This window comes from Saccopteryx bilineata, chromosome 6 (assembly GCF_036850765.1).
Source record: "Saccopteryx bilineata isolate mSacBil1 chromosome 6, mSacBil1_pri_phased_curated, whole genome shotgun sequence".
Classification (NCBI taxonomy): Eukaryota; Metazoa; Chordata; class Mammalia; order Chiroptera; family Emballonuridae; genus Saccopteryx; species Saccopteryx bilineata.
The window spans coordinates 35,998,816-36,120,711 of NC_089495.1; the positions used below are offsets into that span (position 1 = coordinate 35,998,816).

Genomic DNA, 121,896 nt, shown 5'->3' on the forward strand with positions numbered 1-121,896 from the left:
ACTTTTTTGTCAAAAACGGGCTTGGCCAGTGGGCTCTGGGGGTGGCTCCCTGTAGACCCAGGCTTGACCCAGTTTTCTCCTCGGTCCCTGCTGGCCCCTCGCCTATCCAGACACAAGTAAATGAGGGAGCATAGCAGAGCCATCCTGGGGCACGGACAGACCCCCCGCTGTCCCCCAACATCTCTGAGGGAGCCACACCAGCTCCACCTGGGTGTGTATCCTTCCTAGGGCCCCAAACACCCCATGGCAATGCCTCCGTCTTATTCTTTCTAATATTACTATTACCCCCAAATCCAATGTACTTTATTATTATAGATAGTGTGGGTAATAACAAAAAGTATTTAACTTGTCGTCTCACTACCTTCAGTTTATCAGAATATTCATAGATTTCTCTGAAGTGTTTTCTCTCTCTCTAGATCAGCGGTTCTCAACCTGTGGGTCGCAACCCCGGCAGGGATCGGAAAATACATATTTATTATACAATACATTTTTAAATAAAATATGTGTTTCCGATGGCTTTAGGTGACCCCTGTGTTTTGGTCGTTCGACCCCCGCCGGGGTCGCGACCCAAAGGTTGAGAACCGCTGCTCTAGATACACGTGGGGAGAGCTAGATATGGAGATAGATAAATACAGCTTTTGTACAAAACTGGCATCATATCGTACCACGGTCTTATTATGTCCCAAGCATATTCCCCAGTGTCATCCATGAATGTTTACTAAACTCCTCCCACATGGCAGGCACTGTTCTAAATGCTGGGAACACAGCAGTGATTGAAACAAATGCCTGGCCTTGTGTAGCTTCCATTCCAGTGGAGGAGACAGATAACGGACATCTAGTGCATCCTAATTTTCCTACACGTTATTCCCTCTAAATTAACTACGTCACTTTGAAAAGCGAAGTTCAGTAGCTGCACCACCCTTAGGGCATATAGCACCTCACCTCCCAAAAGCACACAGGTCAGCGTGATGTGACAATGTTGCACAGTGGGCCCAGGCGACATAGGGGTCTCTCAGAAAGAACCAGCAGCATGACCGGTACCTGTGTAACAATGGCAAAGGCCTAGAGCACTTTGTGTGGGTTTAAGTCATTAATTATACAACAACCTATACGATGGGTTCTATTATGATACCTATTTTGTAGTGGATAGAGTGGGAGGTGCCTAGCAGGAGGGGAGGGTTTCCAAGTGTTGAGGGGAGGGTGAGCTGGGCTCTAAGGGACCCCCACTGGCTGCTGACTTCAGAGGTCATTGTTCTCGAACACTGATCCACACATGATGATGTTGTTGCTGCAGCTTATTTCTAGTCTTTTCCTGCAGCATCCAAGGAAAGTGATAGAAAAAGGATGTGTCTCTTGCAGGAAGCCCGCCTCTTTCCAGAACCCCCCACCTCCACCCTCCTCGCTTCCGCAGGGGCAGCCGTGCTTGCTCGCTGCGCCCCCTGGTGGTAGGTTCAGCACAGCATCCTCACAAACCTCTGCTTTATAGTCTGAAATCTTTAACCATGAGGAGGCAGCAGCGTGATGCTTCATCACTCTGAGAATTTTAACTCTCACCTAATTATTCACTGAAAGAGAGGCTAGAATGTAAATTCGTCGTCGGCCGTCATTTGGTGGGCAGGGCTGGGGAACTTGACCCAGGCCCTGTGTGCCCTGGGCGCCCCAGCCTTACCAGTTCAGGGTTCAGAACTTACACTCCGGCCCAGAGGTCAAGTACCCTTGAAGTTGGCCTTCCCTGCACCATGACCTCGTGACCTGCGATGCCATGAACTCTGTAGAACAGACCGCTCTTCCTGGTGTCTCTATCTAGAGTCCTGGGAGCCTCCCGAGGCTGGACAAAGTTTGTCTTGCGTGGAAACTCACCATCCCAAAACAGATCCTTCCCACCAGGGCCTGAGGTATTTCTCTCCACAGGACAAGAATCAAAATTCCCTCAAACTGCTGACATCCCAAGGCCCCTGTGTGCTCTGGGGTGGCTGACGGTCCCGGCCCCCAGTGATGTGGGGGCACGGAGGGCCTGCTTTGGAGGAGGACTGCGGCCAGTGCATAGAGATGGATCCCATTCGGGGGCTGCTGAGGCCGGAGTTGCTGGGCTCCAGTAGCATCTCGAACCGAGGGTGTCTGAGGTCAGCTCAGACCTGGGCAAGGAGGGCAGGCACACCCGTATTCCGCCCCGTCTCCTCCTGCCCTGGGAGACCCATTGTGCCTCCCAGAGGCAGCCTGTCTGAGAATTCCACCCATGTGCCCTGGAAGAGGGGACAAAGGAGGAGGGGCAGGCTGGGGGAGGACCAGAGGGAGACCCCTGTGCTCGATCAGGGAGGTCTTCCAGGTACTGACTTGTCCAGCATTTAAGTCAACAAGACAGGTTATGTGAGCTGGGCTATAGGAACCTTAATTAGAACCGGCTACACTTACCCAGGGTCTCTCCTCTAACTACATTGACTTGTGACAGGTTCTCAGGAAAATGTGGTATACACAAAGCATGATGTCTGCTGCCTGGTGACTCCTTTTGGGTCACGCAGGACTCAGCCAGGTCTAGGGCTCGGTCAGGGTGTGTGGTATAAGGATAAAGGTGACTGTGCAGTCCTGACAAACGTGACTGTGAAGATGGTGTCAGGGACATGGCACCTTGTGGGGAGCAGGATGGGTTCCATTCTGACAGAGCCCGGAGACTTAGGCAGGGAACGGACAATCCCATTCTACAGATGAGAGAGCCAGGATGCAAAGACAGTGCAAGCATCAAGGGTGCAGGTCACAGTCCTTATTTTGTCCCCAGGGGTTGGGAGCCCTAGCCCACGTCACAGGACCTCTCGTTTAGCTGGACCAGACACTCTGGCTGGCCTCCAGTCCCCCATCTTTGTCAGTGGGGACCAGACCTAGGCAAGGTCCTTCATGACTCTGTCCCCAAGTCCAGTTCATCAAAAACACTGGACACCCCCTTTTTCCACCATCACTGCTCCCTCCGTCCCAGAAGCCACACACAACATGCGGACCTAGGGGAAAGCAGCTGTTTATCCACAGGCCACGTGCACCATTTGTGAGTAAAACTCAGGATCCCAAGAGCGCTGAGGGCCTTGCCTGCCTTCCTGGTTCATCCAGCACATGCCAGGTCCGCCTCGGCCCCCCCCCTTCCCCTTACAGGAGCCGCTCTTTGCTGCAGGATGCTGGCTGCCTTGGGCCTTCACATTCGCTCTACAGGAAACCCCGTCTAAGGCAGCCCCCGGGTGCTGGCAGGCCACCATCTTACTTCTGCGGAGCAACTTCACTGCTGCCCGTCTGTCAGAAGACAGGCTTTTGTTTCCAGCAGACAGCCCTGTGGTCCTCCTGCTGCAGGCAGCCTGCTGCTGCATGCGGGGGACCCTTCCACGATGACCGGTGCGAGGGCGGGAGAGAGAGGAAGGGGTGCGTGTTCTTGCCTTGATGCTGTAGAACCCCAAACCAGTGGAGCTGTGTGTTAACTTTGCCTGTGCAGCCTTGGGAAGGGGCTTCCTCACTTGGCACCTCGACAGTCTGGGCAGGCTGAGAGCAGAATTCTTGCTGGGAAGACCCCCCACCCTGAAAATATCTGTGCTGGAGAATTGCCCAGGAAGGAACACGCTTGCTCAGGCCAACCGCACACAATGCCCAGCGGAGGAGACGTTTGGAACATCCTCAAGCCAGGCCACAAACCCCAGCGGCAAGTCGGAACGCACCACGTGTGCCCGTCAGGCCGCCAAGAATGCCTGGCTCCGCTGCTGGGTCTGGAGCTGCCTCCCCTGTCTGGGCTCTGTGGACGGACCCCAGGGAGATCTACATGCTCTTCTGGTGCTGTTGACTCCTGGCGGCGGCACTGGAATGGAGACCCCTGAGGTCCCGGGGAGGATGGGGAGGGAGGGCGAGGGCACAAGGAGGCTTCTCTGCCTACACGCAAGGTCATGACATTTCACAACATTCTGTTTTCCTCACCCTATGATCCAATTCTGGACTTCAGGACACAGCCTTCCAGAAACAAGTCCTGCCCCTTGGCGCCCAAATTATTCTGTTACAATCCGGGCTCCAGCCTCCGTTTGGCATGGTTTTTCTAAACAAATAATTGGGAAATAAATGTGATTTCCCTGGTTTCTTGGATGCCCACATGTCTCTTTCAGCAGCTGGTTTTGTTTGTAAAATGCAAACCCACATTCAACTCAGAGACACGTGATTGTGTTGAGGTCACTTAAGGTTTCTGCTGCCAAGTGTCCCTCTTGCACCCCAGGAAATGCCCCCGTCAGAGATAATGCCCCAGTCAAAGGTGCCTCAGCTCCACTCCTGCCCAGGCAAGGGTCAGTAAGTGGGCAGTTAGGGACGGGCGTGGGGCGGAAGTGAAACCACAGACAAGGTAGGTGGGTGAGGGTGGGGGGAAGAGATGGGGTGGATGCAGGATGAGCAAGGCCAACATGTGGCTTGAGGATTAGGATAGTGTAGGGCCAGTGGCAGCCACTGTCATGGCCGGGCAGGTTCTCATCGAATTCAGGCAGACGGTAAAGAAACAGTGGAGCCAAAAAATGGTGGGCCATTCCGTTTATTAAAGTCTCGCACCGGCCAACAAGCAGACGCACAGGGAAAACACTTCCCTTTCATTCAGGGCTCCCAAAGCCCTGATACATTCACCGGTTCCACAACCAGGAGAATATTCTCCGGTTCCTCCTAGAATCAAAGGCCCCGCCAGTCTCAGTGGAGCTCGCAAAGCCCCTCAGCTCTGGTTCCTCATCTGCACTCCTTCTCTCTGCAAAATCTGCTTCTTCAGCACTCTGCATTCTCTCTGCTCTCTCTGCAAACATGGCTGGGCCCTCAAAGACCCCTCCTCTAGCAAACATTAGCAAAACAATGGTCCCTCCCAAGCAGAAATGCCATCCTCAGTTTGCAATCAACTGCCCTGCTCTGAGGGCAGGCACACATGTGGCTGCCCAGGGCCAATTTTTAACAATAAAAGTGAGCAAACTCAAAAAATAAAAATTTTATAAACTCATTTGCCCAACAGATGGATAACACCCTTCCCAGGTCCAAAGCCTGCTGGCACCAGTCACTTCCGTTCTAGAGAAGGAGGTGCCCTCAGGGAGAAGGCTGTTGCCCAACTCACATCTGTCCTCCGTGCGAAGGACTAAGGCTCTGGGGTCTCCAGAGGTCAGAATGCAACGTCCTTTTTCTTTGCTCTGACCTCCTTTTCCCATGCAGCCCTCTGTCATTCGAGTGAGAACCAAGTGAAGGCGGTTCCAACACCACTTCCCAAGTCTCCAGCACCAGCTGGTGTCCAGCTCTGTTCGCTCTGACACTAACTGCCTGGGCGGCTCAGCACAGGCTCTGCAGGCGAGGGGCTCAGCCCCAGAAAGCTGCCCCCACAGCCGAAGCCCCCTGCGACGGGGGCCCCAGCGCAGCCGGGCTCTGCTGCCGGCTGCCACGCACAGCTCTCGTGGCCTCTCTGGCGTGCCGCCCTCCCCCACCACAACCTCAGGAGTCCCGTGCCCCTCACTGTCCAAAAGCATCTATCAAGGCTTCACTGCGAGGGAGTCAGTCCTTGGCAGTTGCTGACTGACTCAAGACCCTTCCAGAAGACCAGAGGTCGGGGGTCGCACGGTGGGTTTCCCCGGCTACAGGCCTCCAGGAGTCACTGCTTTAGCACAGACTCAGGTTTGGTAGAGAGGGGCTCCTTATGAATAGCACAGGACGTGCCTCTCAGGAAATTCTAAGGGTTTTAGGAGCTCAGGGCCAGGAACTGGGACAAAGACCAGATAGATATATTTATGAGCCCACAATAGTGTCCCTTGGTTTACTTAGGTCTTTAATTTCTGTCAGCAATGCTATGTAGTTTTCAGTGTACGTCTCACATTCCTTTTGCCAAATTTATCCCTAAGTAGTTAATATTTCTGATGCCAAAAACATTAACTAGAAGGTTCTTTCTTGCTGCTTTCCATCACTGGACCCCTCCCCTGCAGCAGGCTCTGCCAACCACCCCCCCCTCCCCCCTCCCGCCCACCCCATGCAGGGTTTCCGCATTCTTGAAGACAAGCACCAAGCTTTTGAAGGCTGGGTCCTTTCAGCAGCACGGAGTCTGCGTGATCCACCCAATAGTTGATTCTTTAAAACTGCTGTATGGTATTCAAGATACACACGTGTGTTTGGGTAAGATTTTGAGAACTTCACAGCAGCCCTCGGGAGCGATAAGAGAAGCCCCCTAGTTCCCGCAGCTGGAAATGGAGGACAGGCTAAGCCCTGCCCCGTGGCTGGTTTGGCCCTCAGGCTTCCAGCATCCCGAGCAAGGCATCGCGTAGGTTCTTAGAAAGGACAGGCTGAGTGGTCCGCACTGACAGGCAAGAATTACGTGGATGGAGGGAGCCAGGAAAGCACAAACCATCCCCAAGCCCCGGGCACGCCGTTACTCCCCCCCAAGCAGATGGCATGGTGGAGAGCTGACATCTGGGGGACAGTCTGCTGGGGAAGCAAAAGGAACGGGGCCCCCTAAGGTGACAGAGTGACTGACGGGTTGTAACCACAGTGGCCGTGCCTCTGCATTCCCGTGCTCTCATTGCCTGCTCCTCTGCCTGGCCGTGCCTGGGACCAGGTCCTGTCAGCCAAAACACATCCCTCCCTCCGGGCTCATGCACGGGGAAGCCTGGGGCTCAGACACGGTACCCAGGGCCGCGGCCAGTGCTGGAGCACGGGACGTCCTCTGGCCCAACGTGTGTGTTGGTACACGGGCCAGGAAAATGCCTGGCTTTTTCAACACGTCCCTTTGGAGTCCTGGCCCCTGCCCAGGCTCTCCCCACCCCGGTTCAGCTACCTCTTGAATCTGTCTAAGCCCTTGCTCATCCTGGATTTCATCCTGTCAGGTGACTAGGTGGGCCTATCAGACACGGAGCTCCTTGCTCCCTGAGGAGCCATCTGCTGCGCACTTGTTGACTACAGGAAGCAGGAATAAAATCGCCACCACTGGTCCTCCTTCCTCAGATGAGAGAGAGTGGCAGCTACCTGTGGCAGCAGGAGCCCCAGGCCTAGCTAGCTGGGGTTCTGGGACTTTCAGGGCACCTTGGGGCTGCACCACCAACTGGCCCAGGGAGGAGCCCACATTTAAGCCCTGGTGGGTGCTCCAGGCTCACCGGTCCCAGCCCTATCAGCAATCCTGCCTCCACTTGCCAAGAGCTGTGACGTGAAAGATGCCCCTAGTGTGAAATGACATGGTCTCACTCTACTTTCCTCCGAGCACAGAAGTCTGGCCCTCATTTCCAGCGGCTTCTCCTATCAGTTGTCTGCATCGGCATGAAGTCATGCGCACATATTTTATTCTTGGGTTCGAGTCCAGAGCCATCATCACGTATTTGGCTGACCACATGGTCTCATCTGTGGTCACTGGCAGCCCCCTCAGGCCGGGTCCTCTGACAAGCTCTTCCCTTTTCTAATTCATTCCATTTAAAAGCATTTCCTGGCCTTCTGGCCCCACAGAGCGTCCCAGGCTCATCTTGCATCATCTTTGCCCTGGCGGAGTGGTGAATCCACCCCTTCTCCAAGGACCTGGACCCCATTCAGAAGTGAAAGATCAAAGAGGAGATCAAAATTGGAAGAGAAAAATGCCAAAAGAACATTCCAAATGGAAAATCAATAAGGCGACTAGGGCAAGGGCGAAGCTCTTTCCCCGGGAGCGGCCAGGGGTTCGCGGCCAGGGGGTCGCTGGCCAGGGGGTCGCCGGCCAGGGGGCCCCATGCTGTTGTCCATCAAGCGCCCCAGGCGCCTGGGACAGGGCCCATGCTGAGGCCCGAAGGAGAAGCCCTAGGTGCTGCAGCTGGAAGACAGGAAGACGGAAGAGGTAGGCAGACTTCTTAATCACAGAGGCCAGCAAGCCTGTAGCTGTGGACAGTTCTCATGGCTACTCTGTGAGGTGCAAGCTGGAGGGGAGGGATGGACCCAGGCTGCTCGCTCTGCTTTTTGTCTCTATGGTAATAGCTCTGCTGGTTTCTCGCCCCTTTCTCCCCCTCCCTCCTTCTTCCCTCTTGCTCCTTCAGTGGCTCCTTGGGTTAGCATCACCCCCACGTACTTCACGAGGTTTTGTAGTCATAACTGGAACCGGGAGGCGCTGACTTGTGGAAAGTCGCCGTGCCTCTGAAGCTGTGGCTCCCACTCAGCCCCCGAGGTGCTGGTGGGGAGTCTGGGCACGGCCGCCATAGCGGGCACATCCTGGGGTGTCTGTGCCTGCTCCACCTCCCCCACTGGCCGCCATCTTCACTGCTTGCTTCAGATGCCTGACCAGAGACTGGTAATTACTCACAGCGGCGTCTGCACCTCCTTCCCATTCTCTCCCGTCGGACACCTGAGGCTTTCATTATGACTGGGGCTAATTCCTTTCACAGTGAATCATGTTTAGCACTTACAAGCTCTTCAGACTATGATCCATTTGGTCATTGTATAAAACTTCTGGACTGAGGACTGTCATTAGGTCTATTTTGCAGGTAGTAACCTGGATGACAGAGAGGTTACTACAGTGGCCCAAGACACACAGCGCATAAAAGATATCCTAGGACTCAAGGCCATGAAGTCAGTGAAGTCCTGGTCACTGTCTCCCTGTTGAGGGTAGGACGTGTGTTTGTGCCTATTTCACAGCCAGGGAAATGGAGGCCGCCTCAAGGCTTCGCACCCAAGGCCTATGGAGTCACTAGCTCAGTATCCCTCAGGCCTGTTCCCTGAACCCTGTTTTGAGAGATCAAGCCCTCCCCCCTTTCTGGGAGGCCACCCTCATAAGCATCACAGGCAGAGGGTTGGGGCTCAGCCCTCCTGGGTTCAGGGAGGCTTCCCAGCTATAACAGGAGTGGAATTTCCAAAGGGACCAGGCATAAGCCAGGTGAAGGCTATCTGGAAAGGGCCCTGGGCAGTGGGGACATCTGAGCTAAGACTCGGAAGCAGGAGGGAACTTTGTGTTGCCTGGAATATAAAGTTCAAGCTGGGCAGTGTGGAAACCCGACTCACGGTGGGAGCCAGGAGCATCATGACAGCCCTCACCCCGAGACACTCATATCTGAATCCCCCGGACCTATGACATGTCACTTCACTGGGAGAAAAGACTTTGCAGGTGGGATTAAGGTAGGGATATTTCGATGGGACATTGTCCTGGATTATCCTGGTGGGCTTGCGGTAAACACGGGGGTCCTTATAAAACACGGAGGCAGGGGGAGTAAATATCGAGAGAGAGTGGGAGATGCTGTGCTGCTGGATTTGAAGATGACGGATGGGGCCGTGAACCAAGGAGTGCAGGAGCCTCTCCATGCTGGGAAAGGCGAGACACAGGCTCTCTCCCGGAGCCTCCAGAAGGAACCAGCCCTGCAGCACCCTGGCTGGAGCCCAGGGAGACCCATGTCTGACTTCTGATGTCCACAACAGTAAGGTGATAAAGTAGTGACGGCTTAATTTGCTGCGTCTGGTCATTTGTCACAGCAGCCAGGGGACACTCACATTCTCGCTGTTGAGGTGAAGCCATCTCAGTCACCTAGTTGTTTGTGAGAAGAGGTTCTGCCATTCTAGGACTCGGAGCAGGGAAGCCCCAGCGCTGACTGTATCGTGCCCATTAGGAAGCCACAGCCTGTCCTGAGGGGCTGCCCTGTCAGCACGCCTGAGCCTGTGTGACAGGTAAGCATCTCGGCCATGATGTGGACTGGGTCCCAGCTGTGACCTTGAGCGCTACACAGCATGCCCCATGCACACTGTGCCACCGCTCAGGAGTTAGCAGGGAGTCCTGGAACCCGGGACCAGTGGCCCTATGCGTGCACCCTGGGTGGCTCTTTCTGCTTAGAAACCGGGCACATCCACCCGAAGTGATCTCCGACTGGCTTGTGCTTATTTGGTTCTTAAGTTATAGCTGTCTCTTCTAATTCTGAGCTTTTGAAAAGACCTTTAAACCTGATGAAAAACTAATACGTGTGAATGGCTTTTCTGCCCCGTGCTAAGGAACAGAATTTACACTTGTTGCCTCCCGCACATCTCTCATCAGCTCAGCACTACACAGCTCTCCTGGATTTTAAGACAATAGCCAATCTGTGTGTATTTTATAAGGCACAAGCCTTTTCTGACTGTGATCACAATTTATGACGTTGTAAATGGGTTTTAGCCGAACTTTGGCACAGAGCCTCGCATGGGGGAGGCACCTGGCTGTTTATGACCCTTCTGAAACTCTGGCACTGCCCTTATCTGTGCCAGGCGTTTTGCCAGGGGCCAGTGAGCTCGGGCTGAGAGGAGAAAGAAGATGTAAAAATGAGCACACAGTCACCCAGCCTCCAGCGGCTCACTGCCTCTCCGGGAACTCTGGAGGGCATGGATACCGTTTACCCTAACACAGTGGTTGCCACGGGAACGGCAATGCCAGAGGCCCAACTGCCAAAAACCACCAGTTTGACCACTGAGCGACAGCTGTCAGGGGACTCATTCTACCAATTCTGTTCCTCATTAAAGAAGAGAATGCTTGATTTTCTGAGAGATATTTAAGAGGACAATTTGAAATCCAACAAAAGCAAGTGCTGGTGGAATGAGGAAGGCTGTTGGGTCCCAAAGGCCAGCCACCCCAAGGCGCTGTTTATCCTAACCTCAGCCAGGGCAGTATTTCACAGCAGGGGACAGCGGCCAAAGTTTTATTGGTTCAATAGCACATGGAGGCCAAGTTTGCTAAGAGAAAAAACAATGGCCCAAGGCCGAAGAAGTCTTTTCAGAGCTGTTTTCCCCTTTCCCTTCAAGCAGCTGAGGGTCTTCGGGGCTGAGGCTTTGCGGGAAGCCTGAGGATGGCGGGGCCAGGGCCCACCCGGAGGAGAGCCTCGGGGAGGCGGGAGGACGGGCCTCGGGGAGGCGGGAGGACGGGCAGGCTCCGTGACACCAGGACTGTGCCATCAGCACCATCAGCATCAAAGCATGGTTTGACTGCAGCAGAGAACAATGTGCAGACTCCCTCAGAGTTGGTGGGAAGGAGAATCTGAAAGCCAGGCTTGCCTCAAAGATGCGTCCCTACAGCCTGGTCAGTGCCCCAAAAGCCATACCATGTCCTCACTCTGGTAGCAGAAACGGTCCTGCCCAGGATCGTGGTAGTCTGGGTTCCATTTCAGGATGTGGGTTTCCTTCCTATTACATTTCCTAGCTGGTTACTGGAAACCTTCAGGCAGAGCACCTAGCAAGTGGCACCATGTCACCAATTAGTTAGTTCAGAGTCAGCTCACGTATGAATCTGTCAGGACCCTGAGCAGTCCCCCAAGGCTGGGGCGCTATGCAGAACAGGGCCTCCTAGAGGCTGGGCCCAGGTGATATGAAGGAAAGTTGGGTCCAGACACAGAAACCGCAGCCAGAGGCCTGCAGGGAAGACAGGATGGATGTGCAGGGGCCACCCAGGGAGCAGACAGAGAGTAGGTTGAAGTGTCAGGGTAGCGAGAGGCTACTGAGGGCCTTGAATGATAGATAAGAAGGAGGAACTCTGCCCAAACCGGGAAGAATTTTGGAGGAAGGCGATGCCATGAGGAAATCTGAAGGCAGAGCCTGCTGAACCTCGAGGACTCTGCATTGGACAGCTCCGAGGGGACGCTGGCCTTCCTGCACTGACCACGGGAACTGGAGAACGGCCAGGAGGATCTGACCCTGGGCCACCCAGTCACCGTGATGTCATCATTACAGTAGTCATGAAAGCTCAATGGGACAGAATAGAGATCCTAGAAATAGACCTACTCAGATATGGCCAATTGATTTTGGACAAAGGTGCCAAGGCCATTCAATGGGAAAGAATAACCTTTCAACAAGGATCATTTGGAGATCCGTGTGCAACAAAACAAAACAAAGTCCTCAAAACCGTTCCTCACACTGCATACAAAAATAAACTTAAAAAATCATAAATCTAAACTAAACTTCTAGAAGAAATATAAGATAAAATCGTAGTGACCTTTAGTTTGGGAAAGATTTCTTAAATGTGACATAAAAGTTCAAACTCTGAAGAAAGATCAACAAATTAAATTCCATCGATCTTAAACGTTAGCTCTTCCAAAGACACAGACGCAAAGGAGAAGACAAGCAACAGAGTGGGAGAAAATACTTGCAAAGCATACTATATTCAACAAAGGACTTCTATCTAGAATATAGAAAGAAGTCTCACAACTCAATATTAAGAAGACAGACAATTCAATTTAAAAATTGGCAGGGCCCGGGCTGGGTAGCTCGGTTGGGTAGAGCGTCATCCAGATATGCCAAAGTTGTGGGTTTGATCCCCGATTAGGACACATACAGAAACTGACAAAAGAATGCATAAATAAATGAAACAACAAACTGATATTTCTCTCTCTCTCTCTCTCTTCCTTCTCTCCTAAAATCAATCAAAAAATAATAATAAATTAAAATAAGCAAAAGATTTGAAAAGATATGTCACCAAAGAAGATATATAAATGGCAAAGAATCACACAAACAAATGCTGAATGCCATTAGTTATCAGAGAAATACAAATTAAAACCATAAGGAGGTACCACTATAAACCCACTAGAATGGCTAAAATGAAGAACTAACCTGCCGAGGGTTGGCAGGGATATGGAGCAATGGAACTCTCATAGACTGCTGGCAGGATTATAAAATAATAAAACCACCTTGGAAAATAGTTTGGCAGTTTCTTAAAATATTAAACATATGACCATATGACCCAGACATTCCATTTCTAGGTATGTCCACACCAAGGCTGGTACATAAATGTTCATAACAGCTTTACATTTTTCTTTCTTTTTTTTTATTGAATTAATTGGGGTGACATTAGTTAATAAAATTATATAGGTTTCAGGTGTACAATTCTATAATACATCATCTCTGTACTGTATTGTATTGGGTTGTGTTGTGTTGTGTTGTATTGTATTGTGTTGTGTTGTGTTGTATTGTATTGTATTGTATTGTATTGTGTTGTGTTGTATTGTATTGTATTGTATTGTGTGTTCACCACCCCATCATGTCTCCTTCCATCACCATTTATCCCCCTTTTACCCTCTTCTGTATTCTCTCATCCCATTCAATGGGAAAGAATAACCTTTCAACAAGGATCATTTGGAGATCCGTGTGCAACAAAACAAAACAAAGTCCTCAAAACCTTTCCCTCTGCTAATCACCATACTGTTGTCTGTGTCTCTGTGTATTTTTTATTTTTTTTCTTAATCCCTTCACTTTTTTTTTACCCAGCCCTCCAATCCCCCTTCCCTCTGACAGCTGTCAGTCTATTCTCTGTAATATGAGTCTGTTTCTACATTGTCAGTTTATTTTGTTCATTAAATTCTACATATATGTGAAATCATATGGTACAGTACATGTATTTCTCTTACTGGCATATTTCTCTTAGAATAATACTCTCTGGGTCCAGCCATGCTGTTGCAGAAGATAAGATTTCCTTCTTTTTTATGGCTGAGTCGTATTCCACTGTGTAAATGTACCACAGCTTTTTTTTTCTCTACTCATTTACTGATGGGCACTGGGGCTGTTTCCAAATCCTGGTTATTATAAATAATGCTGCAATGAACATAGAGGTGCATATATTCTTTCAAATTAGTGTTTTGAGTTTCTTCAGATAAACTCCCAGAAGTGCAATTGCTGGGTCATAAAGCAGTTCCATTTTTAATTTTTTGAGGAATCTCCATACTGTTTTCCACAGTGGCTGTGCCTATCTGCATTCCCACCAACAGTGCACGAAGGTTCCCTTTTCTCCACATCCTCCCCAACACTTGTTTGTTGATTTACTGATGAGTGCCATTCTGACAGGTGTGAGGTGATATGTCACTGTTGTTTTAATTTTCATTTCTCTGATGATTAGTGATGTTGAGCATCTTTTCATCTGGCTATTGGCCATCTGTATGTCCTCTTTGGAGAAGTGTCTATTCAGATCTTTTGCCCATTTCTTAATTGGATTGTTGAGGTTTTTTTGTGTGTTGAGTTTTATAAGTTCTTTATAAATTTTGGATATTAACCCCTTGTCAGATTTATCACTGGTGAATATGTTTTCTCATTTAGTAGGTTGTCTTTTCATTTTGTTGATGATTTCCTTACCTATACTAAAACCTTTTAGTTTGATGTAGTCCCACTTGTTTATTTTTGCTTTTTCCCCCCTTGCTCAAGGAGATATATCAGAAAAAATATTGCTACAAGAAGTGCCTGAGCCTGACCAGGCGGTGGCATAGTGGATAGAGCATCGGACTGAGATGCCGAGGACCCAGGTTTGAGACCTCGAGGTCGTCAGCTTGAGCGCGGGCTCATCTGGTTTGAGCAAAAAAAGCTCACCAGCTTGGACCCAAGGTCGCTGGCTCCAGCAAGGGGTTACTCGATCTGCTGAAGGCCCGCGGTCAAGGCACATATGAGAAAGCAATCAATGAACAACTAAGGTGGCGCAATGCACAATGAGAAACTGATGATTGATGCTTCTCATCTCTCTGTTCCTGTCTGTCTGTCCCTGTCTATCCCTCTCTCTGAACTCTCTGTCTCTGTAAAATAAATAAATAAATAAATAAATAAATAAATAAATAAATAAAAGTATCTGAGATTTTACTGCCTATATTTTTCGTCTAAGAATTTTATGGTTCCAATTGTAACATTTAAGTCTTTGATTTATTTTGAGTTTATTCTTGTGCATGGTGTTAGAAGGTGGTCTAGTTTCATTTTTTTTTGCATGTATCTGTCCAATTTTCCCAGCACCATTTATTGAACAGACTCTCTTTACCCCCATTGTATATCTTGCCTCCTTTGTCCAATATTAATTGACCATATAGGTGTGGGTTTATTTCTGGGTTTTCTATTCTGTTTTATTGATCTATATATCTGTTTCTATGCCAGTACCATGTTGTTTTGATAATTATGGCCTTGTAGTATAACTTGATATCAGGTAGCATGATTCCTCCAACTTTGTTCTTCTTAATAGCTTTACTTTTAATAGCCAAAATCTGAAAGCAACCCAAGTGTCCACCAGTAACTGAGTGGGTAAACCAATGATAATATAATATATATCCATACAATGGAATGCTACTCAGTATTAAAAAAGAATGAATTCTTGAATGAATCTGAAAATAATTACAGTGTGAAGAAAGTCAGGCAATAAAAGCATCCATATTGTACTATTCTATTTACAAAGAATTCTAGAACATACAAATAAATCTATAGTGATAGGTTAGCGTTGTCTAAGCAAGAAGAGAAGGGAAGGGACAGGCAGAGGCTTTGGGGATAACAGACATATTCATAATCACCTTGATTGTGATGATGATTTCATTGTGTATCTGTTTTTCAAAACTTACCAAACTGTTCATCCTAAATATATGCATTTTATTGTATATCGGATATATCTCAGTCAAGCTGAAAAATGAACCAAAAACACCTCACGTCAAATGACATTCAATCGTAATGAGAAGGATTTAGGTCAGCAGGATAAAAATTCTTTAACAAAGATTATGAGTCTCTGGGAGAAAAATCTCAAAAGTTTAGCACTACATGCATGTGATTAAATTTAAGGACAAGGAATGGATATTAATTATGTTAGGGACCCATAGTCATTTCAACATTACTTCTGGTAACTGACATAGAACTTCACAACTTCTGATTTTGGAACGCCCTGCAGTTTAAAAGCACATTCATTCATATCCACCAGTGGAGGAACTCCTGGCAACAGGGAGGGCATCGTCCCCCCCCCCCCCCAGAGTGATGTTTCTCTTCATCCTCAGTGTCCCACCCTTAACTAATCCTCATCCTCTCTTGCCTGGACAATCCCAGAGTCTACGAACTGGAGAAAGGAGGCACAAAGAGTGTCACACCTGCACAATGAAATTCTATCCAGAAAAGATAGAGTAACTACAAAATTAGATGTTATGTTAAAGGGACTAAGTTCAGCTCCACAAATGCAGTTTGGTTTCACCTGTATGTGGCTCAGGACAGGTGAAAGGAGCCTTGCCTGACAAACTTGACATCCTGGTCTCCCCCAGCTGGAGCAAGGTGCTGGGATGTTCTGAAACTCGATCAGCCCTTCAGCTGAGCCTGCAGTGGATTTCAACAGAAGCATCTGATCAAGAAATACACAACAAACATGTACAAGCGGCCTCACTCTTCTCCTTCTGCAATCTATCCCCTCTCACCCAGATGACCTCTCAACATCCCACAGTTCTAAATCATCTTTCTTGTGTCTTTCAGTGTGGTCACAGTCCCCAGACTGGTCTTGGAGGCTGGCCATGACCACTCCACTCCCCTCCTATCTACCATCCTCTGAGCCTGGTCAGCCCAGCTGGGCACCAGATCCTTAGGCCACTGGCCAGCCCACAAGCCCACCCAAGGCATTGCCTCTCAGGGTCATCTTCATTGCCTCAGCCTTGGGGTGCATCTCAGAGCGCTCCTTCCAGTCTGTGGCCTGTGTTCAGGCTTCTCTGGTGGCAAGGTGCAGAGGAGAACTTGCTGTACATAAAGACATACAGTTGTAGTACAGGGTTCTATAGATGCCAAGAATGCTGACTGCAGAGAGGTTTGGGGTCAGTGGCTTTGGACCTCAGCCCCAAGAAAGCACAGAATCCCCTAGACCCCATCAGAGAAGACACCAGAAAGAGAGGTGTGTGTGGTTTAGTGGTCTCATCCAACACGGGCCTTGAACTTCCCTGACAACAAGGGAGACAATGGAGGGGAAGAGGGGGCTTTGCTCGGTGGACCAGTGATGATATTGGGGGGTGGCAGGCAGGTAGGGCAGGAGCAGAGGTCGGAATTGCTATAGCAGGAATAATGGACCCTGGGCCAAAGCTTACCTGTGTTCAATCCCCAGGTCCCTTTGATTTGGGTGCTATTATTCTCACTTTACTGATGAGGAAACTGGGGTTCAGAGAGGTTAACTAGTCGAGCTTAAGGTCTAAGTAAATAAATGCAATGTCATCCAGATAAGTGGTTCTCAAAGTGGGGTTTCAGAATGTTGGGCAAACAAGTGTGTTGGGCTGGCTCACTTGTACTTTGCCTGATTGGTGCATGAGCACGGGGCAGCACTACGTGTATAGTCTATGTAAGGTTATAGGTGCTTGCTTTCAGGGCAGCAGATTGTAGATTGTGGATTGCCTGCTGCCACTGGGAGGGGACATTGTTTGCCAAAGAAGGGGTCACTCCCCCCCGCCTGTTTACTCGTCAGCCCTGAGGAAAAGAAGCGGTTTTCCCTGCCTGCTTGTCCGCCCTTGCGCGACTCTAAGAAACGGAATGGCCCATCAATTTTGGCTCTATACTCTCTCTGCCATCTGCTCTAACCCAATGTGAATCCGCACGGCCACAGCCACTGGCCGTACGCGGAACCGGTAGTGTCACCTCCAACCGTACTGGGGGTGCAAGTTTTCAAGCTCTCTGAAGACCTTCTGAATTGGACTCTCCGGGGATTTTGATGCTCCGTGAAGTGTGGGAGCCCTGACTTAGAGGAGGAGGTCCCACCCGATGCAGAGCATCTGGGGATCGGCCTGGCTCTGGGCCTCCTGGTTGAGGATTCGGAGAAAACACTCAGCTCTGGGCCTCCATTTATTCCCTGGGCATTTATGAACCTGTAGTGCTTGTGTGAGAAAGCCCTTGTGCCTGAGGGGCAACCTGACAAATGATGGATCCAGAGAACAGAAGTGTTGTGGGCCCGAGGTAACTCCCACCTTCCTGGACAGTTTTCCTGCCCAGTGCCATGGTGGGAGGGAGGCCCGGAGCCCACCTGGGGCTGCTGGATGGGAAAGCCTCAGAAATGAACAAGCAGGATGTGAGAATACCCAAAAACCACCTCTGGGACCCAGGACTCCTTTCTGGCTGTCATTCTGCCAGGTATCATATTACCCCATGTATACGATGCACCTTAATTTTGTGGCCCGAAATTTGAAAAAAAAAAAAGAAGTATTACATAAAGTTATTGAACTCAAGTTTTATTTATCATAAAATTCATACAACTCCTGATCACTGTCAAAACTCCCATCCATTAGCTTGTCCTCCTCTGTGTCTGATGATGAATCGCTGTCTTCAAAAATGAATGCAAAAACAAGTGCAAAAAGGTGAGAAATGCAAGTAAAAAAAACTACAACCACTGTATAAGATGCACTCAGTTTTTAGACCGCAAATTTTTCCCAAAAAAGTGCGCCTTATACATGGGGAAGTACAGTCATTCCACTTAGCTGATGCTGCCATTCAGGGCAGGGACAGCCCCTTCCGCCTGCCTTAGGTGGGACAGTCAGGCAGAACCGAAGCTGGCCTCCTCCTGGAGGGGCACGAACTGCAGACAGAAGAGGGATAGATGGTGCTATTAGCTAAGGCCTGCCCCGTGTGGGGTGCAGGGCCGGCCCTGGGCCATGGCAGGAAGCTGGCAGGAAGAACAGGCAGTGTTTCTCTTGAACCGGCCGCAGGGTGAGGACATGGATACTCCTGGAACACCACTTTCTGCCTTCTGCCTTCTGTCTTCTTAACTGTGGTGCTGGAACCTTGGGATCTGTGTGGGATGCGTTCTGGGGGTAGAGGGGAGGGACTGAGGGCAGAGAGCGGGTGGCAGAGAGCCAGAAGTAAGAAGGGGGAAGAGGAGCGTTCAGGCCTGGAGGCCTCATCGCTGAGCTTCTTTCCGGGATCTGTGGTGTGCCTTTATCTTGCAGCCTGCTCTTGGAGCGCATCGATTCTGGCTGGGACGACCAGAGTTTTGCTGCCTCTGACCTTGGCCTAAATCCCAGCCTCCCTACCCAGACACAGGGATTTCTCTTTGGTGCCCCGCCCTTTCCCAACCTGGATTGAAGAGTGGTGTATAGTGACCCAGGGAACACAACATTTGATGTCAGCACCAGAGGTCACTGAGAGAAACATGCACCCAGAGCAAGATGAGAAACAGAGCTTCCAGGGAAGCTGGGGGGCATTAGGGCTCTTGTAGAGCAGCCTTCTCATTTCAGGCAACAGAACACAGATAATGAGATTCATAGACACTTTCTGTGTGCCAGGTATGTGCTAAGCACATGTGATCGCCACCTGTGGGGCAAATAAGTTGTAAAATTTGTGTTATTGGGCTTTGTTCACTTTGATTGTTAGAAATGGCTGGGCCGGCTGATTACCTTCATGCTTGGGAAGGAGCTTGGTTATGCTAATGTGTGCTGGAGGAGGGGTTGTCCCTGGGAAATCTTTTAAAAGGAGGAGCTAGGAGGCCATTTTGGGGAGAGGAGGAAGCCATGTTGTTCCAGGGGATAGAGGCCACGTGGTTGGAGGGGAGGAGGCAGCCAAAATGGAGGCATGCAGAGGGGACTGAGTGAGGCTGGTGAGACCTTTGGTTCTAGGAAAAAACCGGCGAAAGTCAGTGGCTTTGGGAACTCAGAATGGAAAGGCAAGTGTTTTCCCACTGTATGTATTTTCTCTCCCGCTCGTTGCAAGCAGGAATAAAGTATGGCCCACCAGATACTGACTTTGTTATTTTAATACGATCTGCCTGAATTAAATGGGAACTGGCACGGGCCAGGCAGCTGTGATGGTGGCTGCAGCTACTGGCCTTATACCACCACTCGTGAGATGCATAAGATTCTTGTTTCCATTTTATAGATGAGGAAACTGGGGCTGAGAGAGGTTCCGCAGCCTGCCATGGATGGGCTCACTGCTGCTGTAGGTAGAGGACTCACCCAGAGAGCTCAGCCTCCTTGGAGCTGGCCCTTGGGGGCTCCTGTCACCTGCTGTTTGTTTTCTTCGTCATCCCTCAGGAAGCTGCTCCAGGCTGGCACTTCCTCACCTCTGTCCGTCCGGCCTCCCCGCTGCAGGTTCCCGGGAAGCTCTGGCTCCCATCTGCCTGGAGAAGAATGTGCAGAGAGGAATGTGGGGGTGCAGAGCCCCTCCACCACGCCCAGGCCCACACCCCACTTTCAGGCCCTGCTCATCCCCACCCTCCTCCACAGCTAGAGAAACGTCCCCACAGTTCCTTCTATCCGCACACACTCTCTTCTCTGCTTCAGTCCCTTTAACCAGCTCCTAAAAACAAACATCTCCAGCCTCACAGGTCAGGAATGCGGTCACCTTCTCCAATGGCACATTCTCAGTCTCCGCTGTGGTCCAGGCCAGGACCACCCCCCTCCCCGGGTCCCCTGCCCTGCTTCACGTGTCCCGAAATAGTGCTGAGTGTGCTCCTGGCTGGAAGACATGAGACAGAGTCACCGCTTGCAAGGATAAACAAAAGTTCCATTTCCTCTTAAACTACTCTGGGCCACGCTTAGAGTTAATGTTTCAGCACATCTGGAGGAACATGGTGGTTTTTCTTCCAAGAACCTCCGCAGAGTTTTTGTGGTTACCGCACAGTGTCGGTGCACATACTTTTATCAGGAAAACGAGCCTGAGATGAACATGCTTCTCATGGACCACCCTTCTCAAGGAGTCCGGGATCACGTGTGCACATTTCCAGACTTGCTGGAGAATTGTCCTGGGATGTGGACAAAGTTGGACATGGAAAGTGGTTTGGCCATCCAAGGCCAGGCAAGCAACTGCCCACCATGAAATAACCACCTAGACCAGGGTGTCCACAGGGGCTGTTTGGCTGGTGTCTGTGTGTGTGATGCTGCACTTGGCCCCAGGAACTGGAAACTCTGGCAGATTCAGACATGACCAAATCTTCTAAGTTAGTCATCATTGCTTATTACTTTTGTTTGGTCTTACTGAAGCAAGGATGACTGCTGGGCATGTGTTCCCAGCCCTGGAGCTCTGTCCCCCCACACACAGGGTGGATGCCCATCCACGGAGGGTCACGTGAGGGACAGGGTGGAGGTCTTCCTCACAAAAAGCATCTCAAAGCCTTTAAAGGGCCGGAGAAGAAGGGGAGGGGAAAGGGAGAGAAGGCCTAGTTTTGTCCTTTGCAGTTTAAGTCCAGACTTAAGAAATCCAGACCTGGGAAAGAGAGGGGGGAAGAAGACAGGCTGGGGTGGAGAGATGGAAGGTCTGGAGATAGCACACGCTGGAGCAAGCATAACTTTAGAGCAGGGGTCCCCAAACTTTTTACATAGGAGCCCAGTTCACTGTTCCTCAGACCGTTGGAGGGCCACCACATACAGTGCTCCTCTCACTGACCACCAATGAAAGAGATGCCCCTTCCGGAAGTGTGGCGGGGGGCCGGATAAATGGCCTCAGGGGGCCACATGAGGCCCGCTGGCCATAGTTTGGGGATGCCTGCATTAGAAACTTTCTTTCCCACCCTGGAGGCATCACAGTCTGCTCCCGAGACAGGAGACAGGGAAGAGCAGCCCCAGCAGCAGCCTACACCACACATGATGATGCCCATCCCATGAGCCCTTACAGAGGGGTTCTGTTGGCTAGAGCCCCTCCGTAGCTCCAGCCTCCACAGCAGATAGCCCGAAGCTGCATCCGTGGGCTCCAGTCAGGGGATTAATTGATGTCCTCCTCACTGAACAAGAACCATGGGGGCAATGTTTTCCTCCATAGGTAAAGGAGGGGGGGGGTATTTTGTCAGAAAGGACTTTGTAAACTTCAAAAACCTAATGGTGGCTGTGACTAAAAGATCCAAGCTCAGACCTTGTCCTGGAGGGTGAAGGCACAGAGAAGACATGGCAGGGATGGTCAGATGCTCTTCACAGTCCCTGTGACAGATTGAAAAGTGGTGTCTTCAACAACCCTCAGCCCTAGGGCTGATCTGGTCCCTGAAGGCTGTGATGTGGAAGCTAAACAGGAACAAGTGTATAAAGCTTTGCTCTATGAACAGAAGATGATCTCAATAACTTGCCATTGCAAATATAAAGGTTCACTGATAAATATAACTTTTTTCTTTTTTCATGTATGTTATTGAGGTAAAATTCATCTAATAAACAACTATTTTAAAGTATTCAGTGGCATTTAGTGCATTCACAATGTTGTGCAACCACCACTTCTCTCTAGTTTTAAAACATTTTCAAAATCCAGAAAGACACCCAATAACCATTAAGCAATCATTTCTCATTTTCCTCTGTCAGTCCCTGGAAACCACCAATCTGTAGTCTGTCTCTACGGATTTGCGTATTCCTGATATTTCATAAGAAAGGAAACATACAGTATGTGAACTTCTGTATCTAACTTCTTTCACTGAGCATATGTTTTTAGGTTCATGCAAGTTGTAGCATGTATCAATACTTCATTCCTTTTTGTGGATAAATAATATTTCATTGTATGGTTATGCCACTATTGGTGCATCTATTTATCTGTTCATGGACATCTGAGTTGTTTCTGTCTTTTGGCTGCTGTGCATAATACCGCTGTGAACATTCATGTACAAGTTTTTCTGTGGGTATATGTTTTTGTTTCTCTTGGATAGATACCTAGGAGTTGAATCTTTGGCTCATATGATAATTCTTTTTTGAGGAAACACCAGACTCTTTTCCACTGGAGCAGCACCATTTTACATTTGTACCAGCAATGTAGGAGGGTTCCTATTTCTCCACATTTTTACCTTTTCCAAAAAAAAAAAAAAAAAAAAAAATTATAGCCATTCTCATGTGTGAAGTGGTATCTCAACTATAGTTTTGATTTACATTTTCTTAATGACTAATGATATTAAACAGTTTTTCATGTGCTTGTTGGCTATTTATAAATGGTCCATTTCCATTTTTTCTTTGGAGCAATGTTTATTCCAATCCTTTGTTCATTTAAAAAATTTAGTGGTTTATATTTATGTGGTTGAATTATAAGAGTTCTTCAGGCATTCTCCATTCATTTAAAACAGAATTTAAAATTTTTTATGAAGTCAAATTTGTCTATTTTTCTTTGTTGTCTGCTTTTGGTGTCAAATCTAAGAATCCATTGACAAATCTGGGGTCATGAAGATTTACTCCTATTTCCTTCTAATAGTTTTATAAGTTTTAGCCTTTATATCATTGATCTATTTTGAGTTAATTTTTGGACATGGAGTGAGGTGGGGGTTCAAATTAATTCTTCCACATGCAGTTACCCAGTTTTCCCAGCGCCATTTGTTGAAGAGATTATTTTCTCCCGTTGAATGGTTTTAGCACCCTCATTTTAAATCAGTTGTTTCTAATTGTTTGGGTTTATTTCTGGACTCTCAATGATATTTTATTGATCTATATATCTATCTTTATGCTAGTTAACATTGCTTTGATTACTATTTTTTTTTAATTTTGGGAAGTGCAAATTCTCCAACTTTGTTTTTTTTCCCCCCAATACTGTTCAGGATATTCAGGATCACTTACAATTCCTCATGAATTTGCAGGTTGGCTTTTTCAATTCTGTAAGAAAGTCCATTGGGACTTTTGTTTTAGTTATTTATGTCTTCTCTCTCTTTTTCTTAGTATAGCTAATGTCTGGCCTCTTTGTTGAGGCTTGTCAATTTTGTTGATCTTTTTAAAGAACCAACTTTGGCTTTGGCGGTTCTTTCTGTTGTTGGTTTTATTTTATTTATCTTTGCTCTAATTTTTATTATTATTTTCTTTTTGGTGCTTTGGGTTTAGCTTGCTTTCTTTTTTTATTTCCTTAAGGTATATAGTTATGCTGTTGATTTGAGATTTTATTTTTTTAATGTATGTGTTCATAACTATTAGTTTCCCTCTGAGCACTGATGTTGCTGCATCCTATAAGTTTAACTTATGTTTCCATTTTTTAGTCTTTTGTAAATATTTTTCAATGTGTTGTTCCATCGGTTGTTTAAGAGTATGTTATTTAACTACTACATATTTGCAAATACTTCTGTTTTCCTTCTGTTACTGATTTTTAATTTTACTCCAGTGTGATCAGAGAAAACAGCATGTAAATATCAATTTCTAAAAATTTACTGAGAATTGTTTTTGGCCTAACATGTGGTCTATGCTGAAGAATATTTTATGTGCACTTGAAAGGAATATGTATTCTGCTATTGTTGGTTAAAGCGTTCTTTATGTGTCTGTTTGATCTAATTGGTTTATAGTGTTGTTCAAGTTCTCTATTTCCTTATTGATCTTTTTTAGGTGTTCTATTATTGAAAATGAGGGAATAATACTCTTTTCATCTATCTAACAAACATTGCTTATCCAACATTTATCAATTCAATGGATTTATTTACAAGTTGCACATATTGTCAATGTTAAAATGCTCAGAGACCAATTATTGGATCATTTATGTAACATTATCTGTTGCTTCCCAATATATTATACAGGAAATATAAAAATGAAGGTCCTATGCACAAGCTAGTAGAGAAGAGAATACCTGCCTACCAGAAACACACAAGCTATAAAATAGGGGCAGATAACTGGGGTTGCAAATTCAAAGAACTTCTGGTTGAAGTTTTCTGGATTTTATACAAGAAGTTGACCTTAATTTCCAGACAAAAGAAATAAAAACAAAAGCCAGAAGCCCAATAAATAACACTGAACTGGAGCTCACCAAGTGTTGGACAGTGTTGGGTCAAAGAGCATGGAAAAAGGGAAAGTGAGAGACTCAATGGAGAGCTTTGATGGCTGGGCTGTGTCATTTATTCTTAGAATGAAGGTCCTGGGAAGTGTGTTGCAGAGAAGGGCTATGGTGAGAGGATGACTTATTGAGAGAACATTTGCTTAATTTGAATTATTCAAGAAAGCCAAGAAGAATGAAACTAATGATAAGGTACATAGTTGCCATTTACCAAACTTGTAAATTTGTCAGCATGGATGGGATTGTCATGGAAGAGTGTTGGAGAAGAATAAACCAAAAAACAAAGATGGGGGAATTCCTCGCCAGGGTGTAGGAAGAAGAGGAGGGAGAGGAAGGAGACTTCAGGTGGCAGGAGGAAGTCAGGGCAGAGCAGGCAGAGCAGGTGAGCAAGAAGATGAAACGTTTCAAGTGGAACAAGGGGAGCATTTATTCATAGGAAACAGTATCAGGCTGGGAAATGCCCTCGAGTTGAGAAGAGGCCTGTACTGACATCTGAGGACAGTTTAAATACCACTGTCGAGAAGATCAGCATGTGAGCTGGAAAGTGGCAACCTCTCTGGCTCGCTGCACAGTTGGAGGAATGCAGGTATGATGGCAGAGAGCTTGGCCAAAGCCCTTCACTGCTCCCATCAACTAATTAGTCAGTGCACCATGCTAAGGGTTTTAAGATGACAGTGCTGCAGGCTCCCTGGTGACAGCAGCTTCTGTAGCATAGCCATCTACTCTGGACCCAGGGCAACAGGGGAACATTAACTGGAGGTAGGACTGCTATACTCAGAGAGTGTCCTCTGTCTGTACAACTAAAACTGCCACTGGTTTGTCTGATAAGTTCTCAGCTAACTCTCAGTCCCCTTCTGCTATCCCTTGGATGCACCACCTATCCTCTACTTCCTTTGCTCCCAGATCTCCCTGTTTTAGAACCGCTCAACAGGTCAGCACCAAGAGCTTTGTTTTTTTTTTTGTTTGTTTGTTTTTTAAATTTATTTATTTATTTATTTTTTTATTTATTCATTTTAGAGAGGAGAGGGAGAGACAGAAAGAGAGGAGAGACAGAGAGAGAGAGAAGGGGGGGAGGAGCTGGAAGCATCAACTCCCATATGTGCCTTGACCAGGCAAGCCCAGGGTTTCGAACCGGCAACCTCAGCATTTCCAGGTCAACACTTTATCCACTGTGCCACCACAGGTCAGGCCAGCACCAAGAGCTTTGGTGAGCTCTTTAACTGCCCCATCCCAGCAGGGAAAGGGCAGCGAGTCATGTGTCTCCAAGCCCTGCCCCCAGGCATGGCTCACGATTAGAGAGTGCTTATGCAGTACGAATGGCAATGAACTCTGACAAACAGGTTTTAATGGCAGAGGTACTTAGAGTCAGAGGTGGGTAAATAATGACAGCAAGATAAAACCCCCTTAACAAAGGTTTCAGTGTTCATGAAGGAATTAAGTGAGTGAATCCTGCCAGTACCTACTTAGGAAATGAGCCCTTTCACTGCATGGAGGAGAGGACACCATGAAAGAATTTATTTGTTTTCAAAAGATTAATAACTTGACTTTGGAAACCTAGTTACTGATCATCAGAGCAAGTTCGATAACATGTTCTGAACTTAACTGGAGAACGTAGGCAGAAATTATGTACTTATTTTGTAAAAAACCTTCAGAAAAATCTCTAAACCCAGTTGAAGAATTTTGCTGCTAGGAGGCAATTTACTGGACCTGGCCTATATACAAAGACCAGCAGCTACACATGACTCACTCAAACAAGCACGGGATACTTTCTTCTAGGGTCACAGAGATTAGGGACAAACTTCATGAGTGTGGAAATGTGTGTTCATTCTTCTCATTGATTTGTCCCCAGGCCTGGAACTGTGTTGGCCCACAGTACATGTGCAATGAATGTTTGTATAAATGACAAACGGTGAGCTTGGGGTGAGACTCCTACTCAGATCCATTGTGAGTTAAGCACCTTATACTTTAACAAGGAATGAATAAGAGAAAACACAACTATTTTTGAAAGTTTGCTTCTATAGACTGAATTGTGTCCCCTTCCTCAAAAAAAAAAAATCATATATTGAAGCTCTAACCCACAATATGATGGTATTAGAACTCAAGGCCTTTGGGACATTATTAGGTGAAGGCACGAGGGTGGAGCCACCATGGTGGGATTAGTGTCCTTATAAGAAAAGAGCACCAGAACTTCCTCTTTCTCATGTGAGGGCACAGGAAGGTGGCCATCTGTGAGCCAGAAAGAAGGTCCTGACCAGGGAACCAGATCTGCCAACACCTTGATCTTGAACTTCCCAGCCTCCAGAACTATGAGAAATAAACTCCTGTTGTTTAAACTGCCCAGTATATAGTACTGTTTTATGATATCCGGAGGAGGGGGAGACATTTGCTGACTCCAGAGACAATCTTTGAGATGTTGTTGCTCTCAAGGGATTATGACCATTTCCTTTCCCAGAACAAATGGAATCATATTAAGCCAAATACATTGAGAGAACCCAGAGACAGGACCTGTGCTTCAAGACCTCTATAATGGGTACTTGGCAAAATGGTCCATCACTCACACAGTTTGCAGCCAAAATTCACTTGTAGCTTTCCAAAAATGCTAAAGAGAAAACAATTGAGAGAAAATTTCCATTCTGCAAATGGAAATGTTAACAGCATCATAAGAGTAAGCAACTTATTAAGAAGAAGGAGAAGAAGAAAAATTCTATTCTGGTTGTGAATCTAAGACTCCTTTTCACAGAATTGCCTTCAAGTTACTTGCTGATGGCAATAATAATGGTAGACTTGCTTTCTTAGCCAAAGACTACGTATCAAGTGAAAAGAATGTTGGTTTTCAAATCACAGAGATTGGGTTCAATTTCTAGCTTCTGAAAAATTACTTTCAATTTTGAAATTGGTTCCAGAAAAATTATGAAGACAGACTAAAGATGTTTCCTGACCTTCCATTTATCAGAATATTTACCCTTCCACACACACTTTCCTTAAAGGAAAGTTATTTGAGTATGTTTTTCAGCAAAATGAAGGAAATAAAAAAAGGGGAAGATCTGAGATCCATAAAATAGTGTGGATCCCCTCAGCTCCTCAGGAAGCCCAGCCAGCCCTTCCTGGATCCCACTCAGGAGAACTGCGATGGGAAGTCCTACCGTGACAACTGTGCATCGGGTCTGGAGAGCAACGAGTTCTCACTGGAGTAGAATGATCGCTGGCGCTGCTTCATCAGATTCCTACTTCTCCAGGAAACTCCCTGCATCGCCGCCTGCCCCTGAGCTCTGACAGGGCAAAGTTATCGTGCCAGGCAGCTTAGGAAAAGGAGATGTCTACTTAAACTTTAAAACAGGGGTCTCAAACTCGCGGCCCGCGGGCTGCATGCGGCCCGCGGAACAATTTTGTGCGACCCGCAGACTAATCCACGAAATTCAAAATATTTTGGATAAAATTAAGTAAGCCTAGGGGCCTACTTGTATTTTTCATTTCTCTAGCATCCTAGCTAGATATTAGCTTAGTTAACAGCAGTTGTGATGCAAACTACAATTTCTGGTCGTTTTGTGACACTGAGTAAACTGCATGTACGATTGTGCTTGTTGTACTGATTTTTTTTTGTTTTCAACTGCAGTGAGAAAAGTGTTGCGTAACAGTTGCCTTTTGTAGACCTAGTGTGGCCCGCCAAACGGCTGTGATCTTGCTCTGCGGCCCACATGCTGAGTTGAGTTTGAGACCCCTGCTTTAAAACACGGATGTGGCCTGACCTGTGGTGGCGCAGTGGATAAAGCGTCAACCTGAGGTCGCTGGCTCAAAACCCTGGGCTTGCCTGGTCAAGGCACATATGAGAGTTGATGCTTCCTACTCCTCCCTCCCCCTTCTCTCTCTCTCTCTCTTTCTCTCTCTCTCTCTCTCTCTCACTCTCTCTCTCCTCTCTAAAAATTAATTTAAAAAATTTAAAAAGAAAAACATGGACGTGGAAGGTTTTCTGCTTTTGTTTTTCTTCTTTTTTAAAAAAACACGCATCATTTTCCAGATGGAATGTGTGCCCTTCTCCTCTCACCTCCTCCAAGAAGCTGGCCAGTCCTTCCTACAGCAGCTTTCGCGGCCAGCTTATGGGAGACCTGAACACAATGGGTCTTCGAAAAATCACAAAGCAAAACCAGAAATCAGCAGGAAAGGGAAAGTATTTTCAATAAATGTGACACAAAAGATTGACAGCTATGTTACAGATTTTGCAACTACTGAAGTCCTTATGTGCAAAATCACTGTGCAAGGGATTTCGAGCCCAAAGAAACACACACCTGAATCGGTGTAACCGAGTGGGGGAAGAATGAGACCCTACAGATGCTTCACATAGGGACAAATAAATCCAAACAAAAGATTTTCACTAATAACTGAGGTAATGCAAATTAAAGCAGCTGCTGCTCAGTTCCCATTCAATATCTTAAAATGTGAACGCAGGGCCAGGGGGCTGAGACAAAGGTGTCCGCAGCAGATGAGGGAAGCGCGCGTAACCTCTGGGAGAGCCACCGACAAAAGGTATGGAGGAATATAAAGAAGTCACACCTCTTGACCCACTAAACCATGGAGAGCTAATTTAATAGATGAATAATAGAGCTACTTATACCAGGCAAATATAAAATCGGAACCAACTCAAAGTGTCTGGCCATTCAGTAAATCAAGGCATGTCTATTTTAAGGCTTATTATCATTGACAGATGAATATGTAAATCTGTAAGTTAAAATAAAAAGTCTGAAAAAAGCCAGACCAGGCGGTGGCGCCGTGGATAGAGCATTGGACTGGGATGCAGAAGGACCCAGGTTCGAGACCCCAAGCTCGCCAGCTTGAGTGCGGGCTCATCTGGTTTGAGTAAGGCTCACCAGCTTGCAGCCAAGGTCACTGGCTCCAGCAAGGGGTTGCTCGGTCTGCTGAAGGCCCGCGGTCAAGGCACATGTGAGAAAGCAATCAATGAACAACTAAGGTGTTGCAACCTGTAATGAAAAACTAATGATTGATGCTTCTCATCTTTCTCTGTTCCTGTCTGTCTGTCCCTGTCCATCCTTCTCTCTGACTCACTCTCTGTCTCTGTAAAAAAATAAATAAATAAAAAATAAATAAATAAAAAGTCTGAAAAAAGACAAGACACTAAATAGTGTATGACTGGTGTGAAGTTGTGTAATATATGTCTATGTATATGATTAAACGTGAAAGGAAAAGGGAGAATTCGATATGTAAGGCGGGTAAAGAAAAAAGTGAGCAACTTCTGTGTCTTCGGTATTTTAATCATAAATGAAATTATCCTGTTTATTGAATTTTACAATGTGACAGTTGACATTTCATATGATTTACTCAATAACTCTGTTTTTTATAAGAGGAAACTTGTGGTTCAGACCACAAAAGCCAGAGTAAAAATTCAAAGTTGTAGCTGAACGCCTGCCCAACTCACAGAGTGCAGAAAAACACAACCATCTCCAGGCTCCTCAGAGGACACCAGGTCTCTGCCTCTGGAGTTTTATGTGTCGCTCATTAGAGCCTCACCCACCCGTAATGATTGTCATGCAATGTCACCTCTGCAGCAAAGGTTGAACTTCTAACTGCACCATCCTCCAGGGACAGAGAGGAGGAGAGAGCAACAAACAGATCAGTATGGCATTCTGCACGTGGAAGCTCTTTCTTAGCTACTGGTGCGCTCTCTCAGCAGTGGGGCCACACCCTGAGAACCAGGAGGTGGACAGGGATGGGCAGGGGATGGGCAGGGGAAGCCACCTCTAACCGTCTGTCCTTGCTCCTTCCTCTGTCTCACTAGGGCCCCACAACTGCAGCACCCACGGCTCCCTAGCAGTAGGAATGAATCCAGCACCTTCATATGATCTAGTAGTCAGTTAGTAAATATCTGCTGGGCTAAGTTCCATATCCATCCCACAATAAAGGCAACAACCAAATTTCAAGTGGATTTTCCATCCAAGCCATCTTCTCCTAGTGAACTTCATGTACAGGTCAGTCAACCGCTGGGCCCAACTAGTGACCATCACACAGAGGGAGCTGAATCAGGGACTTAAAGCTGACCCCTGAGGGGCACACTGTCCCCAGTGGGGCTGCAGAGGATATGGGGCTGAGGCCATTGAGGGCTGGCAGGGCTTCCTGGAGGAGGTGAGGGGAGAGGGGTGCGCCTTTCATTTGGAAAATGATGTGTTGTTTTTTGTTTTTTTAAGAAACAAACTAAAGAAGGCAACTCTTGTGTCCTCATTTCAAAGTTGAAGCAGACATTGCCTCTTCCGGCTGCCTGGCCGGATAACTTTGCCCATTTGGAGCTCAGGGAAGGCAGCGATGCAGGGGATTCCCTGGAGATGTGGGAATCTGATGAAGCAGAGGGAATACAGGGGTTAGAGCACTGCCGGGAGGGTCAACTTTCACAATGAACAAAAGCACGAGTTTTCAGCCAGCCTCCAACCCGGAGCCGGAGCTATCTACTTGAAGTCAATGTGGGCGGGAGGGGGGGGGGTGCAAAAAAGAAATAAGGCATATTGCGACATACTGTATTTAAAATGATTTTCCTGGCATGAGGACACAGTCATGCTTGCTTTTTGGCACAAGAATTACCTTAATCAAGAGTCTTGGATGCTGGTGCTCGCTAGTGGCTTTAGTCTAGGCAGTAACCACCGACTCTGAGCTGCCGGCTTCCAGGGGCCCTCTGAGCTAGCTTGGGGCTGGTGGGGGCTCCTGGAGAGGCCCCAGAAGCTCCTGCCAGGAGATCCTGAGGCCTCCACCTATTACTGGAGCGGAGAGTCAATTCACACTTTGTCCTACAGGAGAACCCTCTGTGGGCCGGCTCTTAGGACTGTGTTTAAAACCAAGGGGGGATTTGTTGGGGATGCTCTAAGATGAACCCGATGCATTTTTAAATGTTTGGTCTCAATAGTGATGGAAATATCTGAGGTAATATTGAGCACTTGTTATGTGCCAGGGACTAAATCAGCACTTTCCATATGTTCACTCCGTCAGGCCCCTCAGTGGCCTTGCTGAGCCACCATTGCAATGCTCCGGAAGTTAATTCACATTTCCCAACCCCCCCACATCATGAACAGGTGAGCTAACAGCTTCTCCCCAGAGCCCACCTCCTAAACCACTGCCTGTGGCAGGGCTGGAGCAGGGAGAAGTGTTGGTCACATGGACCATGGCACCTGGGGTAAATGGGGATGTTGGCTACGGTGGCCCTCCAAGCATCATCTTTTAACATTCCTAGGTTACCCGCCAGGAGAGAGATCAGCCCAGATACAGGGAGGGACAGGGATACCCAAGGTACTCGCTACTTAAAGGAGCTCTCGATATTTAAGTGAAGACACAGCAGCACCGCATGAAACTGGCGTGGCCAGGTACACAAACATGAAGGAAAGGGCCTGTCCAATTGACCTATGTCACAAGATGCTACACCTTCAGCCTGCCACGTGCTGAGGTCTCAGCAGGCAGCCGTACCTCGAAGCTGATTAGAATCCACACTTGTTCCACCCCCTCTGCCAAGACCCAGACATCTGTACGCTTTTGCCAGGGTGGATTTCCACAGAGCTCCTATCAAGCAGGGCAGTTCTGTTAATCCCACTGTTCTCATGAGCTAGTTTTTACTACCATGAGTTCTTATTACTCTAACTACTGAACCCTCTTGTCCTGCCCTGAAGCCAGGCCGTAGGAATGGCTCAGTTTCCCTCTGCAGTGAAGCTTGGACTGAAATAGCTGCATCTGGCAGACACTGTTGCGGTCCTTTGTGGGCATTTCCAGGGCACCATCCGCTCTGCTCCTGCCATACAACAGCTTCATCATGGAGCTGTGCACATGTGTGTGTGTGCGTGTCTGTGGGCGCATGCGTGAACTGTGCTGCAATAGCTTTACTATGCAGGACCATGCTCAATACCAGTAGATACACTGTACCTTCCAAGTCTACATAGAAATACTATCTCTCAATTGTTTCCCTGAGATGGAACCAAGCATGCTGTCTGTTAGGTTCCATGTGTCATGAAGATGAATGAGTGATGGGAGTCCATCACGACTACAAGTACATCAAATGTTTCAGCAGTGCCATTTCATATGGTATTCGTCAGGACTATTTTGGGTGCAAATGATGGAGACCCTGACCAAGCTCCCTTGAACAACAACCAGAAAGGAATTTATTTGTCATATAATGTATAACAGTAGTTATTACTCCTTTGGGCACGGTTGGATCGAAGAAGTCATTTTGACTATCACTTGTTCATTCCACATGACTCTGGTCACTGCCTTTTTCTGAATGGTTTTCATGCTCTGGAAAACTTCTCATGTTGTGAGAACATGGTTTACATCACCCTTAAAGCAAGCTATGTTGCTCTGTAAACAGAAAACTTCTTTTTCAGCCCTGCAGCGAAAGTCCCAGGGTAGGCTCTGACCTGCCCAGCTCACTTACGTGCACACCTCTTAACCAAAGCGCTGCAGACAGATAAGTGGGGCTCTCTGATTGGCCAACCCTGGGTCATGTGCCCACTCCTGTGGCAAAAGATGGAGAAGAGGGATCTCTTTCACTTGAACCATAAAGAATGGTTTCTTACCTCAAAAGAGACTTCTGAAACCGAAAAAAAAGGGGGGGGGGAGGGTAGAAATAAAAGTAGAGTGCCTGACAAAAATGTCCAGTACATGGACGCTTCCAAAGCCCATGTTCCTAGAACCTGGGGCCCCTGCAACTGCGAGGGAATGCTGTCCCGGGGCCGTTCAGCACAGGAGCCCGAGTGTCTCCCTGGGAATAGTCTTGTTACTTGGGATTGGAGAACCGGTACAAGCCCGTTTCTGTTACTGAGAACTGAGCAGCCTGGTCTCCCGAAGCCACAGCTTCCTTTCTGTCAGATGGAAGAAGAAAGGGCAGCGCTGGAGCTGGGCAAACCTAGACTAGAACTTCTGGCTTCAGAATCAGTCAGCTTAATCTAGATGAGGCTGAATAACAAACAGTCCCAATAGTCTACAGGTCTCCAATAACAAACAAGTGGTTCTTGCTCATGCTACATGCATGTGGAGTGTTAACTGGGGCTTTATTCCCCATCTACTCCGTTCTAGAACCTGGACTGAAAGAATACCTCTGGTAAATGGAAATCCCCTGGCCTAGAATAAGAGGACATGATGGGGCCCTGCCATGGTCCACAAAGCATCTTCTCAGACACAGCTCACATTTCATTGACTAAAACAAGTCATGCAGTCAAACCTGACACCAGTAGGGCCATGAAAAGTCAGTGAGTCCTTTGAACAATGAACCAACCAACCCACTGTTTAGGGTGACTTGGTTCAGTAACATTCCCAAGTTGGCTTTCTCAGCTGAAATGGGCTCACTTCGTGGGACTGTTGAGGTGGCATGAGACAGCGCTTGCTACAGGGCCTGCCTGGACTCCGACTGCCCCTGCACTTCCTCTCGCTCTGACGGCACGTGCAGGCGGCCCTCTGCAGATGTAAGGCTGGTTGTCACTGTGATCTCAGAGCCCTTCCGTGCTTGAATCCCACACGGTGAGCTCTGTCACAAAGGGCCTTCTCTCCAACCCCATCCTGGCCTCGGGATCCGCCAGGTCATTAATTTCCAAGGTTCTGCAAAGAACCTTGACAGCTGCAGTAGTGGGTTGAGGTGTTTCCTCCGTGAGAACGTCCCTCCCCCTAGCCGAGTTTTGGCCCCGTGACCTCCCAGGTGTGACCCGCACACCCTGCTGTCCAGGGGGCAGGATGACACCCACCCAGGCCAGGAGTCCCGGCCCCACACTGCATCCCTCCTATTGCTAGTCTCCACGGAGTCTGCTTTCCTTTCCTTTTCTTTTTTATCCCGTCTTCCGGTTTCCTAAACTGGCAGAAAAATTAAGGAGCTCACTGCCCTTCCCTCAAGTTCGAGGAGCATAGCCTTTCGGTATCCCTGTCAGAAATGACAGGTTCTTCGGGCCACCGGGAAGTACTAGTGGACCTAATTTTCAACTACCGGATCCAGAAGGAAGAGAAAAGTGAACACCGAATATGGAAATGGCATTTGTGTAATTCATCAAGCCCAGTGGTCCCCCGCTGGTGTAACTGTCCTTAAGTCCTCCATTCTTAATTGGATCCTGCTGTAAGCCTGGCTTTTGCTCACTAGAAACTTTTCTGAGTCTTACCAAAACTTTTGTAAGCTCTGCTGTGAAGTTTCCAGGTTTTATAAGCCCTCTCTCTGTACGGTAAATAAGATGTTGAAAGAATTGGCATTCTTCGGAGGCTTGTTGTTATGGTAGCGGCTCCAGTAAGTACACATCAGTGAGTCTGGCTTCACAACATTGGTGTGGACATCGAGATGTGTGGCGCATCACCTGGATGGTTTCTGTCCATCCCATATCAACCCACTGGCAGGGTTGCCACGTTCTCCCACCTCCTTGGTATTTATTTCCTAAGAAACCTCTCTCTGCTGTTTGGAACCACAATTGCAAAGAGGCAAGTTCACAGAAATACAGGAGGATTATCTGACTCGCTTGCCAAGGACATGTTGCTCTTCTAAAATCCTCTTGTAGTTTTCTATAGCCAAAGGGTGAGCCAAAGAATCTTCAGCCCTCCAGACAGTCTGAGAAAGATAAAACCGGTAAGGGCTTCACTAATCGTCACTTGGAGCCACCAGCAGCTTGGGTGTTCTGACGTTAAGAAGAGGCATCTTGACTGGAAGCGTCATTAGGCCCGGCTTGATCCACTTTGAGCTGGAGATAGTCTGCGCTGTGCTTTCAAGGGAGCAGGGACTCTGCCCAAGAAGGACAGCTTAGGCAGCTCTTTAAATGCAACCACAATAAGTAACTGCTTTATAATCAGCCAAGAAGTAAATGGCCTTAATGCTTCTGAATAATGCAGCCCAGATGCCGCTAGCGCGGTGGAGCCACAGAACCACGGGCCGTCCCCGGTCCCCACTGGTGGTGTGATGTTCATCACCCACTGCTTTCGCCCGGCCCTCCAAGAGCTCACTCTGCATTCTTGTCCCACCACAAGAGAGAAAGTTCTTTCCAACTTAAGGATTTGTTTGAATCAAGGCTGAGTTCTTCTTCCATTAAGCACAATTAACACTTAAAACCCTTGTACAGACATGGTGGAGGGATTAAGAAAATATGCTGTGTTTACTTTGTGGACCCAAAAGCGGACACCATTAAATCTTTGATACGCCAGGACTCCAAATGGTTGTCAGGAAAAAAAAAAAGATAAACCGGCTGTATCACTAGCAAGGGATGGGTGAACCGCAGCCAGAAGGCCTCTGCACAGTGTGGCTTAGCCGCCCTGCCGAGGTGGGTTCCTGCACCCCAGGGCCCTCGAGGCATTTGCTGACCAGTCAGTGCAGAGCACGGTGCCGCCAGTCTGCGCCGGAGTTAGACTGGATGGTGCAGATCCTGCACCAGCCCCTTACGGAGGCGTCGCTTCAGGTGAAGCACCCAATACCGCTGAGCCCAAGGATGAGTTTCCTTACCCACAGAAGAGGGGAAAAACCTCGCCGGCTGCTCTAGTGGAATAACGAGATGGTTCACGTACGGCACGAGGACCTGTGGCAACATAATGCAAAATTGTCACTACTGCCACTGTGTGTGTTCTGACCATTACAGGAAGATCCGTTGTCCAAAAAAATTACAGAATGTGCAGAGAAACTGTTACTGTGACCCCATGAAACAGGTGTCACCAGTCAGAGAGCCTGATAGCAGTGTGTATTGCTGACTTTGGTAGCCTGTATCCATTTTGGGAAATGTCCCAAATGGAGCAGGTGGTGAGGATCTGGGGGGTCTCCTAGAGCATCACAACATGTCTGAGGTCTGTGTGGGAAGAGAAAGCCACCACCGGTAACCAAGGGCCAAAACAAAGAATGGGCATCCAGAACCTTCCTCACGTTTGCATTTCTCCAGTTCTATCTGAATGTCTGCTTGGTCCTGGTGGTGAAGGTGGCCTGGCCAGACTTCATCCTGCACTGAGGTGGGCTGGACTCCAGTCCCACCCTCTTGATACCTATGTTTCCCTGGCTCCTGTGACCTGTCCTGGTGGTCCAAGTCCATCTCCAGGCAATCCAGGTTGTGCTCAGATAGGTGACACCCAGCAAGCCACACTGACCAGCCAGGCGAGAGGCACTAAAATATGAAACCTTAGAGGATTGGCTTAACAGAAAAATAGAGGACACAGAGTAAAGACTCAGTAAACTAAAAGCTAAAACAATAAAAATCACCCAAAGTAAACAACAAAGAGAAAATTATAGACCATGAGCAACTGGAGTTTATTCCAGGGAGGAAAATCTGGTTCAGTATTTGAAATTCATTCAGTTGCAATGCACCGTATTAATGGACCAACGGAAAAAGACACGCAATCATCAATTGAATGGAACAAAAAAATTGACAAAACTCAAAACCTGTTCATGCATTAGACAACTACGAGAATTAATACATGAATTTGGCAGTGTTGCAGGATTTAAGTGTAATGTAAAAAACTCAATTCTATCTTTACACATCAATAAAAGTACACTTCCATGCATAAGGTCAGGTCATATTCCACGGAGGTGCTGAGATAACTCCATGAGAAAAGAATGTCTTTCCCATAAATGGTGCTAAAGCAACTAGAAATACATCTAGAAAAAAAAAATCAGCATTGACCCTTAACTCACACCATACACACACAAAATAACTTCAAAATGGACCAGAGCACTAAATATAAACTTAAAAATTATAGAACTTCTAAAAGAAAACTCTTTGCAATCTTAGGATAGGCAAAGATTTCTTAGGTAGAACACAAAGGGCATGAACCATAAAAGAAAAACTTGACAAAGTAAAATTTATAAAAATTCAAAACTTTTGATTTTGGAAAGACACCATTAAAGAAACGAAAAGGAAATACTGTAGATCAAAAAAGAAAAAAAAATTTTTTTCCACTCATGCTGACAAGACATGGGTATAATGTTGGAACCTTATCTGATAAAAAATGGTGGTAACTAGGAATAAAAGGGAGCATCCTAAACATGTGTTTGCTTTTTCACTTGGTGGGAAACTCTCTGGACTATGTTCTACATGCTGGCTTTTGTTCTCCCCTTCTGGCTGCACATCTAAAGTCATAAATCCTCTCATGAAGACAAGCCTGCCTCTCCTGGAAGCTACTCAGATGTTTTTGTCCAACACATTTCAACATCTCTTTAGATTTAGAGATAAGCAAGAAAAAAAGGTGAGAGAGGAGGAGGTAACTCTTATCGCATTATTGGGCCAATTGTACAGATCGAATCCCCCTGCGGGAGGACTCATCCTCAGGCAGAGAGCACCAGCAGGGGCCCCTTGCACCCATGGTACCCAACAGGGGTCCTGGACCCTGAGCCCAGCTGGTGCTAGAGACCACCCTGGACCTCTGCCAAGCACGATCACCGTAAGGCATTTAAATTGCACATCTGACTCATGCTACATTAGAAGACTCCCTGAACTTTCTCCCAGTAGTTTTCTTGGACTATGTCATTCATGGAAGCAGCTCAGGTTCTCCAGATCTGGGAGAGAAAGCAGTTGTGGGGTTTCTACTTAGAGGAACTGGGGGAGGGCTACAGCACCTTTGGTGGTGAAGCAGTAGTGAGTTTTCCCAGTGTCACTGGGGCCATGGCAAGAAAACCCTCTATCTACATATACTGTTACTCAATATTCCAGAAGTTGCAGTAAGACCTAAAAAGAAATAAATACCCTAAGAGATACAACATAAAGGAAAAGAAGCTATCACTATTCACACATGACATGTCTAAAAATACCTATAATATCATTTTTAAACACATTGCCTCACTGCACTGTCAGACCATCCCATGAGGTGAGTCTCTCTGTGAACAGTTTACAGAAGAGGAACTTGAGACCTTTAGAATATAATGACTGGTGTTTGGAAAACTGAATACCCACATGCTAAGGAATGAAATTGGAGCCCCCAATCTTATGCCACTCACAAAAATGAACTCAAAATGAATTAAAGACTTAAATCTAAAACCTGAAACCATAAAATTTCTAGAAGAAAACATAGGGAAAAAGTTTTATGACATTGGTTTTGAGAATGATTTTTGGCTCTTGATACTTTTACTAAAGCATAAGAAGAGCCAAATAGACACACATGACTACAGCAAACTAAGGAACTTCTGTACAGCAAAAGAAACGATTCACAAAATGAGAAGGCAACTAGCAGAATGGGAGAAAATATTTGCAAATCATCTACCTGATAAGAGATTAGTTCTAAAATATATAAGGAACTCATATAACTCAATAACAAAACAAAAAATCCAACTAAAAACTGACAAAAGTTCTAAAAGGACATTTTCTCAAAGAACACATATAAATGGCCAACAGGTACATTAAAAAGTGCTCAACAGTACTAATTATCAGTAAAATGCAAATCAAAATCACAAGATGTCACCTCTCACCTGTTAGAATAGCTATTGTCAAAAAAGATGAGATAAGTGTTGGTGAGGATGTGGAAAAAGGGTACTAGTGCACTGTTGGTGGGAATGTAAATTAGTACAACCATTACAGAAAACAGTATTGTAGGTCATCAAAAATATTAAAAATAGAACTACCATGTAATCCAGCAATCCCACTTCTGGGTATTTAGCTGAGGGAACTGAAATCAGTATCTTACACAGATATCTGCCCTCTCACATTCATTGCAGCATTATTCACAATAGTCAAGACATGGAAACCACTTACATGGCCATCAATGGATGATTTACCAATATATATATCACATTTTCTTTATTTATTTATCCATAATTATATATATAATGAGTAATTGTTCAGCCATAAGAACAAAATAAATTCTACGCTTAGCAACAACAGGGATGAACCTGGAGGATATTCTAAATGAAATAAGTCAGACAGAAAAAGGTAAATTCTGCATGATCTCACTTATATGTGGAATCTTAAAAAGTCCAACTTATAGATACAGAGAGTAGATTGGTGGTTACCAAGGGCTGGGAGGTGGGGGAAATGAAGACATGTTGGTCAAAGGGTATACACTTCTGTTTGTAAGATGAATTGATTCTGGTGATCTAATGTACAGCATGGAGAATACGGCTAACTGTATCAAATACTTGAAATTTATTAAGAGAGTAGATTTTCAATGTTCTCACCACACACACATACACACAAATATGGTAAATGTGAAGTAATAGATGTGTAACTAACCTTAATGTGATAATCATTTTACAATATATACTTGTATCAAATCATGAAGTTGTACACCTTAAACTTACACAGTGTCATTTGTTAATTATACCTCAATAAAACTAAGGGGAAAGAGAAAATAATGAGTTACCTAAGACCTAGATCTAGTAAATGGTATATCCAGAATACAAACACAGATCTGGTTGATTCCAGAATCAGAGCTTTGAGCCACAAAACTTCCTCAAACACTTAAAAGAATGGGTTTAAAATTAATAAAACTAAGAGAGTAAATGACAGTGAAGGATAATAAAATTAAAATACAAATACAATAGCATTTCCAAGTGATAGCAATAACCAACTGGTTAACAATGGTGAGATTGGAGGACCCATTTAAAATAATAACCCAATCTGTTAAAGACCTAGTATTAATTAGGTCAAGAAATGTGTAGAAATTATATAAGGGACTATAAGAGAAATTTGACTAAACTGAGAGATGTAAGCATGATATCAAGAGCAGAAACCAGGAATAGAAGTACTGGTACATCTGACTGCATAAAAAACATAAAATGTATGGGAAATATAAACCCCCAGCCTGACTGGTAGTGGTACAGTGGATAGAGCATCAACCTGGGAAGCTGAGGTTGCAGGTTTGAAACCGTGAGGTCACCAGCGTGAGCGTAGGCACATTAGATTGAGCACAGGGTCTCTGGCTTGAGTGTGGGATTATTGACATGATCTCATGGTGGCTGGCTTGAGTCCAGAGGTCTCTGGCTTGAAGCCCAAGGTCACTGGCTTGAGCAAGGGTCACTGGCTTGAGCAAGGGGTCACTGGTTCAGCTGGAGCCCCTTGGTCAAGGCACATATGAGAAGCAATCAATGAACAACTAAGGTGCTGCAACTACGAGTAGATGCTTCTCATTTCTCTTTCCCTTCCGGGCTGTCTCTCTCTCTCTCTCTCTCTCTCTCTCTCTCTTTCTCTTTCTCTCTCTCTCTCTCTCTCTCTCATTAATAAAGAAAGAAAAAAGAAAGAAAAGAAGGAAGGAAGGAAGGAAGGAAGGAAGGAAGGAAGGAAGGAAGGAAGGAAAGAAAGAAAGAAAGAAAGAAAGAAAGAAAGAAAGAAAGAAAGAAAGAAAGAAAGAAAGAAAGAAAGGAAGAAAGGAAGAAAGGAAGAAAGGAAGAAAGAGGAAGGGAAGGGAAAGAATGGGGGGAAGAAAAACATAAAACCCCACTGTGTACACATTTGAAAGGCAGATGAAGACATAAACCTCCACTAAGGGCTGTAAAAAAAGGTATGACTGAGTGGAGAAGCACACTGCACTCTCAGGAGTCCTTTGATTTGTTGAAATATTTGGTCAGATGAAGGAATCATAGCTAATATATCTCAAATGTTTCATTTTAACTAAATATCCACTAGAGTGTACGTGGAAGGGTATCTGTGCCTAGTCGTTATGAAAAAGTATAAGCAGGTCCAAAAGCCCCATCGTAAGCTACTAGACAGGTAAATTGTGATAATTTTTAATTATGAAATACCATGGACACTCCAAATGATACTTTAGAAGAGTTTTTAGTAAACTTGAAAAGTGCTTAGTAATATTGTTGAGAAGAAAAAGTATGTTACAGAACCATATCTAGAGCAGGAACACATTCTTGTGAAAATATAGTAGTATACATTGATATAACATATTTATACATTTACCCATGTATCAAGAGAATGTGTAAGAATCTTAACACTGGTTATCTCTAAATAAATTTAATTTTTATTTGTGTCTTCTTGTATTTTTTGACTGGTCTATAATATACATACATTCCTTTTATACTTTAAAAAACTAATTATAAAAAATATTGAGTTGTAGAGTGCCATTTTGATAACTATTCAAATATTTATATTATTCTTATATTTTTTAGTGCCAATTTTCCATAAATAAATGAAATCTATCTAAGGAGAAGTCCTATTATAGTAAGAATTTACTTGGGATAAGAAATTACCCTAGAATTTAAGTGGGACTTGCATATATATATATATATATATATACACACACACACACACACACACACACACATATATATATATATATTTAAGATTTTCCTAATAAAATGAGTAGCATATCATACCAACTCAGTGATGTTTCAAAATGCTTTTTGTAACACATGTCAAGTGCCCTTTTGGTGGTGGGAGAGGGTTGAAACCTGTGCTCTTTTCTCTATTTTGACTGCCATTATCCATCTATTTATGTCTGTTATTTATTATGCTGTGTTTTTAAGGGAAAAGATGGAAGTAACTATCCATTTTCTTAAGTTCCAAAGTCTGGAAGGGTTATACAAAATGTTTTAGATGGTACATGAATGGATACTTTTTTATTTTAAAAGTTGATAATTTATTTCAGTGTGTTACAGAAAAATGCACAGCCATACAACAAATCTGTGATTTTACAGATACTGTTTTAGGTGGGACTAAATGTATTTAAATTTTAAGAATTAATCTACTGAAAATACATTAAGTAAATAGTAACAGTTTAGATCAGGGGTCGGGAACCTGTGGCTCATGAGCCAGATGTGGCTCTTTTGATGGCTGCATCTGGCTCGCAGACAAATCTTTAATAAAAAATAATAATGTTAAAAATATAAAACATTCTCATGTATTACAATCCATTCATTTCCTACCACTCATGTTCATGGTTGCGGGTGGCTGGAGCCAATCACAGCTGTCCTCCGGGACAACACCAAATTTTTATTGGATAATGCGTAACATACACGGGTCATTTTGAGGTCAGGAAGTAAACTTCCCTCCTTTTAATCAGTACTCAGCTAGCTAATTGCAGAAATGCTTTTGACAAAGAAGATGGCTAAAAGAAAAAGAGATGAAGAGTATCGTACTTTTCAGCAGGAATGAACAGAGGAATTCGCCTTTGTGGAGAGAGTAGGTTCTGCAGTGTGTCTAATATACAATGATAAAATTGCATCGATGAAACGGTCAAATATAAAGCGGCACTTCGACACACGCCATACTACATTTGCATCAAAATATCCAGAGGGAGACAGCAAGAAGAAAGCATGTCAAGAGCTACTGTGCAGAGTGCAAGCTAGTCAGCAGCAACTCCGTCTTTGGACCCAACAAGGTGACTGGAATTCAGCTAGCTTTGCCGGTACTTTAGCAATTGTGAGAAACAGAAAGCCATTCACAGATGGGGAGTATGCCAAAACATTCATGCTTGATGTTGCCAGTTAACTTTTTGATGACTTTTCAGATAAAGACAAGATAATCAAACAAATAAAAGACATACCTCTGTTGGCAAGAACTGTTCACGATCGTACCATCATGATGGCAAATCAAATTGAGGCAACACAAGTGAAGGACATAAATGCAGCACCATTCTTTTCTCTCGCTTTGGATGAGTCAACAGATGTAAGCCATTTATCCCAGTTCAGGGTGACTGCAAAGTATGCTGTCAATGACACACTACATGAGGAAAGTCTTGCTGTTTTGCCTATGAAAGAGACAACAAGAGGGGAGGATTTATTCAAATCTTTCACTGAGTTCACTAAAGTAAAAAATCTACTGATGAGTAAACTTAATTCAGTGTGTACTGATGGTGCTCCATGCATGGTGGGGAAAAACAGAGGATTTGTAGCACTTCTTCGTGAACATGAAAAGAGACCCATCCTAAGTTTTCACTGCATCCTACATCAGGGGCACTTTGTGCTCAGATGTGTGGCGAGCAGCTTGGTGAGGTGATGTTGCTGGTCATTCAGGTGGTCAACTTTATTGTTGCTCGAGCTTTAAATGATCACCAGTTTAAAGCACTGCTGGATGAAATTGGGAATAATTATCCTGGTCTGCTTCTGCACAGCAATGTGCGTTGGTTGTCAAGAGGGAAGGTGCTCAGCCGTTTCGCGGCTTGTCTGAGCGAAATCCTGACTTTTCTTGAAATGAAAACGTTGAGCATCCTGAGTTAACTAACACTGAGTGGCACCTGAAGTTCTACTATCTTGTGGACATGACTGAACATCTGAACCAGCTGAAAGTGAAAATGCAAGGCGTTGGAAATACAGTCTTATCCCTTCAACAAGCAGTGTTTGCATTTGAAAACAAGCTGGAACTCTTCATCCTTGACATTGAAACAAGTGGTTTACTACACTTGAAAAACTGGGAGAATTTAAAGATGCATGCAGTTTAAAGGACCCTGCTCAACATCTTGATCTCCAGCAGCTAGTGGGCTTCACATCTAATCTCCTGCAGTCATTCAAAGCGCGCTTTGGAGAATTTTGTGAATGCACTCATCTTTTTAAGTTCATCACAAATCCCCACGAGTGTGCAGTGGACAGCACCGACCTGGGTTACATCCCGCTGTCTCCGTCAGAGATTTTGAGCTACAAGCTGCTGACCTGAGGGCCTCAGACATGTGGGTGAATAAGTTCAAGTCACTGAATGAAGATTGGAAAGACTTGCACGACAGCAAGCAGAGTTGGCGAGCAAACACAAGTGGGGAGAAATGAAAAAACTTCAACCCGTGGACCAGCTGATTGTCAAAACTTGGAACGCGCTTCCCATCACATACCACACACTGTAGCGTGTGAGTATTGCTGTACTGACAATGTTTGGCTCTACATGCATGTGAGTAGTCTGTCTCACATCCAAAAAACGTTAAGACCAACCTATGATCATGTTTAACGGATAAAAGTCTCAACATCTGCATGAAGCTTAACCTCACCACGTATCAACCAGACTACAAAGCCATCAGCAAAACCATGCAGCACCAGAAGTCGCATTAATGGTAAGAAGTACTTTATTCATCATTGGTTAGCAACAGCATAACAACGTTATTAAAAAGAATTCAGAGACTTATTGTACTTTAAAAGTGGTGGTCTTACATAAAATGCACACATTTACTTGTATTTAATGCTAAACATATTGTATGGCTCTCACGAAATTACATTTTAAAATATGTGGCGTTCATGGCTCTCTCAGCCAAAAAGGTTTCCGACCCCTGGTTTAGATTATGCAGATATAACAAAACTTTAAAATTAGCATGGAGAGGCCTGAAATTTGGGAACATGCGTGGAGAGGGATGAAATTTGGGAACATTGTCATAGGAAGTAACACTTGGACTTCATGTTATAAATATAGTATGTTGTATCTGTGTTTTCATTGCTTTTAGATACCTTTAACAGTACTTTCTATCTATGTACCTTTCTGTTTTATTCAAGATAGTCTTTATTTCCCTCTGCTTAAGTATCTTTTTATCTTTCTTTTTCTTAGTCAATTTTTATATTATTGCTATATGATATGCTGAAGTTTTATAAAAGTTATCAAATGTATCTTTACTTCCTAGATTCAGTTACAATCACCTTCTTCTAAGTACAGTTTGCAATAGAATAAAACCCCACCTCAACAACATAAATGAGGTCTAAAATAATCCAGATGGGTAGGTTTTGGGATAACATTACCAATCCTCAGGCCATACCTGACCAGACACTCCAGAAATGTGATGCCACCTGCTAGAGATGTTTCCTGTTGGCTTTATAGAGACCGGGGTGACTCTTGTGGTTGACTTGTACCCCAAGATATTGGCAATGATTGCAGTAATTTCTGATGAGTTGGTATATGTTTCATTACATGATTCAGAAAGGCAGGGCAGGGAGAAATGGGGCAGTCGGATCTCCTCCCTTGTGGAAGAATTGGAGAAGTTGTGGTAGAAACCTGGACACTGGAACTCTGTTTAGCAGAAATAAGAAGCCAGAACAGGTCTCCAGGGAAAATTCAAGAGGGATGTCTTAGATATGCTGCATTTGAAGCACCTGTTGGGGATATGAAGCAGAGAGGTGATATACTGAAACTCTATTTGTTTAACATTTCTCCAAAGTTTTCTCATTTCAAAATGAGATGTATTCCAAAATATTCATCTACCACCTCTCATTTCTTCATGGGTGTTTATATGATCCTTTCTCCTTTTCCTCCTTTTTCTCCTTTTTCTAAATCTAAAAACTTGACAAGTAGGTGCCTGGGTTGGAGACAGGGGTGGAACTTGACTCTTAAAATTGCTTTTGGGCAAGGTTTGCTGCGTGTAGTATCAATGCCAAGATCCATTCTCAGTAAGGAAAGTTTCTGGAATTAATTTTTGGATTATTCATTTCCACACTGTGGGTAAAGGCCTGAAAGTTCTATCTGGGTTGCAACGTGGCCCTGCTTGCTTGTCAGTTATGTGATTTTCTCAGTTTCTTTATTTGTACACTTGATACGAGAGTGCCTGCTCTGTTGCTTTGCTATCTAATTAAACAAGCAATGTATGCACTGCGCACCCAATAAATGGGGTTATTATCATCATGATCATTTTCATTGTTACTATGACCACCTCCACAATCATCCATAGTATTCGCAAGTGAGCCCTTTGTGATTCACTTGCTCCGTTCCACCAGTTCCTTTGTGTCGCCATCTTTCTATACCTTGGCAGTTCCTTTGGAATATTATCAACATCGCATCTTTGTTTGACCTTTAAAAAAATCTATTATCATTTCAAGGTTAATATTTGAATACCACTTCTCTGTTTCACCTTTACAGATATTTATACTTTTCACTTTCTTTTTAAAGTACTTAGTGTAAACTCAGGGATGCTTGGGTATCAGTTTTGATTTTTTGTGTTTTTTTTGTTTTTTTTTTTTTTTTGTATTTTTCTGAAGCTGGAAACGGGGAGAGACACAGACTCCCGCATGTGCCCGACCGGGATACACCCGGCACGCCCACCACGGGCGATGCTCTGCCCACCAGGGGGCGATGCTCCTCCACGACCAGAGCCACTCTAGCGCCTGGGGCAGAGGCCAAGGAGCCATCCCCAGCGCCCAGGCCATCTCTGCTCCAATGGAACCTCGGCTGCGGGAGGGGAAGAGAGAGACAGAGAGGAAGGAGGGGGGGTGGAGAAGCAAATGGGCGCTTCTCCTGTGTGCCCTGGCCAGGAATCAAACCCGGGTCCCCTGCACGCCAGGCCGACGCTCCACCGCTGAGCCAACCGGCCAGGGCCGGTATCAGCTTTTAAAGTGTGTCCCAACCTCAGCATGGTGGGTTTCTCCACCACTCCCAAGAAGTTCCCACTCCCCCCAGCCCCCGGCCCCATGGAACAGTGATGGGTAATTGGACCAGGGATGGTCTTGTCTCTAAATTTCCTCATTCTCTTTGGAGAGTTCCTTGCCGAACTTTTGTTAGTTGTCCTTTATTTTGGGTATTGCTCTCACTTTGAGTATTCAGCCTGAGAAAAGCGATCCATCTTCCTGAAAGTCTGTTTCTTTCTTAACCGCGACAACAGTGGCATGTTCTAATGAGACCTGATTATTCAAGTCACCAGAAAGTCCTCTGGCCTCGACAGTGTGCATATTTGGAAGAAAGTGAGTCTAAAACTGCAATGTCTGTCCTCCTGCCAGAAAAGTAGACAATCGGGGACTATTGTTTGGAAATTTATGAGGACTTTGCTATAGCATGCAAATTCTTTGGCCACCAAAAGCAACCTCATAAGGAAAGTATGCACTGAAACAATGGAGGTGTTTGGAAATGATTCACACTGTTTCCAGGAATGACATTAATAGACCAAAAATATTAATGCCCCCCCCCTGAAGTTTACCGGTGGTATATAGAGATGGTCCAGCTCTGCCAGCACTGTGCACTTGGCAGGTTGAGATCCTTCTCCGCTTCTTCATCTGTACAATGGGGGAAATACCAGGTCAGTCATTCATCCTGCTCTGAAGACACGAATGGGACTCCACTGCATGCAGGACCTTGCACGGCACTGGGGACCCCAGGGTGCCATTTACGGTGTGGTAGGGAAGACACTGCACACAGGATGGCACCAGAACAACAGACATCAACACACACGAGTAGAAATTACATATGAAGTGAAGCCAGTCTTTTATTGGGAGTTTCCATTATAAAATGCTCGTTATAGGAAATTTAGAAAATAAAAAGTAAAGAAGAAATTGCCTAAAGTTCCATTATCCAGAGAAAACCATGGTAAACATTTTTGCCATATTTTCTTTGAGAACTTTTATATTGTAGTTCAAGAAAAGTTATTCTCATATATTATATGGATAATCTTATTTCCTCTGGAACAGAATTATTACACAGAACACTTCACTGTTACTCATGGACATATGAATAAATGTTCTTAACTTACTAACGCTTGTTAAGTGTTAAATTTCTTTTTTTGCTTTATCATCGTTCATTAAGAGAATTCGTAGTTCACTTAATAATCTCCCTGTTGAACGTTTGGTTGTTGTATTTTTCACTATTACTGATAATGCTATCCTACAATAAATATTTTGGGGCATAAAGATTTTTCTCCATATTTTGAACTCCTTCCTTTGGATAAACTCCCAGAAGCAGAATGTTGGAACACAGGATATAAGTGTCTTTAAGACTTGAAACATATATTTTGGCTGACCTTACGCCAAGTCAGTGCTGCTAGTTAAATAAAATATATTCAAATACTGAAACTTTTGTACTTTTGCATTTTGTCGGAGAGCTTTGGGAAGGAGTTTGTTCCTCTACTTCAAGGAGCTGTGCAAAAAAAAAAGAAAAGAAAAGAAAGAAAGCTAAATAGTGCATAGCTTGGTGTTTAAGAAGAGTCTACAGAGAGGTTTATAATATTTTCCTATATTTATGTAGCACCTACTCTTTGCACCCAGTGTACTGGATGCTGGAAAAGATGTAAAGAAGAGGTTTGAATCCCCAGGGAGTGATAAGTCCCCTGTCGGAAGTCTGGCCCTGTGAGTGAGGGTGAAGCGGGGGTCCGTTCTGGAGGAGCCCCTTGGAGTTACTGAGGCACCTGCCGACTCAGACATAACTCGGTGCAGTGGGAAGAGGGAGGGCGTGCAAACTCAGGTCCCAATGCAGGAACAGCTCAAAGCCTGCTTACCCCCACTGCAATGGAACAATGGAGAAAACTCTAAATACCTACTAGAGTGTGTACTCCACCCAGACAACAAAGAACATGCAGGAAGGATGACATGGTCTATATCTTTTCCCTGGAAGCTTGACTCTAATTTTTGATTATTTATTGGTTCCAGGTTGAGCAGATGAATATACATTGTTCCTTGAAACAACCTCAGTTTCCACAGAGTAGGAGAAAGGAGAGGGGAGTTGTTGGAGCTGCAGATGAGGATGGGAGCGTGTGATGGGGGGGGTGGTGGAGGCAACCCTGCACGAGGAGCTGATGAGATGACCATTCTGCTCCCATCAAATCCGACATCCTGTGATCCTCAGGGCAGGCTTCCAGCTGGCGGAGGCCCTGGTCTGAAGCGAGGTGCGGCTCTGCCTGTGGTCCCTAATCTCAGAGGCCCGGCTTTCATCTCCCTCCAGCCTGTGGGTGGTTATGATAAAACTTATTTTTGCCTTGTTGGAGCCCTGAGGTCTAATTAGTGATGATGTATTCTTATTCTGGGGCCTTTCAAGTTTGAAAGAAGAACTCAGGCCCCCCATGAGCCTACAACCTTTGGTTTGTTGACATACATTTCAAAGCATCTAAATTCCTGCTTTGTTTTAAGGATAAACAAAATCTGAGCAACGAGAATGGAGTTCTAGACTGTGCAAGAGAATTCTGAACAATCTGCTGTTTGACTTTAGAACTTCCCCACGTGGATTTCACTGCCAGCCCTGCCTCTGAGGGGTCAGCCTTCCTGTTAAGATGAACGTCATAGAATCTGGCCACTTGATCACCACTGGCTGCTGTCAGGGCTCATGAACACGGATGGCCCCGAGAAACTTCAGACGTCAGGTTCCCACATTTCATTCATTCTGCACTTGTCTATTCTAAACCACCCAGGGGGCAGGCACCGACAGCAGTCTAGAAAGTGGTCACAGATCGGGGCCCCTCGCCCCCGACATGAGCCTCCTGTCCCCCGGGGATTCAGGGCTTCATCTACACGTGGCCCAACAACTGCAGGGCAGCATCTCTCTCCGGATGCTCTGCAACGGGAGGAAAATGATTTGGGATCCTAATGACACAACACCTTCTTCCAAGATCCAAAAGGTTCCACAGGACAACGTGGATAAATACCACAGATAGTACACCGAGGGCAAGAAGCAGACGCAAAGAATGCAAACTGCATGCATCCATCTTTAAGAAGTCCAAAAACAGTTCAAATGTAACTATGATGGAACCCGCGGCAGACTGGCTGCCTCTGGCAGGCCGCAGAGAGAAGGGAAGTAAGGGAGATACTCTGAATCTTCAGGGGTGCGGGTTACACAGGACCACCAATTTATCAAATCATACAACTTGTCATTTGTAACTTTTACCTCCAAAGAGCCTCCATGTCAGTCAGGACAGGCGGTCCAGCAGTGGGAATAATGAATGGATTAGATTGAAATGCCCAGCCCCAAAGCCCTGGCCGGTTGGTTCAATAGATAGTCAGCCTGGTGTGCGGAGGTCCCTTGTTTGATCCCCGGTCAGGGCACACATGAGAAGTGACCATCTGCTTCTCTTCTCCTCCCTCTCCCCTCTCTCTCCCTCTTCCCCTCTTGCTGCCAGTGGTTTGATTGATTCGAGCATCGGCCCCAGAAAGGGGGTTGCCGAGTGGATCCCAGTCGGGCACATGCAGGAGTCTGTCTCTCTATCTCTTTTCCTCTCACTTAAAAAGAAAATAAGAAAAAGAAATGCCCAGACCCTGCTATGAATCTCTAGAATTCTTTTCTCTTAGTTGTCTTTTCTCACTCAAAACTAAATAATACGAAAAGATCTAAATTATCAGAATTATTCTTTGGAAACAATTTCCTTTCACACAGTTTTCTCCCTCATCTTTTTCACTTCACTTGGGCCCCAGCTTTTAACAATAGAAATGTGTGATAACCTCCCAAATAACTGTCCAAGAGAGTAAATCTATAAACCCCCAATCATTTCTGTCAATAGTTTGAAACAACCAAGACTCCGGCGGTGAGCTGGTTGAAGCGTTTGTGTCTGCTGTAGTTCGGGTTGTTCCTTAGCCGAGGCCGTGGCCACCCTAACAGACACTCAGGCGCTGAGGCTGCAGCTGCAGACGCCTCTGTCCTCAGAGCCCAACTCCACTGAACGAGAAGCTCACTGTCCAAAACTTCACAAAACTCACTTGTGTTATCTTTGCTGGTTCTGTACTACTTGGGTGGAGATTCGTTTTGCATAACTACTCTGCCCTTCGGAGTTTACCATGTTTCGGGTGCTATTCTAAACCCCGCCCCCTTCGCTGGCTGGCAGTGCGTGAGACATGAGTGGCCGACACTCACTGTGTCCACCTCTACCAACATCCCTCCTTCCAGCGAGGAGGTTCTCTTTTGGAAACCCACCTACCCACCTGGGCTGAGCGGTCTGAACAGGGATCCAGAGGTCCCCTGGCATCTGTCTGGGAGCCTCCAAGACTGAGGATGTCCCTTCTGGGTCTTGGAGCTCCTGTCTGGCTGCCCAACTAGTGCCCATTTTAAAGTGGGGCTGGTCCTGGCGATCCACAGAAAAGCGGAGGGGTCAGGGCCAGGCCTCAGCCCACTCTGCCCCTGGGCTTTGAGCTACACAAGCCAACAAAAGAACTCGCTTTTCTTATAAGCTTTGGCGTTCTGTACCTGCTACCTGTTGAATCATAAAGAATTCACTACAGCACCTGAAAGGTCACTGCCCCACCCTTCTGCTGGCCACCCCTGACCTTTCTCCACCCCTACAATGGTGTCGCTGTAAGAATGTTATACCAATGGGATCTTGGCTTCATGCATCTTGAGACCACTCTCCTTCTTTAGCCAAATGATGTTGAGATCTATCTAAGAGGACTGGGGGAGGGGCATGTTGATGGTTCTTCCCATTTCATCGTTGCAAATGTTCGTGATGTACCTGCCCATTTGGGGGCTATAAGACATCTGAGTTGTTTCTAGGCTTTGACTATTACAAATAAAGCTGCTACAAACTCTAATGTGAACATAAATCCTCATTTTTCTAAAGTAGATCACAAGGAGTGTAACTGCTAAGTGGCATGGTGAGTCTACGTTCAACTTTATAAGAAAGTGCCCAATTATCTCTGGGTGGCCATGCCATTGCCCAGTCCCACTGAGAGTCAGTGAAAGGTCATTTCTCAGCATCCTCAGCAGCACTTGGTGTTGTCACTGTTTTTGGCCATTCTGACAGGGTGTGGAGTGATATCTCTTTGTGGGTTTAATTTGCATTTCTCTCATTGCTAACGATGTGGTGAACTGTCTGTTCAATCTCTTGATCATTTTCTAATTGGATTTGTTTTCTTGCAGGCTGAATTTAAAGCACTTGTTATATGTTCTGGATGCAAGTCCTTTGTTAGGCATGTGATTTGCAGATATCTCAGTCTGTAGCACACCTGTTCATTCTCACAATGGGATCTTTGCAGAGCAGAACTTTGATGTCTTTTTTGCCTATTTTGATCACTTTTCCCGGTTGCTTAGGCTTAAACCTTAGTCTGGGTTAACTCCGCCCCTCCCCCATTTTTGACATTCCATCCTTCCGGACATTCACACTCCTTTGCTGCACACCCACAATGCCAGGGATATGCTTGTAGGAGTGTGGCCTGATGGAGTCTACACACAAAAAGTAGTCACAACCCAAGGGCCAGGCACACAGAAGGGGCCCGTGAGTCAGTCCTGGGTGTGGGTTCAGGAGAGGGTCCCAGTGGGTGGAGCCCTGTGCTGTCAGAATGAGGGGATGGAGTTGGGGGACAGTCAGGGCTAAGGGGGAAGGAGAACGAATATGCAGACCGAGACAATCGCCTGTCTGAAGAACCTGGGCCCAGAGTGTGCGACACAGCAGAGCACGGTGAGTCGTCCAGCAGCTCAGTCATCGAGCACACACGGGAAGAGATGGAGGGAGGCGAGACTAGGGGGAAGAGCAGGGAACATAAGTGAAAGCCCGTTGAGGAGCCAAGCCTTATCATCCCATGGACAATGAGGAGCCACTGAAGAGTTTACCAAGACTTATCATTCTGTGCCAGCAAGTCTCATTCATCTTCTCTCCTTTCTCAATTTTCCTTATACTTCCTATGTCACCATCACAAATCAGACGAAGGTTAATTCTGGGATAGCCTCTTTCAATGACATCTCATCTCAGATGCCCTTCCACTCCCGCCTGTCCTGACCTATCCCACACTGGGATAGCCTTCACTCCCCAGCTCAGACACCTTCCATGGCTCCCTCTGCTACTTGAAATGAGGTTGGGCCAAATGCTGGCCTGTAAGGCCTTTAAAAGTCCCATACACTCCAGTGAATGCTTTGCTGCTTCCTCGTCATTTTTGGTCTCCACCATTAATCCCACACTGTGTTCTACTTAACCCGCATGTGCTCCTACCATCAACCCTACTACTCACTGTAGACTCCCGAGTTCAAGGGTCCACCAGAGCGTCTGGCACACAGTAGGTGCTCACATATGTGTTTGTGCGGAATTGTCTAAGGAGAAGCAGTGTGAAGTGGAGCCTGGATGTCCAGGGCGCCTGCATGATCACAACCTGCACTTGCCCATTAGCTGTACGTGCTTTTTATGTGGGTCAGGAACCACAGAGCCGTCCGGCTGCTCACAGAAACGGGCATGATGTCATGTCTTGCTGCTGATCTGCCGCTGTGGAATGCGATGGGTAATGAGAGGAGCCTGCGCTTTCCCCGTGGGCCTCAGTTGGGAAGACTCACTCTTTTTCCTCCTTCTCACCTCTCAGCAAAGCATAAATTTTCCTACCACAAATGTGTGGGATAAGGGAAAAAAATGTACCAGCCATCAAACAATTCCATCTCTCCTTTCTCAGAAGTAGAAATCTCCCTATTTCTTCCAACTTTTCCAATCTGAATCTAACTGCATCTCATATAACAATACATGATTCTGAAATTAACAACAGAACCCTGTTAAAGCCATGGGAAGCCAAGTTTGGTGTAGGTTGAGATGTCTCGGATCTTCCAAGGGAGTTCAGCTGCCTCAGCGCTCCCCATTTCTACAAATGTATCTGCTGTAGGCAACTCTAGACCTAACAGAGGGGTCTCATGAGCTGTCATCCAGAGGTGAATGTGATGGCTATGTGCGTAGCTGACAGCCCTAATTTTCTGAAAACTGCTCAGGGTGAGATTATGACAGCCACATTTGTGACCCCGAGCCCTCAAATCCCCCCTCCCACCTCACTCTAGAAGCATGGGAAGATTCTCAGGCTCAGAACTTTGGAACTGAAGCAAATAGCAGCTTTTGGCTGGTGCAGGACACGTAGGACAGACTACAGAGTGTAGAGCAACCTCAGCATTGAATGTTTGTTTTCTAAAAAGCCACTTCCTCTATAAACATGTAGGTGTTATTATTTTACACCTCTGACAATGGATGGCATTTAATGGTTTTATCTGAACTTTATTTTGAAATGTATATGACAACACACAGCAGAATTCCAATAAGCCATCTGAAGAAAGAGTGTAGCTTGAAGTATCTAAACTTGCATCTGCCTTGGGAATGTGTCTCTGATATGCATAGTACAAAATTTTATGTAGCTTGTGTGGTCACAGCCCAATGCCTCCCTAAGACATCCATATCCAAATACCCCGAACTGGTGAATACGTTACACTGCACGTGAAGGGGACTGTCCAGGCGGCATGAAGTTGAGGATTTTGAGATGGGAAATGATCCGGGTCATCACAGCGGACAAATGTAATTTCAAGGGTCCTCAGAAGAGAAAGGGGGAGGCAAGAGGGCCAGAGGGAGAGAGAGACAGGAAAGTGTTACGCCAATGGTTTGAAGATGGAAAAGGGACCATAAGCCTAGACACGAGCACCTCTAGAAACCAGAAAAGGCGAGGAGTGGATTCCCCCAGAAGGAAGCCGCCTTGTGACACCTTCAGTTCACCTTTACTTCATAAATTTGTGTTGTTTTAAGCCTGCCACTCCAAAGTTAATTTTTTCATTGAATTCATACTGGATGTCAACCATGTTCCAGGCCAAGGCTAGGGACTCGCCTGTGAACCAAAGAGGTGAGGTCCCTGCATGCAGGTCATAGTTGCACATAGATATTCAGAACTTTCCATGTGTCTTCCTTCTGTCCCAACAAGACACTGCATCATGGGATTCAGTTCCTGGGCTAAGCCAAGATCAACAGAGGGCAAGTACAGTCGTGGGGCCTGGGTGGGTAGAGACAGAAGACTGGGCAGAGGTGCCACACTGATTGTGGGTTGTATGTGTGTATGTCGGGGTGGGGGGGGGAGGTTGAGGCTCACAAAGCCAGAAACCTGCCGATCCTCAGAAAGAACTGCTTCCATGTAGCAAGTTTTCTACTAAAACACTTCAGCTTGCCCCTGGTCTCCGATAAAGTCCAAATTCTAACAGCTTTCAGGGCCCCAGTGAGGGGTCTTAGCCCATCCTGCCAGTCTGCGCATCCTCCACGCAGCCTGATGAGCCCTTTCAGTTTCCGGCACGCTCCGTCGTCGCAGCTTGTTTTGTGCACAGATCCCTCCAGCTGGAATGCGTGTTTCTTTGTCAAACGCCACCTTACTTGGAGGAGTGACCACGTTCCCACAGCGCAACCCCGCACACAGATGTCCTCTTGCCGCGGATGGACCCCCCCGGGAAGGGCCTGTCGCTCTTCCCTCATGCCCCCGTGCGGGGTCCAGCCAGAACCTGGCCCAGAGGTGAAAAGATTAAAGAGGACTTACAAGATATTAATTGGAAGAAAAAAAAACACACACACACAAAAACTTAAAAATATTGTGAAACAACCAGGGGACCCTGAACACTGATATCTGATGATTTTAAGGAAGCATTGCCAATTATGTTAGTTGTAAATGGAATTGTAGCTGTGTGTTTTTTAAGTTCTTATCTGTTAGAAATAAATACTTTCTTTAGTATGTTTATAGGTAAAACAATAGGACATCTGCAACTAGCTTAAAATAACCCAGGGAAGAAATGGGAGAGGTACAGTCTACACAAAGCCTGCCACGGGCGGCACCACTGCCCTGAGTGCCAGCTCATAAGGCCCAGGACACTGGTCTCCCTGCTCTGTGTATGTCTGAAACTTTGAATAACAAACATCACAGACGTGTGAATTCCAAGTCACTTTGTGAATTCATTTCCCCTGACCAGCTAACTGCCGATGCCAAGAAGCGGGACATCTCTGACCCCAGCTCCTAAGTTACAGGAGTGACATTGAACGATGCGTTCAGTGCAAACGCTTCATCGTGAAGAAGGGAGAGGAGAACATAGAAGAAGAGACTTAACTTTCAACGATTTGCTGCTGTTGGTCTAAACCTTACGCTTTAGTAGGACATGTAATTTTTATAAAGATCTCCTGCATTTCAACCTGAATAATGTTTGCCTTTACTTTCCTCTCCTATAAAGTAAAAGCCATGAATGCTCTCCCGGCATACCCTCTGCTTTTTACAGGGGTTTATGAGCCAACACACAAAGTACACAGTGCTTCAAATGACCTTGAGTGCAGACAGGGCGGGCAGAAGTGAAAGTCGCAGTGAGCATGAAAGAGCTCAGTGCTCGCCTGCTCACCTGTGTCACCTCCATCTTCACAGTCCAAACCCTTACCCTGCATCCCATCCCCCACCACCAAGGCCGAGAGGGTCACCTCCCACCATAGATCTGCTGAAGGCGAGGGAAGCGACGCTGCGTATTTTGCTAAATCTGGCACCGCTCTGTTTATCAACACGGCTGCCTAGTTTAACAGAGCGGAAACCACTTGTTTTGATAAGAAAGAGCTACATGCTGGTGAAATCAGATAAATGGGGTTGGACAAAAACGTTTCCTTGGCTGGCATTTCCATGTTTTTTGCTGGGCCCAAGAGTCTGGTCTCCTTGTGGAAAGGTTAAGAGACCTAGGGTGGTCTTCTCGGTGTTTTCGCTCTATGACTCAATGGACTGCATTCTTCGCAGTCACCATCAGAAGCAGCACAGCTGTGCCTGAAGGCTGGCCCCTCTCGGGTTGTAAAGGCCAAGCCCACAATGTCAAACAAGCTGTAAAGTCTTTACAGCCCTTGTTCTCACTTTATGCACCCCACCGTGGCGGCTCTTCCTCTCCCAGCTCCCTCCCAAAGGGCTGGCAAAGGTCAAGTGCCCCTTTATCGACCCTCACTCGATTGCATTTTATCCATCTCTCAGAACCAGAAACGAGAAACGTCAAACAGAGACCAGGTTCAGGGTGTGACCTTGATTTCTGCAGCCCCAGGGGACAGGCACGACCTGAAGTAAACTCTCCCAGATAGAATCTCTGAATTGTGATGTCAGCACAGGGTTGAGGCTGGCAGGAGGCCCAGGGCCCAGGGGAACGGAGGAACCCGGGGACCGGAGGAGGGGCCCCAGAAGGAGCAGTGGTCGACTGAAATGTGGCAGACATAGAGTGCAACTGTGGATACCAAGAGGCCACATGCTCATGGGAGGCCTGGGAACGGTTTGGTGGTTCCCACGGCCCAGATCACCTGCTAGGGAAGTCCCTCCTGCAGCATCTTGAAAGCAGTTGCCATGTCAAAGACACCTGGACTCACAAGCCATCTTTGCCTCTGTGTAAATTGGCGTCAAGGCTAAGCTGCTTCAGCAAAGAGGCCCACATTCACAAAAACTGTCCAAGGAACTAGGAAGTCCATTTGCTGTTCACATGGTAGACCGGTGTTGTTGGGAGTAACAGATCCGTGAGGCAGCTCATAGACCCAGGTCCCTCCACTCTGCTGCTCTGTCATTTCCTGGCCATGTGACTTTGTTCTCAAGAGCAGCTGAGGTTGGTGTGTGCTCTCTGCACACTTGGCCTGGGCCTGGTTCTGCTGCCTGGTGAAGGCTGGTCCCTCTAAAGATGGCACAAGACTGTGCGGAGGGCACAGCCCAACCTCAGCCGCTCTGAGGACATAGTCACATGGCCTGAAAGGTGGGTGCAGGAGCATCTCTGACTAAGGAGGAAGAAGAGAAGGCATTAAAAACAGCCGTCAGCACTCAACCCACAGCTTGTGTGATCAGCATGAAGTCACATAGGACCAGTGGACAGTTTATTTTGATATTATGTTACAAATAACTACAAAAAACTAAGTTTTCTAAAGACTTTTATTGATTCTTTACATAGGATTGAGAAAAATATCTATTGTCCTTAGATACTATTATTTATTTATTTATTTTTTATTATGACTGCTTATTGCATAGGGTTGGGGGAACAGTCTAAGCTTCCTCTAACATCCTTCTGGAATGAGAGAGTGGCCAGTGTTGGCCGAGCCATATCGAGGCCTGAGACAAAAGGAAAAATATGCACACTTATATCCCTGTGTCTATATATGTGTGTTTTTAATAGTTTTTTCTGGAGCATTCAAGTTTGAGAAAGATATCAAAACACTGAAAACAAGGTATATTAAAACAACATTTTAAGAGTAAACATTTTATTTATACCAAAAAGAATACTATAATTTAATTTTATTAGATTTAATGGAATGGGAAAAAAGCCACCAATAAGCGATAAAATAGCCCCTGCTTTTTGTAAGCAGTATATTTTCAGAATTCATTTATGGAAAAAATTAATGCTGGATGGGAAAAAGACACAAAAACGTGTATGGGGACGCACATGGAAACACAAGAAAATAAAATGAGCACATATCAATGTGCAAAGCATCGTTATTTACAACAGCCAAAAAGTGGAAACAATTCAAGTGTCCATCAATTAATGATGAATCAACAAAATGTGGTCTGCGTGTACAGTGGAGTATTACTCAGCCATAAAGCAATGAAGCTCTGATGTGTACTACAGCAGGGAGGGACCGGGGACACGGTGCTGAGTGTAAGAAGCAGTCACAAAAGACACAGAATGTATGATTTTGTTGTAAGAAATGTCTGGAAGAGGCAAATCCATAGACACAGGATGCAGTTTGCTGGCTGCTAGGGATTTGGGGGGGGGGGGAGGAAGGGCGAATGGCTGTTTTAATGGGTAGAAGGTTTTATTGCAGTGATGGAATGTTCCGGAGTAGATAGAGGCAGTGACGGCACAACATTGTAAATTCACTAAATGCCCCTGAATTGTTCACATTAAAATAGTGTCTTTTCTGTGAATTTCACCTCAATCAGTTATTTTTAAGGACATCACACACATACAAAGAAGGAACCAAGTTAGTATTGACTGGAAGGAAGGCACCAATAATGATGTGGACCAGTCAGCAATAGGACCTGTTTGCTAGCAGTGACATGGAGATTTCTCTTAATGTAAAAGATGGCAGCACCTCCCCACCTCCCCACGGATGGCAGGAAGGACTGGGGTCATTGCAAGAGGATGGAAGACACACTGGATCCCATGGAACTGGATTCAACCACTTCTGCCTCAGACACTAGGCAAGATATTCACCTGCTCTGAGTGCTCTGAGCCTCACACTCCTCATCTGTATAATGTAACAAAGCAAAATAATGTAACTGGAGTGCTCAGCCACGCAAAACACCCTCCAGGGGGAGTTGTGTACCAGCACCACTCTCAGCCAACACCTCATGATTCTCAGACGCCCATAGATCCCATGTTCCCAGCACTTAGCACAATGCTGGGTGCTTAGTAAGCCTTCAAATTTTTTCTTCTGTAAGTTAACTATTTCTTCCTAAACTGACTCACACAATTGTATCAAGACTGGTGTAAATGACGAGGGCATTAACACATTAGATAACGTCTTCAACCCAAGTATCATGAAAAATTAAAGTCAGCCGTTGAAGCAGGAGTTCTCTTTTACAAAGACACATAAGGAAGATAGCGTCATAGCTTTCTTTCCACATGTCAAACATAATTTGATTCACATACAGAATCCAGAAGCCCTGTAGGTGCGCGGAATCAAGTTTACTTAAAAAACCCCTTTGCATTTCTGTGGTCCTCAACAAATGCGCAGTAAATCGGGGTTTCACCCCTTGTAGCGAACCCTTTGGGCTGTGGGAGGAGATGAGAGGCTAGACCCCACCACAGCCTAGAAAGGAAAAAGCAGGCATTTCTGTCTCCTTAGCCCCAGCCTCCGCATCCTCCCACCAAACTGTAGCAGCTTCCAGGGCTGCCTGCATCACACTTGGCAAACCACGACATAGCGGGTATAACTCCAACAAGTCGTTTATTTTGTTAAATCCCCGGATATCATTAGCTCATTCTCGGCACCAGAATATACTGATCTCCTTGCCTTTGGGTCCAATGAAATGTACTTTCCTCAGCCCTGCTTAGCTCTCTCTCTTCTGTGATCCTATAGGATTTGGCAACACTCATCAACCATAGCTAATTGGTTGTGTTCCCCTTGCCTCTTGCAATAAAAAGCCAGTAAAAGGAAATCCATTTTTGTGTGATGTACAAATCATGCCGGCTCCAAACCCTAAAATCCTGGCAGGGGAGGAAGGCGTCAGCATTCCGGAGCAGGCCCTCTCTCGACACGTGCGTCTTCAGTACGTGCCCACTGTTTCCACACTGCGCACGCGCACAGGTCATCACGAAGTCCCCATGGCTGCTTCTCACTCATCCTGGAGCCCGTAACTGCATGCTGGTTGCTTAAAGGCTAATAACCCAATACCGCTCGAAGCAAATTCAATGGACTGGCCAGGTTTGCTTCTCTGCCCAATTCCTGAGAAATCTGTGCCGTGCAAACAGGCAATTCTAATCTTGAATTTTATGACTTGGAGGGGAATAAGGAGTGACTAAATTCCAGAGCATCCTCAACAACGAAAGTACACAGAGATGAGAGGACAGAGGCATTCTTTCCCAGAATATTCACTAGACTGTGCTTTGAAGCCAGTTCCACTTTGAAGCCTCAAGACTCTGGTAACAGATTTCAAACAGGAAAATTGATTCTGAGGGAGCATGTGTTTTACCTTCTGCCTTTAGACAGGTCATGTAGTGGGACAGCCAGTCTTGAGGGGTTTGTCCCATGGGAGCCAGGGGGAGGAGAACCCCACATCCACAACCTGTATATGCTTACCTGACTCAGGGAAGGCCCCATCTCAAGGTCTGGAGTGCCCTGTGTATGGAACATAAGCACACCCCATCAGCACATTATAAACGACAGTGTAACAGAGGTGAGTTGATTCTCACTATAAATTCTAAGAAGTATTGCTTGTACTTGAAATTTGTTTTATAGATGCCATGTGCCTACTATTGGCTTCTAAATTTTTGTTTTTCAACAAAAACACCCTTCTTCTCCATTAAAGCATCATGTAAGAATTGCCCAACAAACCGACCTTTGGTGAAAATGAGTGGTCCTCAAGGAGGCCTGTCCAGGCTCACATTGCCTGAATTCACTAAGTGGTCTGCCAGCTAAGTGCTGACATTTGTAAACCTAGAATTTCTTTGTAAAGGAATTTGGCCTGTTGTACAGTCTTTTCTTGTTATCTGGGAGCATTGATTCAACTGCTAGTACAGAACAGATTAAATGTTAATTTATAACACCCCACAGGGTGAAAGAGTTCTCCAAAATATTTTCTGATACATACAATGGCCCCTTAGCAGATAGAGGCATACTATTATCTATGTTAAGGCCTTATCTCCAGACTTGGAGGTAAGGCCAGAGAGCATGTGGTGGGTTTCTCTCAAATCCCAAGGGTCTCTCTCTCAGGCTATTTCCTCATCTCAGCAAAGTGCCTGGTTTCCCATTACCATTTACTATGCATTACACTGATTCAGAATCTGTAAGTTACATGTTAACTCATAGATCTTTTCTGGTAAAGAGGCAAATAATTTCTGCCCACAAGAAATGATAAATTCAAAGGATTTATATTTACATACTTTATGTAGGTATAAAGTATAAAACTATTTACATATTAGTGGCCTTGAAGAAACATTCACCGGTTTTGTGTCTGACCCAGCCTGCTTGCTCTCACATTCCTCCTTTAATGCCTGGGAACACCCTGTTTCTTAAAATACTCTTTATCAACTTCCTGGCTTTCTCATTAATGAGTTAATAAATCTTTGACACTTGTTAATTCTATGTATATTTGGGTGAGATTCAGGTTTTGAAATTTAAGACAACTATGTCATATCCATGAGACAGAAGAACAAACCATCGCCTAAAAGCAGCTTGGGGCTGGGAGCACCCAGAAGATGGGTCCCCTCAGCTCCGCCATCCTGGGGAAACAAGATAGCCGTGGACCTCCCCTTGAAGCCTGCAGGGGGCAGACAAGTAAGTTCCTGTGAGGTCTCTTCCAGTGTCGCCACCCGACCACCCAATGTTATGGGTTGAAGGTGTCACCCCAAATTCATGTGTTAAAGTCCTGACCCGACAGTATTTCAGAGTGTGTCTTTATTTGGAAATAGGGTCATGGCAGATATAACTAGTGAAGATGAGATAATCCAATATGACTGGTGTCTTTATTAGAAGAGAAGAGACACAGAGAGAACACTGTGTAAAGACAGAGACAGACACTGAAGTTGCATGTCTATAAGCCAACGTCTGCTGGCAAACGCCAGGAGCTGGGAGAGGCAGGAACAATCCTCCCCTGAGGGCTCCGAGGCAGTGAGACCCTCCAACGCCTGGATCTTGTCTTTGTTGTGGTGGCCCCAGGAGACTGACACACCCCATGTGTACAGCCTTCTTGAGGATCAGGGTCTGGCTGGCTGCACTGACATGGCCATGGCAGACCTTCTGTGATGCCTTGAGCGTCATCACTCAACTGGCCCATCCTTGAAAGTTAAAAACTGACTCTTGCTGTGTTAAAATAGCTGAGTCCATTCCAAAGGCTCGGGAGGCTGCTAGAACTATTTTGGATGCTCTCCAAACTAACATTTCTAGACCTTTTCAAACTCCATGTCAAACCAGTTCTTCTTTTCTAATTAATTAAAGCAGAGCTCATCAGTTTGTTTGGAACTTGCAGGGCTCAGCAAACGTCAGCACTTACAAGGAGATGTGTGCCACCGTTTACTCAATTTCCGTTTAATAACTCTGTTTGTGTGTCACCCGCAGTCATGATTCAAGATTCAATTTCTGTCAGCACTGGTGGGTGTGTTCCCCACTGAGCTCACGGCATGGCTCCACTCGCCCCAAGACCGCCTTCCATCACGCTTTCATCCTTTTAGGCCGGCCGCGAAGGCGAATCAGACCAAAATATTCTACTGCTATCTTCACTGTTGCCCATACCGAGCTGCTTTTTGATTCTTCCCCATAGAAGGACCGTGTGGAACACCTATTAAAGGAAAAGGAGGAGCAGTGACATTCATGAAGAAAGCCCAGATCTGATTGTATCAGATCATGTGACCACACTTGAAAACCAGAGATGAGTTCTGTCTTCCATCCAGGTACTTGGTTTCCCTAAAAACTTTTCTTCATTCCTTTTGAAACTCTTAAAGACTTCCTAAATCTCTGGTTCTTACCAGTATCCCTGATTTCTTCCAGGTAACAGTTAAATGACAAAGCAGACTTCCCTGTCCGCTCCAGGTGTGCTAACTCTTCCATGACTCTCCCAGTTTCACTCCATCAGGTGCCCCATCTCCTGGTCTCAGAGGCCCAGGGTGCAGCCTGGCCCCTCAATGGCCAGGAGCAGAGCATCAGAACCGCTCTTTCTGAGACACCCAGGAAGATGAGCGCACCCCCGACTACCACCTGCTCCCCTATGCTGCTGAGTTCGGGCTTAGGAGTATCATTCAGTGCTTTCTCCAGGAATATCCCAACCGCTTTCTAATTCCTTTTGTAACAATGAAGTGAGCTACCTCAATCTTCAGAGACGTTTGCCAGGAAAGATGGTTATTGGCATAACTTTCCAAATGAATAAACTAATAAGTTATATGACTTTTCGAATATCCCGATGACTGTGACAGATAAGAGAAGGGCACAGTCAGATGAGTAAGAAGATAACTCATCCCAACAAAGAAAGCAAAATCCTAAAGACCTTGGTAAGTAAGTCTTTTAGCCTCAGCCACCTAAGCATGCTACACATAGGCACGTACACACAGCTGTCTTCGGGACCTCGGAGGGACAGCCAGGGAGGACGCTTTCATCTGAGTGTATGTAACACTTGTCTGGGGGAGTCCCGGCCCTCCCGCAGTGTTGTGCCCTCCACCGCTTACAGAAACCCTCTAAGTTTCTATAAAAGTCCCTCTATCCAACAGCGAATGCTCACCCTCAGAAGGGCTAGTTGATATTTGTAAATTATACTTGTTATAGTAATACATGTTCATTGTGAAAAATTCAATAGGTGCAGAAATAAAAAAATAAAGCAAAAAAGGGAATGTCCCCTCCCCTTCCACAGGTAGCTGCTGTCAGCAGCCTGTCCCCAGGCCGTCTACAGAGCACTAACAGACATAAGATGGTGTTTTATACACGCATCCATTGCTTGGAATATTCTGCTCATTCCTACCTCCATCTTACAGCTTTGACCCAGAATATTCTGAGGCCACAATTACAGCTCCTCTTAGAAACACTTGCTCATAGCTTACCATCAGAAAGGCACTTTCCACCTGACCAGGCGGTGGCTCAGTGGATAGAGCGTTGGACTGGGATGCCGAGGACCCAGGTTCGAGACCCTGAGGTCGCCAGCTTGAGCACGGGCTCATCTGGTTTGAGCAAAGCTCACCAGCTTGGACCCAAGGTCGCTGGCTCGAGCAAGGGGTTACTCGGTCTGCTGAAGGCCCACGGTCAAGGCACATATGAGAAAGCAATCAATGGACAACTAAGGTGTCGCCATGCGCAACGAAAAACTAATGATTGATGCTTCTCATCTCTCCGTCCCTGTCTATCCCTCTCTCTGACTCTCTCTCTGTTTCTGTTAAAAAAAAAGAAAGGCACTTTCCTAGAATATGGCATCTCTCTCTCAGGTTCTGTGAAGGTTGCTGATTACTCTAGAAACCAGAATTCTTAGGCGGTTCCCTTGAGTCCAAGCAGCACTCTGTTCTGGGCCACTGTCTACGTGAACCTTCTCATGCATTGTCCTGCACGGGCCTTTGTGTCCAGAACTTCCCAGAGCCTGGGCCCCCAGCAGGTGGTCTGCCTCCTTCCTTCAGGTACCTCAAAGAAACCTGAACCATAAATTTCTGGTGGAGCCTGAGTGATGCAGGAGGCCCGTCATCTAACACCTGTCTTTCGCACATAGGCAGTGAGGAAGAAACGAACGGCCCCCTGGCTGGGCTTGGGGCATTCAGTCCTGGTCAAACTTGGTGCTGAAAGGATCATCCTGTCCAGACCAAAACAGTCCACATGGCATTTCAGTTCCCCAAATTCTCACTGGCTCCCACATACCATCCAAAGGTCCAAACGCCTGAGCTGGGGACACAAACCCCTCCACTCTACCTCTATGCTTTTTTCCCGTTCCAGAATTTATCAACAGAGGCACACCTGACACTTCATCTGGAACAATTTGTGGGTGACATTGTCTGCACAAGACAGGGTATTCCGCATCCCGGCTCTGTCCTCTAATTGCCAGTACAGCTCCCCAATAATTGTGACAATGGAGATGACTTCCACACACTCCCCAGCTGCAAGGGTCCCCACAGTCCATGAGCATATCCATGAGTCAACATGAGGGACCCCAGTCAGCATGGCCAATGCAGGGCCTCCCACACACCCGTTCCTTCAGCTCCTCTCCCCCATTCCCCTCCCCATCCCCTTGAGCACCATGAGAAGAGCATAAATGAAATGCTAAAGGGCTTCTGAGGAGGAAGAGACCAGATTCAGACTGAGGGCGGGGAGTCAGGAAAGCAGTGGGCGGAGGAATTATCACAGGCTGTGCGCTGCAGATGTAGCAAAAACACCTGCTCAAAGTAAGCCCAGCTCTTCTGGGTTTCGTGGTGTGTGTGTGTGTGTGTGTGTGTCCCTGAGCTGGCCCAGTGTGTGTGTGTGTGTGTGTCCCTGAGCTGGCCCAGTGTGTGTGTGTGTGTGTGTGTGTGTGTGTCCCTGAGCTGGCCCAGTGTGTGTGTGTGTGTGTGTGTGTGTGTGTCCCTGAGCTGGCCCAGTGTGTGTGTGTGTGTGTGTCCCTGAGCTGGCCCAGTGTGTGTGTGTGTGTGTGTGTCCCTGAGCTGGCCCAGTGTGTGTGTGTGTGTGTGTGTGTGTCCCTGAGCTGGCCCAGTGTGTGTGTGTGTGTGTGTGTCCCTGAGCTGGCCCAGTGTGTGTGTGTGTGTGTGTGTGTGTGTGTGTGTGTGTGTGTCCCTGAGCTGGCCCAGTCTGGAAGGGTCTGTGTCATAGCCATGAGTCATAACTCTGACAGTCGAGGGACTTACTGGGAGGACGTGCTCCCCCGGGGAGCAGGACGCCAGCTGAGCACGGCAAACTGCCGCACAGTGACCTGACCTTCCTCTGGGACATCCCAAACTCTCCTTTTCCAGAAGCTGGTGTTTGGTCCTCAGAATATTATCAAGAAACCCTCACGTGTTGTTCTACATCTAAAATGGCCAGCTTTGTGTCTCATGGGGGGGGATGTTTGGTCCTCTTCCCTCATATTCTCAAATGAGAAGGATTTCAGCAAAGATATCCGGCGGGTGGAGGGGGAGGGTGCTCTGAGTAACTCGTAGCTTTCCTGCTGCCCATCTGCAAACACAGGCTTCATGAAAGGAAGTGACAGTGGCGCCAAGCATAGCGGGGGCAGTTGGGGGCTTCTTGTCCTTGAAAGCAGTGCCTGATACCCTGAGGCCACAAGACCCAGATGTCTGGGCGCTGTGGCCCAACCTGCAGAGTACCCAGGCCAAGCTCCTGCAATCTACCGGCCCTCTGTGCGGACCTGGCTGATTTCTCCCCCGGAAGAGAGAGGGAGAGGCAGCACAACCAAGCCCGCAGCCTGGGGCTCGTGCTCTCAGCCTGGGGGCCTCTGCCGAGATTTTCCCTTCCTCTCGCTGAGCCTGGGCCCTGAAAGCAGGGACGCTGGCTGCGCGGGCTTCCTCCCGTTCCTCCCATCTCTGGCGTGGAGGAGAGGCCTCACGTGGCCACACAGACTTCTGTAGGTCTCAAAGACCCTCCAGCTGCTTTCGACCAAACAGCAAACTAGCAGGTTCCATGTTCGTCCTCCTGAGTCTTCCTAGAGCCGGGCTGATAAGGAAGCCACAACCCAGGGAAGACTTCCAGCAGTTCTCTCATGGCCACTTTGCTTCAATTTGAAATTCACTTGAAGTGTGTTCAGAGTTACTTAGCTAATAAAATTTATTTGGGATGCTAAGTGGATACAAAAAGAACATTTTCTACTTGGCTTTGCAAAAATAGTGTCACGATAATAAAATAAAAAAGTCCACCTGTAGTTATATGGTGCAATGAATTGGGGATTCTGACATTGCCCCCCTCCATGGAGACATCAGCTAGTAGCAGCTGCCACAGCCCAGCACCCGGTGAAGAAGCTTCCTGAGAACGGTGATTCCATTACGTGGTTGCAGCAGCGTGGGGGGGGGGGGGGGTGTCAAACCCTACAAAATAATGTCAGGGTGTCAGATCTTTAAAATACACTTCTAGGCTGATTTACAAGTTTGTCTAACAAATGTTTTTATCAGCCAGAAAGGAAGAAAATGTTCTGAAAAAAGTTATTGTTTTGGAAGCTTTAAAAATGTAAACTTTTATATCATGGTACATCTGTCTACACCTCCAATACAAAAGGTTAGTCTTCTAGATAAGGGGCATCTGTTGCATTTTGTCTCCAGCAACTTCTCATTTTTGGATCTCTGCCCTTCCAGGCAGGGCTGTTGATCACATGGCAGAGTCTCGGTTAGAGCTGTATGTGCACGTCCCACAGATCACGTGTGGGAGTGTGGCCCATGCAAGGCCGACACACTCGTCCCTGGAATTCTGGCGAAAGCCCTGTGGAACCATGGCGGTTTCCTCCGGATGTGAGAATACTGCAAGCTGTGAGCAGCTGTGCCAACCCGGCCACTCCCGAAGGAAACATAACTGCAGGAGAAATCCCAGGGTGTGAAAGGCAGAGTCCTGGCACTGCCGGAACCCTGAGGTCAGCGCAGCCCTGGACTTCTCAGTTACCCAGACCAATGTATTGCCATCTGCAGTGTAAGCACTTTTGCATTGAGTTTCTGGACATGCAGCCAAACTGGCCCTAAATAACACACTGCTGAAATCTATAAGTCTTAGTGCAGTTACCCCGGACAATGGCAATATAGGGCACAGGCCTTGTTCAAACACAGGTGCATCAGGATGACTGTGGCAAGATATTTATGCTCTACAACGCTACCTTGGTCATCCTTGTTCCAGGGGTTCCCCCAGACCTGTGAGTCTTGGAGCTGGCTGGATGCCCAGGAGACCCCCACTTGACATCAGCATCTGTCCAGCTGCACCTTATCCATGATTCTCAGCTCCCACGGTTCCTCTGTTAGGGTGATTCATTATAGCATTTCTCTTGTGCTATGAGTAAAGGGATGTTTTGGATTGAGTTAATACCTGGTTAGTAATAGCCCCTCTACAATAGACATGCTCAGCAGTGAGACTGTCACCCTTTTCTTCTCTTCTAAGACCCGCAGGGAGTCAGCAGTGGGAACTGTGTGGCTGCCACAGGATTGGCAACTCGCAGGCACGGCTTCCGTTTGGATCGGCCAAGGATTCCCATTCACGCTCTCATTTAGTTGCCACAGTATGTACCAACAGTTGGGAAGTGTCATGCTATTTTGCAGATAAGGAAATTTAGGGTGGAGAATAAAAATTACTTTTGAAAGGTCACATTAAGTGGAAGAGGTGAACAGTATCTATCCAGTTTAAAGTCTCTCTCCTCCCTCCTTGCACCTCCTCCCTGCCCACCCCTCCCCTCCCTCCATCTGCTCTGCAAACTCACCAGGACGACAACCAAGACTCAGGTGAGGATGAAGCTCACGTTTCAGACTGAGGAGGAGTTAACCAGGCTATGATAGGCAGCCTGGCCTGGAAACAGGTGTTGCTTCTATGAGACAACCCTTACTGCTTTCCATAAAACCACTTACATTTGGCACTAAACCCCACTGTAAGGAGCAGGCTGCAAAGGGGCCCTCAGGGCACAGAGTAGGGAGAGCGGCAATCTTTGTCTGCCGCAGGCTGAGGCGGTCTTGGGAACCAAGACGTTCGACGTTGAAACCAAACCACCCCTGGAAAACCAGAACAAGATGATCATCCTCAGAAGGCCCTGGAAGAGTTTTCCATGAGGGATTTCACCTTAACAAGGTCTCACCACCTTCTTTCACTATGGTAAGCAGTGTTTTTCAAACTTTTTGACCACAACCCACAGTAATAATGACATTTTACATCACAACCCTGTACACATTCAGAAAATATAGTGGAAATGAAAAATTCACACCTAATAAACTCTGATATTCTCTATTCTGTATCATTAAAAAAATTGCTGGTTAACAAAATACTAAATTGATTTCAAGACCTACCAGTGGGTTGCAAAACATGAAAGAAACCATTACCAACTAATTCTATGAGGCCAGCATTTCTCAGATACCAAACCAGATAAAGGTAATACAAGAAAAGGAAATACCTCATAACATGGATGCAAAGATTCTTAACAAAATTTTTGCAAATTGAATCCAACAATTTATAAAAAAATAATACATCATGACTAATTTATTCCATAGATTCAAGGTTTATTTAACATCTGAAAAGCAATCAAGGCAATTCACATATTAATTAATAAATGGGAAAATAGATGATTATCTCAATAGATGCAGAAAAAGCATTTGAAAAAATCCAATATCCATTTCTAATTTTAAAACACTCACACAAAATTAGAAATAGAAGGGAACTTCTTCATATTGATAAAAAGCATCTATGAAAATCCTACAGTTAACATGATACTTAAAGGTGAATTATTTTACTAAGATTAGGACCAAACCAGGGATATCTACTATCACCATTTCTAGTCAACATTGTATTGGAGGTCGCTAGACAGTTAATAAGGCAAGAAAAGGATAAAAAAGCACCCAGATTTGAAAGGAGGCAATAAAGTGTTTATATTTACAAACAACATAATCATCTATGTAAAAAATTTTATTGCATCTACTAAAAAAGTAATGAAACTGAAATTTTAGTTAAGTAAAGTTATAGGCTAGAACAGTGGTTCTCAACCTTTCTAATGCTGTGACCCTGCAATATAGTTCCTCATGTTGCAGTGACCCCAAACCAAAAAATAATTTTGGTGGCTACTTCATAACTGTAATTTTGCTACAGTTATGATTCGGAATGTAAATACCTGATATGCATTATGTATTTTCCGATGGCTTTAGGCAACCCCACCGGGGTCGCGACCCACAGGTTGAGAACCACTGGGCTAGAAGATAAGTATACAAAAATCAACTGTTTAAATAATCAGAAATTGAAATTTAAAACCTTTACAATAGGATAAAAAAATGTAAAATATTTAGAAACAAATTCAAAGTGGATCATCATCCTAAATGTAAAACTTAAACCTATAAAACTTCTGGGAGAAAATCTTTGTAGCCTTGGGTTAGGCAAATATGATTCCAAAAGTAGAATTCGTTTAAAAATAATAAATTATACTTCAGCATTAAGAACTCTGCTTTTTGAAAAAGCAGAGTTTCATTCTTTAATAGAATGAAAAGACAGGTCACAGATTGGAAGTAACTATTTGCAAATCACCTATCTGACAAGGACTTGTATCCAGAATAAAGAATTCTTAAAACTCAATAACTTACTAATTTGAAAAGCAAACATCCCAAGTAAAAGAAAAAAAAAAGATAAAATTTAAACAGACACTTCATCAAAAAACATATTTGGATGGTAATAAGTACATTTAAAAACATCATTAGTTATTAGAAAAGTGTAAATTTAAGCCAAAATAAGATATCACTATGTACCTACTAGAACAGCTAAAATAAAAAAGACGAACCATCTCAAGTGTTGGCAGGGATGTGGAGCAACTGGGACTCTTATACATTGCTAGTGGGAATGTAAAATGGTAAATCACTTTGAAAAAGTTTGTCAGCTTCTTAAAAAATTAAACAAATACCTACTATATAAACTCCAATCATTTTGCTCAGAGATATATTCCCGAGAAATGAAAGTTTATGTGCATAAAAGCCAAATGTCCATCAACAGGTGAATGACAGACAAATTGTAACATATCCATACAAGAGACTAACTACTACAGAGCAGTAAAAAGGAATGAACTATCGATACATGCAACAACGTAGATGAATCTGAAAATAAAATGTTGAATGGAAGAAGACAGGCAAAAAATTTTACATACTATATGATTCCTTTTATGTAAAATTTCAGAAAATGCAAACTATCCTATGGTGACAGAAAGCTGGCCAGCGGTTTTACCTAGTGATGGGGATGAGGGTTTATGTTCAGGAGGGAGGATTTACCAAAGGGCACAAGGTGTTTCTGAGTGATGAGTATTCTCTAACTTGATTGTGGCAGTTGTTTCACAGCTGTATACACATATCATAGATATATAAAATTTTTTTGTGTACAATGTATTATATTACCACTATATCTCAATGAAGGTGTTCAAAAAAATCAAACAAATAAAAACCAAATGTGATTGGTCTGGTCAACACCAAGCACAGTGTCTTTTAAAACATTTGGTCCTAGACTAACATGGGTTTGAATTGCGTAGATGGGTCGATTTATAGACAGATTTAAAAAATAAATGTACTGTCGGCCTTCCATATCCCTGGGTTTCACATCCACAGATTCAACCAACCACAGATAAAAACCTGTTTTAGATCTGTGTTTGGAAATGTGTGGATGTGGAGAGCCATTGTTCTATGCCATTTTATATAAGGCACTTGAGCAATCATGAATTTTGGCATCTGAAGGGGGTCATGGAACCAATCTCCCTCAAATACATAGAGACAACTAATTAGGTTTTGGGGGAGTCAAAAGTTATATATGGATTTTTGACTGTGTGGGGGGAGGGTCAGTACACCTAATGCCACCTCACCCTCAGGTTGTTCAAGGGTCAGCTGCACTCAACTCACATTTATTGAGTGAAAACTTAAAGAAATGGTCTTATTGCCTTGAAGTCATCACCCACAGATGTGATAACAGGAGAATTCAAAACTTTCATTTCCCTATAAATACCTCATTTCTTACCCTACCTCCACACTTTCATCCCAGTTTATCCTTAGAAGGAGCCACCGGCTTTTCATCCCCCCTACAGGTTGATTGTCTACATCAGGGGTCTCCAAACTACGGCCTGCGGGCTACATGCGGCCCCCCTGAGGCCATTTATCCGGCCCCCGCTGCACTTCCAGAAGGGCCACCTCTTTCATTGGTGGTCAGTGAGAGGAGCACAGGGTGCGCTGTGCTCCTGGAGTACTGTATGTGGTGGCACTGCAAAGTGCGGCGTCGCTCACGTACAGTACTACTTCTGGTGATGCTGGAAGCAAGCGTCACGGCTCCTGAAGCACGTCATATCACTTGTTACGGCTAGCAGTGACAAGTATGGAACCGGACATTGACCATCTCATTAGCCAAAAGCAGGCCCATAGTTCCCATTGAAATACTAGTCAGTTTGTTGATTTAAATTTACTTGTTCTTTATTTTAAATACTGTATTTGTATTTGTTCCGTTTTTTTTTTTTTTTGTTTTTTTTTTTAACTTTAAAATAAGATATGTGCGGTGTGCATAGGGATTTGTTCATAGTTTTTTTTTTTATAGTCCGGTCCTCCAGCAGTCTGAGGGACAGTGAACTGGCCCCCTGTGTAAAAGGTTTGGGGACCCCTGGTCTACATAAAGCCTCCGTTGCCCTGGGTCTAATCTGTCCTTTGTGGAGGTGAATGATCTACTTCTTCACTGCTATTTCAGGGTATATAATATGGTTCCTGACAACTCTTTCCAATTTTGGAACAGAGTATCTAATTTGTTTCTTATCTATTTTTCATTCCTGACTTAGAGCAAATTTCCTGCATTGGTAACTACTTTGGAAATTTTGGACTTATTGATAGCTTATGTCATACATCCTCCACTGCTCCCAAATTTGTTTTCTGCATTCTGTAGTTATCAAAATCAAAATGAGCAAGTGTCTGTAAATGCATTTTTATTAAACGAAGATTCTACATAATGGGTATCCTTATTATTGGAATACCAACTCAGTAGAAGGGGTGAATGAGGAGCAGGGGGAAGTGGAGTGAGGTCCAGGCTAACAAGTCAGGGGACCTGAAAGCCTTCATCCAGGGGGGCCAGGCCGATGCCTAGTCACCTGAAGCAACGAGTCCACACCTATGCAGAGCTTCCCAGAGGGACAGAACAGAGGCCAGAATGCTCCCTCTTACTTGGAAAAGACTTTTTAGAATTACATGCAATCTATAAACACTCTTCAAACACACAAATGATGCAGAAACTAATTGCAAATAATTTCTAGGAGTTCACATACTTCCTAAAATCTATCCATTGGCCACTGGTTTAGAACCCCTGAGAAATAATAGATAGAAGTGCCTGAACACAATAGTCTTTCCAAGCTCCACGGTGTTGGCGGAGAACCTTCATTACTAGGCTGCATGTGCCTGGCTACCTGACAAGGGAGTGCCTTGTAACTCTAGTTCAGACACAGGTGCCCATGACTTATCTATTAAATTGCTAATTCTATTTGAAGACGATCCTCATGAACATTCATTACCCCAAATTTAACATATTAATAACTCATTAACCCACCTTTAAACTGATGACCACAAAGAATTCTACCAGCAATGATGTTTCATTCTCCCTCTACAAAAGGGGAGGAGAAACAGGTCTGGACTACAAATGTTGAACCCAACAAGTAAAAGGACCAACCATTTGGGGTGGAAGTGACTTGCTCTCCCTTTTCTCATCATTTTGGGATGCAGGAAGTATCCTGACTAGGATTCTCCAGAGGCCAGTCCGTGTCCTGGACCCCCGCCCCCCCATGCTGGGCTCACACTGTCGGCCTCAGTCCCTCTTGAGTGGTCTGCTCTGTTTTGGTTTTGTTTGTTTGTATGTGCTTTGCCTATGACTTTGCGAAATATTCCAGGAGAGACAGAAAGTCTTGGTCTCTGTGAACAAGCCCAATGTTGCTTTCAGTTTAAATATCCACTGGGAAACCTCAGGGTTTTTAAAGTCATCATTATGGAAAACACAGATTACAAAAGGAAATCATTTATGTCACTCCCTGGCCCCCACCGGGACTCAGTTTGACCTCAGTTTATCTTTTCTTTGGTGAGATTTAAGTCTTGAGAAAATCTGCCCAAGAATGAAGATTCCAAAAAGAATATGGTAGACTTGGATTGGGGGTTTTGGGGGTAGGAAAGAGGTTTAAATCTGGTAAATGGTCAAATTGTAGTACCTGGTCACGTTGTGCCTGGTTGTTATTTCTTCTTTCCTTTTACCCCATTCGGATTAATATACTCAATCGCCGATTTAGGAGTAGCTTCTTTGGACCCCGCAGTCTCAGCAGCCAGCGCGTGAAGTAGCCACGCCCCGGTGACCTGTTTCCCCTTCAATCTTTGATCTTCCCAGCGAAAACCAGCTTGGGCGCCAGGCGGCTGGTAAGAGCTAGCGCCCCGCCCGCCCAGCGCGGTCCCGAGGCCAGTCCTGCCCCCGGCCGCGCGCCCCGCCCCGGCCACCCCCGGCCTCGCCGTCGCCTCCGCCCAACCGGGCCGCTAGCTCGAGGTGCTGCCGCCGCCGCCTCTGCCGCAGCAGCAGCCGCCGCCGCCGCCGGGATGTGACCTTCAGAGCCGCCTGCACAGGATGACCGGAGCCACCGCCCCGCGGCTCCCGCGGCTCCCCACGGCCTCCCCGGCACTCTGACCGCGCGCTCCCTGCTGCCCGCCCGGCTCCCGGCTCCGGTTCCCGTCCCTGGTCCCTGGCCCCTGGCCTCACCATGCCTCCGCCGCCCGGGCCCGCCGCCGCCCTAGGCACCGCGCTGCTGCTACTCCTGCTGGCCTCGGAGTCCGCACACAGTGAGTACCGCGCGGGGGGCGCGGTGCGGGCTAGGTCGAGAGACCCTTCCAGAAAAGACCCCACCAACCCTGGGGGCTAGGACAATGCCAGTGTCCTCACCCCAAGCCGGCCCCGTGCGCCCCTACTCCGTGCGCTCTTGCCCCACCGCCGCATCCCCAGGCCCGCTGCTGGGAGGACAGAGCGTGCGGGGCCTGGGTTGACAGCGTGTCCCCACTCTCCTCTTCTTCCCCCGCTCGCGTCCGGGCAGCCGTGATGTTGCGGGCGCGCGAGGCGACGCAGTTCCTAAGGCCCAGGCAGCGCCGCGCATACCAGGTCTTCGAGGAAGCCAAGCAGGGCCACCTGGAGAGGGAATGCATCGAGGAGATGTGTAGCCAGGAGGAGGCCCGGGAAGTGTTCGAGAACGCCCCTGAGACGGTGAGCGCCGGGGCCGCGCGCACGGGCGCGGTGCCGGGGAGGTGAAGGAGTGGGGAGGCGTGCGCCGGGTTTGTGGGGATTCCGCAGCTGGGCGGGACTGCGATGCGGAGCGTTAGAGCCTGCAGATTTCCGCGGAGCGCTGTCCCTGCAGCACCGCATTTCTGAGAACAAAAATCCGTGAGACCCTGGGTTCCTCACCTCAGACTCCTCTAACCGAGTCTGCGGTGAGTCCTTCATGTGCCACAAGTCACACCCAGAGCTCTTAAATACGGAGACATTGCATTTACGAATAGTGAAAGGGCAGATCTGGAGTTCAGGTGACTTCCGCTCACCCTCAAGCTTCTTCCACACCTTCTGAACCCCAATCCCCTTGGTGGCTCCCAGGTACTCCTGTTAGCTGGAAGCAGAAACAGATCAGATCTTCCAGCGGGAACTTGTTAAAATCCTACAGTTTTCTTCTAAAGCAGAACTCTGAAAGTGCCGCCTTGAAGGAAATATGCAATATATGACACCTCTACCAGAATGAAATAGAGGCTGTTTTTCTAAGTATAAAAGAAATACCATGATCTAAAAACCCAAACAGCTTCCTAACTCCCCCTCTCCCTTATCTGGATTAGAGGTGAGGGGTGGGGCTACCCACAGCTTCAGGATCTGGTGAAGAGGGATAAAGGGTTTTCCTGAAAGGAATGAAAGGATTTGAGGATTGGAATTGCTTGCAGCAGGAGGTCCCAAAATATGATGACAGGAATAGTGCTAGAACTTATATGGGGGTCATGAGGTTGGGGGACCTCAGTGTGATAGGAAAGGGTCCCAACACACACACACACACACACACACACACACACACCCTTTCAGCAAGGTGCTCTTTTAGAAGCAGCTGGTGATTTCAGGAGCCTGACAGTGCTGGCTCAAGACATATTTCTATTAATAATGTCCTTGGAGACTGTAGGGCACCGGGCAGCCAAGTGCAGGCAGAGAGCAGCCCAGGTGTGAACTTGGTGTCTATGCAGAAGCTTTGTGATCTTAAGGGAGGAGTGGTGTAAGAACATCTGTGGTGGTTGTGATCTGTGGGATCTGGTGAAAACCCAGTGTATCTGCTCTGGGGCCAATGACTTTGGGAAGTAGTAGTGATGGAACTGGGGTAGACTTACCTCACTTTATGCTGTGAGGTCAGGGTGATTTCACAGCTGTTTTTGCTTCTACCAGATGTTTTTCTTTTAAAGAGTTCTCTGGGATGAAATAAATGTCACATGTAGACTTCTTCTGGACTTCTATTTCTGATCAGTTGATTTGACAATCCGTTTGGTCCCCTTTCTAAAAACAAGGTCTAAAATGATTGCCACAGTGTGGTTCTCTCTAGCATGGTTAGTTGTTGCTGTGGCTGAGTTCTGATAGGCAGTGTTACTGCCTTCAGTGTCAACAGCAACACAACTTCAACCCTGTTGTATGGAGCAGTTTTGCAGGTCTTTTCTGGCCTTGCTGTTTTCCCATTTCTTTGATGATGAATCCTCATAGCCCAGTGACTCATACCTCTGCAGAGGATTTCCGAAGGTTCTAGCAGCAGGGCTGTGCGCCTGGCCACCTAAGATCACTGACCAGCTGTGGGATTGTGTGACAGTGCAGTGTTCTCCATCCACGTGCCTAACCTGGAACTTTGGCTTATGCAGAAAGTGTGCGATGGGGCTTGCAGGTGACAAGGGTTGAGAGCAGCAAGGCTGCCACCCACCCAGTCATGCTCTGCCCTGCCTGCCCTGGCCCCTGCTTGCTCAGGACAGAACAACTCTGACCTGGCTTTCCCATTCAGTCTGGACCTTCTACGCATTACCCATCATTAACCATCGTGCCACTCTTCCCAGAATGTGAATCCCCTCTCTCACTTTGCTTTTGTGCTGTAATTTTAACTTTACTTGCAAATGTGTGGAGTGAAGACAAGAAAAAGAAAAGTGTTCATGATCTTATAACTTTAATGCAGCCACTGTTTCTTCAGCCTGTGTCTACGAAGGGACGTGGGACTTCCCTATGAGCTTTCGGCTCCCCTCCCTTCCAAGGCACAGCTGAGTTGCTTTAAAGCTGGTGGTTGGAGGGGTGGAGTGGATGTCCTTTCTTATACTCCAGCCCCATTATGAGTTTGTAAACTCCTTTCCTATCAAAGTCTTCTATAGTTTCCTAAAATTCTCTCATCCTTCCTAGCCCCCGCCCCCAAATAGTAATTGCATCTTTTCTGTTGTTTATCAGCGTCCGGAGTTGAACTGGTTAGCTCTGTGTCATCCCTCCCAGTTAGTTGGATTACAAGCTCTTCATTTTACCTGCACCTTGCATTCTGTGTAGACCATGTGCTCTTTTGTCTGGATTTGGCCCTTGGCTTGTTTTCCCTTTCCTTGAGAGGCAGTGTGGAATGCTGGGAGGAGCTGGGTAAGGGTTAGGGTTAAGGGTCAGGGTTAGAGGTTATGGAGCTAATTCGAATTCCAGCTGCTCTGGTAGATCAGTTGTCCACTGCAATGTGTACAGGTTTCCCACCCAATCTCCTTACTTTGAGAAGGTCCATGTTCCCTGGTAATGGTGAGATCCTCCAAACACTATTCACTGCTAATGTGTTTTAGTAAATACAGGGGGTCCTCGGCTTACGATGCAGTTCCGCTCCTATGACCGTGATGTAACCTGAATTTTGGTGTCAGAGGATACACACCCTATCCTAACACAGTTGTCAAATCGTCATCTAGAACATAAAAACACAAACATGCTGCGTTACTGCGTACGCTTCCACTGTGCGCAGCCAAACTAGTTCTCCCGCATAGTCCGCCAGTACAACGCTAACCTCGTAAGCCAAAACACTCACGTCTCAAGTTTTTAAAGTTTTTATGGGAGTAAGCATCCTAAACTCAAAATGTCCTATGTCCAAACTGTAGTAACCTGAGGACTCCCTGCACAGCATTTTTGAAAGAGGCAGTCCTACGAAATAACCAATGAGTTTCTCTGCTCTAAAAAGTTTGGGGCTCTCACTAGGAAATATGTATTCTTTGTCTTGTAGCTCAGTGTAGTTCATTTTGCATTTTTTTTGATTGAGGCTGATGAAGAAACCCAGGGTGGTCAGCGCTGACCTTATTTAGCTCAAGGAGTCCTGGGGACCTGGCCATATGACTGTCATAGGACCTCGAGGGCCATAGTGTCCTGATGTGAAAGGCTGCACCAGAATTGGCATTTCTTGGGATGTAATCACCAGACCCTCTTACGGGGTGCTTGTAGAAAATGCCAGTTCTCACAGGCCAGGGTCACCTTCGTGGCTGATGCCACCTGCCCTACCTTATTGTCTACGGGGTTAGGATGCTGGAGGCAGCGGCCTGTCTGCAGTGCGGCTGACTGAGTTGTAGTCATACATCTTCCCGGCTGTGGCTCTGCCTTTGGTGGAGTTTACGACACTGTTCTTTCCTGCTGGTAGAGAAGGCAGTGCTACCTGTCTTGCTCCCATTCCTGGGGCTGTGAGGGCATCCGATAGAGGAGGCCCCTGTGAGGGACTGGGGGAGCTGGGATGGGGCCGGATGCCTTGGGCACCTGGGCCCAGCTCTTCGGGCTCCCACTCCTCTTCCCAGAATTGGGAGGTTGTGCTCACTGAGCATGTGCTGTGCTGGGTGTGCTCAGTCTTCCTTTCTATCCGGAATCTTTCCAAACTGAGCTGTTTTCCTCTTTTGGAGGAGGGAAAGGGCTTGGCCTCCAAAGCTCTTCGTAGCTGTTAGTGTCATGGCTCTTCTTCATTTCTGGGGTTATCACACACCTAGCCAGAAAGGCAGGGAGCCTGGGGGTGCCCCTGACACTTGAGCATTTTGGTCACCCACTTCCCTCCTGGGGGCAGACGGTCTCTCACCCACATTCACTCTGGCCCCGAAAGTGTCCCAGGCCACCCACTGTTGCCACTGCTAATCACCTGTTCCTTCTCTCCAGAGCCTGAGGGTGATTACATTCCCTCCTTATCTTGTTTCCCTTCATGTTGTTATTCTGTGTTCCTGGCATTTTTCCCTCTCCCTTGTTTTTCCTTGCTCTGGGACCCGGGGTAGCCCATCCCTCAGCTGTCTCTGCTAGGGTTCTCCTGAGTTCTTCTGGAAGGTCACCCAGGCCGCCTGTCTACTGAAATCCTTTAAGGCAGGTATGTTCCAGACAGACACCTTAAAGACACCATTTTGGTAATCACCCTTTGCTTTCGGAAAGGATTCTGGACCAGAGGCTTACCCTGGCCCAACCTGCTGCCCAGGTACGTGTCACTACCTGACAAGCCCTGGTGCCTGCCCTGCAACTGACCCATTCCTTGCTGATAGGAAAAAAATTAAACCCACCTGGTTTAATCTGAGATACAAACAATAAGATTTACACTGTCTCAGCTGGCTAGTGGCATACCCTGAAGACTTCACAGCGCGCGTGACCACTGGCCTGTGCCAGAGTGCATCATATTCACCCTCTCTACCCCATCTCTCTGTGCCGCAGTCTCTGTCCATTTCTCTCTGTGTCTGTCTCTCTCTGTCTCTATGTTGGTCTCTCTGTGTCTCTGTCTCTGTCGGGCTGTCTCTCTTTTGTCTCTATCGACCCCATTCCCCCCCAGCTCTTACAGATGTCGGGAACCCAGGGGTGGTGATGGGTTCTCTAGCTCAGAGTTTAGGGGTGCAGTGAATTTCAGAGCTCTGCGAACTACTGGCCTGGTCCTGAACTGTGTCTACACCCCTAGGACATCTCTCTTCCTTAGACCCTAGATTATTTGGGGCTGGCTTGGGGAGGAGCACCCCCCACACAAAGGTGAAAGCCCCTCCCTCAAGTTGTCCTTCTTTGGCGTGGCCAAAGGGTCTCACGGGGGCAGAAGTGGGGTCTCAGAAGGAGTGTGGGGAGGGAGGAGAAGGGGAACCTTGTCAGCTTCAGTGACTTGTCTCAGCAATGCAGGCCCCCTGGCTGGGGTGGTGACACTTTGGCTGTGAGATCCAGGACAGCTGCCTTCCTGTCCCCACCCCTCTACCCTCCACACCCTACTCTACTGCCCCAACACACGCACACACTCAGACACACATGTATACAGACACAGTCACACACCCATGCACATGTATATGTAGACATACACTAGATACATACACCCATACGACACACACAGGGACACAGTCACAGACGTACAGTCACACACATGCACATACTCTTCTCTCTGCAGCTGTGGGTCTGTTGAGAAGTGAGCCCAGGTCCCTCTCCCTATGCAGAACCAACCCCTGCTCCTTTCTCCAGGTTCTATTGCCAGGGGAGCATCCTGATCCCAAGTGGTTCTGCCCCCATTGACTACTTTGGGCCAAGGCCTCACCTCCCGGGACCTTTCCACTTGGACTCATGCCATTGGAGTCCGAGGCAGCCTGTCACAGGGGCAGGGTCACTGAATTGTTGTTCGACCGGTTGTGCTCTTTCTGGAGCGGGTGCCTGCACAGCTCGGAGGCCTGCAGACCACTGGGGAGACCAGAGCGGGCACCCACAGGCATCCAGCATGCAGGCTGCCCCTCTCCGGGGTGGGCCTTGAGCAAGAAACAAGCCCTGTCTGTCTCCCCCTCGTCGCCTTCTGTTGCCCTGTGCCTGCCTGTCTGTTTGTTTTAATCCAAGGAGTAGGCAGAGACTTAGAGCCAGCTCTCAGGGTAATAACAGGCCAGGCCCCATAAATTACACCTCATCCTCACCAGTAAACTCAACATCTGCGGAAAACCAATTAAAGACATTTCAGAAAACAATGAACGTCTGCCTTTGTTATTTAGGAACAAAACACCCTTTTGAGAAGCTGATGTTTGTGGCCTGTCTCTTGAGATTCCAAGTAGCTGGAGCCAGGACATTCCAAATGCTTCCCAGGTTTGTAGGCTCCAGCCCTGCTGGCAGACGTGCCGATTTCTTTTTCTGTCAATTGAATTTATTGGGGTGACATTGATTAATAAAATTATATACGTTTCAGGTGTCCCGCTCCATAATACATCATCTGTATATGGTATTGTGTGTTCCCCACCTCAAGTTGTCTCCTTGCATCACCATTTACCCACCCTTCCCCCTCTACCTCCCTCACCACTGTCCCAATTTCTTTAATTCTTCATTTTCCCCTGTTTTTTTCTCAGGTCAAAGTCGAGAGCTGTTTCTGTCATGCATAGAGTTGGGGATTGAGGGTTAGTATTTCATGTTGGAAATACTGTGCGCTTCTTCAGTGGTGATTATAACCCAGTGATTTCATTGTAAACTTGGTGCATATGCCCTATAAATTATGACCCTGACAGAGTAGTTCATTAAAAGCTTTAAATTAATTTTTAAAGTGGAGTTGGCAGTGGAAGAAACTGAGAAGATGTCAGTTCCTTATTTCCCACCGACAGAGGCACAGACCTGCTTTGACTGCTTGCGCCCGTTAGAAATGTAACATCCATGAGAGATAGTAACAACGTGCTGCTAGCATACTTGTTACTACTCATTTTTTTAGACTTGGTTTTTTCAAATTGCAAGTGAAATTTGTTTCTTTCTGACTTTAGTGCCCATAATAATAAAATACTCCTTTTCCACATTGGTCCCTAAAATCTACCATCTAGACCCGATTTTCCAAGGACCTCTTCTTAGAATCGCACAGCAAGGCTCAGCCAGCCCCTGGTGGCAGGGTGCACTGGTCACTGCTGCGGCCACACACTCAGCTGCACAGGGGCCTCCCTGAGGCCGGGCAGAGGCCATCTGCCCAGGATGGCTGTGTGACTGGCGGCTGCAAGTGCAGCCACTCTGGGACCCTGCTGAGGACACTTTCAGAATGCTTCAGAGAGAAGTGGAAGAATGCGCTCAGGAGGTTGCTGTTGACAGTTGTCAAGGGGCCCACACAGGCATGTGGGTTTGTGCTCTCCTCCTGCCTCACTGGGTAGCAAACTCTTCAACTTCAAAGGCAAATCCACCATTTGTGATGTAGGAATCTGTTGCCTTGGTCTGCACCGTGTCCTTGGTGCACCTGCAACCATCAGATGCATTCTCCGAGTTACTCCTTGTCCACACACCGTGCATATCAATCACATGCATGCTGTCATTTAGAGGCACCATAATGCACAAAGACTTCCCTTTCACAAGCCAAGAACAACCAAGAATTTTGCATTAACGTTAGTGGCAGGTGAGAGTCGTAGACATCCTCTCGTTTTAGGCACTCACGTGAAACTGAGACCGAAGAATCTATTTAGGGACTTGTCCAACTTAGCTCATTAGTGGGATGACTCAGATGCAAACTTACATCCCCAAACTCTCAAGTTTAATATGCAAACGCTGAGGTGACAGGGTCCAGAGGAAGCATCTACATAACCCGCGAGGCAGTGACTTCTAGAGAAAAATACCTCTGCCCCAAGGATGATCTTGGGACCCATGTTGTTTTAACTGCTAAATTGTTAATCTTGTACTCTGTTAAGTATTTTATTTTGCTGTGTTACATGATAGGAAAATACATCATTTTGTTTTAACTAAAGAAACATAAAAAGAGGAGCGCAGCTTTGCCTTTGTGATGTTAGTGTGTCTTCCCTGGGGCCGGCCCCGTTTCCCTAAAGCCATGAGGACTGTGCCATCCAGGGGCAAAGAAGGAGGGCAGGGGGTCATGAGGCTCCCCTCCCACCACCCTTAAGCCTTGTAAGCTGTGGGTGGGTGTCAACGATGCTTCTCACCACACTCCTTCACTTTTCCATTTCCCATCTCTCTCTTCCTCCCTCAGACTGGCTCTTTCCCTCCTCCCCCATTTTGGTCAGTGCTGCTGCTCAGCCTCTCAGACCTTGGGTGGAAGTCTCAAGTCCCCTCTGCTCATCTGTCCCTTCCCACCAATGCCTGTAACCAGTGGCTTCTGCCTAAGGGCTCCTCCTATGGCATGTCTCCTAGTTATGGCTTATGTGACTGCCCACGGCCATCCCTGGATAGGCTGATGTTCCATCCCATTTGTAAAGCTCCCTGAAGGGCCTGTCTGTCCCACTCACGTTGCCAAACAGCCAAGCACAGTCGTCTCTCCCATGAAAGCTTTGGGATCAAGGCCAAACCTCTCGGCCGGGCCTGTTGGGGCATTGCACCCTCTCCCAGCACCTGAGATCATGCACACCTCTTCCCTGCTTAGAACGGACTGGATTTCCCTCTCTGCTCCTTTGATCCAGCCCAGCTGTTCACAGCTGACTGTTTTCTACCCACAGCCACCCTGCTTGGGGCGATTGGGGGTGTGGTCTTTGATCCGGGCAGATGGACAGCATTCATCCCTTGCAGCCAGGGCAACTGCTGGAGCTCTCCAAGTTCTAACAGCTACAAGTTGCCAGAAATAGGCGCATCTATCTGCCTTCTGTGACTAGGAGGATGACATAGCAGATGGAGGACAGTTGTTTCCTCATTGCTGCTGTGACAACTCAGCACACACTGAAGAGTGCTGCAGGTCTGAAGTCAGAAACAGGTCTCCTGGGGATAATGCCAAGGCACCCAACTGGCTGCTTCTAGAGGTGCCCAGGCCCTGGTGGGGGCCCCTCCTGCACCTTCACAGCCAGCAGGGTCAGCGATTCTTTTCAAGCTGCCATGTCTGCTTTCCTCTTCCACGTGTAAGGACAGTGTAGACGTAGTTTGAATCCAGTCCTGTTGGTTCATCCATGTAGATCTTGTTTCCCCAGTAAGAGCGTGGCAGGCCTGGCAGGCAGGGCCACCCCCAACCCGAATCTCGCAAGAGCGTAGGTGTTTCCCGATCCTTCCTGTCAGCGCGTCTTCCTCACGCGCGGAGTGACATCCCTGCTGTTGGCCTTGGGAACCGAGGAGTTTGCTGAGCAAAGCTGTTGGTGATCAGTCAGCAAGGTGAGAAAGGCCTTTGCCAGGAAAGCGTGTGAGTACAGGAAGAGAGGTCTTTGAAAGTGACTCCGTTTAAACCACATCATATTACACCGTAAGTATAAAAATTAACCTTGAGAAATGAAACAGTAAATTATAAAACCAAATTTAGTCCATTCCATACTTTATAATATTTGGACTATGAAGATTGAAGTAAGAACTTGGGGAGGGGACAGGGCATAATTTTTCCAAAAACAATAATGATCTCTAGCATGTCAACATTCTTCTTATCCTAAATGGAGAATTTTTGCAAAACAAAAAAATGTCTTTGTCCACATTCTCACCCACGAACCTTTCTCAATCCTCAGATGATCAGGTTATTCTCTTTAGAAGCAGTCATTCTATGACCCTTGCAAACATTGTCTTCTTTGATGGTTAGTTGGCCTGAAGCGTATTTATCAATGCCTTGGCAGTGGCGGTGGGTGTTTCTCATGGACTCATGAAATCTGGGCTTTCAGTGGATTCATAATTTTACTTTGCAGGTGATTACAGTTCTGTTTGCACTAATTTGTCCAGTTCAGCTAGCCTGATATTTTTGGCTTCATAAATCTGAAAAATGCAAACAAGGAGATAAAAGTTTATTTTTTTCTCATGTGGACGGCGTGAGGCAGGCTGACTAGTGCTGCTCAGTGGTCCCAGGGACTCACACTACCTCTTTGTGCTCTGCTGTACCCGTGCTTGTGGCCTTTGTCTTCAAGGCCTCCTCACACACCTATCAAGATGCTGGAGCACCAGCCGTCACATCTGCATTTTAGCAAGGAAGGTGGAGAGGCAAAGATCCCCCCTCCCAACTCTCTTTACTCAGTGTCACATTGTGCTCATGTCTTATTGGCTAGAATTTAGGCATGTGGCCACTCCTAGCTGCAAGGGAGGCTGGCAATGCATTGTAGCTAGCTGGGTGTATTGCAGTTTTAAAATAAACCCAAAATTCTATTACTAAGGATAAAGGGAGAATTGGGTATCTCTGCCATGGGGAGGGATATTTGGGAAAAAACCTCTTTTATTAGGTTAATTTCCATGAATATTTTCATGCCAGGTGATAGACACTATATTTAGCTGTGTCAGAGTTTTTGCACGGTGCACCAACGTAAGTCTTTTCAGCTGCACCCACACAGTCCATGCTGTATCTTTTAATGCAGTACTTGGTGGAGGGACCAGCCCTCCCCTCCACTTTCCTGGTGCCTCATGCTGGCTTGTGGGGTCACTTGTCAACCTGCAGCTGGCAATGAGGGGAGGGCTCAGCCCTCTTTTTTGTAGGCCTAGCCATGCTGGAGAGGAGCCCAAGGACTCCACTTAGGGCCTGCCTGCCATTGCTGGGTACCCACAGCATGTGAGAAGCACAGGTGCTCTGTGCAGAGGGGGGTGCTGTGGACAGGTACAGATGGCAGCAAACGTGGTCACTGGGGTTTAGTGAGTGCACCAAACTCTTAACACCCTGGAGAGCCACTGCTGCTCATTCCAGGGCCCTGAGCATCCAGAAGAGCCTGTTTCAATTTCATGTTAGTTACAGGTATTTGAGTTTTGTCCTAAATCTGGTAATGAAAAACTTGGCTTTCCAGTGGGCTGTAGCCATTCCTGAGCAGCCTGTTGGTTCAGGCCTCTGTCCTTGTCACACCGTGTGTGTCAGGTACCAGGGGATGGCTGTGGAGGAGGAGGAGAGGTGCGTGGAAGCTGCGGGCTGCAGACTGCACAGTCTGGGGCCGGTGTCGGCTGCTGTGGCCTGTTCTGTGGACCCGCAGGGGGCGCTGCTCCTGGGAGTGGGCCCAGCCCTGTGCCTCAGGCCGAGGTGCACGCCCTGACCACCTGTGATGCAGCAGGGCTGGCTCTGTGTTCTGTGTCTGGTGCCTGAATTCACAGTGATTTTTAAGACCCTCCTCTTCTATTAGAACTTTGAAAGACAAATAGACATGTGTCTTTCTCCTGGGAGAGTATGCAACATTTTTAAGTGTATTCATCTTAGCTTTGCTTTTATTCAGGGTTAACCATCTCTCCCTTAGATTACCAGGCAAAGTAGCACATGCTTTATACCCCTCCCCCACCCCAAATAAATCAAGCACACAAATCAGGATAAATTGTCACCAGGTTATGACTGTGGTTTCAGTAACCACATTCCCATTAGGTGTGGTTAACTGAGGAGAGATGAGCATGGTTTTTCTATTAATCTTTCTTTCACAACAGTAGAACTCATTATTAGAACACACTATACATAACTATAAACTAGTCATGATTTTGAAAAATACAGTATACCTTTCTGGAAAGTTGTGATAATGTAAATGTTTATGTATAATTAGGTCCTTTACTCATAGTTTTTATTGTTTCTAATTCTTCCTTAAGCTAATTCTCAGTTTCTTAAACCCAAAGGCACACTTCTTGTATTCATTCTAAATCTTTCAGACCCAACATCTTTCCTTTTGTGACAAAGCTCTGTGGTCTTGGTTCTCCTTCTAAACTCATGTTGGGCAGATAAAATATATTATGCGCACTTTGTTAAAGATGGTGCTGCCCACGTGGAAGCTCATCACCCAGGTGATATTAATGTGTGTTGGGGGCGGGCTTTGGGCAGGCAGGATCCTTGTAGCCTGGGGCTTGGTTTTAGGACTAAGCCTTTCCCACACTTTTTGATGTGGGGTGGTGCAATCCCATCATGCCTCAGATAAGTGACTTTGTATTAGAGACTTCCCTATTTTGTATATTGGATTAAAGGTTTGGATTTCTACACTATAAAGTGGGGATACCGGGAGCTTGCTCCCTCTCGGTTCCTGAGATTATCATTAGAGGAGAGAGCAGAGCAGAGAGCAGAGAGCAGAGAAAGGCCACGTGGAGGAGGCCAAGAGAAGTAGCCAAGATGGTGGAGTGCTGAGTGAGAAGCCAGTTTGTGCAGAGTTTGTGCAGGGAGAAGGAAGGAGATGGGGAACAGAGGTGAATAAGTCTGGTGAGCTAGAAACCTTTGATTCTAGGAAACTTGGATAAGTCAGTAGCTTTGTGAGCACTGAATGAATGAGTTTTGGAGCCCAGTGTGTGTTTTTACTTGCCCGCAGGGTGCAATCTAGGATTAAAGATGATGGCCCACCAGTTCTTGGCTCCATTGTTTCTTTACCGACTGTCCGAATCCAATGCGAGCCTGCATGGGCCAGGCGGCTGTGATGGTGGCCTGGCTACTGGCTTCACAACCCAGAAAAATGTCACTTCCTGCTTGCACTCCACGAGGTCTCCCCAGAGTGCACCTGGCCTTCTTGCTATTCCTGTGCTCTGTCATTGGCTAGTCTATGACTGGAAGCAAGAGAAAGAAGTGACATCAAGCATATCATAGGCTTCTGAATGCTGGCAAAGACGGACAGTCCCCTCCCTGACTTTATAGCTCCGACTCCCAAACCGGGCCTCTTTGTCACATTTGCACTGAATGTTATCTTTGCAGCTGTCACACAAGCTAAAGTATCAAACTTGCTCTGACCATTACTATTTCTTTAGAGGGTTTAAGGGTTTTGATTTTTAAAATCACGTCTTTGCTAGAACATTATGTTGTAGAAACTCATCTGAGTGCATCTTAGCAAAGTCTCCCCAGCGTCACCCCAGTCTATGAGCTCTCATTGCCCTCAGGCGGCACCACCCACCCAGCCTCCTTCACAGACAGCAGACAAGGGGGCTCTGGCCAAACGAGTGAAGCTGACAGAAGAGGTTGTACCAGGACTAGCGTATGAAGCTGGCCAGTATGAAAGGTGGCCTGTGAGGGTGGCCCTGGGGCCCCCTGCCTGTCTCTCTGAAAATGTCCCTCACCAGCTCCCGTCCACACCCTTTCAGGATGCAGGGAGCCCTTTCCAGCTCCGTGACCTCAGTCACACTCTGTCATCCATGTGAACCTTGGCTTCTTCATCTCTGATACTGGATTAATTAAAAAGGACCTTCCTTGGGGGTGGTTGTGAGAATTAAACAAAATAATGTAAACATATGGAATGTCACCAGCATGCAGTTGACACCCAGCATCTAGTGGCTTCCATTGCTTAGTCATTTGGTTCCATTGAGGGAGTGGGGAAGGTAACAAGAGCCAAACTGCTCCATGATTGGCCCTAAGTGGGCAGATCAGAGTGGGCGTGGTTGGGCTACTCTAACCAACCCACAGCCTGGCGTTTGTGGCTGGGGCAAAAGGATCCTGAAGGGCTTCCCAGTAGGTCCTGCTCTCACCGAGGTAAGGCAGGTAGTTCTTGTATTTGACAGTCCCTTGTGCGGAGCGGACCTCTTAATTCAGCGGTTCTCAACCTGTGTATTTCCGATGGCTTTAGGCGACCCCTGTGTTTTGGTCGTTCGACCCCCGCCGGGGTCGTGACCCACAGGTTGAGAACCGCTGTCTTCATTTGCATTTATGGATAAAAAACCCTCTTTGCTTATACCCTCCATAACCCACTTTGTTTTACAAATACAGTAAATGGAAATCAGTGCCCGTGTGCTGAGAGTCACACAAAGGTCTCTACGTTTCTGTGAGAACCCCTATGTCAACAATGGTCTAAGACTTGGTTTTTCCTTGCAGTGTTTCTCATCCTTCTGCAAGACACTTAGAGTGGCACCTTCTAAGATGCTATAAACAGCATCGCTGTTTCTGGTTGCAAAACGTCTAACCACATTGGTGGCTTTGCAAACATTCTGCAGAAGCTGCTTGGTCGTCCCCTCTCACTTACTTCCCTCGTGTCATGGTCTTCCAGGCAGGAAGTGGCTTTCGGGGTGGTTCTTGCCCTGCTGGTCCTGTTACTGAGCCAGCTGTGGAGAAATTCTCCTCAGTCCTTAAACACCTGCTTCCTCAAGAGTCTATTTCTATCTACTGGGGAAGAAGGGCGAGGTTCGCTTAACCTGCTGCTCCCTGTGTTGTGTGGAAGTCTTGTATTGTGCCAGTAAATTGTTGCCTTTTCTCTTTTCTCACAGGAATATTTTTATCCGCGATACTTAGGTAAGTTTAAATCACTGTTTCCTTTAGTTGTCATAAAGACATAGTTGGGGAACATGTGTTACATGTCGGGGGAACGATTGGTCAGAATCTCATTACCAAGTTGTTCCTGGAGGGAAGATTGCTTAATTACTTAGTACGTTTGAAACCACCCGGAGCACTCAGTTCAAAACACTTGTGTCTTTTGTGCCATAATGATCCGTGTTAACTTAACCTCAGTCCAATGCCATTATTTGCAAACCTCTTTTCTGCTCTGAGTCCAGGCTTAGTTTATTACTTAGGACTATGATTGATTTGTAATTCTCAGACTTTTTGCTCTCAGGACTCTGTGCATTTCTAACATTATTGAAGAAGTTGCCAAAGAGATTTTATTCATGGGGGCTGTATTTATTGATATTTACCATGCTACTAATTAAAACTGAGAACATTAAAAATGTTTTTATTTAATTTGAACAACAGGAATGTACAAACACACACTCTGTTGGACAGTGAGTGGTGATATCATTGTGTGTAGGTGGCCAACTGTACCCTGGGGAGCGAATGTGAGTAAAAGGGCAAATGACAGCTGAGTCTGATCAGGACAATGGCATTGACTTCCTCAGTGACCTGAAAGAGGCCCCGGCCTCCCCCGAGAACTGCTCCTTTAATTAATAACATTGTAAGAGCTTTTTGGATGCATATCACTTGTGACGAGAGAAATGTATTCCAGGGTCTCCCTTGTTTCATTCTGTAAAGCTCATGTTGGTAAATTTTCCATTGCCCTTCTACCCTCCTAGAGAAACCTATTCTGGGTCCCTATCTGGCAACAAGCAGAGTGGACCTGTGACTGGCCTTGGAAAGCCCAGGAACCCGCTACTGGGAATGTGGGGTTTGTTTCCTAAGACAAAGGGTGGTCAGTTATCCCATGGGCCCACCCGTTAGGGACAATCTGTTGCCTGTACCAGTGTCTTCTTAGGCATGGAGAGGTAGCAGGGACCTATGGAAGGACCAGATGAAGTGGTTTAACACCCATTCTGCCCAACTTCAAGTTTCATGTCATCCCGGGACGCATGTGCTCAAAACGCCAAGCCTCCCGCCCCATCCCCCATGCCCATGTGGAACGTCCCTCGTCAGTCTGTGTCCAGCACGTCAGACAGCTTGACTCTCAAAAACAGACTGACTTGTTTCCAAATGGGGTCTTTAACTCTCTGGCTATGATCAGAAAATTTACTAGACGTTATTAGTGATTCTTCCGTACAAGAGCAGAGGGAACCCAGTGAGAAGCTGCAGACGGTGCATGGTGACGCTCTTTGGGTACAGAGTCTGCCATTTTGGTGGAGGCACTTGCCTGTTGCTCCATGTGAAAATGTTTTTTTATTATTATTGAGTGAGAGGAGGGGAGGCAGAGACAGACTCCCGCATGCGCCCCGACCGGGATCCACTTAGCAAACCCCTTATGGAGTGATGCTCTGCCCATCTGGGGCCACTGCTCTGTTGCTCAGCAACCGAATCATTTATTGCCTGAGGCGAGGCCATGGAGGCATAGTCACTGCCCAGGGCCAACTTGCTCAAATTGAACCATGGCTGCAAGAGGGGAAGAGGTGGGGGAGAGGGCGAGAAACAGACGGTCACTTCTCCTGTGTGTCCTGACCGAAAATCGAACCCAGGACTTTCACACGCTGGGCCGACACTCCACCGCTGAGCCAACCAACCAGGGCCAAAATGTTTTTGTTAAAGTGTATCAACAAAAGCTAAACTGTGTTATTGCTGGAGGACTAGAGCACCCCAGTAAATGTGAATAATCTGTTTTTCTAGAGGTTTCTCAGAAACGATAGTACTGTTTTGAGTCTGTTTCGTTTCCTGTGACTAGAGAATGACACGCCCTCGCTTCTCTCTTGCAGAGTGCATTAGTAAATATGGATCTCCGTACACGAAAAACCCAGATTTTGTCAAATGTGTTCAAAGTAAGTCTATCTCCTTCTTGTCTTCCTCAAAGCCCTGGGCATTGGGTAACTTGAAGCTTTGTTGTGGTTTTCTGGGGGTCTTGAATATTTTCACCTGCCTGAAGTCTGCTCCCTTTGCAGTGAACTGTCTTGTTTAAGCAAGTATGTTTTGGTTTTGGGTTGGCAAGAAATGCACACGGTATGCAATTTAAACCTCTCACGAGGGTGTAAAGAGAAAGCACATCTCTGGCCCTGCCTCCTCATCAACCAGTAAGCTCTCTTTCCCAGAGCCACCATGGTTACCGGTTCTAAGAATATATAACATGAGCAGTCTCAAGGGTGACTGACCCTACACGTGATCTGACCCCACATTTGCCACCAGATACCGCGGATCCCTTCCAAATCATCACATTCGGAGCCGCACAGGCATGTTCCTGCCAACCCTGGCATGGGCAAGGGGCACAATGTAACCAGTGTGAACTGGCGGGCTTCGAAGCTATTCCTAGTTTTTTGTTATTACCAGCAAAACCAGAGTGATATCCTTGGACACTTGTCACCTCTTACACATCTCAGTATATCTGCAGAAGACATTCTTAGGAATGGAATTGCAGAGTCAAACTTACGTTTATTTCTCTCTTGGATACAGACCTGGCCCTCGTTATATTCCCAGCAGGGGGTGAACAGGACTGCCCATCCCCCGTATCTTCAACCATCCAATTCACTTTTTATGAACTTTTTGATCTCTTCCAATATTAATGATGTTTTATTTTATTTTATTCAGTCATTTTACTTTATGTTTTTCTTACTAATGAGCGAAGCTGAGCTTCGTGTGTTTAAGGACCTTGTATTTCTTCTGTGAAGGATTTGCGTCTTTTTACTATTATTGTTACTTTAAGTTATCATACAGTAAAACTGACATTCTTGTTACATGAATTTAAACCCACACCTAGAACTGTGTGACCACCTCAGCTGAGCCTGACTCATGGCCTCCCCTGGTCTGAGTGCTTCAAAGTGTGGCTGAGTGATCACCACTAAGCGCATAGCATTGGTGTTTTTACTGCACCTGTTCCACTGGTGAGGAAAACTGAGGCTCGAAGGACACAGCCAGGCTCTTCCTGCACGTGGTGGAGCCCTGCCATTTTAGGGATGGCCTAGAACAGTGGTCGGCAAACTCATTAGTCAGCAGAACCAAATATCAACAGTACAACGATTGAAATTTCTTTTGAGAGCCAAATTTTTTAAGCTTAAACTATATAGGTAGGTACATTCCTTATCGAGGTAACGCCCACATGTGGTATTCTGTGGAAGAGCCACACTCAAGGGGCCAAAGAGCCACATGTGGCTAGCGAGCCGCGGTTTGCTGACCAGGGGGCTAGAAGGCTGGCCAGACCCGGTACTGCTTATAGACCCTGGCCGGCCGGGCTCGGCGGGGCTGCTGTGTCCTGTCAGCCCCCTGTCCGCATGCCAGCCCCACACTTCATCTGGTTTGCTCCCATCCCAGGCCCCAGCCCGCACCGGGATGAGCAGAGGAAATGATGGCTGTAATGTGGGAAGGGAGAAGGGTGCTGCTGTGGGGGCAGGGGCACCAGTTAGCTCAGAGGACCCGGGAGCCATGGCCACGCCTGGAGGGAGACCTGGAGTAAGACTCTCCCCTCAGGGTCAAGCCACAACTGAGCCTCCTCAGGGTCCTTTGTGGCCTCACCGGAGCCTTAGGCAGACGGGGGAGCAGTTCAGCTTTGTGTGGATTTGGCTTTTTGTTTTTAGTTACCCTTCTTTGTTGTTGTCAATTCGTTAAACCAATTTCTTCTTTTATAATAATGTATTCCAATTCATTAGGTCGTTTTAGTGTAGTTTCTGGGTTTTAAGCTGTCTTTTTCCTGAGATTATAAAAAACATTATGTAATGTTTTCTGTATGGTGGTCTGGAATTTCTGATGAGAGAGGGATCTGGATATATTCTTATTTTTCCAGATAGCAGCCACCTTGTTCCAACACCATTTACTTAGAGTCACTGGGGTTTGCTCAGAGAGAGGCCACCAGGATCCTAGGCTATGTTGTTCCTATGTGAAGGATCTCTTGGCATGCATTAAAGTGACTTAACTTGTTTGAATAACAAAGCCGATTTCTTAATGGGATTGAGACTTTCTCTCCTCCAGCTTGGCAAGCCTGGGAGATAAGGTAAAAGGGAGAATCCCAGGGCTGTACCCTGAGCTGATGTTCAAAGGAAAAATCTCCCGCAGCTGTGGCTTGTGCCAGATGTCTATGCAGTTTCCAGCAGCGTAGGAAGCTGCTTCTCACGCCTGGTCTCTCCACCCAGCCAGGACCCACTGTGACCCTGGGCAAGCCTCTCTCACCTCTTCCATCCCCTTTGACCAAGTACACCCTCCTCAGGCACTTGACACTGTGCACTTCAAAGTTTCTGCAGCCTGGGGTGCTGCACAAATGTACCGGCTGTCCTTATAGAAGCTGTGACGGCCGCTAGGGAGTCGGGCTGTCACTGGGGGCCACACACCCTGTCTCCTGGTCTTCGAAGATGTGCCTTCCAGGCCTGAGTGAACATGGGGTCAGTTCAGGCAACTTTGCACTGTTTGCATCTGTTCCTTCCTAAAAGTAGTCAGACCTGGTGATCACAGGCTGTTTACAGCTGAGTGCTTGGTGACCTGTTATTGTTAAAATTGAAGCAGTAGCCTCAAAGAGATCATCTTTTAGTTGCCAAAGTGGTCAGCCCGGACAAGTCCCAGGCCTGGAGCAGACTTTTCCCCTGACCTTTCCACCTTCCCTGTCCACAGATTCCCGCGTCGTGCTGGTGTGTGCCCACGGTCCCTTGCTCTGCGCTGCCCAGGCCGGGTTTGATGAGCCCCAGGCCCGTTCTCCTCTTGAGGGAGGATCCCTTTGCCCTTTTTCTTCGGTCAGAACAGTGGGTTCCCTACTAGAGCACGCTATCCAGGTTATAACTTGTCATTACCTTCAAATTTGGGGAAGGGGGAGTAAAAGGCAGCTGAGAAAGCCGTGCTGTCCGCTGTCAGCAGATGGTTCGCATTCCAGGCCACAGCAACAAAGCAGTTCCCTCCTTCCTCCCCGTCAGCTCCGCCAGCTCAAGGCCAAGATAAACCCCTTATCTCTCCCGAGCAGCCCCGCCCATGTGGAGGCTTGACGTCAGCACACAGATCACCTGTCAGGCCAGAAACCCTCTGCAGGCTTGCTGTGGGGTCAGGGAGGTGGTTCAGTCTGTGCCCTTGGGCCCACAGAGTTTTGTCTTAATTCTGAAAAGGTTTGCTGGGCACCTGCCCCGAGCCAGGCTCAGATGTTCCTTCCTCCTTCCTTTTGTCCTGGAGATAAACTTTGTAACAGTGATGGGTGGAGCTCCTTCTGAGCTGGGTGTTGTGTAGGGATCTCCTAGAAAATCACACCTCAGGCGAAGTTGGTATTGGTCCCTCAGCTCAGGGACCCTGAGTTTTTTTAAAGGGGGGGGGGTAGTCATTCTAGGCAAATTCTAGACGAAGTTAACCAGACCTTCATGTCAAAGGTACACATGTGTACTTCTGAATAACTTTAACAATATGTCAAGTGGAGACACACACCACCTCCCTGATTTCCCTACCGTAGAGGTCCCTCTGGGCCTCGTGCCGTGTGTTGTGGGAGGTGTCCAGTGAACCAGCCACTCCATCCAGGTGTCAGGTGCTGGCCGGGCCTGGCATATGTCGCCCACCCCCGGTCTCTCTGACCCTCCTGCCCTAAAACCCCCATCCTGTCAAGACAAAGTCAGGAAGGAAGATCTGTGCCTTCATTTCTCTGGTCCTAGCACTGGGCTTGACCTCGCCCTCCCTATTCCTTCTGTCTCCAGAGTATAACCCGTTACTTACAGCGAGTGAGGCAGCGTGGAAAGGCTGCTAGAGCCGCCGTGGGGGGACCACAGGGTGACCTGGGGTGGGTTTGAGGCAGCTGTGGGTGGCACAATTCCATGACCAAATTCCTCTGATCACTGGACCCAGTTCCTACTTGCTTACCCGTGGAAGGCATTTACAGCTTCCTGCCAAAAACAACCGAGCATGTCTCAAAAACACTGTGAGACGTTGTGTTTGGTCTACAAGCCCACTTTGAGGTGTGCCGTGGAAAGGTCACAAGAAAAGCACGATGAGAGATGTCGAGTTCCAGGGTTTCAGACACGACTACGCGGGCGCCCCGAGGATCGGGGTGCCCCGGCCGTGTGAACAGCTGAGGGCACAGAGCACAGGGGCGTACGGAGTTTGTGCCAGCGACGGGCTGGCTCGCGACCTCGTGTGAGCTGGAGGAATGCAGAGACCACTTGCCTCCTGGGCTGGCGGCGGGGAAATTCACTGTGATGACAAGAGCAAGCCCTGCGGGGGAAATACTGTCCCCATATTTGGCATCGGGCTGGCAACGTCAGTCACTTTAAGAAGGAAGTGATAAACTGCACGGGACACCAGGACAGATTCTGGCCTGGCGCTTTCAGCGGACAGAGGCCCTGTTGGTCTGGGCTTATTCCCAGGGACCAGGCAGTGGAATGAATGGTGACTTCAGATCCGTATGGGGGTAGAGACAGAGAGAAAAAGCTGGAGAACCTTTGCATCCTCGCTCCCTGTGGGTCAGATGAGCCTCTGCCCACCTGCGGCTGCGTTACCTAAGGTGGGCTCTTCTCCTCGTAAGTTTGAAGAGGGATAATCCCCGAATCAAGTGCTGTAGATGGAAACACGGCCCTTGGAAATAATACTAGTGACACAGTTTGCATAATAGTGGGTGCTTTGTTAGAGAAAACGTCAGCGTAGTTTGTCCGAGATGAGCCCAGATGGCATGCCTCTGTTGGCACCTGCCCTTCTGCTCCCTGCTCTTTTATCCTCCGGGCCTGGAGAGATTTGACAGCCAGTTGGCCTGGGTGACCGTAGTCTCCAAGGCCGCTAGGGAGATGTACCCAGCTGCCCTTAACTAGAAGCAAAACAAAGAACAGGTTTTGGTGTCTGTTGTCAGTGCAGCTAACATCCACTTACCATGGACACTGGCGAATTGACCAAGGGCAGTCTGGGTGCCAGCCCCTCTGGTTGTTAATGAGCCAGCCCCGGAACCCAGTGGACCTCCGCCATGGACGTTGTGCTGTTCAGGGGCTGGATGAGGCATGTGCACCCCGGACTGGAGGAGAAGAGAAGTAGGAAGACCACAGAGAGGCACTGTGAGATATTTAATGTCTGTAGGCTGACGAGAGAAAGACAGTTGGCAAAGGCGAGAGCAGCTTTGAACGAGGGGAGAGAGAGGGGGCCGTTCAGGAACAGATGATCACGTGGCACTTTCTGTGTGAACTGGACAGGACGTGCTGCTGGAGGTCAGTGTGAATACTAAGCCCGGACAGGCTGAGTCAGGACACAGCTGCATTTGATGAGGTTTTCTGGCAAACCTCGTCAGGTGAGCAGTGGTGAACGCAGGGCCTGCAGTACCCCAGACCTGCCTGTGTGCCTCCACCGTCTGCACCTGGCCAGCTCAGGGTGTCTCCCAACTCCCGGCAGTGTCTCCGCCATCCTGTGTGTCTGTAGACAGGAACCCTTCTCAGACCAGGGGAATCCAGCCTCTTCACAGTGTTTTGAAAACCCACACGTTTCAGATTGGCCAGCGATGGCAGAGAGGTGGATGGCAAGGCCTGTCCCTCGCTGCCAGGCCACTTGGCGTGGCCAGGGGCCTCGTGGGAGGAGTCTTGGAGCTCTGGGCACAATCGTAGCCTTCCCCCATGTACTCTGCTCTCAGCTGCTTGAAGCCTGAGAGAGCGTAATAGCCACGTGGACAGGGTAAGTGCTCCGCCTGCCACGTGTCACGAGGCTGCCGATGTGTCTGTAAGAAGCTCCTCATCGAGTAGAAAGCCCTTGGAAGGCCGTTCACTGGGACAGTCTCTGAACTGTGGTTCCTTAAACAGGAGGAAGTTATGCTGGTGATTGACATGCTTATCCTAGGCAGATGGCTCCCCAGACAAGTCAGAGCACACCCGGCCTGCGCACTGTCACCCTGGGACGCTCTGGGAGGACCTGGAGCAGCCAGGGTCTGGGGCAAGCCACTGTCCCGTGCAGGCAGATTTCTGGGGGAAAGAGGGGGAGGCACTTCCACAGAGGCCAAGCCCATTGGAGAGAATGTTGGTGAAGGTTGATGTCCTCGTGGTTTGGGTGGGCAGGGGCCCTGGCCTGAGAGGGTGGAGATGTCCACTGGGGATTGGGGGAATGTTCTTCATCTGCTGGGAAGGCCTTTGGGTCAGCAAGGGGTCTGTTGACCTGCTTCCTAGGAGGTCTGAGCTCATGGGGTTAAGCCAAGTCTTTCCTCTCTTCTCTTGCTCCCTGATGGGCCAACACCCCAACTCCCTGACCCTATGGGTAGGTGGCCACTGCCTCCTGAAAACAGCCGGGGGCCTGGCCAGCCTGTTCTGTGACCCTGCCCTGCCCAGAGGTGTGGATTCTGTGAGGCCGGCCTTTGGCAGGGCCCGGACCTGCCTCAGAGTGCTCCCACCAAGGGCCCGACAAGAAGCGGTGCTCCTGCTGGCCATGACTGGTCCCTCCCTGCTGGGTGGGAGCAGCCCAGGACCGTTTTCTCCTCCCTTTCATCTCAGACCTGCCTGACCAGTGCTCTCCAAACCCCTGCAGTAAGGAGGGGACCCAAGTCTGCCAAGACCTCATGGGCAACTTCTTCTGCCAGTGCAAAGTCGGCTGGGGGGGACGGCTCTGTGACAAAGGTACGCCCACGGCAACCACGGAGTGAGGGTTGAGGGTGTGGGGACCTCCCTGTAGGGCCGCTTGAGAGGCCCCAGGCTAGAGAGGCTGTGTCTCCCCTGCCCTTTCCCCCTCCCTACCCTAACCCTCTCCCTGCCCCACTTGGGGACACAGCCAAGCTGGCCTGTTCTAGTTGAGACACGATGGGGAGGCATGGGGGTGCTGCCAGCTGTCCGAGGACTCAGGCCCCTCCCTGGCCAGCCTCCGCTCAGCTTCTGGGTGCGGAGGGAGATGTCCGAGGACTCAGGCCCCTCCCTGGCCAGCCTCCACTCAGCACCTGGGTGCGGAGGGAGATGTCCGAGGACTCAGGCCCCTCCCTGGCCAGCCTCCACTCAGCACCTGGGTGCGGAGGGAGATGTCCGAGGACTCAGGCCCCTCCCTGGCCAGCCTCCGCTCAGCTCCTGGGTGCGGAGGGAGATGGGCGGACAGGGCATCCTCGGCCCCTTGTGAGAGTCATCCCAAGAGTGAGAGTGTTTAAACAGTGCCAGAGGCGCTGCTGTGCCTCTCGGGACAGAGGCACTGCCCAGCTTGCGGGCCATCCGGTCAGCTCCTTAGGGGAACTCCAAGAGCAGGACTGGGACAAAGGAAAGGGCCACCATAAGGCAGTAAGACCACCACACAGGAGCCTAGCAGCTGCCCATTAACCTCAGCGCCCCGAGATTAAAAAGGGGACAAGAGTGATTCCCTCTCCAACCTCCCTCGAGTCTGCCATTGCCCAGTGTCAGCAAAGAAGCTGCAAGAAAAATCCCCCAGGCCCTGGTTGGCACTGCCCGGTGGGCCCCTTCACTGTGGCTGAGAGCCATGTCCCACCTCAGGGCCTCCTGGTGGTCCTTCCTGGGGCGACGGAGCTGAACCAGAGGCCCTGCCCACTGGTGGTCTGTGAAGGCTCGGCTCAGCCCGGGAAGGGCTTGACCAGACTGAGTTTGGGCCTCATGGCTGCCTGGCTGTGTTTGTCCTCGGGCACTTTCGACTTCTGCCCTCCTCCTATGCCCACGTAGATGGCCACAGAACTGGCACGGTAGACCGTCACCACCCACAGCACAGGAGATCTCCCCTACCCCACCCCACCCCGCCCATGATCTGAAGGAGACAAACGCTACCACATGCTTGAGGTGGGTGTGCGTCACTTCTGGGCTCTCCCCAGTCCCTCTGTGTCCTGTGTGTGCCCAGATATCAACGAATGCAGCCAGAAGAATGGGGGGTGCAACCAAATATGCTACAATAAGCCGGGCAGCTTCCACTGTGCCTGCTACAGCGGCTATGCGCTCTCCCGGGACAGCAGGACCTGCCAAGGTAAGGCCCCACCGGGACCCGTGGCTTCCCGGCCTCGCTCCTCAGCTCGCGGGCGCCCTGCTCGCTTCCCCTCCCCTCTTGTACTTTTGCAATTGCCAAGTTGCTGAAGTTGGCAGTCACATTGGCTCCTCTGCAAGAGGCTGCTGGCAGTGGCTGCTGCTTTTGGTTCTGGAAGGGAGGGAAAGATGGAGGAGGGGTGTCCTGCAGAAAGAGCACATGTCTGGGCATGTCAGAAGCCAGAGGGAGCTGTCCCGGCACCATCTCGACACAGGATGATTCACTGTGTCTGTGGACGAGGCTGGCCCAGCTGAGACAGACATCCCTGCCCCTGAAGGGGGTGCGGCTGCTGGGCCTCCTTGCAGTGCCACAAAGCCTGCAGACTCTTCTGTGCGACTCCGAGCCCAGAACATCTCAGGGGCCGTGGGGCGGGGGCATGGGCTAGAGACTCCAGTCCTAGGGTCTCACCTGTCTGCACACACCCAGCCCTCCCCGCCCGCTTGTCCTGTTCCTCCCGGAAAGGCCTACTCGCCCCGTAAGGCAGGAGGCAGCTCAGAGCCCACTCGCTCTTCTGCTCCCAGTCTAGTCCGGGGCTCCCTGAGGCCCAGCACCCTGAGCACCCCGAGAACAACACTGCAGACACTGCAGACGGTGGCCCCATCCTTTCTCCTCCTGTGCAGCCCATGGTGTTAGCTGGTCAAAGTCACCACACAGGCGACTCAGGGGCAGCACCCCACTTTTCAGGGGGTGACTTCCTCCTCCCATCCCACTCTCCAATCCAGACGTGCTAACATCTGTCTGGCGACAGCATCCCTGAGAATCTGAGCACATTTCTCAGGGCTGCCAGCAGCTCACCCAGGAAATGAGACAGTGTTCAGGGAGAAGCATCAGGCACGGGGGTCCGAAGCAGGCCCGGTGCCACGGGGCGAATCTCTGAAATCAGGACAAAGACGATTTTTATCCATTTGGAAAACAGCTTCCACTTGTGTCCCCATTAGTGGCCCCTACTACCGATGGCCCTGGAGGTACTCCTGCATCCATACGACAGTTCTCACAGGGGTACACAGAGTAACCCGTTTCCCTTCCCGTCTGCACTCCTCGGCCTGAGACCAGAGGCCAGGCGCCAAGTCCAGACCCCGCTCTCGGGGCTGAGGGAAGCCTTGCGCCCTGCAGGCATGTCCTCAACTTGAGGAACCACTGAGGACACTGCCGTCGTGGGACAGAAGTATTTTACACAGCACCCACTGGTCTCACTCTGTCTGCAGACCAGAAGTTCGTGAACTCAGGGTTTGCATCTGGTGCACCTGCGGCCCATGGCGGGGTTCTTGGGACTGCCCTGACTCATGGTCAGCTACCCGGGTGGGGCTCCCTACCAGGCTCTTCGGACGCCCCGCAGGCAGTGCCACTATGCACTGCAGAGGGAAGCCCTTCTTTAACCTTCTGAAAAGACCCCAAGCGACCAAATTACTAGTCTGCTTTCAACCTCCCACCAAGTTTGTGAAGCTAGAGGAAGACACAGTGGTCTGAGAGGACCCCTGCATCCCACTGCCTTTTCCTCCCAGAACAGTGTGCAGGACAGCAGGTGGGGCTCTGCACCTGCCTGAGTCTCCTTACCAAAACTGATTAGCAATTAGTGTGATGGCAGGAGCCCCACCCTCACTGCCAGGTTTCAGGGTGTGCCTGCGGATACTCCCCTCACACACTCCCTTCTCCTTCCTGGCCATCCCTATTTCTTTTGGGACCTTGGGACAACAGGCCTAGGCACAGAATGCTTTGGGAAGTGAGGACCATGTAAGAGACTGGACTTTCCATCATGTCCCCCTCAGACGCGGGGAGGGAGGAAGTGGGGGTCCCTGAATTTTTGCTTCCAGCACTTTCCCTGGGAAGCATGAGAACAAGGTGTACTAGGCTGATGAGTTCAGAGCTGAGGAGTCTCCACCTTCTCTCCTTGGCTACAGGAAGGGACTGTTTGGCCCGGCAGGGGAGCTGGGCCAGCCCTTCTCTTAAAGGAACAAGCAGATGAGGGCCCTATGGGAGGAGGCGGTTGGCGCCTGTCCTAGGACCAGCGGGCCCCTGGACCACAGTGCACACAGTGGGGTTGGGCCTGGGCTTTCTGTGCCCAGTGCCAACACTACCCACCTGCCTGCCCATGTTTGGCTTTCCTGGGTCACTGCACTCCGTGGTTAACAGTGTCATCTTCAATAGGCAAAGTGTCAGGACGATTGGGGATGAGGGAGGACGGAGTGGAGAGGGCTAAGGTCAAAGCTGAGGGTCATGCACGGTCTGGGACCTCAGGTCCACCCGCCACCTTGCAGAAGGCTCTGCGGCAATTCAGACACTCTGGGAGAAGAAAATGAGATGACTTGGGGGTCACAATGGACAGAGTGGAACGTGGGGTTCTATCTGCTGTTTCTTGTGGGGAGGAGATGGCCCAATGCTGGTTCCACTGAGATGCAGCGAGCACAGACTCCTGTCGGGAGAGAAAGTCCGGCCTAGGCCCTCTTCTGGTGCTGCTACGAGGGCTGGACCGCAGCTGTGTCCCAGGCTCGCAGCGCTGGGACGTGTGAGAGCCGTGTCCCCTCGGTCCTCCCTGCCCTCTGAGTCAGGAAGTGGCAGGTGGCCATTCATGTCTAGCAGGGGCTTCCGGGGCTTCTGGGCAGCTAGGGCTTGAGCACCCCTGTCTAGGGCGTCATGGAGTAGCCAGCAGAGGCCAGCTTGGGCCGCTCCGCCCAGCAGCAACGCCCGGTGCACGTATAGTGGAAGCCGCCCCTGGGGTGGAGAAGAGGCCAGGGTGCCCAGCAGGAAGCCAGGGCTCCAGGGATGCAGGCGGAGGCTGCAGCTCAAAAGGCCCCTGGGGGTTACTTTTATCTCCTTGTACTGTAATTATTTGAATTAAACAATTCTGTGTGTACTGCTGGCCAAGCAGTTCTCTGTCCAGTGTTTGAAACTGATCATCGTACCTGGGACCCTGATCAAAAATGCCCTCCATCCTCCATCCCCGCTCCTGGGCTGCAAAGTCCAGTGGATGGAAGGCAGGGGACAGGCAGGAGAGGAGGGGTGGGGGAGGGGGGGAGGATCAGGGGAGCCCGGGATCAGGGACGCCTCTCGGGGACCTGTTCTCAGCCTGCCAGCCAGGGCAGCAGTACATTTCTGGCTCACTGCGGGCAGGCCTAGGCCGCTGCAGCCTCCCTGTCAATGAGGAACACAGCTGGGGACCTCTGGGCTTTTTTGCAGACATAGACGAATGTGCAGAGACAGATGCCTGTGGGGAGGCACGCTGCAGGAACCTGCCGGGCTCCTACTCCTGCCTGTGTGACGAGGGCTACGCATTTAGTTCCCAGGACAACACCTGCCGAGGTACCCACCCCCAGCCGCCGCGGGCGCCACACATGTACACACCCCACACATGTAAACATGCACACGGGTATGTATGCATGTGAGTGCACACATCACACGTGCGTGCACACACACATGCTTCTTGTTGCAGCGGGTCACCTTCTCCAACATGCTGCTGCACACAGAGATCAGACCCCACAGGGAAAGTGCCCCAGCACTCCTGTGGCGGACTCGGGATTCCCCAGCCTCCGTCCAGCCTGCCGTCATGCGGACAGGCCTATGAGATCTTCCCCTGCTAAGTCCCAGCCAGCTGTGTCTTCGGGGAGCACAGAGAGATGTTCTCTCTTACCAGCTTCTTGCCTGGTGTCCTAGAGGCTGCCAAAAACTTGAGGGAGGAGAGACCCTGAGCCGCAGCGGGAGAGGAGCGCACAGCCTCTAGGAGCCCAGGCCCAGCAGCCATGGCGGTGGAAGGAGGAATGAAATGTGTCAAGATCTTGCACTATGTTTTTCTGCTGGCCTTTTGCGCCTGTGCGGTGGGACTGATCGCTGTGGGGATAGGGGCCCAGTACGTCCTGAGTCAGACTATCAGCCAGGGGGCCACTCCCGGCTCTGTATTGCCTGTGGTCATCATTGCAGTGGGTGCCTTCCTCTTCTTGGTGGCCATTGTGGGCTGCTGTGGGGCCTGCAAGAACTACTGTCTTTTGATCACGTTTGTCATCTTCCTATCTCTTATCTTGCTGGTGGAGGTGGCCGCAGCCATTGCTGGCTATGTGTTTAGAGACAAGGTGATGTCAGAGTTTAATAAGGACTTCTGGCAGCGGATGAAGGATTATCCTAAACATAACAAGACAGTTTTGATCCTGGATAGGATGCAGGAAGAATTCAAATGCTGCGGGGCGGCTAACTACACAGATTGGGACACCATCCCTCTTGAGCCCAAGGGCAGTGTCCCTGACTCCTGCTGCGTCAATGTCACTCAGGGCTGTGGGATTAATTTCACTGTGAAGGAAATCCATACTGAGGGCTGTGTGGAGAAGATTGGGGGCTGGCTGAGGGGCAATGTGCTGGTGGTGGCTGCAGCAGCTCTGGGCATTGCCTTTGTGGAGGTCCTGGGAATTGTCTTTGCCTGCTGCCTTGTGAAGAATATCCAAAGTGGCTATGAGGGGATGTAGAGGATCTGGTCAGCCCCTCATCTAGGAGAGTGGGGTTGTATACTCCACATTTTTCAATTAAACGGATTATTTTTTCAGACTGAAAAAAAAAAAAACAAAACTTGAGGGAGATGATAAGGTGGTCCTGGCCCTCGCCCCCTCCTCCATCTCCCCTCCAGGGCTGTCCATCAAGCCCCTCAAACACGGCAGAGACTCCCATCATGGCGCAAACCTACACCAGAACCTTCAGACCAAGCGTTGCGCAGAAGTGCTTTGTTCGCTGACATGGTGGCTTAGCTTGTAACGTCCTCCTTCACCTTGCACAGTCACTGATCACCCTAGGAGAGCAGAGGAAGCATGGGCGGCTGAGGCTGGCCGGGCCGGGTGCTGGGTGTGACGTCGGAGGCCAGGGTGCATGCTCCGGGAGGGGGGTCCAGGGAGTGGGTGCCTCCTGAGTCTCACAGTCTAGAATTGTTTTCACGGCGAACACGCCGTGTTGTGATCAGAGAGAAAGCACGTACCATTGCACAAGGTGAGGTTGGGGACATTTCCCTTGTGGCCGGCAGATGTGGACGAGTGTGCAGAGGGACGCTGTGAGCAGGCCTGCGTCAACTCCCCGGGGACCTACACCTGCCACTGCAACGGACGCGGAGGTCTCAAGCTGTCCCAGGACATGAACACCTGCGAGGTAGCGCCCCGCCTGTAGCCAGGACGCTCTGGCCTTGCCGTTACTTTGGCCGGGCTGCCCAAGCGGGCTGTTTTCTTGGCCCGTTAGCGGCTGGTGGGGAGGTTTGCTGGGAGAAATGATTTTGCTGAAAGGCCTGGTGTCCTTGGGGCCACACGGAGAGACACGCGATGGGAGACAGGCTTGTCCCGTCCTGGGTGTTGGGTTGTATTTGTGAGTTCATTACAGCAACTCCCTACTCCACAACTGACCAGGTGGTGTGGCTCTGTACTGTAACTCGTTTACACACAAATGAGCGTTTTCTGGCCCACCTCACGTTTGCTCGGGTCCTGAGGTGGGTGTGCAGTCAGTGCCTCCCGACTTGGCGGCCCCTGGGACTCACCCCACTGTGGTCCCTCTGGGTATTGGAGAAGCTGCATTGTAGAGCAGCTTCCAGTAACGGGAGAATCAAAGGACGTAATAAAACACACCTGACTCACTTACCTTGGTAAAGATAAGCTTCTGGGAAGCGCGAGTCTCCCAATACTGTTAACTGTTACTATTTTAAAACAACAAATACCATATTATTATCCATAAAGAACTAAAAAGATAAAATAAAATACATGCCAGGACAAGTAACACAAAATCTAGAAAAATGGTCTCACTTACCAACAAAAATACACAAACAAGTCTGGCGATCAAAACACTGATGTTTTAATGATAGGCCCAGGACATCGGGGGAAAAGTTGTCACCAGCTGATGACTTTGCAGAAACAATAGTCTCCAAGGCCTCCATATATTACTTATTTTACAATATTTTGTAGGTGTGTTTTATTATATTCTATACTTTTATGTGTGTTTGCAATACACTGCTCACAAAAGCGGGTATTCTATCGCTTCATATTCATTTCATATCCCCTAATTTCTGTGAGCAGTATATTCCATAACTTAAAAAAGGACGAGGGAAAGGAGCAGGGAAGGAGGGCGGGGCGCAGCAGGGAGAGGCGCTGTTGGGCATTCAGCTGTGAGCGCAGGAGCCCAGGGCTCTTCTGGAGAGACCAGCCTGGCCCGGAAGCCCTTACTTGGTGGGGGGGTAACCACAGAATCTCGGGGGTTTCAGCAAGAACCCAGCCCTGACGACCAAGTACTCCCTGTGTGTACACCAGGGGCCCACTCTGGGTGGGGGGTCGGGGGGCATACAGAGGGCTTGTCCGGTGTCTTGCCACGGCCGCCGTAGCTGGAGGGAGGGGCTGGCCCAGGGCACGCCCCTGCCTGACCCTCCTCGCTCCTGTTCTGATAGGACATTCTGCCCTGTGTGCCTTTCAACGTGGCCAAAAGCATGAAGTCCTTGTACCTGGGCCGCATGTTTAGTGGGACTCCAGTGATCAGACTGCGCTTCAAAAGGCTGCAGCCCACGAGGTGAGAAGGGGTTGGTTGCCACAAAGCAAAGCAGACCCACGGGGCCTCGGGGAAGTGGCCCCCTGATGGCTCCGCTCCCCTGTGTCCTCGGGCCGACACCGAGAATGGCCCTGGCCGTGCTGGACGTGGTTCTGTCTGGGCACAGTGGTTTCGGTGCTGGGCTCTCGCAGGGACCTTGCTCCAGGTGTCTGTGGGGGGCGTGGCCTGAGTCTACAGCACGACGCTGCCTGCCTACCTGCTTCTCTATTGATTTTTTTTTTAACTTTCCATTGATTTGAGAGAGGGCAGAGAAGGGAGAAAGAGAAGGACAGGCATCAACTCTCTGTTCCACTTAGTGGTTCCATTTAGTTGGGTACTCATTGATCACCTCTCATACGTGCCCTGACCTGGGATCAAAGGCATGACCTCGTCGGTGCACAAGGACGACACTTTATCCACTGAGCCACCCGGCCAGGCCTCCCTGCTTCTCTTTCTAAGGCCAGTTTGAGCTCCCACAGGGAAGAGGCCAGGAGCCACCGACCTGCATGTGACTAATTTGTTTCTCGGTGCTGGCACTCAGGTTGGTGGCCGAGTTTGACTTCAGGACCTTTGACCCTGAAGGCATCCTCTTCTTTGCTGGAGGCCATCAGGGTACCAACTGGATCGTCCTGGGCCTGCGGGCTGGCCGGCTGGAGCTGCAGCTCCGCTACCAGGGCGTCGGCCGTGTCACCAGCAGCGGGCCTATCATCAACCACGGCATGTGGCAGACGGTGAGTGTGGCCTCAGCTGCCCCGCCTGGGCCGGCCTGGGGTCTCCTGGGATGAGGGCCCGGCAGTTCCTCGTGTGCTCATGCACTCAACCATTAGTGGGCACTGGACATGGCAGGACAGGCTCCCTGTCCCCCGGCATTACCTCATCATGTAATCACGGCTGCCACCTCGAGAGCTGCGATTCTCAGCAGAGATGATTCCATCAGGGGACACCTGGCTGTGTCTGGAGACAGAGTGTAGGGAGTTGGGGGGTCCTAGCACTGGGAGGATGCCAGGGGGCTTCCCGGATACCCTGCAGCATACAGGATGCCCCACTGCAGAGAACCCTCCGGTTCTGACTGGTAACAGCGCTACAGCTGAGAAACCCTGACCAAGGTCCAGGCACCTGCTCCTGTCTCCATGTGGCCTGTCCAGGCTCCAGGAGCTCACCTGTCAGCCTAAGGCAGGGGCAGATGTGACATTCTGACACCATCCCCTGCTCTGGCTTCTGGAGTCCGCTCTGCTCCTGCTGAAGCCCGGGCGTACTCGCCCTCGGTGGCCTCGTTATGGAGTATGTCCTGGTGAGACCTGATCTGCAGGCAGCTGTCCCGCCAGATGTTGGCGCTGGAGCACACTGCCTTGTCCTGCATCCCAGCGCCTGGAGCCAAGCAGCCTGGGACGCAGCAGGCTCCCTCCAGCAGTGCAGAGGCTGCGTACTTGGAAGTGGGCTTTTAAAAGTAAACACTTGAAAGAGAAATGAGAAAAGCATTTTTTTTTTCCTTTAGAAGTGGAGATAAAATGGAAAATTTCACCCGTCCTCTCTGAATAAAAACATTGTAGGTGTTTGCGAATAGTTCCAACCTGTCAAGGACTGTTCGGTTCCTTCTTTCCTAACCTCTTCAAGTGCAAGTGTCTCCAAAGCGGCAGAGACACAGCTGAAACAATACCTCTGGAAGGAAGCAGCCTCCGGGGTGGAAGCCGGGGTCCCACCCCACTGTGGGGCGTGAGGGGATCTGGGTGGTGTCCCACCCCACTGTGGGGCGCGAGGGGACCTGGGTGGGGCTGAGGGTCAGGGCAGGGTCAGCTCAGAGACCGTTTCCTGCCGTCCTGCCGTTTCTAACCGGTCCCCTGCCCCCGGGAGCACCCCCACACAGACACCACCTTCTTTTGACCAAACTCAGACCCAAGTTCCTAAAGGTTTCTCCATGTTAGCCAAAGAGGAAATTGATAGATTTCTGGAAGATTAGGAAGAAACACAGTATATAGAGCGATAGATTGATTTATTTTTTCTACACAGACAGAAACGAATGGAAAGTTTTACAATGAATTCATGTGCTCATTTAGCATTCAGTGTTAGCCAGATACTGAGTTAAGTGTTGGAGATTTAGAAATAAATCTTCCTGCCTTCACGGTGCACAGCTAAGGATAAGAAGGACCAAAATGAGGAAGCAGTGACGTTAGGGCTGACCCTGTGGGGCAGTGACATCAGGGCTCACCCAGTGGGACAGTGACATCCGAGCTGACCCTGTGGGGTGGTGACGTCAGGGCTGACCCAGAGGGGCGGTGACGTCAGGGTTGACCCAGTAGGGCGGTGACATCAAAGCTGACCCTGTGGGGCGATGACGTCAGGCACAGTTCCCACTCCCTGGCTGAGGGTTAGGGAAGGGTGCTGAGACACGAGGTGAGAGGAGCGGCTCTGAGCAGGTCTCCTTTCAGGGAGAGGAGGAGGTGCAGCAGTGCTAGGGAGGACCTGGCAGAGCCTGAGCCGCCCCACCGGCTGCACGGAGGTTGTGGGCACACGGAGGCAGGGGGGCGATGTAGGTGACGAGCACAGTCAACCTAAGGTTGGGTGTCTGTTGGCCCCAGGTGGTGATGAGCGTGGTCCCCGAGGTTGGGTGCTCCTCAGAGGGTGCACTCCCACCTCTCACGGCACTGGTTTTCTTCAGATCTCCGTTGAGGAGCTGGAGCAGAATCTGGTCATCAAGGTGAACAAGGATGCTGTCATGAGGATCGTGGTGGCTGGGGATCTGTTTCGGCAGAACAGAGGGCTGTACCATCTGAACCTGACCGTGGGAGGCATTCCCTTCAAGGAGAAAGACCTCGTCCAGCCTGTAAGTGCCGTCACTAGTCCCTGGGGTCAGAACCTGGGATCGGTCTGAAGACAAGGTTTAAGTGCAATGCATTAAGCATTAACCAGGTTTGGCAAAGGACCCAGGAGAAAGGTAACATTTTCTAGACATTAACAAGTAGCAGGTGCAGCTTATATCATTAATCTCACCATCAGTTTCTGTGAGACTCCTTTGAGTTTTCCTCTGAATTGATAATAAAAATGTCTATTTTGCAGTGGAGATAAAACACAATGAAATTATTCTTTAACAAAAAAAGAGCAATCAACTTTTTTGGACAATTCCCAAGAACATGTGGGGTGTTAACCCTGCCAGGATTTCCATAGGGGAAAAAGACCTAATGGGGAGGTCAGTACTGGTCATTCTCAGCCCTGCCTTTGCTCACCCTTTCCCACCCCACATGCCTTTGCCCCTCATCTGTGTCCCTCCATCTCCCAGCATGCTGATGTCCGTGGCCAGAACCTTTGGCACTGTGATGATGATTTCCACACCAAATATGAGAAATGAGTCATGAGTATGTTGATGTTCCACAGAGCGGGTGGTATTAGCACTGTCTTCCCTCTGGGGGTGGAGGAAGGATGTCCTCCAGTATCAGGCCCTCGTTGCAGGGCTCCCATCCTGTAGTTACCATTTCCTCAGTGCACAGGTAAAAGCTGAGGTAACCCTGATGTGCTTAAAACCACCTAGAAAGTGGATGGCCGGGGCTGGACTCAGAATTGCTGGTCCCTGGACTTCCACCTGGGTGCCGGGTAAGCATGCCGGCGCACCTGCTGGGTAGATGCTGCCTCGCCCCACACCCTGTGTAGTCAGTACTCTTCGCTCTGCTTCCCGAGTGGGGACATGCAGCGCAGACAGAGCAGCTGGGGTTCACTCCGCGACACGTGTTCTCCTTATCCCGCATGGAAAGAGGGCCCACCGTGTGTGCTATGCTCGGAGGTGTCCCTGCAGCGAGTCACTTGTCAAGTAAAGCGCCCTTTTGTGAAATAAAGAACATCCACACATAGGGTTTTGTCCATTCTGCCGCAGACGTCCACATGAGCCCAGAGGGGACCCTGTTCATCTGCCGGGTGTGGCACCAGCCACGCAGCCTCTCATCATGGTGTCTGGGAGCCTTGTGGCTCCCAGAAGACCACTGGGATTTCTGTGTCTTTCCAGATAAACCCCCGCCTGGACGGCTGCATGAGGAGCTGGAACCTAATGAACGGGGAGGACAGCACCATCCAAGAAACAGTTAAAATGAACACGAAAATGCAGTGCTTCTCTGTGACGGAGAAAGGGTCCTTCTACCCCGGGAACGGATTTGCTTTCTTCAGCATTGGTTACGGTAAGTCTTGGCTCCTAGGTGGGGATGGCTGGGGCTGTACTTTAAGCCAGTAGACACTAAACAATAGAAAAACCAAGAAACAGCTTCTTCCCTAGGATGACTGTCAGGGACCCCCACCACGGGCTGTGGGGCAGGACACGGCAAGGGAGGGCACAGGCCCACCTCTCAGGTCTGTTTGGAGTCAGCCGGTGAGGAGGTGAGGAAAACCGGGTGGAGGGGGAGAAGGTGGCCCCCTGCTGGAGCTGCGGAGGCTGGGCGGGGGAGCCGAGTCGGAGGAGAGTGCTCTCAAAGAGGGCGCTTTGCCGGAGGTTCTGAGACAAAACAAGCTCAGGTGTGTCCGAGTGGGCGGAGAAGCTTCCTGAACCGTACTTGACAGTGCAATGACCACTGACTCACAGGGCGTAAAAGCTAAACATCTCAGGGTGATTGCCGTGAGGACTCTAGTGAACTCAGGGTTCAAAAGGAAAAGAAGAACCCGGGAAGGAGAGGGCCACGGCAGATGAATAGCAGCCGGTGACCCAGCCCCGGAACATGGCCAGGAAGGCGGACATTCTCCAAAGAACTGAGGCTCACTGGGCCAGTGTGGAAAGCAGCAAAGGGGCTTTTCATTTGTACCTGGAGAAAACGCACGTGAAGGGACATGAAGCTGGTCTGCGGCACCTGCAGCCAGCGGGCAGAAGGCAGGAGACGAACGGACGGGAGGAGAGGCGGGCTTGGCAGTGGGGGCCCTCTGAGTGTGTGTGGGGGGCACGGAGGGGCTGGGCCTGAGGTCAGTGGGGTACCCCTCGTCCATCAGTAACAGTGGTCTCGGAAGTGCGTGTAGCTCCAGGGGGTCAGCCAGACGCCCTCCTGACTTCCGTACAGCAGAGCCCTTAATTTCTTAACACAAAACACCACACATCTCTCTGTTTCCTTTTATTATCAAATTAGTGCCAATTTACAGTAAAAACAAATAACTCCAGCGTGCTGACAAATAAGTATTCACTTAATCATAAACTTGACACAAAACGAATTAACATTCCAGATCACGTTAGCCATCGCCCAGTGATACCGACCCTGCTCTGGACGTGGGCACGGATGATTGGATGGGTGGGGGATGGCTCAGAAATGCTGTTGTCTTACTCTGGACTCACAGATTTTCCCTGCTCGTCTTCTCAGATTTAAAATGAACCTTTAATTCTTGAGCACATACCAGCTGGAGCCCTCCATCATCACTATGCCTAAGTTCATAGACATATGAACTCCAGTGGCTTTGAGCTTGGGAATGTTAGGAGAGTCATATATCCTGGCCCGGGAAAATGCACGTGCCCAGAACTGTGCGAGCTCTCTCGGCGTGTTCACAAGCTCCCTGTAGCCTGCACAGGGAGCCCACGTCCAGAGCCTTCTCCGTCCAATAGCTGCTATGGGTGCTTTCCGAGTCTCCCTGGCCCCTGGCCCCTGGCCCACACCTGGCCCAGGCTGGCTCTGTGGGAATGCTTCACGCGTTCTCTTCCGTGGCCCACTGTTGCCCTGATCCCAGCGTTGCTGCAGGGGCCATCTGTCCTGGGCCATTTCTGGCTTGGCCCTGCCTCTCTCCTCATTCCCACCCTGCAAGAGTCTCCCCTAGGGTGCCCCTAGCCCCTCTCTGTTCCTAAACTCTGAGCCTTGTATGGCTTTGCCCGGCTCATCACCCCAGGGCAGGCAGCATGCTCCCTCCTTCAAACCTCACCTCCGCACATCATCCCCAGCTCCCAGCGGGACCTCCACGTTCAAGGAGGGCCCATCTGGCAAGGCAGAGAGGAGACCTGCTTCTTCCTCCTTAGTCAGACCAGCCATCCTTTCAGGACCAGGTATCACCATCCTCCTTGGTATCTTTTCTTTTTTGTCAGAGCATTACTGTGTCATTAAAGGGAGTTCTGAGAAAAGAACCATTCTCTCCTAATTGTACCTCCTGTTATAATACATACATTGTTCCTTTAGCCTTCGTCTTTGTACATAGAAAGCTAGGACATCATTATAATATTTAACATCAAGTCATGTACTATAGAATATTTAATTCTTTTTTTCACTTAACATTATTAACATTTTTTATGCTATAACAAAGGCATCACAGGTATAATGACTGCAAACACTCCCATGACTATCTATGTCACGGACTGCTTACCATTTTTGCTGTGTGGATTTGGTCTGTGAGTTCTGTGACAGCGAAGTTCAAGTGGTATTTAGGACTGGATGCATTTTAATAAATCTTGAACTATACCGTTAATGTCCACTTTATAACAGAAAATACTCATTGGGAAGTTACAGGTTCTGTACTCTTTCACTCGTAATAGTTCAAAACCGGTTTGGACTTACTTGGTCTCGAGGTTTGAGAAGCCTGGGGTAGGATGGGGGCCATGGTAAATCCTGTCCTGTGCCTGAGAAAACTTCCCAAGGAGAACCGAGGCATTGGTGCCTTCAAAAATGCCCTGACAGCCAGCCATCTGCCTAAACCCCAGCAGAGGGGAACCTCACATTACCAGAGAACACTCTTCTCTCTTCCTTCACAAATAAAACGGGAACTTGGCAACAGAGGAAAATGCTGTGTGTGTGTGTGTGTGTGTGTGTGTGTGTGTGTGTATGGTTATTTTTCCAAAATTCTGTGTGCATTTTGTTCAATAAGCAATTCTTGAGGACTGACCACAACAGACGCTACTTAGGCATGAGACCCACAGATAATTCGAGGAGCTCACAGTCCAGTGGGGAGAGATGGATGCTAGTGTCATGCTTCACCCTTGATGCTAACCCCAGCTGAGCTCGAATGTGTGCCAACATCGCTTCAGTGCTGTTCTGCCTAAACACTGCCCCTTCATCAGGATCTGAAGTTCTTATGTGATAGAAACACTTAAACACCAAGAGGGCAGAGGCTTTCTTCCGGCATCTTCAGCAGCACCCTATTCAAACATAAGGAGGAATCACGGAATGGTACATGCCCTCAGGGAACCAAGATCCAGCCCATTCTACAAAAATGTGGTTCTTGGAACTGTTTAAGACATAGATAGACAGTATATACATATTTCATTTAGATGAATTTTATATAATATATCACTTATATATGCTATATATAATGCATCTTAAAAAAAATCACTCCACTGAGGCATTATAATAGTAAAAAATGAAATGCAACTCAGACTATAACATTATATATGTGGCAGCTTCTATTTGCATTTTAAACTCTTCAAAGAACTTCCAAGCAACACCACATTCTGTGGAAAAAGCTGAGTCCTACAAGAGAGGAAGTTAGGGAGCCCAGGGTGGGTGGACACCCCTGGCCCACATGGCAGGCTTGCGCCTGTGGTCCCAGCAGGCCTGAGTATCTCGTCTGGTGGTCACTCAGTTGGGTGTTGGGGAGGTCAGGACGCTGGCATGGCCAGGAAGGAAGCAGCCATCCTCAGGTGGCCCTGGTGCCTTTTGACTGTGAGTGGAGCCTGAATCAAGTGCCCAAGTTGTCCTGTCACTTCCCAGCTCTGGGCCGTTGGCTCCAACAGTGATGGTTTCTGAAAAGCTCAGCACTGAGTTATTGTTTGGCTTCCCAACTGCTGCTGCAGTGCCCAGGGCAGGGCTGGGGGCTGTTGCTGGCACACCCTGCTCACTCCCATCTTTCCCTTGTTTGTATGGCCTCTTGATGCGCCATCTTCCTCGCAGTGCGGACATCCTCGGACGTTGGGACCGAAACAACCTGGGAAATAGAGGTCGTGGCTCGGATCCGCCCCGCCACCGACACGGGGGTGCTGTTCGCCCTGGTGGTTGACGAACACACTGTCGGCCTCTCGGTGGCCCTGGTCGACTACCACTCGACCAAGAAGCTCAAAAAACAGGTACTATTTGCTCTCCTGCCTCAAGGGTAGAGGGGCTGCCCCCGCTTCCAGCCAGCAGCCCTCCCTGGGGCTGGGTCCCCCTTTCCCTGCTGTGGGAGTTCCTTCCCACCCTTACCCGTCTCTCACCCAGTCTGACCAGCCGTGCGCGGCTTGAAGACGTTGACATATGTCCCCTGACACAATTGTACATCTAAGCTGGTGTGGGTGGGGGGCCAGGGGCCTGGAAGCAGAGTGCACAGTGGGGTCACGGCCGGGGGGCCAGGGGCCTGGAAGCAGAGTGCACAGTGGGGTCACGGCCGGGGGGCCAGGGGCCTGGAAGCAGAGTGCACAGTGGGGTCACGGCCGGGGGGCCAGGGGCCTGGAAGCAGAGTGCACAGTGGGGTCACGGCCGGGGGGCCAGGGGCCTGGAAGCAGAGTGCACAGTGGGGTCACGGCCGGGGGGCCAGGGGCCTGGAAGCAGAGTGCACAGTGGGGTCACGGCCGGGGGGCCAGGGGCCTGGAAGCAGAGTGCACAGTGGGGTCACGGCCGGGGGGCCGGGGGCCTGGAAGCAGAGTGCACAGTGGGGTCACGGCTGGGGGGCCGGGGGCCTGGAAGCAGAGTGCACAGTGGGGTCACGGCTGGGGGGCCAGGGGCCTGGAAGCAGAGTGCACAGTGGGGTCACTCTCCCGCCTGTATAGTTGGCCGCCTCAGTGGTTTAGAACCATTCGACTCTGTTGCCCATATTTAAGTTGATGACTTTACTAACAAATCCAGATTTCCTGTTTTTCTTGAAAAGGCAGATGTGCAATCACAGCCCGGACCCTCTGAGGACATCGTTCCCTGGGTGACAGAGGCAGAGCTCTGACAGCTGCCCCTAGACAGGACCTGCCCTGTCCACTTTAACACAGTCCACACCCCTCCCTACCATCCTGACTCTAAGTCAGCTGTCTCTGGTCTTTGGGCTGTTTTCTTAGAGAACAGCTGAGAGGCACTAGAATTAGGTTTCCTTCTCTCGCCATTGTCCAAAGTGGGAAACGGGTGACCTAGGGGAGTACCCGTTCACCAAGTCGGGTGACTGTCCTCAAAGCAGTCCTGGGCCTGTCCTCAAAGCAGTCCTGACCAGGACCGAGCAGTAACCGGTGTAGTTCACACCCAGACGCACCACCACCACCACCACCACCCCCACCGCCACACCACGGCACGGGTCCACTCTCACACCAGTCCCAGGCAATGACGTGGCTGTGGGGACCGCTGGGTGGGGAGAGGGAGGGAGGAGGAGAGTCCAAGCCTGCCTGTGCTACAGAGCATTTCTCTTCTGGGCGTTCAGAGTGTGTTTCTAGTCCGTGTTTATCACAGTTTCTGAGCCGGGTTCCACCTGGCAGGAGCACCCCAGACAGCAGGGCCCAGCTGCCTGCCGGGATGTTTATGTCCACTGCTCTGCGTTGGTGGCTTCCTGTGATGCCCGTGGCCCGCAGGAGCCCCCGGCCCCAAGGGGGGCTCAGGGCGTGGAGCAGACTGGGAGGCCTGCAGCCCAGGACAGGGCACACAGGGTCTAAGTTGCAGGGCTGTGCTGCCCCCACCCGAGGGCTCAGGTGTGTTTCTCCCTTGCAGCTGGTCGTGTTGGCCGTGGAGAACGTCACCCTGGCCCTGATGGAGATCAAGGTCTGTGACAGCCAAGAGCATGTGGTGACCATCTCCGTGAAGGAGGACGGGGCCACCCTGGCGGTTGACGGCACCAAAGGCCAGAGTGAAGTGAGCCCTGCAGAGCTGCAGGAGAAGCTGGCTGTCCTCGGGAGTCACCTGCAGGGCTCTGTGCTCACCTTCGTTGGGGGGCTGCCAGGTAGGGCCCCCTGGGGGCTGCACGCTCAGAGGCTGAAGTACTTCCTGTCCTGACCCTCCCCAGCTCACTCACCGCAAACGGAACTGCCAGTTTCTGTCCTGAGACGGACTTTTGTTTTAGATACAGAGAAAATATAGAGAGGCCCAGTGCTGCCCTTGTGCTGCCTTCATGTTCATCAACACCAGCTTAGCAGCTGATAGTTGAGGTTGAGGACATGCTCATGGGAACAAGCGGCAGCCCGAACCTGCCTTGCCCCCCCTCCCCCCTCCCCCGCCCGCATCCTCCGGGAGCGCCCAGCTGAGCATGCGTCGGAGGGTGGCTCTGGCGAAGGTCCGTGGGAAGGCCTAGCTGAGCGCGGGCCAGGCTGGAGCCAGGTGCCCCAGCGCCTGGGCCTGCCTTCCCCCCTGAGTCCTGGTGCCCAGCTGCTGTGGCAGTGAACAGAGTCACCGCCCAGGGTGGGCCAGCATGCAGCTGCCTCCTCCGGATGGGCAGGGCTTGCTTCTGATCAGCTGGAGAGGGCCCTTGCCCGTGGTGCCTGTCAGGAGCCTGTCAGGAGCCTAGTGATCAGGGCAAAGTGGTAAAAGGCGGACGAGGGCCAGGTGCTTGTTATGTAAGCCGGTCTCCGTCTGCTCCCATGCCTCAGCGCAGGTTCTCACTCGCTTCAGAGAGCAGGGTTTCTGTCTTGGCTACCAGACACAAACTCCATTTAGTTTTCATAAACAAAGCTTTGAAGAGGGTGCGAGCGGGCCGGGGAGCCCTGCAGCATGAATGATTCATTTGGGCCAAGAAGAAGATAATATTTATTTAACTGATTTGAGTATCTGTGTATACTTCCTTGGGGGTAAAGGGAGGTTTCTTGCCAAAGCCCGTCTGGCAGATGTTCAGTGCTTGCCTGCAGGCATGTAGCCAAGCCAGGCTGGTGACATTCTGGAAGTAAAGGAAACGGTGCCCTTGAGGACAAAGGCCAGGGACTGAGAGGGACCCACGGTGCCAGTAGCACTGTGACGGGGACACCAGGTGGGGAGCAAACCTAAGACTGTGTTTGTTCTTTTCCCCACCGGTCACAGAGGTGCCAGTGACCTCAGCACCAGTCACGGCTTTCTACCGCGGCTGCATGACGCTGGAGGTCAACCAGAAGACGCTGGACCTGGACGAGGCCTCCTACAAGCACAGTGACATCACGTCGCACTCCTGTCCCCCGGTCAAGCAGGCCACCCCCTAGACTGACCACTGCTGCAGGATGAGGAGCCACAGCGCACTCCTCACGCTTTCTGTTTGACACAGCAAGCAGGGCAGGTGGCAGTCACCCCAGCCCACCCTGTGTGAGCAGCTCCCCGAAACACTGAACCCTCGCGAGCTGAGTTCCTTCTGAGACCTTTCTCTGCCTTGTAATATATGTGTAAATAGTTGAGAAGACTAATGTTAATGACCCAGAAAGACACCCCCACCCCCGAAGCATCCTGCGTGAGGCTGGGCTCCAAGGAGCTGATCGGAGGGGGAGGCGGAAGGCCCGCATATGCCAGAGGGGACCCAGGAACATAATTCTGTTATTTTTATTACCAAGTGCTTCTTTCTGATCTAAAAATATGGAAAAATAAAATATTTACAGAAACCTTTTTAACTCTGTGTTGGCAGTCCCTGCTCCTTGCATCTTTTGTGTGTGTGTGTGTGTGTGTGTGTGTGACAGAGAGAGACAGAGAGACAGACAGATAGGGACAGACAGACAGGAAGGGAGAGAGATGAGAAGCATCAGTTCTTCATTGCAGCTCCTTAGTTGTTCATTGATTGCTTTCTCATATGTGCCTTGACTAGGGGGCTACAGCAGACCGAGTGACCCCTTGCTCAATCCAGCGACCTTGGGCTCAAGCTGGTGAGCCTTACTCAAGCCAGATAAGCCCGACCTCAGGGTTTCGAACCCGGGTCCTCCACGTCCCAGTCCGATGCTCTATCCGCTGCGCCACTGCCTGGTCAGGCTGCCCCGTGCATCTTGAGAGCTCAAAAGCTCTGGGTAAAGGACAGGAGAAAGGCTTATGCCATGTGCCTGAGGCCGAGGGAGGCCCTGTGCACGGCATCCCTTCTGCCCACTCACCGGCGACTCCCCAGTGCCTGCTGAGTCACCTGTCCCCAGGGAGCTGCCGCTCTGTGGGAGACATGGGCCCGTTTACTCAGGAAAAGCAGGCGGCCCCTGGGCCCCCTCCGAGCAGGGTGTGGGGGGGGTGAAGGAAACTGCGGGTCAGCACCTGCTCGTGTCCCCTGGACAAGCCCCCTTACTGCTCAGCCTCACATTTTCTCTGTGAACAGTGTCCGCTTAGGGCTCCCGCTGGGCCTTGGCTCCTGGGCTGTGAGTGACGGTGGGGCAGACAGTCCTCACACTCTGACCCCGGGAGGGAGGGAGAGGGGCAACGACGACACCAGCTGTATGAAAAGGCGTGTGGAGACTGGGAGACACCCAGCGGAGGTCACCCAGGCCCGTGTCCTGAAGGGGAGTTCAGGGGCCACGGGGGACGTTCCAGGGGCACACACCTGTTCTGTGCCTGATGTGCCTGACGGTCAGGGAAGGGCCACATGCCCTGCAGCCGGCGCTGCCGTCACGGCCGGTGTTCAGGGTCGCAGAGTTCCCAGCGGGTAGTGGGGTCGTACTCGACGACTGAATGCTTCCCCTAAGACTGAGGTCTTTGTTTTATTTTATTTTAAAGTAGCCACTCCCAGTGTCTGGCCTGAGGCAGTCGGGCAGGTGTGGGTTTTGTTTACTTCCAGACCTTGCCCCTCAGACGGCAGCTGAGAGTCCCCCAGCCTCGTCCTGTCACTCTTACAGCGTTCATCCTGAACACCACAGCAGCCAGGCACAGAGTCAGGCAGGGGTGGTTTCGGTGTCTTTACGTCCTCCCGGCTGCTGAACACGAGTGTATAAGTCACAACTTGACTCGGAGATAAGCTGGGTTCGGAAGGGAGGAGAGAACCCTGAAGAATCCACCCACAACGAAGGAATGCGCGTGTGGAGAGCCAGGTGGGAGTGGCCACACGGACAGCACAAAGCCCTCGAGGGTTCTCAGGAAGAGGGAATGGCCGGAGGACTGCAGCAGAGGCCCTGCCCACGGCGGTGGCAAGGTGGAATGACCCCGAATGTGCCCGCGTGAGAGGAAGCAATCGTCCCTTTTCACCAGCTGGCTGACACACCTTTGAAGGGGCAGGGATCCCCATGACACTGGGAGGAGTGGGCGATTGCAGACACACATCAGGAGGGACCTCCTGGGCCACACTCTCTCAGGGATGACCAGACTGGGGAATGAAGGTACAAAGGTGACTTGGAGGGACACACGAAGGTGGAAGTGCTTTAGATACCCAGGTTCTAACAGAGCTGGCTCGAATAACCAGGGTCCGCTCTACAGAAAGTCCCCATGGGTCCTTGGCTCACTCACCTGTGTCCTTGGGGCTCCTGCTGGCTTGAACCTACTTTTCTGCTCCCCTGCCCATCCTATAGCCCCAGGTGCATGTCCAGGCCCCAGGTCCACCTGGCCCACCCTCAGGGGCATGGTGCAGCTCGCTCGGGCTGTGCTGGCCGCGTCCTTCCTATTGTTCTTCCTAAACTGTGAGCAGCATCTGGGTGGGAGTTTTGTGGACTCAGGACTTCAGAAAACTAGTCTAAGAGGTTCCTCAGGAAATTTTCCACATTGGTGCATGAGACGTAAGAGACACAGGATAAGTGTTAAGCCTCAGAGAGCACATGTCCGGCGGTCCCTGAGCCGCTTCAGCCAACCGTATTCTCATGAAATGTCCATCACCAGCCAAGCTCCTGTGCGCAAAGATGGTCCTCACCCAGCCTCTCTTCACAGCTCTGTGGGCTTCCCCACTCATGCTCTCTGCCCAAGGTGGATGTGTGTGCCAGCTCACACTATAAGTGGACCCCAGACCGAGCCACCTTGTGGCTGGTTCTGGGACCGGCAGGCAGCCTGGTTGGACTGAGCCGGCCAGGCCGGGGCTTGGAACTGTAGGACATACCCTTGGGCTGTCCGTGTGGGGTATGAGAGCCTAGTTCTTGGGGACTCTGCTGTTGGCCAGGAGGACCCAGGCAGGGACACTTTGCTCAATGAGCAGGAGGTCTCACCCAGCCACCCCTGGTGGCCCCCAAGCCAGCTGAGCACAGCTCCCCTGCCGCTGCCTACCCTCTGTCTGCACACGGCTGCTGGAGCCCAGGGCCACTTCGGGGGCCTGGTCCTTTCTCAACCCTGTCCCTGCAGCATTCCCCATGGTGCTCTCGATTCTCGTTCACTGTGGAGGCGGCTCTGGAATGTTCTTGTGGAATGCTCCCCTGGCCGGCCAGGAGTCTCTTCCGGCCAGCCCTCATTCTTTTGAGAAGTCCAGAACAGCCAAGAGCAGGAAGGACACACACTGAGCTCTGGGACTAGACACTCTGGAACCCTCACAGGCACACACAACAGAGACCAGCTTCTTGGAGGCTTTCTGACTACCTTGGTTCATCTTCTGCTCCAGGAGAGCTAAGCATACATTTCCTGGTTTGGTTTCCTTAGACTTACCCTGTGTGCCAGAGGTTATTCTAACTATTGCCAAGAAAAAGCTTATAGCAAGTACAGAGCCAAATGCTGCAATACATTTCCCAGCTGTGCCAGCCAAGCTGGCATCCTCGCCCAACTATCCAGTCTAGGCAGGGTGGACTGCGTAGGAGGCTGTGACAGAGCGCCATATCTTCTGAAAGTGGGCTAAGGAAGAAGATCTGGGAAGATTCTAAGTGCACTATGGAGATGGAGCTGGGGGATTCTGAGTGTGCTCTATGGAGATGGAGCTGGGGGATTCTGAGTGTGCTCTATGGAGATGGAGCTGGGGGATTCTGAGTGTGCTCTATGGAGATGGAGCGGGGGGATTCTGAGTGTGCTCTATGGAGATGGAGCTGGGGGATTCTGAGTGTGCTCTATGGAGATGGAGATGGAGATGGAGCTGGGGGATTCTGAGTGTGCTCTATGGAGATGGAGCTGGGGGATTCTGAGTGTGTGCCATGGAGATGGAGCTGGGGGATTCTGAGTGTGCTCTATGGAGATGGAGCTGGGGGATTCTGAGTGTGTGCCATGGAGATGGAGCTGGGGGATTCTGAGTGTGCTCTATGGAGATGGAGCTGGGGGATTCTGAGTGTGCTCTATGGAGATGGAGCTGGGAGATTCTGAGTGTGCTCTATGGAGATGGAGATGGAGATGGAGTTGGGGGATTCTGAGTGTGCACTATGGAGACGGAGCTGGGGGATTCTGAGTGTGCTCTATGGAGATGGAGATGGGGGATTCTGAGTGTGCACTATGGAGATGGAGCTGGGGGATTCTGAGTGTGCTCTATGGAGATGGAGCTGGGGGATTCTGAGTGTGCTCTATGGAGATGGAGCTGGGGGATTCTGAGTGTGCACTATGGAGATGGAGCTGGGGGATTCTGAGTGTGCACTATGGAGATGGAGCTGGGGGATTCTGAGTGTGCACTATGGAGATGGAGCTGGGGGATTCTGAGTGTGCTCTATGGAGATGGAGCTGGGGGGATTCTGAGTGTGCTCTATGGAGATGGAGCTGGGGGATTCTGAGTGTGCACTATGGAGATGGAGCTGGGGGATTCTGAGTGTGCTCTATGGAGATGGAGCTGGGGGATTCTGAGTGTGTGCCATGGAGATGGAGCTGGGGGATTCTGAGTGTGCACTATGGAGATGGAGTTGGGGGATTCTGAATGTGCACTATGGAGATGGAGCTGGGGGATTCTGAGTGGAGTGTGCTCTATGGAGATGGAGCTGGGGGATTCTGAGTGTGCTCTATGGAGATGGAGCTGGGGGATTCTGAGTGTGCTCTATGGAGATGGAGCTGGAGGATTCTGAGTGTGCTCTATAGAGATGGAGCTGGGGGATTCTGAGTGTGCTCTATGGAGATGGAGATGGAGATGGAGCTGGGGGATTCTGAGTGTGCTCTATGGAGATGGAGATGGGGGATTCTGAGTGTGCTCTATGGAGATGGAGCTGGGGGATTCTGAGTGTGCTCTATGGAGATGGAGCTGGGGGATTCTGAGTGTGCTCTATGGAGATGGAGCTGGGGGATTCTGAGTGTGTGCCATGGAGAAGATCAGATGACTTGATTGAGTATGTGGATATAGAAGAGGGAGTAGATTATGCGATTGACACATTTATGGTCTTAGTTGATTTCAGTTTGTTTTGTTTTTTAAAGAGAGGAGCAGTAATAATTTTGTGGGGTTTTTATTTTGTTTTGTTTTTGTTATTTTTGTGTTGGTTTATAAGATATTATTGATGAAAATGCCTTATTTTCTGGACTGTTTTATGCATCTGGGTCATTCAGTAAAATCCCTGCCAACTATGCACTAAATGTCAGAAGTACATCCTCCCACCCAATACACACACCCACACACTTATGACAATCAGAAGTGTCTCCAGACATTGTCAGATATCCCCGGGTACAAAATCATTTCTGTTGAAAACCACTGCATTAAAGAAAAAAATTATTTTGCCTGACCAGGTGGTGGTGCAGTGGATAGAGCGTCAGACTGGGATGTGGACGACCCAAGTTCGAGTCCCCGAGGTCTCCTGCTTGAGCATGGGCTCATCTGGTTTGAGCAAGGCTCACCAGCTTGAGCCCAAGGTTACTGGCTCAAGCAAGGGATCACTCAGTCTGCTGTAGCCCCCAAGTCAAGGCACATATGAGAACGCAATCAACCAACAACTAAGGAGCCACAACAAAGAATTGATGTTTCTCATCTCTCTCCCTTCCTGTCTGTCCCTATCTGTTCCTCTCTGACTCTGTCTCTGTCACAAAAAGAAAAAAAAATTTGACCCATACCTCATATAACACAGAAGGTTAACTCCAGGTAGAGTATATATTTAAGTCTAAAAGTAAGATATAAAGCATTTAAAAAGTAATATATAACCATAGCCCGTGGGCCCAGTGTGATCCCCCTTTGCTTTTGTTAGTAAGAGTTATTGGCACACAGCCACACCCGTTAATTGACTATAATCTGCGGTTTCTTTTGTACTGAAGTGGCAGAGCTAAGTAGTTGCTATACAACTACTAATCCTCAAAACCTAATACTATCCTGGCCCTTTACAGAAAATATTTATCGACCCTTATTGTAGAAGGATACTTTTATGACCTAGGGTAGAG

At 48.7% G+C, this 121,896-nt stretch overlaps 1 protein-coding gene, 1 long non-coding RNA gene and 1 pseudogene across 2 annotated transcripts; 2 read left to right on the plus strand and 1 right to left on the minus strand.

The window, feature by feature from the left end:
- Positions 1-59,998: 59,998 nt before the first annotated feature.
- Positions 59,999-73,756, minus strand: LOC136309609 (uncharacterized). The gene is made up of 3 exons (XR_010726318.1): positions 73,562-73,756; positions 62,243-62,527; positions 59,999-60,369 (listed from the first exon to the last, which is right to left on the minus strand). It is a non-coding gene; the product is annotated as an uncharacterized lncRNA (long non-coding RNA).
- Positions 73,757-73,910: 154 nt separating this feature from the next.
- On the plus strand, positions 73,911-116,366 carry GAS6 (growth arrest specific 6). The gene is made up of 15 exons (XM_066238045.1): positions 73,911-74,177; positions 74,426-74,592; positions 88,351-88,375; positions 90,253-90,315; positions 96,892-97,014; positions 98,222-98,344; positions 101,576-101,698; positions 103,395-103,516; positions 104,793-104,911; positions 105,471-105,660; positions 107,586-107,750; positions 108,921-109,089; positions 112,753-112,925; positions 114,517-114,745; positions 115,813-116,366. The coding sequence occupies exons 1-15, from the start codon at positions 74,099-74,101 to the stop codon at positions 115,965-115,967; spliced, it is 2,025 nt and encodes a 674-aa protein (XP_066094142.1). The 5' UTR covers positions 73,911-74,098; the 3' UTR covers positions 115,968-116,366.
- LOC136309608 (CD63 antigen pseudogene) lies at positions 102,052-102,949 on the plus strand (annotated as a pseudogene).
- Positions 116,367-121,896: the final 5,530 nt, after the last annotated feature.

Excerpts from the sequence above, each read along its gene's own strand:
- GAS6 (XM_066238045.1), top strand. The coding sequence starts at position 74,099 with ATGCCTCCGCCGCCCGGGCCCGCCGCCGCCCTAGGCACCGCGCTGCTG. Across the intron at positions 74,178-74,425 it reads GGCCTCGGAGTCCGCACACA|CCGTGATGTTGCGGGCGCGC; the intron begins GTGAGTACCGCG and ends GCGTCCGGGCAG. Across the intron at positions 112,926-114,516 it reads CCAAGAAGCTCAAAAAACAG|CTGGTCGTGTTGGCCGTGGA; the intron begins GTACTATTTGCT and ends TCTCCCTTGCAG.